The 144179-nt window shown below is 43.2% G+C and overlaps 3 protein-coding genes and 1 long non-coding RNA gene across 8 annotated transcripts; 1 reads left to right on the top strand and 3 right to left on the bottom strand.

Moving 5' to 3' along the window:
- Positions 1–51485: 51485 nt before the first annotated feature.
- Positions 51486–61388, bottom strand: LOC108941462 (uncharacterized). The gene is made up of 3 exons (XR_001966631.1): positions 61312–61388; positions 51804–51864; positions 51486–51591 (listed from the first exon to the last, which is right to left on the bottom strand). It is a non-coding gene; the product is annotated as an uncharacterized LOC108941462 (long non-coding RNA).
- foxa1 (forkhead box A1) lies at positions 52671–55710 on the top strand. Its single transcript, XM_018764133.2, has 2 exons — positions 52671–52892; positions 54025–55710. The coding sequence occupies exons 1-2, from the start codon at positions 52821–52823 to the stop codon at positions 55267–55269; spliced, it is 1317 nt and encodes a 438-aa protein (XP_018619649.1). The 5' UTR covers positions 52671–52820; the 3' UTR covers positions 55270–55710.
- Positions 61389–63300: 1912 nt separating the features above from the next.
- On the bottom strand, positions 63301–132561 carry mipol1 (mirror-image polydactyly 1). Of its 5 annotated transcripts, none has more exons than XM_018764085.1 (14): positions 132475–132561; positions 122825–122916; positions 110286–110370; positions 109076–109146; positions 106446–106671; positions 105237–105375; positions 101832–101937; positions 98912–99041; positions 95950–95983; positions 94739–94909; positions 90054–90161; positions 80410–80504; positions 72388–72615; positions 63301–63960 (listed from the first exon to the last, which is right to left on the bottom strand). In XM_018764085.1, the coding sequence occupies exons 2-14, from the start codon at positions 122832–122834 to the stop codon at positions 63894–63896; spliced, it is 1470 nt and encodes a 489-aa protein (XP_018619601.1). In that variant the 5' UTR covers positions 122835–122916; positions 132475–132561; the 3' UTR covers positions 63301–63893. The 5 variants fall into 5 exon arrangements, with proteins under 5 accessions (XP_018619601.1, XP_018619598.1, XP_018619599.1 ...); XM_018764082.2 differs by lacking the exon at positions 132475–132561 and adding an exon at positions 131712–131898; XM_018764083.2 differs by lacking the exon at positions 132475–132561 and adding an exon at positions 131712–131898 and having other exon boundaries at positions 105237–105372.
- Positions 132562–136017: 3456 nt separating this feature from the next.
- psma3 (proteasome 20S subunit alpha 3) lies at positions 136018–143883 on the bottom strand. Its single transcript, XM_018764261.2, has 11 exons — positions 143745–143883; positions 143078–143160; positions 142239–142362; positions 139880–139981; positions 138842–138915; positions 138454–138526; positions 137666–137731; positions 137495–137541; positions 136948–137015; positions 136323–136387; positions 136018–136233 (listed from the first exon to the last, which is right to left on the bottom strand). The coding sequence occupies exons 1-11, from the start codon at positions 143763–143765 to the stop codon at positions 136189–136191; spliced, it is 768 nt and encodes a 255-aa protein (XP_018619777.1). The 5' UTR covers positions 143766–143883; the 3' UTR covers positions 136018–136188.
- Between the last annotated feature and the right edge of the window lie 296 nt (positions 143884–144179).

The following is a 144179-nucleotide window of genomic DNA, read 5'->3' as shown; positions in this document are numbered from 1 at the left end:
GTCCCTCCGTTATTGTGGCAAGAATAAATACTCTGGAGTTCCTCCTCGAGCAAGCTGATATCCTGACGTCGCAAAGCAACACATTGGATACAATAGTTGATGGTGAGGGTCTTGGCCTTCGCCTTAACCCCCTCCCACCAATCAGCCGCCGAGGGGTAAAAATCCATGGAATCCTGTCACAACAAAAAATTCTCATAAACAAGGTCTCTAAACACCTTTTCTTGGAGAATTTCAATATTCATCTTCCAGTAGCCCCGGCCATGGGTCGGGGCCAAGATGGAAATCGTGGCCTTGACCATCATATGATCCGTAGGCCACTGGGCAGGTAGGAGAACCTTCTTAAAAGTAATGGAGGGCGATGATAAAATGTAATCTAAATGACTACAGGCACCGCGGCTGTTGCACCAGGTAATACCTGGATCGGTGGGGTTGCATTTCCTAAAACCGTCAGTGAAGGTAAAACTGCTAGTAAAGTTTTTAAAATGTTTAATAGTAGCATCGTCCTTGCCCTTAAGATAAATGTTGAAGTCTCCTCCTATTATTAGATGTCTATCGGTCACACAATGAGGGACCAACTCGGCAAACAGAGCGACGCGAGGCTTGACCTCCACCGGAGAGTAGACGCACAGAACACATAAGTGCAAACTTCTCCACGTGATGTCCACTCCCAACACTCAGCCAGCATGAACAACGAAAGGCCTTACCTTTTCAAAGGTGTAGTCCCCAAAAAGTATTCCCACACCTGTAGAGTGGACTCCACCTACGCTCCAGTAGGACTCACCCTTCCTCCATTCTTGAGAGAAGATAGTCACGTCCTGTTGGTCCTGGAGGTGCACTTCCTACAAAAAACACAGGTTGAAGGCATAGGACTCAAACTGGTTAAACAAAGCAGTTCTTTGTACTTTATTTTCTTTTTTAACCCCCTGATGTTGAGTTAAAATTTTAAAATCAGCCATTGGTGTACATTGTTAAAAATCCAAATAAAACAATAAAATAATACTAAAATAATATTAAAAATCAGCCCTTTTTCAGTCCATTAAGACCTCCTCCCCAGAGGACACCACCGCCGCTGCCCCGCTAGAGTCCCCATCTGGCAGACACGCCTCCGAGTTGGGTGTCGCCCGTCCTCCATCATATGATGACCGCCGACTCAGCGACGTCGACGGGGAGCCACGCAGGGCCCACACGACATTCATCTCCTCAGGGGAGGAGGAACGCTCTTGGCCTTCTTCTCTGGTGCTGCAGCCTCCCTTCCAGACTTTTTCTTTTTCTTTGGAGTTGAGTCTTCTTTTTTCCGCTTTTGAATCTCCGCCAGGGTAGGGGCAGGGCTTGCACCCAGGACATCATTGGCTTCGCCAAGGACTTCTCCAGTCCCCGCCACCATTTCCACCACCATCTCCATCACTTCAGTTTTGTTATCCACCAATATTAATGCCTGAAGACCCTGTTCCACAGATACCCCGCTTCCAGACAGGGCATCTGCATACAAGGGTCTGTACTGCGGACAGAGACGGGCGGTCTTCGCTGCTGCAAATGTTGCAGCGGTGGGGGCCCTTGCAGTTCCTGGCGAAATGTCCGGTCTCTAAGCAGTTCCTACATTTCATGTTTTTGCACACTTCTGCTGTATGCCCCTGACCCTGGCAGAGCCTGCAGAAGGGAGGTTGCTGGGGGTAAAAGAGGTAAGCCTTACTATTCTGTATAGTACAATATGCCGGAGGATGATGGAGCCCGTCAGGGGCCACAGGGTCAGATCGCAGGCGCGCCTGAAACTGCCTACGCCCATTCCATATGCCAAACTCATCTCGGATATCCCTGTGGTCCGGTAGAGGTCAACGTGGTGCTGAAGAAAAGCACGGACAGCCTCGGTGGGGACGAAGGGGTTGAAGACGTGGACAGTGATTATCCTTTTATCTGTCCACCAAAGGTGCGCAATCTTGTATTGCTTCAACCCCCCGTCCTTCTCCTTCTTACAAATTTCTACCATTTTCTAGTAGGTTTCATTTGAGAGAACGGTGACGTCAACAAACCGCTGGGGTCTATTCCTTTGGATGCAAACATACCTGATAAAACTGGATTTGTTAAAGTCAGCTTTGGCTCTGACAATGTAAGTTGTGCCTTAAATAATGGGCCGCTCCACCAAGAACTGGGGGCATGGTGGCGCAGCGGGTTTGGCCGGGGTGTGCTGTCTGAGGTTCGAGTCCTGCTTCAGGTGACTTGCGACTAACTGGTGTCCCCTCCTGGATGTGTCCACTCCCCCCTCCAGCCTTGCGCCCTGTGTTGCCGGGTTAGGCTCCAGTTCACCGCAACCCCCACTCAAGACAACTGATTTCAGACAATGTGTGTGTGTGTCCACTGAGAACATCATTTGCTGTCGGACAAAATTAATAAAAGACCTGTTTACTGCCAGCATGAAGAAAATAACTGGTCACATCCCAGCAGTCATCTCTTCACCAAACTGTTATCTCAGAAGCAGTACAAGTGCATCATCAATAGGACTTCACGTTATCTTTAGATGAAACTAGGTGCACCTTCCCAACCACTTCTGGTCATGTCCTAAATCTTATCTGTATAACTGCACTCCTCTTTGCACACTGCAGTCATCATCTCCACATTGCTGTCAGTTGCATTATTGCACGTTATTTGCCCGATTCTTTGTGCCTGCAATCTAGCTGTCTATTTATTACTTGCTCATGGTGACTGTTTTGTACTTTGTATATTGTCATTGAGGGGGTGCGGTGGTGCAGTGGGTTGGACCAGGTCCTGCTCTCCAGTGGGTCTGGGGTTCGAGTCCCACTTGGGGTGCCTTGCGACGGACTGGCATCCCGTCCTGGGTGTGTCCCCTCCCCCTCTGGCCTTATGCCCTGTGTTGCCGGTTCGGCTCCGGTTCCCTGCGACCCCGTATGGGACAAGCGGTTCAGAAAATGTGTGTGTGTGTATTGTCATTGTCCATCACCCTCTTGTATATCGTTTTACTGTGTTTCATGTTTGGTGCCGAGCCAACCAATTCCAGTGTGCTATAAACTGCCAATAAAGGGTTCTGATTTCTGAAAATAATACCAGCTTTAATGCTGGAAAACAAGAACTTTGATTATCTCTTGATGCAGAAAATTCATTTGACAGTCGGCTGCCCCTTAATTCCTATGGAAGCAGTAAGGGTGTACTTAATTTTTTCCACATGGTTTCTGCATTTTTGCTTACTTTGTTTTCAATAAACAATGACATGATGAAATCTGTTGTTATCTGAGCCAAGATTTGTGTAATTATAGAAGTGGCTGAGGACCACACACACACACAATGTCTACAACTGCTTTTCTCAAGCAGGGTCAGGGCAAGCCGAAGCCTAACCCGCCAACACGGGGCACAAGGCTGAGGAGGGAGGGGACACACCCAGGACGGGACGCCAGTCCACTGCAAGGCATCCCAAGCAGGACTCAAACCCCAGACCCACCACAGAGCAGGCCCCAGCCAAACCTGCTGTGCCACCGCACCCCCATGCCCCCAGGTGAGGACCAGATGATTGTTATATATGCTCTGACATGTAAAACCTTTAAACTGAAAGAGGGTGTACTTTCTTTTTCATGTGGCTGCTCTTGTCTTTGTTTCACCCCTACTATCCTCAACTTGGACTTGATCTTAGTCGTCTCATAGTATCCTACTGAGTAGACTTGAAACCCTGGTTGGACTAAGGGGTACTGTTCTGAAGTGGTTTGACTCGTATTTAGCTAACTGTGAACAATTTGTACTGAAATCTGATGACTGCACCCTCTCCATCTCAACTATGGTTCAGTATGGTGTGCCACAGGGCTCTGTCTTGGGGCCATTACTGTTCTCACTGTATATGTTACCATTGGGTGACATTATTTGCAAACACAATGTGAATTTCCATTTGTATGGTGATGACACACAGCTATATGCATCATTTAAAGCCTGATGATCCATCACATGTGGTGTTTTTAGCTAATTGTTTTACCAGTAGAAAATTACGCATGAGTAAAAATTTTTTTTCTCTAGATGCCAGTAATACAGAGGTACTAAGTGGCGGGTGGTGATGCCAAAGCTCTCGACATAAGCACACCAATCTTTACAACAAATGATATTACCTTCAAGCGTACAGATTGTGTCATGGATTTGGGTGTCCTGTTGGATGGAAAGCTTTCATTTGTATCTCAAGTAAATACATTGACTAATTCGTGCTTCCTTCAGGTAAGAAACATAGCTAAATTATGGCAATTCCTATGTAGACAGGATGCTGAGAAACTGGTTCATGCTTTTGTTTCAAGCAGGCTGGACTATTGTAATGCCTTATCAGGTTGTCCATACCAAACTGTATCCAGGCTACAGTTGGTACAAAATGATGCTGCAAGAATTGTCACTAGAACTAGAAAGTTTGACCATATAACACCAGTACTTAAATCGTTACATTGACTCTTGATCGCATTTAGAGTTGATTATAAAATCCTTCTTTTGACCTATAAGGCAGTACATGGCATTGCTCCAGCTTACCTTTGTGAGATTATTGTTTCTTGTACCCCAGGGCGATATCTTCGTTCATTGGATGCAGGTTACCTTAAAGTACCTGTGATCAGTAAGACCTCAGAAGGAGGTCATGCCTTCAGTTATAGATCACCTAAACAGTGGAATGGAATACTTTGCCAGTTACTGTCAGAAATGCCCCGTCTGTTTCTGTCTTCAAATCTAGATTAAAGACTTACATGTTCACTCAGGCATTCCACCTCGAAATGTATTTCTACTTGCTTGTGTTTTTTACCACCTTTATACCAATGCATATTAAATTGACCTGTTTAAGTTACAAATTAATAACAAATTACTAACTCAGTTTTTTCTTCTTGTTGAGCATTGTCTCGCTACATAAGACTTGAGGAGGCCAGCCGGTGGTGACGGACGAATTCTATGCTGACCGAAGATGATGACCAACTGCCATGATGGACGAGATGTACCATACTGAGCTGGGGATTCAAGATACCATATAGCAACAATATCATTATTACTTGTTAACTGTCTTAGAATTGTTACTTAATCTAGAATGCCCAGGAGGGGTGGGCAGCCACTGGCCCTTGGACCACCAGAGGTTTTCTTTCTCCCTTGATTTTCAGTTGGGAGTTTTTGTTCCTTTCCTCCGTGGCCAGTAGGCATACTTACAGCTCTGTAAAAGTACTATATTATGATAGTCAGTAGTCAACTGTCTTCTTTGTTTCTTATCTGATCTATTTGTTTTTCTTGCCTTATACCTGTGTCAAAATGTCCTGTGTCACTGCATGAGAAGAGCACTCTAGAAAAATAAATTAAATTGAATTGAATTGAATCTTGTCTCAGATTCAGACCTTTCAGGCCTTGGTTTTGTCTCAGGCTTAACCTCCTGGGATCTCAGGCTGGTCTTTGACTCAAACTAGGAGGTTTTGGTTTTGGAATAAAAACAAAAACTGAAGAAATTCCTAATTTTCAGGAGTGTTTCAGAAAAGGGTGAACAATTTGACATTTCAAACATCACACCAAAAAGGAATGAAAGCAACAATTGCAGTCCTCTCAAGTTTGTTTTTGTTTGTGGTCTCAGACCCGAGATAGCTAACATGCTGAAAATTACCAGACCTGAAAGGGACAAATCAGGCACAATCTACACCCAACTAAATGGGTGACAATAAAGATGACTTTGAATTCCACCTGGACAGCAGAGAAGAATTAGCACATGGACCTCATGATGTATGCAAAGAACGTCACTTGAAGCTTAGCAACTTGACAAGACAAGTCTATGGTGCCAGAAAATACAATATTCATCTGAGACTGACAGAACCCCCGAAAAATGGACCTGATACCCTTGTCACACAGACATGGGTAGGTTCCACTACACAGCCTTTGCTGGGCATGGATATTCTCACTTGGCTCAATTCAGGCAAGTAAAACTGATTTTGATTCTACAGCATCTGGACAAGGTCGATCTGTCAAAACACAAGAATCAACCACACTTGTGAATCAATAGGGGAGAATGGAGCTAGGAAGGTTGATGGGCTCTTGCCACAGACTGTCACATTCTGGGGGAAGGAATTTCCCACCAGACACATCAGCACAATGAGCAAAACCCAAAGCTCTTACTGAAGCACGCAACATTTCACAGGATCAAACTGTCAACACTTACACTAATTCAAGAATTGCCTCTGGTGTAGCCCATGATTTGGAGTATTATGGAAAGAAGGATTTCTTTTGGCAGTAGGAACTCCAATCAAAAATGGATAGAGGCAATCCAGCTACAGGAAATGATTGCAGTGCTCAAGTGCAAAACATAGAGCACAGTAGACACGACGGGAGCTTGCAGCAATTCATTAGCATTCAAAACAGCTAAACAAGCTGCCAGAGAGAGTTAGTCAACACTTGAAAATCTCATTGTGATTCCCTGCAAACCACAAGAGCTCAAAGACATAGCTATGATGTAGGGAAAATGTTTCACAGAGAAGAAATAGAGATGGAAGGAAAACTGTTTCAAACTCCATAGAGACAATATTTTAGATGAGGATTCTAACAGAATTGTTGCACTGATGCCTTACTTGGTCAGATACATTCTCTTAGTTATATGAGTGTGGACAAGGTGGTCGAACAATTCCACTAGTAGGGTTGGGTTTCAAAGTTTATAAAGCATGCACATGCTGTGTTGGATCAATGTGTGGCATGTCAACAGAACAACCCTGGTCACTGAGTGCAAGTCTCACCGTTGGGTATACCCGCACCTAGCAGAGCACGTGTCATTGCAACAGACAGAGGACAGTTAGGTAGGTTGTGAATCCAAGGTTTTATTCATTTCTCCAGATTCAACAGACAGGACAGGATCAAGGTCAAAGACAGGCAAGAGAAGGACGACGGACGACCAGCCAGGAATAGCCATCACTGATTCCACAAGAGCATTTGCAAGAATCCACGCTGTCTTGCTGACCCGGAGCTCCTTTTATCCTGTGAGTCAATTAGTCACAGGTGTTTCTGCTCCGCTCGTTCCTGGGGGCATGACAGGTGTTGCCACTCCGCTCATTCCTGGGGGCGTGACACCATGTCACTGTCTTTAGGTTGATTACATTTCCCTGGCAAAATGCTAGGATTCACCAACGTTTTAGTCATTGTGGAAGTGTTTTCCAGATAAATGGAAGTTGTTCCAGCATGCAACACTACAACAACCCACTTTGGTCAGTAACTACCTTTTGCAATGGGGGCTGCCTAGTAAAATTGACTCAGAACAAGGTACTCTGCAGCAGAGGTTCGTAGGGGATCCAAACATAGCACTGAAGTTAAAGTACTGCTGTTGCTTCCGCGGAGGAGATGGAGACCCTGTGTGCCCGAGGGAGGTCCTCCTCGAGATTCTCCAGTTAAGTCAGTTTTAGCCTCGTTAATGGTTTTAGAAAATGCAACTCCAACAGTCCGGACATTACCTGGCGCAACGGCTGTGGTGCCTCTAGTCATTAAGATTACTTTTTAGGTTCATCCTCTGTTACTTTTGAGAAGGTTCTCTTGACTACTCGGCAGCCTACAGATCACATTGTGGCCCTGACCTATGGCAAAGGCTACTGGAAGTTTATCAGCAAACTACTCATGGGAAAGGTGTACAGACACCTTTCAATTAGAATTTTCAACAAAGTGAAGGACTTGAGTCACACACACATTTTCAGAACCGCTTGTCCCACACGGGGTCACGGGGAACCGGAGCCTACCCGGCAACACAGGGCGTAAGGCCGGAGGGGGAGGGGACACACCCAGGACGGGACGCCAGTCCGTCGCAAGGCACCCCAAGCGGGACTCGAACCCCAGACCCACTGAACAAGAGGACCGTGGTCCAACCCACTGCGCCACCGCACCCCTTGAGTCATAAGAGAGGTTTTTCATCTCTGTGGAACCAGCAAGGTGAGTCCTTTAGTGACACTGACCACATGTTGGAGGTTGCATCTTGTTTTTACAAATATCTTTTTAAAGTTAAGGAAACAGTAACAGAAAGGAGCTTTTTAGAGGAATTAACATTGCTGGTTCCTGAGGATGCTCTTGGTTGCTTGGGGAGCTCCATCACTTTGTCTGAGCTGTCAGAAGTGAATCAGGGTAATGTTCCAGGGCTGGAGGGTTTCCCAGTGGAATTTTATTTCATAACTTTCTGTGGCCCTTTTCCAGTTTGCCAAGAAAGTGCTCAGCAGACAGATGCTTACAAAGTGCATGAGGATGGGGTTTTCTGTTGTACAAGAAAGGCATTTTATGAATGGGTACTTTTATTCATTTTAATTCTTACTACTTCTCATTTGTGCAATTTTATATCTCTCACACTTTCTGAATTGCTTGTCTCATACAGGGTCACAGGGAGCTGGAGCCTAACCTGGCAACCCAGGAGGGGGAGGGGACACACCCAGGAGGGACACCAGTCCATCATAAGGCACCCCAAGCAGGACTTGCACCCCAAGCAGGACTTGAACCCCAGACCCACCGGAGAGCAGGACCCAGTCCAACCCACTGCACCACCTGTGTTTTTGTTTATGTAGTTGACATACTTTAGTAGTTAGCATGACGAGATTTCTTTAAAGTTAAGTGAATCTCTTTAATTTCTGCATTGTTAACAAAGGTTTTCTAGTTCATCTGACTTAAAAGCCTAGAGGGAAGGCAGGCCTCCTAATCACAGTTACTGACTGGCATCTGAGAGTGGACTTGGGCAAGCAGCTGAGGTTCCCAGAAATCAATTCTGGCTGGGTCACTTGGGTAAGGGTGTCTGATGTGGAAAGAACCAAAACACCCGATGACTCCAGGTCACATTGCTGACGATGTGCCCCAGTGCATCGGCGAGATGTCTAACTTTCCCTGAAGGTGCTCCAGGTTTTCTCCCTCTGTGAGTAATTGTGCTTCATGTAGACTTGAGATTCTAAGCCCATAGTAAATGAATGTTGGGCAATTTCTTTGTAAACTGGCCAAGTACAGTCAAACCTGCACATTCACAAGGGTTAGGAGTGGAAGACCTCAACAATGGTGAAAATTTGCAAATTTCTCTCTTTCTTCTCGATATACTGGACCACTGTTACACCACAATAAAGGATGCATATCACTCTGTCCCACGGACAGCTTTGGGGCTCTCTGATCACTGTCTGGTTCATCTTACACCGACCTACAGGCAGAAACTGAAATCAGCTAAACCTCTAATAAGGACTGTTAAAAGAGGGACTGGGGAAGCAGAGTAAGACTTACAAGCCTGCTTCGAGTGCACTGATTGGTAGCAGCAGCCTCAAAAGCACTCCAATCTAGATGAGCTCACAGACTCTGTAACATCATATATCAGGTTCTGTGAGGATATGTGCATCCCTACCAGGACTCGTTTAAAATACAGCAATGACAAACCATGGTTCACTGCAAAATGCAGACAGCTTCGTCAGGCCAAAGAAGACACCTACAAGAACGGGGACAAAGTCTTGTATAAACAGACCAAAAACACACTGGCAAAGGAGATCAGAGTGGCTAAGAGAAACTACTCTGAAAAGCTGAAGAAACAGTTTTCAGCCAACAATCTTGCATCAGTGTGGAAAGGCCTGAAAGACATCACCAATTACAAGACACCATCCCCCAGCTCTGTGTCAACTCAACAACTGGCCAACAATCTGAATGAGTTTTATTGCAGGTTTGATAAACCCTGTCTCACACCCCACACCCATTCAGACCCTCTCCCCACGCATCAATTAACACCTCCAGTAACCCCCACCTTCCCCCCTCCTGCACCTTTAATCTGTGAAGAGGAGATGTGTCGGGTCTTCCGCAAACAGAAGACAAGGAAAGCACCAGGCCCAGACGGTGTCTCGCCAGCCTGCCTAAAAACCTGTGCTGACCAGCTGGCCCCTATCTTCACAAAGATCTTCAACAGATCACTGGAGCTGTGCGAAGTCCCTTCCTGCTTCAAATGCTCCACCGTCATCCCCATTCCGAAGAAACCCAAAATCACAGGACTTAATGACTACAGACCTGTCGCCTTAACGTCTGTGGTCACGAAGTCATTTGAAAGACTGGTGTTGGCCTACCTGAAGGACATCACTCAACCCTTGCTGGACCCCCTGCAGTTTGCTTATCGAGCAAACAGGTCTGTGGATGATGCAGTCAACACGGGACTGCACCACATCCTGCAACATCTGGACAAACCAGGGACTTATGTGAGGATCCTGTTCGTGGACTTCAGCTCGGCCTTCAACACCATCATCCCACACCTCCTCCTGTCCAAATTAACCCAACTCTCTGTGCCCACCTCCATCTGTCGGTGGATCACCAACTTCCTGACAGACAGGCAGCAGCTAGTGAGGCTGGGAAGATGTTCATCCAATACTTGCACGATCAGTACCGGCACCCCCTAGGGATGTGTGCTCTCCCCACTGCTCTTTTCCCTATACACCAACGACTGCACCGCTAAAGACCTCTCTGTCAAACTCCTGAACTTTGCAGACGACACCACGCTCATTGGCCTCATCCGGGATAGTGACGAGTCTGCTTACAGGTCCAAGAGCTGGCTGTCTGGTGCAGTCACAACAACCTGGAGCTGAACATGCTCAAAACAGTGGAGATGATTGCAGACTTTAGGAGAAATACATTATCCCCACTCACCATCATGAACAGCACTGTGGCAACAGTGGAGTCATTCAGGTTCCTGGGCACGACCACCTCACAGGATGTGAAGTGGGAGCCCTACATAGACGCCATTGTGAAGAAGGCCCAGCAGAGGTTGTACTTCCTTCGCCAGCTGAGGAAGTTCAACCTGTCACAGGAGCTACTGATGCAATTCTATTCTGCAGTCATCGAGTCTGTCCTCTGCACTTCTATAACTGTCTGGTTCGGCTCAGCTACGAAATCAGACATCAGAAGATTACAGCAGATAGTTCGGACTGCTGGAAGAATCATCGGCACATCCTCCCCAGCTCTCCAAGAACTGCACTCGTCCAGAGTCAGTAAAAGGGCTAGCAAAATCATTCTAGACCTCTCACATCCAGGCCACTTCCTCTTCGAACCATTGCCATCTGGCCGGCGCTACAGAGCACTGAGCACCAGAACAGCCAGGCACAAGAAAAGTTTCTTTCCTCAGGCCATCTACCTCATGAACAGCTAAATCCCCCCTAGAGAGTAAACCAGTGCAATACGCAACGCTATTTATATTTATAATTATATCTATTTATCACATCATATGTCTTACTCACACTCCCTTGCATTTGTATAAAACATACCTGTACATACATACAATGTCTAGTGACTATTTTTGTATATTGGGTACTTTATAAGGGGGGCGCGGTGGCGCAGTGGCGCAGTGGGTTGAACTGGGTCCTGCTCTCCAGTGGGTCTCGGGTTCGAGTCCCGCTTGGGGTGCCTTGCGACGGACTGGCGTCCCGTCCTGGGTGTGTCTCCTCCCCCTCTGGCCTTACGCCCTGTGTTGCCGGGTAGGCTCTGGTTCCCTGCGACCCCATATGGGACAAGCGGTTCAGAAAGTGTGTATGTGTGTGTGGGTACTTTCATATTTTTGTATACACTGCTCAAAAAAATTAAAGAAACACTTTGAAAACACATCAGATCTCAATAGGGAAAAAAAATCATGCTGGATATCTATACTGATATGGACTGGGTACTATATTAGGAACGAAAGGATGCCACATCGTTTGATGGAAATGAAAATTATCAACCTACAGAGGGCTGAATTCAAGGACACCCCGAAAATCAAAGTGAAAAAATGATGCGGCAGGCCAGTCCATTTTGCTGAAATTTCATTGCAGCAACTCAAAATGGTACTCAGTAGTTTGTATGGCCCCCACGTGCTTGTATGCATGCCTGACAACGTCGGGGCATGCTGCTAATGAGACGACGGATGGTGTCCTGGGGTATTCCCTCCCAGATCTGGACCAGGGCATCACTGAGCTCCTGGACAGTCTGAGGTGCAACCTGGCGGCGTCGGATGGACCGAAACATAATGTCCCAGAGGTGTTCTATTGGATTTAGGTCAGGCGAGCGTGGGGGCCATTCAATGGTATCAATTCCTTCATCCTCCAGGAACTGCCTGCGTACTCTCGTCACATGAGGCCGGGCATTGTCGTGCACCAGAAGGAACCCAGGACCCACTGCACCAGCATAGGGTCTGACAATGGGTCCAAGGATTTCATCCTGATACCTGATGGCAGTCATGGTGCCATTATCTAGCCTGTAGAGGTCTGTGTGTCCCTCCATGGATATGCCTCCCCAGACCATCACTGACCCACCACCAAACCGGTCATGCTGAACGATGTGACAGGCAGCATAATGTTCTCCACGACTTCTCCAGACCCTTTCACGTCTGTCACATGTGTCTCAGGGTGAACCTGCTCTCATCTGTGAAAAGCACAGGGTGCCAGTGGTGGACCTGCCTCTTCTGGTGTTCTATGGCAAATGCCAATCGAGCTCTACGGTGCTGGGCAGTGAGCACAGGGTCCACTAGAGGACGTCGGGCCCTCAGGCCACCCTCATGAAGTCTGTTTCTGATTGTTTGGTCAGAGATATTCACACCAGTGGCCTGCTGAAGGTCAGTTTGTAGGGCTCTGGCAGTGCTCATCCTGTTCCTCCTTGCACAAAGGAGCAGATACCGGTCCTGCTGATGGGCTAAGGACCTTCTACGGCCCTGTCCAGCTCTCCTAGAGTAACTGCCTGTCTCCTGGAATCTCCTCCATGCTGTTGAGACTGTGCTGGGAGACACAGCAAACCTTCTGGCAATGGCACGTATTGATGTGCCGTCCTGGAGGAGTTGGACTGCCTGTGCAACCTCTATAGGGTCCAGGTATCGCCTCATGCTACCAGTAGTGACACCGACCCTAGCCAAATGCAAAATTAGTGAAAAAGTCAGAAAAGATGAGGAGGGGAAAAAATGTCAGTGGTCTCCACCTGTAAAACCATTCCTGTTTTAGGGGTCGTCTCATTGTTGCCCCTCTAGTGCACCTGTTGTTAATTTCATTAACACCAAAGCAGCTGAAACTGATTAACAACCCCCTCTGCTACTTAACTGACCAGATCAATATCCCAGGAGTTTAATTGACTTGATGCTACACTCTGATTAAAAAGTGTTCCTTTAATTGTTTTGAGGAGTGTATTTTTTATCCTTCATTCACATATTCTATCTTCTCATCTGTCTTGTCACTGTCATTCTGTCTGTGCTGTGGAAGTCTCTGTTGCCAAGACAAATTCCTTGCATGTGTGAACGTACTTGGCAATAAAGCTCGTTCTGATTCTGATTCTGATACCACATCATTTTTTCCATAATGGTGACCAACTGCACTCGCAGACTTTTCACTATGAATCATATCTAGCATTTCTACCTTTTTGTGTCAGATTCACGAGGGTCTTCTTCCTCTTAAGAACACTTTTTGGGCCTGTTATTAAAAATGCAAAATTAACGGCACTGAAAAGTTTAGAAGTTACTGTGAGAAACGTGAGATTCCACGATCTCAAAGCTGGACAGCGAACACGTGAGTGAGGCTGGTTGTTGAGACAAAGATGTATGGTGTGGCGTGGCCTACCCAAGCCAAGATGCATAAATCCCACAGTTCTTTTTTTACCAAAAAATAAATTTTAATATTAAAGATACAGTATGCACTTACACTAACAAATATTAAATAACACAAATAGTTATATGATTTTATGTCATACAAATCATTTTCAGTATTGTTTATGTATTTTTGGCTTATGCATCATCTGCGAGTTTCTGTAATCTTTCGGCAAGCTCCAGAAATATTCCTTTTTAATTTTTGACGGCTAACTCACAAATAACGAAAGCCTCAAATGTCAAATTCGCAAATCTAGAGGGGCGACTGTAGTAATTTTTTTTCTTAGTTCCTCCATAAGAGACAGAAATGTCAAAGTTTCAGCATTGCTGGATGTTGTGTGCAGTTCTGCAGTTTTAACACCTCTTCAGTCTTCAGTTATATTTACATTTATTCACATAACAGACATTTTTCTCCAAAGTGACACAGATCTGAGAAAACAGTTCAAAAGTGCATGACATCAACAAAAGGAGAAATTTGAATACAAACACATGGTTCTTGAATAAAATCAATTGTCACATTCCATCATATACACCAGTGTACCTTACATGGGTAGCTGCATACATTATTAAACAGATAACATAGAGCATGTTTATCCAGCATGTCGAAACTCTGTGTGAAGTAAGTCAGAAATAGATATACATTTATTACCAGATATAAATGTGCATTTATTATTATAGATGTGCATTCATTACTTGATAAAGATGTACATTTATGACTAGGTGTTTCTATAAAACTACCAGTACCTGACTGCTATTGACTGCAGTTTAGAAAACTGTCCAGGAGATGGAGCTGTAGTTTATAATTGCTATTATTTTTGAGTTCCTGTGTTCAGTTGTTTTTAAAAATATAAAACTGCGTTTTTTTATCAATTACACATGAGAACCATCAGCAATGACTTACATACATGAATGATGAAGGAAAACCATCTGATTCTAAGATGGACTTACATGTGCGCAACACTACAGTTCCTCCCTTGCCATGAAAACAGCACAGATGTTGCTATGCATCAGGAGTCAACTCCATGGCACATTCATCCATTGTACTATCCTGCAATAGACTGGTATTCCATCCAGGGGGTATCCCACCCCCATAACCGTGCGCCCAGTAGACTCCGGTTATCCGCAACCATGAACAGGAAAAGCAGCTATTAAAATTGAATGATATTTACACACACACACACATTTTCAGAACCGCTTGTCCCATACGGGGTCGCAGGTACCAGAGCCTACCCGGCAACACAGGGCGTAAGGCCGGAGGGGGAGGAGACACACCCAGGACGGGACGCCAGTCCGTAGCAAGGCACCCCAAGCGGGACTCGAATCCCAGACCCACTGGAGAGCAGAACCTGGTCCAACCCACTGCACCACCGCGCCCATGATATTTATATTTACATGTATTAATTTAACAGTCACTTTTCTCCAAAGTGACACACAGGTCATAGAAATACAATGTGTTCCTTACATTACATTACTGACAATTAGTAATCACATTCCTAATATTTTTTTTTACCATTTACATTACACTAGGGGCCTGGTGGCACAGTGGCACAATGGGTTGGACTGGGTCCTGCTCTCTGGTGGGTTTAGGGTTCGGGTCCCGCTTGGGGTTCCTTGCGATGGACTGGCTTCCTGTCCTGTGTGTGTCCCCTCCTCCTCCAGCCTTTCGCCCTGTGTTGTCAGGTTAGGCTCCAGCTCTCCATGACCCCATATGGGACAAACGGTTTCAGATAATGTGTGTGTGTGTGTGTGTGTGTGTGTGTGTGTGTGTGTGTGTGCATTACACTACACAAGTAGCTGCATGAAGGTTTATTTGTTGTTCAACAGGTATTCCCACCAGGGAGAGATGAGCAGGCTTGTGCTTCCACCTCTTTCAGAAGAACGAGGGAAATGGAAGAAAGAGTAGTTAGTGGAGAAAGCTGCAGGTGTGGCTGTCTTGTCTGTGGTGATCCAGGTTTCCGTTAGGGCCAGGAGTTCCAGTGAGAGATGGGAGACGTAGGCTGGTATGAAGTCAGCCTTCTTCAAAGCAGACTGGCTGTTTCGGAGTCTCATGGAGGGGTCGAAACAGGATAGAGGGACAGACAGAAGAGGATAAACCAGGTTACTGTAGCAGCAGAAGTGTCTGAGTCGCTGGCAGTGGTGTCCCACAGTTTGATTGCTGTAGACAACTTTGATGTTTGACATGTTTGCCACATGATCCCTTGCGGAGCACAGTGCTGGCGGCAGAACTCATGTAGTGATGGATGCCTGTCTCAGTGAACTCCCGCAGATAGACTCATTTGACTTTACACCCAAGTCTTCGCACCTTGAGGCTGCCACTACCACTGCAGCTACGGGTCACCTGCTGCTATTTGAACCAGGCTAATTAACGTCGGCTGAGAGGCCAAATCAAAACTAGTTTGAGATTGTAATCAAAACATGAAAACGAAGAGCAAATTCTTATTGGATGGATGGATGGATGGATGGATGTGTGCAGTAAACCTCACTGCTCAGTAAACTCCAGGTTTTTAACCTGTTATTTTTCCATGCTGAAGCCTTCTTTGGGAATGGCAGCAACTGCAATGGACAACAAAGTGCCCTCAAGGGTGGAAGCATCGTCCCCTCAATCACTAGATCAGTTCAAGGTAAATTTTGATGAAACTTACACCTTCCTGTTACATAGAAATAAACTGGACTGTAGTCGAGCAAAATGCAATGTTCTGAGGTTTAATTTAACAGGTTTAATACAATTCTTTTGTTAACAACAGAAGAATGAGACTAAGACATGTAAAAAAATTATAAAAGTGTTTAAAAGGTTTCTACAATATACCTTACTTAGTAAAAATAACACCATTATTTTGAATTCTTACTTAAGAGGTTTAATAAAATTCTTCCATTATTAAATGTTTTACAAAAATGAAACAAAGATAGAAAATGAGAAAAGCCCTGTTTTTTCTCCCTTTTCAGAATCAGTTGTGTTGAAATGAGCATCACAGGTGAGGGGACATTTGAGAAATCACATTTCGTGCTACTGATGTCCTCATGAGTCTTTCTGTGCCATATTAACAATCACTAATATCTCTAAAAGTAAAAGAGAAAGACCCCATGGTTTAAAAGGCACAAAGCTCCACAAACATGGTGCTAAGAAATAAGCCCAAATTCGGGTGTCTGCACCACTGTAATGGGGCTGGAAAAATATAATTGCTAACATCTGAAAAACAGCACAAACTGTAATTTCCATGGCATGGAACAATACAAATGCAGTACTAATGAATCATGGGCTTTTTTCCTTTGTGCTATTTGTAGGGAGGCCAACTCCACAGAGCTGTTGGCCCAGCCTGCATAATAAATGTGCAGTTTTTCTGAACACCGTTTGTGCTCTTGTTCATGGCATTGTAACTTTACAACACAAGGTGACTTGTGGAACTATGGGGAGTTTCTTATAGTTTCAATAATTTTAGTTTTAGGTGGTGCCACAAAATGTAAAATCTATGGAAAATTTTACCATGGAATTATTCAATTCAGTTTGTTTTTATAGAGCACTCTTTCACGCAGTGACACAGAACGCTTTAACACAGGCATAAGGCAAGAAAAACAAATACATCAGATAAGAAACAAAGAAGACAGTTGGCTAATGACTACCATAATATGCTACTTTTATAGAGCTATAAGTTTGCCTACCGGCCACAGAGGAAAGGAACAAAAACTCCCAACTGAAAGTCAAGGGAGAAAAAACCTCTGGGTCAGTGGTTGCCCACCCCTCCTGGGCATTCTAGATTAAGTAACAGTTCTAAGACAGTTAAGAAGTAATAATGATATTGTTGCTATATGTGTCATGGCTTCCTCAAAGAACTGAGATGTCAGACCCAGGTGCGGAGCTCAGGGTGTTTTATTAAGGGGAATCCAAAACTCGTTATCCAGAAAACCAGGCAAGAGGTTATCGAGGCGCAAACGTCGTACCAAGGAGAATCCAAAAGACATAATCCAAGAGACAGGCATTGGGTCGAAGAGATACCGGGAAGACTTGGAGAGACGGGTGGAAGGGCTTGGGAACGAGGGACAAAAAGAGCGGGACACCAGGATAAGGAGGAGAGCAGATGCTGACGCAAGAGACATGTAAGGCTGAACTAAGGTTACCGCGCTTTGAGCTCCCTTTTATCTGGGCATCTCGTTATCCGCCACAGGTGTTCCCTGTTGTGTGGAAGTAGAGGGTGTGACAATATGGTATCTTGAATCCCCATCATGGCAGTTGGTCATCATCTTCAGACCGCATGGAATTCGTCTGTCACCACCGACCTGCCTCCTCAAGTCTTATGTAGCGAGGCAATGCTCAATAAGAAGAAAGAACGAAATTAGCAATTTGTAACTTAAACAAGTCAATTTAATATGCATTTGTACAAAGGTGGTAAAACAACCAAGGCAAGTGAAAATACATTTCGAGGTGGAATGCCTGAGTGAACATGTAAGTCTTTATAATTATTGCAATGCAATTATATTCGAGATCCAGCTGATCTGTATCAGCATTTATTAGAAAATCAGATTTGCTCACGTAATCAATAAATTGAATTTATCAGTAGAAGATTTAGCAGTATTATTTTCATCGGGACGTTGGAGTTTTGCTTTAATTAATACAAGCAACATCAGCAAATGCAACTGATTGAAAATTGTGTGGGGGATGCAGTGGCGCAGCGGGTTTGGTGCATTGCAACAGATTGGCGTCCCGCCCTGCATGTTTCCCCTCCCCCTCCAGCCTTGCGCTCTGTGTTGCTGGGTTTGGCTCCAGTTTGCCACGACCTCACTTGGGACAAGCAGTTTCAGTTGTTTGGCTCCAGTTTGCCACGACCTCACTTGGGACAAGCAGTTTCAGTAATGTGTGTGTGTTTTTACACATTGCCTGAACCGCTTGTCCCATACGGGGTCGCGGGGAGCCGGAGCCCAACCCGGCAACACAGGGCATGAGGGTGTGAAAATAGTGTAGTTTAAAAGAAAAATGGCTACATTATGAACATGAACAGAATTCTAATGTGTTAAAGAAGGCCCCTAAAATAATGCAAAATTACAGATAGAATACATAATTAACTATAGAGTTGCATAGGGAGAAGCACCAGTGGCTGCCAAGTCCTCCTGGGAATTTTATTGTGGTGGCAGAGGAGCTGTGTGCACAGGTCTAGTAAGTACAGCTGTGTGAACTCCTACTCCCGTGTGCATGGTGGCCCGGTTCTGGCTTCTGCAAAGACTCACTTTTGGAGAAGCTGGAGGGCACTGTCTTTTTAGGACACTGTAGCACACCGGGGCGGGCTGAAGGGGGGCGGAGCCCGGAGTGGAACAACAGCATCTGAACCTAATCAAGACCTCTATTTCTTCCCTCGGTTCGACCAGTGAGGGAGAGAGCGAGTGAGAAACTGATGCCAGAGATGACGCCGAGACGTCAGAGAACACAAGCCCGCGAGCCCGCACGCATCCCCGACCCCGATCACGACCCGTCATCCCGAGCACTCTCTCCAGACACCAGTTCCCTGTGTCTCCCTTTCCCCCTGTCCCTTTGTCCGCTGACCCGCCTACTCTTGAAGAAAAAAAAACCCCCCCTCTCGAGCACTCCACGTGATTCTCGCCCCTTCTTGTTACAGACACTTACATTTACATTTACATTTATTCATTTAGCAGACGCTTTTCTCCAAAGCGATGTACGTCTCAGCAAAAATACAATTTGTGCAAGACATTAAGAGAAAGAGACATGAATCCTGATAACCTCCTACCATCCATCCATCTTCCTCCGCTTATCCGGGGCCGGGTCGCGGGGGCAGCAGTCCTAGCAGAGTCCTCCAGACTTCCCTCTCCCCGCACACCTCCTCCAGTTCCTCTGGGGGAACCCCAAGGCGTTCCCAGGCCAGCCGGGAGACGTAGTCTCTCCAACGTGTCCTGGGTCTGCCCCGAGGCCTCCTCCCAGTGGGACAAGCCCAGAACACCTCCCCAGGGAGGCGTCCAGGAGGCAACCGGAACAAATGCCCGAGCCACCTCAACTGGCTCCTCTCGATGCGGAGGAGCAGCGGCTCTACTCCGAGCTCCTCCCGGGTGACTGAGCTCCTCACCCTATCCCTAAGGGTGCGCCCAGCCACTCTGCGGAGGAAACTCATTTCTGCCGCTTGTATCCGCGATCTCATTCTTTCGGTCATGATCCAGAGTTCATGACCATAGGTGAGGGTGAGAACATAGATCGACCGGTAAATTGAGAGCTTCGCCTTACGACTCAGCTCCCTCTTCACCACAACAGACCGGTACAATGACCGCATTACTGCGGACACCGCACCGATCCGTCTGTCAACCTGCTGCTCCATTTTTCCCTCACTCGTGAACAAGACCTCGAGATACTTAAACTCCTCCACTTGAGGGAGCAACTCCCCCCTAACCCGGAGGGGGCAATCCACCTTTTTCCGACTGAGAACCATGGCCTCGGATTTGGAGGTGCTGATTCTCATCCCCGCCGCTTCGCACTTGGCTGCAAACCTCCCCAGTGCACGCTGCAAGTCTTGACTTGATGAAGCCAACAAGACCACATCATCCGCAAAAAGCAGAGACGAGATCTCGCGGCCACCAAAACAGACACCCTCCGTTCCCTGACTGCGCCTAGAAATTCTGTCCATAAAGATAATGAACAGAATCGGTGACAAAGGGCAGCCCTGGCGGAGTCCAACATGCACCGGGAACAGGTCTGATTTACTGCCGGCAATGCAAACCAAGCTCCTACTCCAGTCATACAGGGAACTGCTCGTAGCAGCGAGCCCGAAACCCCATAATCCCGAAGTACCCCCCATAGGATGCCACGAGGGACACGGTCGAATGCCTTCTCCAGGTCCACAAAACACATATGGACTGGTTGGGCAAACTCCCACGAACCCTCCAGCACCCTAGTGAGGGTACAGAGCTGGTCCAGTGTTCCATGGCCAGGGCGAAAACCGCATTGCTCCTCCTGAATCCGAGGTTCGACTATCGGTCGGATTCTCCTTTCCAGTACCCTGGCATAGACTTTCCCAGGGAGGCTAAGGAGTGTGATCCCCCTGTAGTTGGAACACAATCTCTGGTCCCCCTTCTTAAAAAGAGGGACCACCACCCCAGTCTGCCAGTCCAGAGGCACCGTCCCCGAACTCCACGCAATGCTGCAGAGGCGTGTCAGCCAAGACAGCCCACAACATCCAGAGACTTGAGAAACTCGGGGTGGATGTCATCCACCCCCGGAGCCTTGCCACCGAGGAGTTTTTTGACTACCTCAGCAACTTCAGCCAGGGTAATGGACGAGTCCCCCTCCAAGTCCCCAGCCTCAGCTTCCTCTACGGAAGGCGTGTTGGAGGGATTGAGGAGATCCTCAGTGTACTCCTTCCACCGCCCAAGGACATCCTCAGCTGAGGTCAGCAGCGCACCACTTCCACTGTAAACAGTGTTCGTGGAACACCGCTTCCCCCCTCTGAGTCGCCGGACGGTTTGCCAGAATCTCTTTGAGGCCGACCGAAAGTCTTCCTGTATAAACACTTCAGTTTAATTACTTACAGCCACCTCATAAGTATGTTTTCATTCATGCTCTTGTTTTTCACTGAACTCACACGACATGCCAATAATATTGGCCTCTACATAGGTGGTGCAGATTTGTTTACATGCCCCTGGTTTACAGTGGCACTTTTACCTTGAACAAACCCACCAACAACTATAATACTGCCTTCAGGCAAACACTTTACAAGATCACATTGTTACAGCTAAGAAGCACTCTGTGTGGTTTAAGGAAATCACAGACTAGAGGGGAAGTGGCACATGCATCACATTCTGTACAACTCTATCATCCACTACAGGAGAGCATTTTTTTCAGCTCGCTCAAACTTTTGCTCCATATTAATTAATGAGAAGAGTAATAGTCCACATTTTCTATTCCAAACAATATCCACGACTAATGACAAATATTTCTGCGACTGTTGCTAATCAAACCTGTTCTAAGTACCTTTCAACACTTCTCTGTCAACTGGGACAGCACGGGGACTCATTTCAAACTGCAGTTCCTCAGTATTTGATACCCTGAACCCCAACAGCACTGCAGCACAGGATAGAAATGTGCCTGGGCCAGGTTCAAGTCCTGTATTACAAATAGGTATGTATATCTTAATGTGACCGCCTCTCCATCACCTCTGTCACTGGTCCGTTATGAAATATCTCAGGCTTCTGTACTGAGACCACTGTTCACCCCATTATACATGGTACCATGATGTAATATTCTCCAAAAAGCAAAATTAATTTTCATTCCTTTGCTGTTGATACCTAGCTCTAATTGCCCATGAACCCTTCAGAAGTGCACACAACCAGACACCAATCTCTTTGTCTTGATGGCATCAAGGCCTTGATGGATGCCAACTATCATGCCCTGTACCAGGACTAAAACTGAGATCTGGGACCAAAAATTCCAAACAGCAGACATCCTCATTTCAGTGTTGTGGATCTGAATTGCAGTATTGCATCTTCAGTTTAATTCCGTTATTTTTATGGACCCGTCCTGGGTGTGTCCTCTCCCCTCCAGCCCTATGCCCTGTGTTGCCAGGTTAGGCTCCAGCTTGCCGCGACCCCTCTCGGGACAAGCAACTTCAGCCAGTGTGTGTGTGTGTGTGTGTGTGTGTGTGTGTGTGTGTGTGTGTGTGTATTTTTATGGAGTGCTTTTCTCTCAAAGTGATACAGCAGTGTACAAAGATGCAAATTCCTTGCATTTTCTGCAAGGAGTCTTTGAGTCATCTTCACCCCAGAGCTATCCTATAAACCCCATAACTCAGTTACGAAGACTTCCTTCCTGCAACTGAGAAATCTTGTTTATTAAATTAAAGAACTACCTGTCTAGGCAGAATACTGAGACGCTTGTTCATGCCTTTGTATTCAGCAAGTTCAACCACTGCAACTCCTTGCTATCTCGTTGCCCTGTCTGTGTAATCCCTCCCGTCCAGCTCATCCAGAATGCTGTTGCCAGGATTATTACTGGCAGCTGGAAAGTTTGTCTGGTCCTTTGGTCTGTTTGCTGGCTACCTGTTGCATATAGATGCAACTACAAGGAACTCCTTCTAACCTGCAAGGTGTTCAAAGGTCTGGCACCAGCTTACGTTGCTGATCTTACTTACTACAAGTCAGGTCACGCTCTGTATTCACAGGACATCAGCTTGCTTGTGATTCAGAGGTCTGTATGAAAGCTGTCGGCAGCAGAGCATCAAGCCATCCTGCCTCTAAACTGCGGAACACTCGGCCTAGCACAGTAAAGAACTCTTTTGCAGTGTTTAAAACCAGACTAAAAACTTTGACATCAGATCATCCCTCAGAATAATGTTCGTTTTTCAACCCGATTCTTGCCTTGCCCTATGGACAACTAATAAAAGATCTCACACTTGATTCCTACCTCCTGTCTCCTGCGCTAATGTGTGTGACAGATGTACTCGCAAGTTACCCACTTTTTCTTCTCCCTCTTTCTCCCTGAGGTGTCTCTGCACCCTGGACAACTAGCCCACATTGCTGCTGCCCCTTGAACTGGCCTGTCTTAGTATCCTGGAACACCTATGCTACTGCACCTTGGTCAGGCCATCCCATAACTGCTTATTATATTATCTGGGATCTGCAGCCAGTAGTCCGTGACCACTGACTGCCACGAAATGGCTCATCATCTGGGGACCTGGACATAGACTCTCACAGCTTCAGTTCTTGCTTTGCCTAGACAAATATGAGATATATTTACACACAGGTCCACTGGTACCACATAAAATGACCAGAAGGGATGGACAACTACTACTGTTTGGACCTCCAGAGGTTTATTTTTCTCTCTTTGTGTGATTGGGAGTTTCCAGTTTTCCTCTCTGCTGTTGCCAGCTTGTTGTTGCCTTAGTCTGTTGTTACATATGCAGTATGTGTTATAATTGCAGTTTGAATAATTTTCAGTGGCCTTTTTTAGCACTCTAACATCGTTCAGCACTCCAAGTCACTATGGTGAGAAGAATGATCTTCAAAAACACAGGCATCCCTCAAAACTGTTTTCTGAAATTTAGGTATAACAGCTCTTGGCTTTTCATGCCAAATTTTCAATTTACAGACCTAAACATCACTACACTAAAATGTATCAGAAACCCATCCAAAAAACAAAAAAATGACGCAAGTGAAGTGCAGTAACGTACTTTTGTTGGCACTGTTTGTTGCACTCTGCTAGATGTAAGGAAAAGACTATTCATTTCCCAAACTTATTCCCTAGAAACATACCTAATGTTTACCTCATTGACTGTTACTTATGTTAATCAGATAATCGTGAAGTGATTTATGTTTCTGCATCCAGCTCTCCTCACGTGTCAGTCTTCACTGCCTCCACCTCCCGCAGCATCCAGGAACAAAGATTCTGTGAATGAAGTTATCTCACTCCAGTGCGTCTTCACAGGATGCTTCCGGGGGACATCTCAGCCGTGCTTTAAATACAAAGCCTCCCTGGACACTTCCATACATTTATTCCAGGAATATTGTAAGATACGAGTTCACTGGACTGAGGTACACACAACTGTCCAAGAAGTTTCTAACCAAAAATTTGACTTCTCCCCAACCACTCGTTTGTCAAATCACAGCTCAAAATTCCTTTCTTCATGACGGCTACTCTTCTATATTTGGTAAAAAAATGTTTTTTAATGTTGTGATCTACATCATAAATTCCCTCTGTAAATATGTGGATGACTGAAGTGTCAAAAATTTCTCCAACTTGAAAAACTGGCATTTGATCTACATGACAATTCTAATGAATTCTGGAATGTAGAACAAAATTTTTGGAAGCTGGTAAAAAGTGTTACATGATCATCATACCTGTGATAGATTTTAACCTTTTCATCCTGAGCCCTCACTCTGTGTATGTGCATATATTTGCAATTTCTCAGTGTATACTCTCTGCCTGTATGCTGTTAAAAACAGGAAATAAGCTCCCTGTACCTGAAAATTCAGTATATACAAGGTTTTCGGAAACAGATTAGTTTTGTAAATCATAGGATACCTATAAACGACAGACAATACACATAAATTTTGGAGGCCCAGTGTAGCAAAATATTTTCAGTTTGATCTAGTAAATCTAAAGAAGGAGGCTTTTGGCTTCAAAGTACCATAAAAATGTAATGTCACCAGAATAATAAAGCAGTGTGGCTTATCCGCTCTGTGAGAGGGAGGGGAGGTGAGGACGACGGATGAACACACACCCTGTTTCACCTGTCTCCCTGACAGTGAGGAGGACAGACCAAGGACGGAGAAGAAGGAAGGCGACACCTGCGCACAAACAGTGACAGTACCAGTCTAGCTCCGTGGGCCGCTGTTCCAGTAAATGCTCGCAATGAACGGTATCCATGCGTCTTTCTTCTCTACTTCGGAACCCAGTACTGTGTGCTGTCAGGTGTGGCCAGTCAGGCTTGAACTACGTGAATAAACCTGAAATGTATCAGATGCACGTACTGCCATCTTCTGATTACTGTAATATATGCAGGTAACTATAAAACCACAGATGTTAATGAAGGTGTTAAGAAGCTTAATGTTGCAAAATCAAAATAAGACCTTAAATGCCAGCCATGAAGCTTCAGCTTCTGTACACAGCACTCGGATGTCCAGAGGAGTGGACAGTCAACATGTGATACCGTCGTCTCAGCTTTGTCCTACAGGTGTCAGTTGGCTGTAGGCGATGCTTTGGAATCCTTAATGAAACACCTTTCATTGACACTATTGACCTTGGACATAGACCCCTGACAAATTTATTTTATTTTCAAATCCCATGAAGGTCACAACATTTCAGTTCTCTACAGGATAGTTTTAAAGTTGTGTAAATGAGAAAAATTAGAATACAGAGTGCTCTTCTAAAAGATAACTACGTCACAAAAATTATGAATGCCTTATAACAATTATACACCTGGTTTGGAATGGTTGAGGGAAGTGTGATACCACTGTTGCTTTGTATTATATTGATCTTATGGAATAGTGTGTCAAGAGTCATGTATTTATCAGTAGCCCCTATTAATCACCAACCAGAATGGTAATGCCCACTGAGCCTTTAAAATTTTCAAGACCTAAGAGATGCTGGTAAAATACAATGGCTGCCCTTTTGTCTCACTGTGTCATTATTATACTTGCAAATAAAGGCTGAAAGGTCCAGTTATGGCCTGTGATGAATGAGCCAAGAGACAGTAGACAAACACTGAGGGAAAGTAAATGAGAGAGTAAATGAGAGCAATATGAAAGATCTGCTAGCAGACCAGACGGTTCTATCAAGAGGGACGTCCTTCAGGCAAACAAGTGTAACGTCTGGGTGCGGAGACATGGCGAGAAAATGGACCTTTCATTTTGAGTGTAAAATGAACTGTTTTGCAGGTGGATATTTTATTTAGGGAGGGAAGTTAAGCTTCTCGATCTCAAGTCATAGAGATGTATGTTGGCAATGATGGGTGTTGTTCTCTGTGGTTTCATGGTGAGGTTGGTTGGACTGGGTCCTTGGGTACAGCCGTTGTAATATATGCATACAGTGTAACATCTTGTTCTGTGTATGTTGAATGTTTGAGTAATTAAGGTGCACAAACTTATCACTGTTAAATAGCAGGGCCCTTCCTGGAAAATGGCTGAACAACGTTCCGTTGACAGGTGTGTGTCAGTAACCGGTACCAGCCTGCTTCACTAGCACAACCAAAGGAATGCCTGAACTCAGGAAACTCCAACGTGCCTCAAATACGTGAATGTGTGTCCTCGAGACACGCGTTTGTTCCACCTGTTTTGGGTGTGGCCAAGACGGAGCACAGCCCTCTGCTGATCCAGCTGAGGTCAAAGAGCAACATGGACTGAAACGTAAACCTGGACTCTAACCGTGCCTCCATGCCTCGCAGCACTGGTACAGGAAACACTCTTCAGTACTGGTGCAGCCTAAAAAGCAATACACGACCTCTGCTGCACTAGAGGCGGGGGATGTTTTTTCAGTTAATTTTAGAGACCAACAGAACGTACAAAATATTTCAGAAAACCAAGAACCAACCTGAATCAACCTTCTGAATGCAAGCAATGGGTTTCTGTTCAAACTTGCAATCCTACAGGCAGTCTGAAGGACTGGGGTTTGCAGCAACACAGGAGGAATTTGGGACGGTGCAAAAGAAATGATGGAAGGTTTGTTTGCTCAGATCTTGCCCACCATCATTTTCTAGCACCCTTTGAACCAGGAAGACAGAAGGCAGCCAAAAAAAGACAGTCTGTCTCTGTGTGTGTGTGTGTGTGTGTGTGTGTGTGTGTGTGTGTGTGTGTGTGTGTGTGTGTGTGTGTGTGTGCGTGTGTGTGTGGCCCCTTTTTGCCACCGCTATTGCTCAGCTGCTAAACTGACAGAATTGATTGATGCTAACATGTTCACAGAAGGCTGCCAAGGTACGCATTTGTCATCCTCATTCCACACAAGCTCAGCGTCAGAGCACTGGGTCAGCAGCAAGTCAATTACCATGGTCCCATAAAAGAAAGCATTCCTTAACCGTGAGGTGGCACTCCAAGTCACCAGTCTCCATTTACCTCCAGACAGGCCTGTTTCCCAAATAAAGCATCTCTGTGACCTCAGTGCTATGAAAGCCTGTCATTACCAGATACTTATTTTGTTTGGTTTTGTATTTCTGCTGAATGAGAAGGGCAGGTCGCAACCTCACTTTGCACTGGCAGGCCGGCCATAAATGTGTTGCTCACAGGTGAGTGAGGGGGTTGTTACGGGTAAAGAGTGACATCCTCACTCCAGATCAGTCATTGAGAAACCAGGAGTGTACAAATCAGAATGACTTTGTGCTGCCTTGTGACTAGGCATATTGTGGTGTGCTTTAAATGAAAAGTGTAATATATTAAAGATACCTTAAAAATGAGGGGGCGCAGTGGCGCAGTGGGTTGGTCCGGGTCCTACTCTCCAGTAGGTCTGGGGTTCGAGTCCCACTTGGGGTGCCTTGCGATGGACTGGCGTCCCGTCCTGGGTGTGTCCCCTCCCCCTCCGGCCTTACGCCCTGTGTTGCCGGGTGGTCTCCGGCTCCCCGTGACCCCGTATGGGACAAGTGGTTCAGAAAATGTGTGTGTGTGTGTGTGTGTGTACCTTAAAAATATTGCAATATATGACAATGTTTGACAGAGTCTTGCATCAGTTAGTACTACTTATATAAACACAGCAGGTAAATGATGGTGCCTGTCCCTTCAGTGTGGTCCTGGAGTGACAGCCAGAGGAGGTCCAGTGTAGTTCTGACCAGGGCTTTAAGGTGCACTAGAACCAGGATTTCAAGGGTTTTCATTATGTGTGAAGTCAGAGCTATTAAGTCATGTGACACTGTCAAGCTACATACAAAAATACCTACTTGCTCACTTACTAGTAAAAACTGTGTAAACGCATGTCATTTAACACTTGAAATATTTTTAACAGACTAAATGAAGCCATATATCATGAAGGTCTGTAATCACAACTCAGAAACCTGTAGCTTGAGACATATGCAAGCCTTTTTCAGCCATCAAAAAAAGTCCCTACTATTTTCGTATTACTTTTCATAACAACAACACGCAATAAAGTAGACATATGCTGTATTACTTATCTATCTAATTTAATAGCCTAGTATAGTTGACAAGATAAACAAAAAGTTTGTAACTAAGCCTGGTAAAGGTCCCAGAGGTGTGAAAAACTTGCTTGGTACCTGTCCTCAAGAAAGGTCAACCAACAGACCTGAAAGACTGCTGGTCAGGGACTCTAACTTCACATACAACGAAGTCCCCCTGAAAGGCTGGTCCAGAACACCTTATTCCCTCTGGTCAGGATTGCACTGGACCCCCTCCAGTCTGCATACCAGGATTATCTAGCTGCTGGACAGAGCCCACTCCCACCTGGACAAGGCAAACAGCACTCTGAGGATCATGTTCTTTAATTTCTTCAGTGCATTCAAAATCATACAGCTTGGGCTGTGGGGACAGAAGCTTTGGTCCATGCAAGTGGACCCATCCATGATGTTCTGGATTCTGGACTACCTAATTGACAGACCACGGTCCACCATCATGCCTGGCCATGTGTCAGACGTGACCATGTACACCATGGGGGCCCTCAAGTGACAGTCCTAGCGCCCTTCTTCGGACTCCCTTCTCCTGAGTGACGCAAAATTAACCAGATGCAGCTCAACACTGGGATTATCAAGAAGATGATAGTGGACTTCAGTAGGCCCAAGAGTTCAATTTGTCCTGTGAGCATTGGCAGAGTTGAAAAGAAGGTAGGGGGGACCTGGGGGTGTACCACAACAAGGTGTCGGAGTAGACATGCAACACGGAAGCTCCGTAAAAGAACAAACAGAGTCACCTTGAATTTCTGAAGAGGCTCAGGCTGTTAGGAGTGTAGGGCTCTGCTGGAGATGTTTTACCAGTTAAGTTGTTGCATGTCCTATTTTTTCTGCAGTGGAATGCTGCGTCAATAGCAGTACCACAGGTAATGCCAGCAGGATCAATAAGCTAATAAGGAAGGCTGGCTCCATCCTGTGAGTGAAGCTAGACCCCTTAGCAGACATCTCACGGAAATGGACACAAAAAATGTAGTCCATCATGGACACTGATTCGTAGACTCCACATGCCAGCATCCATCCATCTTCTGTCCCGCTTGTCCTAAAAGGGTCATGGTGGCAGCAGGGAGAGCAGAGAGGCCCAGCCGCCCCTGTCCCCGGCAACTTCCTCCAACTCAACCTGGGGGATCCCCAGCCGTTCCCAGGCCAACTGTGAGATGTAATCCCTCTAGCGGGTCCTGGGCCAACCTCGGGGCCTCGTCCCGGTTGGCCGTGCCTGATATACCTCCAAAGGGAGGCGTCCAGGGGGCATCCTTATCAGATGCCCAAACCACCTCAACTGGCTCCTCTCAATGTGAAGGAGTAGCGGCTCTACTCTGAGCTCCACCCGGATGTCCGAACTCCTCACCCTGTCATGGGGAGTGAGTCCCAGCACCCTGCAGAGAAAACTCATTTCAGCCACTTGCATCCGCGATCTTATTCTTTCGGTCATCACCCAGAGTTGATGACCATAGGTGAGGGTAGGGACGTAGATCGACCGGTAAATGGAGAGCTTCGCCTTATGGCTCAGCTCCCCCTTCACCACTACAGACCGGTACAGTGACCGCAATACTGCTGCCGCTGCTCCCAGTCCGTGACCGATCTCACACTCCCTTCTTCCCTCACTCGTGAACAAGACCCCAAGATACTTGAACTCTTCTACCTGGGGCAGAAACTCTCCCCTTGCCTGGAGGGGGCATACCATCCTTTTCCATGAGAGAACCATGGACTCAGACTTTGAGGTATTGATCCTCATCTCCACCGCTTCACACTCGGCTGCAAACCGTTCCAGTGTGTGCTGGAGGCAGCCATGTGACGGTGCCAAAAGGACAACATCATCTGCAAAAAGCAGAGACGTCACCTTCTGACTCCCACACAGAATGCTCTCCTGACCTCGACTGCGCCTTGATATCCTGTCCATGAAAACCACAAACAGGAGTGGAGACAAGGCACAACCTTGGCGGAGTCCAACACCCACACTGAACAGGCCTGACTTAATGCCGAGTATGCAGACACAGCTTTCGCTCCGTATGTACAAGGACCGAATGGCCTGCAGTAGTGGCCCCGGTACTCCATACTCCCGAAGCACCTCCCACAGAATTTCCCGGGGAACATGATCAAAGGCCTTCTCCAAGTCCACAAAACACATGTAGACTGGATTAAGAAATTCCCATGCCCCTTCAATGATCTGTGAGAGGGTAAAAAGCTGGTCCACTGTTCCACAGCAAGGGCGGAATCCGCATTGTTCCTCTTCAATCTGAGGTTCAACTATCGGCCGGATCCTCCTCTCCAGCACCCCAGCATAGACTTTCCCAGGGAGGCTGAGAAGTGTGATGCCCCGATAGTTAGCACACACTCTCCGGTCCCCTTTCTTAAAGATAGGGACCACCACCCCAGTTTGCCAATCCAAGGGCACTGTCCCCGAGGTCCATGCAACATTGCAGAGACGTGTCAACCATGACAACCCTGCAACATCCAGGGCCTTAAGCATTTCCGGGTGGATCTCATCCATCCCTGGTGCTTTACCACCATGGAGCTTACCAACTACCTCAGTGACTTCCACCAGGGAAATGGACTCTGACAGCCCGAAAGCCTCTGGCCCTGACTCATGTAAGGGAGGCATATTACCCGGGTTTAAGAGTTCTTCCAAGTGCTCCTTCTACCTCCCGACAATGTCCTCATCAGAGGTCAGAGTTTCTCCACTCCTGCTAAACACAGCCTGAGCAAAACTCCTCCGACCCCTTCTGAGCTGCCGGATGGTTCTCCAGAACCTCTTTGAAGCCCACCGATAGTCATTTTCCATGGCCTCTCCAAACTCCTCCTATGCCCGGGATTTTGCTTCTGCAGCCGCAGCCGCTGCTGCCTTTTTCGCCTGCCAGTACCTGTCTGCTGAGTCAGGAGTCCCCAGAGCCAACCAGGTCCTAAAGGCCTCCTTCTTCAGCTTGACGGGTTCCCTCACCACCGGTGTCCACCAGCGGGTTCTCGAGGTGCCGCCATGGCTGGCACCAACAAGCTTTTGGCCACAGCTGTGCCTGGCTGCTTCCACAATGGAGGTTTTGAACAGGGTCCATTCGGACTCCATGTCCCCTACCTCCTCCGGGACATGGGAGAAGCTCTCCCGGAGATGTGAGTTAAAATCATTCCGGACAAGGTCCTCTGACAGTCGTTCCCAGCACACCCTCATTAAACGTCTGGGTCTGTCCATCAGTTTTCCCCCCCATCTGATCCAACTCACCATCAGATGGTGATCAGTTGACAACTCAGTACCTCTCTTCACCCGAGTGTCCAAAACATGTGGCCTCAAGTCAGAAGAAACGACTACAAAGTCGATCATTGACCTTTGGCCCAAGGAGCTCTGGTACCAAGTACACTTATGAGCATCCTTGTGTTCGAACATGGTGTTTGTTATGGACAAACCATGACTAGCACAGAAGTCCAATAACATTTCACCATTCGGGTTCAGATCGGGCAGGCCAATCTTCCCGATCACTCTCCGCCATATTTCCCAGTCATTGCCAACGTGAGCGTTGAAGTCCCCCAGCAGGACTATGGAGTCTGTAGGTGGGGCCCTGTCCAGAACCTCTCCCACCTTCTCCAAGAAGGCTGAATACTCCGAACTGTTGTTTGATGCATAAGCACACCCTAAGCCACATTGAGGCGACCATCTCGTCCACCGGGGCAAACTCCAACTGTATGGCAGCCAGCCGGGGACTTGTGAGTATCCCCACACCCACCCAGCGCCTCTCACCTCGTGCAACTCCTGAGTAGGAGAGGGACCACCCCTTATCAAGGAGTTTGGTTCCAGAGTCAACACTGTGAGTGGAGGTGAGCCGAACTATATCTAGTTGGTATTTCTCAACCTCCCCCACCAGTTCCAGCTCCTTCCCCCGAAGTGAGGTGACATTCCACGTACCAAGAGCCAGTTTTCGTCGCGAGGGGCCGTGACGCCATGTGCCACCCCGCCCCCTCCTGCCGCCAGGTATACATTGCACCAGACCCCCATGCTGGACCTTGCAGGTGGTGGGCCCACATGGCCCCTCCACGATGCCTTTTCGGGCTGAGCCCAGCCAGGCTACGTAGGCTGCCCGGCCACCAGGGCTCACCTAGGAACACTACCCCCAGGCCTGGTTCCAGGGGTAGGTCCTGGTGACTCTATTCCGGGCAGGGTAAACGTTCTCTTGTTTCCATTTTTCGTTGAGGTTTATGGATCGTGTTAGTCTGGATCTTCACTCCAGACCTGTTCGCCTTGGGAGACCCTACCAGGAGCATAATGCTCCCAACAACATAGCTCTGGAGATCCCTAGATCATGCAAGCCCTTCCACCACGCCAAGGCCCCGATCCAGGAAGAGACATGCCAGCATAGTAAACTCATTTCTACAAGCAGTCATCAGGCTCTACAATGAGTCCTCACTCTACCAAGGTGGTGAATGATCTCTTAATGACTGATTGGCACTGAGCTGCTCTAAATACCACCACACCTCTGTGGACACTCATTGCACTCATCATCGTACTTCAGTCCACTCCTTGCCTCTCTTGCATTTAAATATCAGTTACTAGAATAAAGATAATAATTCTCTGTCTATAAATGTCAAAGTAAAACTGCAGTCAATGATTTGACAAACATAGCTGCCTGCAAAAAAATGCTTATTCTCCTTTTCTTCTCAGTTTCTATGACACATATTTCATTTAAAAAACTGGCAGCAATTCATACATCTACCATTTTTACAGGATTCATTGTCTCATTAGAGTTTTGCTGACACTTAAAAAAAAAAAAACTTTAAAGGAACTGACAAAGTGAACAATGTAAAATGACAAAATATTTTAATAAAACTTGTTCATTAAAAGAAAAAAAAATCATTCCATCAGCCATGAAATACTTAAAGGAATAATCAGTTGTCTCAGAAGTCAAAAATTTGAAACTTGACAAACGTATGTTTTTTTTCTACACCTCAGAATGGATGTATCAAGACGACCAAAGTTTCTGTTACCCCAGCCTGTCCAAAATGACAGATATAATCGTAGCATTTATGACTTCCACTTTGTTAAAATATAACAAATATTTTTAATTGTCTTGCACAATTTAAAATTCATACACTATAAGGTTTATGAATTAAAAAAAATACAGATGTCTAAAAATAGACTAAAGACCACATACCAAGCATCTATAGCAGGGGTCACCAACATGGTGCCCACGGGCACCAGGTCGCCCGCAAGGGTCACATGAGTCGCCCGCGGGCCTGTTCTAAAAATAGCTCACCACAGCGCCACTTACCAGTAAGCTGCATCTAATTTTTTTTGTTGCTATTCTTTTTAAATCACACTTGCTTTGGTGTAAATTTGAAAATGACAATATTAAAAAAAAACTTTAAAAAATATTTCATATTAGATTAGAGCTAGCTGGTCTCCACGGCAACCGTTGGTGTTGCCATAGAGAGCAGCTAGCGGGCGCAGTGAAGGGGAGGAGATGATTTACCCCCGAAAACATGGCAGAAAAAAGAAAGGAAACATATCATTTTCACAGTGAATGGGAGGAAGAGTTCTTTTTTACCACTGTGAAAGATTCCTGCGTGTGTCTCATTTGCGGGGCGACTGTGGCGACGGCAAAGCGGCACAATGTTGAGAGACATTTCAGAACGTGTCACGCAAGCTACCATGCTAACTACCCACCGGGCAGCGCATTACGAGTGGAAATACTTGCAGAGATTTATAGAAATAAAGTATTGCATATTGATATTTATCTGTTTCCTACCTTGTTAAATCATTGTTGATAATTATTGTGAGAAATCATTAACATGATCAGTGTCTTCACATAGGTGAATATCATTAATTATTAATAACATATAATTAAAGGTAAATTGAGCAAATGTGTTATTTGAGAAGTGTGTATCAAACTGGTAGCCCTTCACATTAATCGGTACCCAAGAAGTAGCTCTCAGTTTCAAAAAGGTTGGTGACCCCTAATCTATAGTATTTAAAAGGAATTAAAAGGTACCTAAGCAACTCCACCACTCAAGAAGAGTGGTCCCCTTGCCTGTCCCCAGTGTGCTGCTGTTCACGTTTCCTTCCCCTTCAGAGTGTTTCCTTATTCATATCATCCATCCATCCATCTTCCTCCGCTCATGCTGGACCGGGTCGCGGGGACAGTAGTCCAAGCAGAGCCCCCCAGACTTCCCTCTCCCCACACACCTCCTCCAGCTCCTCTGGGGGAACCCCAAGGCGTTCCCAGGCCAGCCGGGAGACGTAGTCTCTCCAACGTGTCCTGGGTCTGCCCCGAGGCCTCCTCCTAGTGGGACATGCCCGGAACACCTCACCAGGGAGGCGTCCAGGAGGCATCCGGAACAGGTGCCCGAGCCACCTCAACTGGCTCCTCTCGAGGCGGAGGAGCAGCAGCTCTACTCCGAGCTCCTCCCGGGTGACTGAGCTCCTCACCCTATCCCTAAGGGTGCGCCCAGCCACTCCGCAGAGGAAACACATTTCTGCCGCTTGTATCCGCGATCTCATTCTTTCGGTCATGATCCAAAGATCATGACCATAGGTGAGGATAGGAACATAGATCGACCGGTAAATTGAGAGCTTCACCTTACGACTCAGCTCCCTCTTCACCACAACAGACCGGTACAATGACCGCATTACTGCGGACGCCGCACCGATCCGTCTGTCAACCTGTCGCTCCATTTTTCCATCACTCGTGAACAAGACCCCGAGATACTTAAACTCCTCCACTTGAGGGAGCAACTCCCCCCTAACCCGGAGGGGGCAATCCACCTTTTTCCGACTGAGAACCATGGCCTCGGATTTGGAGGTGCTGATTCTCATCCCCGCCGCTTCGCACTTGGCTGCAAACCTCTCCAGTGTACGCTGTAAGTCTTGATTCGATGAAGCCAACAGGACCACATCGTCCGCAAAAAGTAGAGATGAGATCCTTTACCAGCCACCAAAGACTAAAGACCACATACCAAGCATCTATAGTATTTAAAAGGAATTAAAAGGTACCTAAGCAACTCCACCACTCAAGAAGAGTGAGAGATGAGATGAGATCCGTCCACCAAAACAGACACCCTCCGTTCCCTGGCTGCACCTAGAAATTCTGTCCATGAAGATAATGAACAGAATCGGTGACAAAGGGCAGCCCTGGCGGAGTCCAACATGCACCGGGAACAGGTCTGACTTACTGCCGGCAATGCGAACCAAGCTCCTACTCCGGTCATACAGGAAACGAACAGCCCGTAGCAGCAAGCCCCGAACCCCATAATCCCGAAGTACCTCCCACAGGATGCCACAAGGGACACGGTCGAATGCCTTCTCCAGCTCCACAAAACACATATGGACTGGTTGGGCAAACTCCCATGAACCCTCCAACACCCTAGTGAGGGTACAGAGCTGGTCCAGTGTTCCACGGCCAGGACGAAAACCGCATTGCTCCTCCTGAATCCGAGGTTCGACTATCGGTCAGATTCTCCTCTCCAGTACCCCGGCATAGACTTTCCCAGGGAAGCTAAGGAGTGTGATCCCCCTATAGTTGGAACACAATCTCTGGTCCCCCTTCTTAAAAAGAGGGACAACCATCCCAGTCTGCCAGTCCAGAGGCACCGTTCCCGAGCTCCACGCAATGCTGCAGAGGCGTGTCAGCCAAGACAGCCCCACAACATCCAGAGACTTGAGAAACTCGGGGTGGATATCATCCACCCCCGGAGCCTTGCCACCGAGGAGTTTTTTGACTACCTCAGCAACTTCAGCCAGGGTAATGGACGAGTCCCCCTCCAAGTCCCCAGCCTCAGCTTCCTCTACGGAAGGCGTGTTGGAGGGATTGAGGAGATCCTCAATGTACTCCTTCCACCGCCCGAGGATATTCTCAGTTGAGGTCAGCAGCACACTACTTCCACTGTAAACAGTGTTGGCGGAACACCGCTTCCCCCTTCTGAGTCGCCAGACGGTTTGCCAGAATCCCTTTGAGGCCAACCGAAAGTCTTCCTCCAAGGCCTCACTGAACTCCTCCCAGGCCCAAGTTTTTGCCACAGCGACTGCCAGAGCCACGTTCCATCTGGCCCGCCGGTACCCGTCAGCTGCTTCAGGAGTCCCATGAGCCAGCCAGGCCCAATAGAACTCCTTCTTCAGCTTGACGGCATCCCTTACCTCCGGTGTTCACCGCCATGTTTGCGGATTGCCGCCGTGACAGACGCCAGAGCAACTCTCATTCTGTTCATTATCTTCATGGACAGAATTTCTATGGCCGCAGCTCCGAACCGCTGCCCCGACAATGGAGGTGTGGAACATAGTCCACTCGGACTCAATGTTCCCAGTCTCCCTCGGGACCTGGTTGAAGCTCTGTCAGAGGTGGGAGTTGAAGACCTCTCTGACAGGGGCCTCTGCCAAACATTCCCAACAGACCCTCACTGTACGTTTGGGCCTGCCAGGTCTGTCCAGCTTTTTCCCCCGCCATCGAATCCAACTCACCACCAGGTGGTGATCAGTTGACAGCTCAGCCCCTCTCTTCACCCGAGTGTCCAAGACATATGGCCGAAGATCAGAAGAAACGACTACAAAGTCGATCATCGACCTCCGACCTAGGGTGTCCTGGTGCCAAGTGCACTGATGGACACCCTTATGCATGAACATGGTGTTTGTTATGGACAAACCATAACTAGCACAGAAATCCAATAACAACTCACCACTCGAGTTCAGATTAGGGAGGCCGTTCCTCCCAATCACGCCCATCCAGGTGTCACTGTCGCTGCCCACATGGGTGTTAAAGTCCCTCAGTAGAACGACAGAGTCCCCTGTGGGAGCGCTCTCCAGCACGCCCCCCAGGGACTCTAAAAAGGCTGGGTACTCTGCACTGCCGCTAGGCGCATAAGCACAAACGACAGTGAGAGACCGTTCCCTGACCCAAAGGCGCAGGGAGACGACCCTCTCATTCACCGGAGTAGACTCCAACACATGGCGGCTGAACTGGGGGGCTATTAATAAGCCCCCACCCGCCCGCCGCCTCTCACCCTGGGCAACACCAGAATAGTGGAGAGTCCACCCTTGGTCAAAAAGAGTGGTTCCAGAACCCAAGCTGTGCGTGGAAGTGAGCCCGACTATATCTAGACGGTATCTCTCAACCTCCTGCACTAGCTCAGGCTCCTTCCCTGCCAGTGAGGTGACATTCCAAGTCCCAAAAGCCAGAGTTGGGTTGGTCGTGCACTCGGCCCCGACCAAATCACAACGCATCGCCCCTTACGGCCTCTCTGGCAGGTGGTGAGCCCACCGAAGAGTGGCTCCACGTCTTGGCTTCGGGTTGAGCCCAGCCAGGCCCCGTGGGCATAGACCTGGCCACCAGGTGCTCGCATGCAAGCCCCCCCCCCCCGAGGGTGTGGCCCCAGTGACCCCATACTGGGCGGGGTAAACGAGAACCTTGATTTAATGGTCATCATAAGGGGGTTTTGAACCACGCTTTGTCTTGTCTGTCACCCAGGACCTGTTTGCCATGGGAGACCCTACCAGGGGCATATAGCCTCAGGCAACATGGCTCCTGAGATCATTCAGGCACTCAGACCCCTCCACCCTGTTAAGGTGGCGGTTCATATCATATTCCAATTAAAATATTTTTACATGGAACATAAAACGGATTACCATTTAAACATAATTACCAAAAAACAATAAAGAAAGAATAAGGTAAATTCACACATTCACATACAAAAATAAAATAACCTGCTGTGCAGTAAAGTAAATACTTAAACAGAAAAACATGCCAAAATGACCCACCAGGTAGTTCAGAATGGCTTTCACTGTGAATGTAACATAACACACATTCAGTATAACAGGGCTCAATATAACACAGAATCATGTATAACACAGTTAATTAGCTTCAAATTAAATTGATTTGTGATTTGTTCCCGTACATTTGCCAGTTTAGTGAACCTTTAAAGTTATTGATTTTTCACATGCTTCATAGAGCCGTGAACATAATTTCTATGTGTAACATGATGTCCTACCATGATGATTAAGATTTATAATGCCATTTTTTCTTCTTTTGATTCAGTCATTTAATTCCTTTGTTTGCCTTTGAATTGAGCAAATATAGCAACTGTGACTAATTTACAAAGATGTTCAAATAACAGTAAAAAAAAATCCCTTTCATTTTAAAGATTGCTCTGTTTTAAATTTTTTTGTTTCCTTTCCATTTAATTTAAACTGTAATGGTCATGGAAAGGTGGGGGGTGCGGTGGCGCAGTGGGTTGGACCACAGTCCTGCTCTCCGGTGGGTCTAGGGTTTGAGTCCCGCTTGGGGTGCCTTGCGACGGACTGGCGTCCCGTCCTGGGTGTGTCCCCTCCCCCTCCGGCCTTACGCCCTGTGTTACCGGGTTGGCTCCGGTTCCCCGTGACCCCGTATGGGACAAGCGGTTCTGAAAATGTGTGTGTGTGTGTGTGTGGTCATGGAAAGGGTTGCAGTGGTGTAGCGGGTTGGACCAGGTCTTGCTCTCCAGTGGGTCTGGGGTTTGAGTCCCGGTGGGGATGCTTTGTGACGGACTGGCGTCCCCTCCTGGGTGTGTCTCCCCTTCCTCTCCAGCCTTACACCCTGAGTTGCTGGGTTAGGCTCCGGTTCCCTGCAACCTCATATGGGACAAGCAGTTCAGAAAATGTGTGTGTTCTCAAAGAAAAAAAAAAATCTTTTCTCTAGTCTTGGGAGAAATTATCAGGAGTCATGCTGAAAAACTCAAGAAAGACAGATACATAGCATGGATAATGAGTGGACAAGAAAAAATTCAAGGCAAGAAAAGGCTGGCTTAGGCAAAAAAACAGCAAGGAATTAACCAGGTTGCAATTTCAAGCAAAATTTGATCTGTAGACACCAAGGCTACTTATGACAATCCATCACAGTTGAAAGTTATCATACAAGAAGGCTGCGATGCTCTGGAACAAATTTACAGTTGCAACAATACAGGGCTTTGCTTGCAAATTTCTTTAAAAGTCACATTTATAGGGTGGCATGAAAGAGAAGAATCAAGGTCCCCAGCTGACTTTGCAGTGAAGGCTTAGGGAAACATCAACATCTACAACTGAGAATTATTGGGAGCAAACTTTGCATGAAGCATTTGCATGTGACTATGAGGAAGCAGAAAAAGATGATGAGGAAGAAGAGTCTGACTTAGATTAAGAGTTTCAGGGGTTTACTCAAGAAGAGACCAGTGCAAGTGGCTCACAAGGCAACTCACAAGGCCAGTAATCACTTGGACCTTGTCTTTTCTTGAAACTGTGGCTGTCCTGTCCTTGCTGTTACCACTGCTACATGTCTCTGATCATTTCTCCTTTCAGCCCTGCATCACCACTACTTGATTCTTGTTACTTTCTCCAATGTGGCAGAATGACACCCCCATTAAAAAGGGTCTCAAAATTCCCCTCTTTCTGACTCACTTTTCCCCTGATCCCGTAAGTGTTCAACAAACATGTGTTTTTTATGTCTAACAATTTCTAATAACAATTTGTTCAATAGACAAGCATATATGCACCTACTTATATGATATACACTGCTTCATATCGTGGTACATGACAAATGGACTGTACAAAGAATCAAGTGTTGCATCCAAATTTCTCCTCCTGTTACTTAAATGAACTTTTTATATTGTTCTTTGAGATGTACATCACTTTGGTGAGAAGCATCTGCTAAATGAATAAATGCAAATTTAATGTTTGTTGCTGTCTACTGGATATGAGGAACTCAATTCTTAAACTATTATGGAGGTGATCAGCAGCTGAATGTTTCTGTGAAGTGGACAAAAATATCATCAGCTGCCCTGTAATGGAAGGATTCAGGAGACAGGAGAGCTTTTAGCTGGTTTTATTATTGTTGCATCTGGATAAGAGTCTGACACGGACATGTATTACTGCAACATCCAAACACAGAGGAAAAGTACAATGACCCCATGTGCAAAGTGTATTTATAAATGCACGGTGCAAACAGTAAAGTACAGTGGAAAGGTGAAACGATGAACACGGGACAAGGAGACACACAGTGAATTCTCACAAAGGTGAAAAGTGAAACACGACTGTGAGTAGAACTTGAACATGGAGGTGTGATGAAATACCAGACTGAAATGCTGGACTTGGACAGGAGGACAAAAGGCAGGAGTAGACAGGACAGGCACTCGGACTGGAACATAAAAACCTGTGGAACAGGACTTGACAAACAGGCAACTAAAGTTTGCTAGGAAAATCACAACGGGAACACTGATTAAGAATCTGCAATCTTGCCTCAGTTGTTTGGTCCTTTCATGCTTCAGTAATCACCAGATTATGAACAGGTGCAGGAGTCTGAGCTAGTGGCACTGAGTAGCGCCTCTTCTGCCCCCTGGGGTATTGACCCTATGGGTTGTGACAATTACCAAGTTTAGCTAATAGTTTTTCGGACATATATGCACATTTTCAGTGCCCTCTGCACTCAAAGTCAGTGAGACCGAAAATTGCTTTGGGTTTTCTGACCGTGCTATGGAAACAAGACAGCAAAGGTAGCAGCATTTGGGGTGGCATGGAAGCACAGCTGGTAGCGCTGCTGTCTCACAGCGTCTGGGTGGTACGAGAGACAATGGGGTTAGATCCCTGCTCAGTCTGTGTAGAGTTTGCTGTGTCTGGGTTTCCTCCCACAGTCCAAAGACATGCTGTTCAGGTTCCCCCATAGTGTGTGAGTGACACAGAGAGTGTGTTCCAGTGATGAATGGATGAGTGACCCATTATAAGTAGTGTATCCAGAAGTGTAAGTCACCCTTATGAATAAAGTGTGTGGGCTGATGACACTACATAGAGTTCATTGGAAGCTGCTTAGGAGAAAAGCGTCTGCTAAATAAATGTAGCACTTTTGTAACTGTTTTATGAGATGTGTGCCCTATTGGAGCGGGTGCGGTGGCGCAGTGAGTTGGACTGGGTCCTGCTCTCCAGTGGGTCTAGGGTTTGAGTCCCACTTGGGGTGCCTTGCGACGGACTGGCGTCCTGTCCTGGGTGTGTCCCCTCCCCCTCCGGCTTTACGCCCTGTGTTGCCGGGTAGGCTCCGGTTCCCTGCGACCCTGTATGGGACAAGTGGTTCTGAAAGTGTGTGTGTGTGTGTCCTATTGGAGAAAAGTATCAGCTCAATGAACAAATGTAAACCTAAGAAAAACATAATCAGTTTCTGAAATGTACTGCTTAGAATGATACCCATTAATTATCTTATTAAGTGTTTATGTCAGGCTACCACTAGGGGGCGTAGTACCTTATGCTGGAATTAGACACTGCTGAAAGTTCAGATTCCACAGACTGAGGTACCACAGCAAACCAATTTAAAAGAGGGCACTTCATTTACAATCATTAAACAGACAAGAGTCCAATACACTTGTTTCAAGAATATAATAAAACTGAGCCAAGATGGAGTGGAGACTCTATTGCTTTGTCCAAACGAAGAGCTGCTTGAACACAATCCTGGAGGCAGCCGAACAAACCCTGACTTAACCCTGCACCATCAACACACCAGATGACAAATAAAACAAATTAAACACAGTACAACACCAGTACCAATGAATCTTATGTGCGCAACACCACAAACCACTCACACGTGTCCCACAGGATTATTTCCAAGTGGTCCAGCGGTCTCTGCCAATGCAGGCTGACCTGCCAAAGGGACCCAGTGTCCGGTGGCTCGTGTCAGGTGCAGAACAGATAATCCACACTGGCTGGCTGTCCAACCACCTAAAAACTGCCGTATAAAATTCAAACAGTGGTGACAGTGAGATATTTACATTTAATCATTTAGCAGATGCTTTTCTCCAAAGCAATGTACATCTCAGAGAAAGTATAGTTTGTGCATTACCTTAGGAGAAAGAGACATAGCTGCAGATGTGTGACTCTTAAGTACAGTTATTTTCCTTCACCATACCTGCATTGATCACATAAGTAGCTGCATAAAACTTTAACAGAATACTGCTGATTTCTAATCACCTTCCTAGTCTTTTTTTTGAGATACATATAAACATTTACATTACATTGCAGGAGTGGCTCTATAAAGAGCTGATCTGAGCATGATCATGAACATCTATACTTTACAGGCATGAACATTTATACCTTACATGATCTTAAGAGACCTTGGGCGAAGTGAGTCTGGAAGAGATGAGGTTCAAGACCCTTTTTAAATGTGGACAGAGAGTCACCAGTTCTGAGCAAGAGGGGGAGGTCATTTCACCACAACAGAGCCAGAACTGAGAACCTCCATGCTTCACCTACGTACAGACAACTCCACAACGACAGGGCTGCAGGAGTGGATGAGATTTGCATGAACCGCCATGCGGCTTCCATTGCTCTGCATCCACCAGGCATTCACACTGTATGCTGTTGTGCTTCCAGAACAATTCTGCAGCTCTGGTTCCTGGCAGTCAAAAAGAGGGAGATGGCAAGGGCGTCAGCACCACACCGGCTGCAATTACACACACACCTACAGTAAAAGAGGGGGATACTTCCCCTCAGCAACATCTGTCGCGCATTCATCCTTACAAATCGCAATGGGTTTCTGTCCTCAACACCATCACAGGCTTTTGGCCAAATGTAGCCCTTCTGCCCTGATGTCCTTTGTGCAAACAGACCCTGCAACTTCAGTTCCATGTCTTTAAATATCTAAAATGTCTCTTGTCCACCTGCAAATCATTGTGCTTAATAGAACACATAGCACCCAACCAAGCATATCACCAAGACAACCAAAGAGCATACTCAAGACAGATACTGGATAATCATTAAGTTTTACATGATGCTGAAATCATGGATTCATAGTGAACATGCTCACATCAGGTGATGGCAGGGGGAACTCTGGCTCTCTCATGATGCAGTGCGGCCCTGTGTGCGAACATAGTTGAACAGGCAACTGTTTTGGCGAGTTGTGGGGAATTGCTGGCCCCGGTGTTGTTCAGTCTGTTTGTGCAGTATTTGCAGGGTATTTATGCACTCTGTGAGAACTATTGTGTAACTCCGTGGTGGGGAGTGCCAACAGCACAGTCAAGGCGGGCTGTAATGCTACATAAACATCTCACTGGGTATTGGTGACACTTGGAAATATTGGTTTGGAGTTTTTAGATAAGCTAGGAACGCATTGTATGTGAAGTCAGAGCTATTAATGAATGTAACACAGTCAGGCTACACAAAGACATCTCTTCAATCACTCATTTTTAAAAACTGTGTAAACACATGATGTAACCTAACACTTGAAATATTTTTAACAGACTACATGAAACTATATAGTATGAAGGTCTGTAATTACAACTTAAACCCTTGTAGCAGGAGACAAATAGAAGTCTTCTTTAGCCATTGATAGAATACATTGTAATGTATTGGTTCAGGGGGCGCGGTGGCGCAGTGGGTTGGACTGGGTCCTGCTCTCCAGTGGGTCTGGGGTTCGAGTCCTGCTTGGGGTGCCTTGCGACGGACTGGCATCCTGTCCTGGGTGTGTCCCCTCCCCCTCCGGCCTTACGTCCTGTGTTGCCGGGTAGGCTCCAGTTCCCCGCGACCCCGTACGGGACAAGCGGTTTTGAAAATGTGTGTGTATTGGTTCAGGATAGGTCGGGGGCGTGGTGGCACAGTGGGTTGGACTGGGTCCTGTTCTCCTGTGGGTCGGGGGTTTGAGTCCTGCTTGGGGTGCCTTGTGACGGACTGGCGTCCTGTCCTGGGTGTATCCCCTCCAGCCTTACGCCCTGTGTTGCCGGGTAGGCTCCAGTTCCCTGCGACCCGGTATGGGACAAGCGGTTCAGAAAGTGTGTGTGTGTATTGGTTCAGGGTATTGGTGATACTTGAAAAAATGGTTCAGAGCTTTTGGAAAAGCTGGGAACAAATTATTGTTTTTCCCATTTAAAATAATAGAAAATAGGCTTTCAGTGTCTGAAAATTAGACACACACAAAGTTTTGTGAAAAGGATTAGTTTTATACATAAAGGAATATCTAAGAATAGGCATTTCTTAGCTAGGCAACAACTCCTAGTTAATGAGGAACAATGAAGCCAAGTGAAGACAGAGTGATATCAAACAAATTGCCCAAGTTTCTAATACAGTAGCAGCAGTTAATTTTTTTCCTTGAGAATTATAGCAGCAGTTATTTGTTTACAAGTTACAGGATCCCCATCAACAAGTACTTCAGTTTTAGCAGCATGCAGAGATAAATCTACTGTTATTCACTCCTGTAATTCATTAAAGCAATTAGCTAAAGGCAAAACAGGACCTGTCAGGTTTGACGGAAACACAGATCTGAGTATCATCATCAAAAGAAATTAAAGCAGCGACAATAATATTGAATAGACCCAACACTGGACCTTCAGGAACACCATAAATATTGACTAAACAAGATAGATTAAACAAGAGATAAGAGGGTACTGTTTTTGGATTTCTGCACAAATTATTCATGATTTGATGATCAAGCCAAGTCCATCTTAAATAGGTCTCTCTCACTTATTGAATCATCAACAACCAGTAGCCCCCTGGGAACATGCCAGGCTGTGCGATCACAGGCATCCTCCATGTAGACAAAGTTTCTGACCAGGTTTGCAAATTCCACACCCATTGATCTACTGTCTGAACAAAGTCTGAATGTTTCCTCTGGAAGCTTGACAGTTCACCATAGCCTCCTTTCCAGCACCCACATAGGCTTTCATGGGTAGGTTAAAAAGTGTAAACCTTTCATAAAATACATCCTTCAGTCCCCATTTTTAAAGATATGACCCACTATCCCTGTCTACCAATCCAGAGGTATTGTCCCAGTTGTCCACACAATACTGAAATGGTGTTTGAGCCAAGAATGTCCAGCACCATCCAATGTTGTGAGCATTTCAAAAGGAATCTCGTCCACTTCTGCAGCCCTGCCGCTGTGGAGTTGTCTCATTGCCGCAGTAACCTCAGCCAAAGAGATTAACCCTGATCCTTTAGAAGCTTGTGTCATTGCCTCCAGGAGGAAGTGCCATTTCACTGGATTCCGGAGCTCCTCAAACTTCTCCTTACTCCTAATGATATTTCTATCTGAAGTCAGCACAGCCTCACCACTGTTGAGAAGATCCACAGTGATATTTTGTTTTTCCATGTGTGTGGCAACAGTTTTTCAAGGATGTCCAAAAGTGACTTTCCATAACTGTCACATATACAACATAATAAATCCTTTGCATTTTTCCAGCAATATAAGGATAGTTCCATTCACCTTTTACTGTAAACCTTCCTGCTCTGTAACCATTGTCCAGACAAAGCTTTACTCATATTACACACTTTCAGTCAAGCAAAACCAGCTCAGGCAGTCCTTCAAGTGAAAAATTATTACTACATGCCAAGACATGGTGCCACGGGTTTGTGACAGAAATCTCTCTCTCTCTGTGCCATTGTTCTAGATTCCAGATGGTTATACAGGCCTCGGTGAAAGTTAAATGTTAATGTTCATGACAGTGCTACCAGACAAAGACTAAACAACTATAGCTTTCATGGAAGAGTAAACAGTAGCCATACTTACAGCTCTATAAAAGTACTTTATTATGGTAGCCATTAGTCGACTGTCTTTGTTTGTACCTGTTTTTCTTGCGTTATGTCTGTGTTAAAGCGCTCTGTGTCACTACGTGAGAAGAGCGCTCTGTAAAAATAAATTGAATGGAAGAGTAGCCAAGAGAAAGCCCCTTTTCTCCAAGAACAACATGATAGCACAGCTTACATTTGAAAAGCTGCATCTGAACAAACCACAAGATTTTTACAACAATTTCCTTTGGACAGACAAGTGACCAGAGTGGAAGTATTTGGTCATTATGCTCTTCACCATGTTTGGCAAAAACTAAACACAGCATATCATAACAAACACATCATACCAGTGATCAAACACAGTGGTGAAGGGATGATCATTTGGACTTGTTTCACAGCCATGGGACCTAGGCACTTTGTAGTCATCAAGTAAACCATAAACTCTTATTTGTAATAAGTAGTATTCAAAAGAGAAATGTGGGGTCATTCAAAGTGATGCAGCTTTTTCAAGGACAGCCATGTGGATTGGAAATCATGTGCTCCTGCATTTACTGATGGGGCAGTTACGGTGATGGGGAGAAAGCATGGGCTGCACAGGCTTGTCAAGAAGGTAAACCCCGACACAGAGTGGACACATTGCATTATTCATTGGGAGGCACTGAACAGCCTTATTACAGCCACACTGCCCCCCAGAACTGTCTAAACTTTTGAAAGACAAACAAGCTCACACGTCTCATTAAAGGCAGATTAATGTCAACAGGATGCCAGTATCAATAATTCTTTGGTCTGAAAGTGAGCCATATAATAATATCCTCTTAAACAATATTGATAATTATTAATGGTGTTTAATAGATTTAATGTTGTTTAGTGAATTAGGCTGAATTGAACTGAATTATAATGCAATTAAATTCAATTCAACTGAGTATATTTTTATAGAGCGTTATCCTCATAATATGACACAGAGTGCTGAACAAAGGCAAGAGGGCAAAGAAACAAATACATACAGTATGGCAAATAAACAGAAATACCTGTTGATTACAGACTAGTGTAACACATTACCAATGCTTTTATAAAGCTATAAACATGTCTACTGGCCATGGAGGAAAGGAACAAAACAAAACAAAATCAAGGGAGAAAAAAAAAACCTCTGGGGATCCAAGTGCCAGTGCCCCCCACCTCCCCTCCCCCGGCCATTCTAGACTGACCAAGACTTATAAGTCAGTTTACAGAAAGTTTATAGAAATGCTGCTGAATGTTGACTTGATTCACCAGTTCACCAAAGTATGTATAATATAATAATACTTTGAATCCAGTTTAATATTGGTTTAAACGCATCATGATCATCCTGGTTTGGTGACAATGAGGAGGCACTTGAGCCATTTTGAAAGGGCTTTCGGGGTATGTAACACAAAAAGGTTGGGAACCACTGTACTGGAGCTTCCAAGATTTCACAAAGGAACAACAAGTAGTGTCCTGATTTAGTTACAGCCTGGTTTGAATTCTTGATCCTCCTTCATCAGCATTCATGTCCTGAACTAATGTAGGAAGAATACTATACTGTATAAAAAGATAAATCACTCACACACACACACACACACACACATTTTCAGAACCGCTTGTCCCATACGGGGTCACGGGGAACCGGAGCCTACCCGGTAACACAGGGCGTAAGGCCGGAAGGGGAGGGGACACACCCAGGACGGGACGCCAGTCCGCCGCAAGGCACCCCAAGCGGGACCCGAACCCCAGACCCACCGGAGAGCAGGACTGCGGTCCAACCCACTGTGCCACCGCACCCCTTCGAAAGATAAATCATTTTAAAGTTATTTAAAATTGTAAGGCTCCATAAATAATGTTATCAGTGGAATAAAAGTTAATAACTAAGAAAGAATGACTAGGAAAGAGGTTTCCAAGTATTAATGAGAATGAGGGCTGAGTGCAAGTTTTCAAGCTGAATTTCACTCATAACCACCACTGGCCTGGTTTTCTTGACAGTGGAGGGTATGGAGTTTCTTTACTATTTCCTTCTTCCAGACACATCTTCTGTTTGCAAATGGGAGGAGAACATGGGTACTGTACACACTAAGCTGAATTCAAACCTAAAGCCAAAAGCACAGCTCAGGCATCGTGACAGATGTTGTGTCGCCTTGCAGCTATGAACCGGAACGGGTCTGGCGAATCAATCACGTGCACTCTATATACTGCACATCTCTGTAAGAGGATTAATAAAACATTAAAGATTTGTTTACTGGTTAGTAAATTAGGGTTTTACACTAAAGAGGTAGCAAAACAAATGTTACAGTTTGCCTTCATATTCTACTTTATTTTTGTAAAACAACAGCTCCTTCATACAGAACTTTGTATTTGTATTTTGTGTCAGGCGCTGCCAAGTTCATGACAGTTTTCCGTTTTGTGTCGTTTTAAACTTTTCGGCCTTGTCTTTTGAAATCACTCTTGGCTGGTAAACAGCAGACGGTCTCCTAGCAACTGGTCAGCTGCTGATGACCATTTAAAGAGAGGAGCTTCTTCCTCTTCCACAGCTTCTTCCGTGATCCCTGCCACCATGTCTGTGTTTCAGGTGGGAGAACACGCTTCACTGAGAGCCACTGGCAGAGGCCAATGTCTCTTCCAGCAAAACATTCAGAAATACCAGGGGGAAAAAGGCACACAGGGCCTTCAACTAGATGCTCTCCGAGGTACTGAAGACATCATCAAAGAAAAGGCTTCTGTGTCTCCTAAAAAGCTACATCACGTGGCAGTAACAGGGGAATTATCTGAATTTTCATACTTTAGTTTAAATATTATAAATGGATCACGTTGCTGACATTTGACAACAGTTGCCTAAAGGCACTTCATCAAATTAGCCATGTCTAATTCCTTCTTCAGTAAAACTGTATTCTTATCAACCTTTACTTAGCTGATGCCTCAGTCCAACCTTCTCACATGATTCATTGTTCTTAAATAAGCTATTCACCTGGTTGTTATGCAGCAGGGTATTTTAGTGTATACAGTACCTATACTGAGGATGAGTACCTTGAGCAAGGCCCTGGGTCCAACAAGAGTGGAGATTAGACACAACTTGTACCCTTTGCACCTAGTTCCATCTCCCATCTGTACAACTTCTGGCAAATCATTTTAACATAGAATTACAGTATATTTCCCTTTGATTATTTACTGAGATCCAAAAATTGGTGTAGTAACAGATTTCCATTTAATAGACTTTTGTTCTATTTTAGGTATACATTGCAATGTCAGGAGACACTTTGAAATGATGCTACTTTTGCACAGTGTACTTACTGTACATATTCCTCCTAATAATAATAATAATAAAAAGAAAAGTTTCTTTCCTCAGACCATCTACCTCATGAACAGCTAAATCCCCCCTAGAGAGTAAATCAGTGCAATACACAACGCTATTTATATTTATAATTATATCTATTTATCACATCATATCTCTTGCTCACACTCCCTTGCATTTGTATAGAACATACCTGTACATACATACAATGTCTAGTGGCTATTTTTGTATTTTGGGTACTTTATATTTTTATATATTTTTTATGCTTCATTCACATATTCTATCTTCTCATCTGTCTTGTCACTGTCATTCTGTCTGTGCTGTGGAAGTTTCTGTCACCAAGACAAATTCCTTGTATGTGTGAACATACTTGGCAATAAAGCTCATTCTGATTCTGATAATAATAATAATAATAATAATAATAATAATAATAATAATAAGGTTTGAGCACTTTTCAGCACAAAGGCCGCTGGTCTTCTTTATGCTGCGAATAAGTCATATTTTCACCCCAAAAACTAAAGCAAATCCTTGCCCTTGAAGTATATTTTAAAGTGTTTACTGTCATAAAGGGCGCACAACTTCGCTTTGCTTCCTAAAAAAGTGGAATGTGTCGCATTCATGTGAGGGAAATTACAAATCATACCAGTTTACGTGAGAGGATCAAAGAGAACGTTTGGTTTAGTGTCATCTACATAAAATGAACAATAATTGTTCAGAATTACTTGTGATGTATATATGTGTGCGGTGGTGCAGTGGCGCAGTAGGTTGGACCACGGTCCTGCTCTCCGGTGGGTCTGGGGTTCGAGTCCCACTTGGGGTGCCTTGCGACGGACTGGCGTCCCGTCCTGGGTGTGTCCCCTCCCCCTCCGGCCTTACGCCCTGTGTTACCGGGTAGGCTCCGGTTCCCCGCGACCCCGTATGGGACAAGCGGTTCTGAAAATGTGTGTGTGTGTGTGTATATATGTGTATAATTCACAAATGACATAACTGCAACTTTTTCATATATAGTTTAATATATGAAGCTAAAGAATTTCTGTGTCTATATGAAACAGTTAAGTGAAAATTACAGAACTGCACACAGTAATTTTCAGTTTTTTTATTCCTGTACCACTTATACAAAGTTCACACACCTCGGTGCCTATCAAACCAGCAATGTTTCAGTAAAACTCATCCTCTATGAATCTGTGAATTACTGTATGTCGTAATGGCGCCAGCACGTGATACGCTGTACCCCAGTATTTCTCTTGCTGCAAAGCATCTGGCAGAGTTACACAGTCACAAAGTCAGACAGAGATACACAGTTACACAGTTAAATAGTTACATAGTCACAGAGAAAGTTACACAGTTAAATAATTGCACAGTTACACAGTTACACAGAGAGTTACCAAGTTAAATAGTTACACAGTTACAGAGAAAGTTACAGTTACAGAAAAAGTTAAACAGTTAAATAATTACACAGAGTTACACAGAAAGATATAGAGAAAAACAGTTACTCAGTTACACAGTTAAACAGCTACAAAGTTACACAGACTTACACAGTTAGAGAGTTACAGAGCCTTGCTGTGGATATGAAAGGAGAAAGAGCTGAATGCGCCCCCCGCCTATGGAGTGCAGATCATCTCTGGAATCACAGGTATCAATAATGGCACTGAAACACCTGTATTGGGAGCAGCAGCACTTTGTTCAGCAATGCCAAGTGGTACCATGAACCATTCTGGATCTAAAGCAAAGGAAACAAAGGAACATGTGAAAGTTCAAGGCAATTCAGTACAGTATTCACCTTGCTGTGTGCGGCCTCTCCGTCTCTGTGTGTGTGTGTGTGTGTGTGTGTGTGTGTAAATGTATAATATATATACGTATATATATATATACATGTATTATATATATATATAAATGTGTAAATTACTAATAAATATCAATATACACTCACCGGCCACTTTATTAGATACACCTGTTCAGCTGCTCGTTAAAGCAAATATCTAATCAGACAATCACATGGCAGCATCTCAATGCATTTAGACATGTAGACATGGTCAAGATAATCTGCTGAAGTTCAAACTGAGCATCAGAATGAAGAAAAAGGTGATTTAAGTGACTTTGAACGTGGTATGGTTGTTGGTGCCAGATGGGCTGGTCTGAGTATTTCAGAAACTGCTGATCTACTGAGATTTCCATGCACAGCCATCTCTAGGGTTTACAGAGAATGGTTAGAAAAAGAGAAAATATCCAGTGAGCGGCAGCCAACAAATCTGCAGCAACTGCGTGATGTTATCGTGTCAATATACACCAAAATCTCTGAGGAATGTTTCCAGCACCTTGTTGAATCTATGCCACAAAGAATTAAGGCAGTTGTGAAGGCAAAAAGGGAGTCCAACCCGATACTTGCAAGGTGTACCTAATAAAGTGGCCGGTGACTGTGTGTGTGTGTGTGTGTGTGTGTGTGTGTGTGTGTGTGTGTGTGCGTGTGTGTGCGTGTGTGTGCGTGTGTGTGTAGAAAAATATTAATAAATGTGTAAAGTGAATTCCACTATTCACCGTACACTTGTTTGCTGCTGTCCTTTCACCTGTGTTGCAGAGCAGGAAGAGCACAGAGGTCCTGGAGTTAAAATCACAGAAAAGGTTCATTTTTTACACATTCAAAAGTAGGTGGAGATGAGGCCCTGGGAGGCGCTATTGCTGGTGTTGTCCGCGCAATACTGGCGCGGTGCTGTAAGGGGAAAGAAATACCTTTCGTTGTAAATAAATATTTAAATATACAAATAAAAATAAGAAATATTTAAATATATAAATATATTCTCATCACGGTCACAAATGTGGAGAGAGTCTAGCTTGTGCTCCGTCTACAGTTCATACAATTGCTTTCCAGTGCAACTTGTTTCCGGTGCAAAAGAAGAAATGTCTTAATTGAGGTTTACACACCTGGTCAAGTCGAATAGTTATTTCTTCATAAAGCAATCCAGGTTCTCCTTTGAACGCGAAACTAAATTCAAAGAAGAATACACGTCTGTATTTTCCCACAAGCGTCTACTCAATAAATGTGAAATTTCTTCGTAGCTTCTCTGTGCTGTAGAAATAATTACTGCGTAAATTCTTCATTTACTGGTTGGCTACAATACAACGAAATGTGACATAAGGGACTTATTACCTTTTAATAGTGAGTTAATAATGACAGTTGAACTTGATACAAGAATATAGACAGACTCAAAAGTACCTAAGTTTTATAATAATAATAATAAACCTTTTTCCAAGTTGCCTTAAAATTTTAGGTAATGAACTTTACTGTGAATTTACCACTTGTTTGTTTGCTGTATGCATGGTAAAAGTCCAATTGAAACACTGTGAATTGTAAATTCGAGTGCAGATCATCCGACACGAAGTGTGTTCTGTGTATAAAATGAGGTAAAGTTGGAGGCTCGCGCCACTGTCCAGTATCGCCCATCAACCGTTTTTTTGCCTCCGTCTGAAAGTACCAGTGGTGAGAAGTGGCGCTTATTGACGCTTCGAGAAAATCATTCCAATAATTCGGACAATGAATCCGCAGAATGGGTGGTGTGAGATGCGCCGAAGCTGGGTGCCGTTGCGTCCGTGTGCACGCGCTGTGTGCGTGCGTGCGTGCGTGCGACCGCGCGCTGCGTCCGCTGCGTCCGCTGCGTGCGCGCTGTGGCACTGAGGCAGGTGTGCCGGGCGCCGGCGGCCGAAGCGAATGAGGGAACAGGCGGGGGGGGGGGGGGGGCGAACCGCTCTACGTAACGAGGCACGAGCGCGGACCGCAGAGCTGAACTCACTCAGTCATTGCGCGCTCGCACCTCCTCAGTTGGCGCGCACCTCCCGCAAGCGCGCTACCTGTGCGTGTGTCCGCGAGCGCTCCGTGGCCATCGCCTCCGCGTGACACTTGGCGCTACTCTGAATGGTGAAGGTGAGCGCCTTTGCGGCACGATGCTGGGAACGGTGAAGATGGAAGGACACGAAACGGCCGACTGGAGCAGCTACTACGGCGACGCGCAGGAGGTGTGAGCTGCGCTCTTCGTTCACTTGCTGTCTGCTACTGCTGTACTCTGTTACTGTACTGAACTCGAGCGAAGGGCGCGGAAAGTAAGAGGGGCCGAGTGGGACGAAAGTGTTTGCTTTCTTTAACATGCAAAAAGATCATGTCATGTGTCCCTGCGAGCAGCGAAGACGCGGCTGCTACTCAAGTTGTGGCACAAGTAGCGCGCGAGGTGCCGCGGCTGAAAGGCGAAGTGAAGGAAAGTGGAAGAAAGGATAGGAAAGAAGTGGAAAGTGGAGGAAACCCGCCTGGTGGCAGCAGCGCACTCACATCACTCGTTTCCCGAAATAATAAATGTTCGCGGACATTTAGAATGATCGTCCGCCTGGAGCGAGTCGTTTCACTGTGAAAACGCGTGAACGCAAATGTACCATATCGTGATCGCGCTCCTTCCGCGAAGCCCCGTTTATTGCACTTTTAAGGAGAGGGAGTGTTTTCCAAATATCTGTGAAAAAAGACTGAGTGCTCTGATAAAGCAGGCGTTGGAGAAAAACCATATGCTCTTTTGTTCTCGGCATTTTCGTTCTTCTATCTGTCCAGCTCTTGTTTCGGTGAAAAAACGAAGTAAACGTGTGTGTACATGATGCGTTCTTGCCATACATTCGTCAGATCATTGCCGGGTCACATTTCTAAAACCGCATTTAAAACTGTTCAAAAACAGCCTTTTCTACATATGCGTCAATCTTATCCCTATATTCTCGGTCGCGTGCCGTTTTTACCCCATTTATAATTTAAAGCTCGCAATTTAATTTCCTGCTTCCACTGGTTTCTCTAGTAATTCAGTGGCTTCATCGCTGATTCCCGTTTTCTCCGTATTTATATTTCAGTTTAAACTATTCCAAGGAACGCATTTAACAAACACGAGTGATGTTACATGTTTAAAAAGCTGCCCTTTATTGCGCACAAATCCTCCGCTGATATAGAGACGCCGATGTATGAAATGGCAACTTTTCTAAGTGTCACTTGCGCAGTAGGCAACCGCTTCGAGACGCTGCTCATCTGTGAGAGTAGGGATTGTTAATGCTGCAACATTTGTTAAAATGTAACTTTCACAACGTTTTCTATGCCTTTAAAGACGTGTTCTCTCTATTGTAGGTTTATTCGTCTGTACAGAGCAGCACTATGAATACGGGACTCGGTTCTATGAACAGTATGAACAGTTACATGGGTATGTCCACCAGTGGAAATATGACGAGTGGCTCCTTCAATATGTCCTATGCGAACCCTGGCCTTGGAGCCGCGCTCAGCCCCGGGACGATGGCAGGAATGCCAGCGAGTGCCACGAGCGCCATCAACGGAATGAGCAGTGGGGTCTCAGCGATGGGTGCCACTCTTAGTCCCAGTAATATGAATGCCATGTCTGCTCAGCAAGCCTCCATGAATGCCTTAACTCCCTACTCAAGCATGAGCCCCACCATGAGCTCCATGGCATACGCACAGCCCAACCTGAACCGGGCAAGGGACACGAAAACGTTCCGAAGAAGCTACCCTCACGCCAAGCCGCCCTATTCGTACATATCCCTCATCACCATGGCCATCCAGCAGTCTCCGAGCAAGATGCTCACCCTCAGTGAGATATACCAGTGGATAATGGACTTGTTCCCTTACTACCGTCAAAACCAGCAGAGGTGGCAGAACTCCATAAGGCATTCCTTGTCTTTCAACGACTGCTTTGTTAAAGTTTCCCGGTCTCCGGATAAACCAGGGAAAGGCTCGTACTGGGCCCTGCACCCAGATTCGGGGAATATGTTTGAGAATGGCTGCTACCTGCGTCGGCAGAAGCGCTTCAAGTGTGACAAAAAGTTGTCTGCAAATAAAGGCGATGGAAGAAAAGATCACCCGAGCAGCTCGGGCTCACCTGCTAATGACAGTGCTAGTAGTAAGGGTGGCCATCTGGACTCAAGCTCTATCTCCAGTTCCAACCAGTCGTCCAGTCCTCACAGCATGGACCACTCTAGCAGTACTGCAGCTTCAGAGTTGAAAAGCACTGGGCCCTCGGTGCACCCAGTGTCCAGCACAGCCACGGTCCTGTCATCCATCCCTTTGCCCCAGCACTCAATGTCTCACGAGCCCCAGCTGCACCTCAAAGGAGACCCGCATTACTCTTTCAACCACCCGTTTTCCATCAACAATCTAATGTCTTCTTCAGAGCAGCAGCACAAACTGGACTTGAAGGCATACGAGCAGGCTTTGCAGTACTCCTCCTATGGGTCTGGTATCTCCTCCAGCCTGCCCCTGGGTAGTGCCTCGGTGGCCGGGAGAGCTGCCATGGACCCCTCCGCAATAGAGCCTTCTTACTACCAAGGTGTGTATTCCAGACCTGTTCTTAACACATCCTAGTTTCTTATGTCACTTCCAGCACACTTGAAGAGAGACTGAGAGAAAAGATTTTATTTTGCGTGCACTTGGTGCATAACAGACTGTTACTTCAATGTATAATCATGTTTATGTGTAAAATAAAGTATAAACTGTTGTGCCATTTGAATGATTGTATATCCCCTTGGAAATGATTAAATGTGTTTTGCTAGTGTATTTAAAATAAACTTTGAGCTCTGTAAAATAATGGTGTATAAGCCCCAAAGCTGTAGTTACCACAATAAATGTCTCCGATGTGTTACAGTGCGCATGAATGAAGGTCAAGGTTTTGTGGAATGTAAAAAGAAAAAAAGTAAAAAAATCTGAAAAAAAAAAACAAATCTGTTTCAGACGTTCCATTGATAGATGCTGTCATTTTACTAATTGTTTCGGTTTTGTTTTCAACTTTTGACAAAATCATATATATATCACGCATATACATATATATCCGTGTGTATACATACATATGTATGTGTGTATATACATATATATGTATATATATGTTCATCAACCGTGAAATGCATTATTATAAATAAAAAGGTATTTCTTTATTGAGCAAAATCTCAGTCTTTTGTGATATTTTGAAAGCCATATGTTTATTTGTGAATATAGAAGCTTTTCATTTTCTTTCATATACTTTTGTTTTGCTTTTACCTATTTCTTCTTCTATCCGAAGTACATAATTTATTTTTGTTAAGGGAAACATAAAAAGTGCATGGTTTTATCTTTATTTAATCTACTTGTTATTAGAAGACTGTCAGTAAGTCAGGAATGTTTTTGTGGCGTATTTAGAAATCGTCTTTATCTGTCTACCTACTATTGTATAAATAAATATTACACAACAAGTGTACTGTACTTATAGTCTTAGTTTTTAAACTGCATTGATATTTTTCATCAGTGTGATATTAAATATTATTTACCCAATAGCACAAGTATTACTGAATAATCCTTTTTCCTTCCTTTCTGGGAAAATCTGTATTGCGTGGGTCACTGTTTGTATTATATATTATAGAAACTTTTTTTTTAATTATTTGTCACGAATGATCCACTATATGCTGCATTTAATGCATGATTTTATGGCTATTTTTTGGTAATTAAAAGCCCAACTCTGTGGCTGGTCTCTTGGTTTAATTTAAAACCCGTAAAAGGAGGAAAGTGTGGTAAAAGACGCAGCGCTCAAAACAGTATTCAACGGAGAGGGACGCGCGCGCGCTTCCCGACGGAACGGATTTATGAACAATATGATGGAAAGGCCAAATCATCATCTTTCAGTCTCTTGTAACCTACACGGAGGGCTCCTGAACCTGAACAGATTTTACTTTGATCATGGTGTTTTGTCGGCACACATTTTGGCTGAGTAACCGTGAAATGTGTTTAATTATCGCGTAATTGCCCCCCGATGCGCAAATAAAACGGACAATCGAGTGGAGTTTCGGCTCAGCCGCGAAATGTCGAGGAGGAAAAGACTAGGAAAATCCGCGTGTCGAGCGCGCACGCCTTCCGAGCCCCTCGCGTTTGTCCCACGCGCTGGAGATCCGCTTTATGAGGAACGTGTCGAGGGGGGAATAAAGACGTACAAGTGTGGAGTCGCGGCTCACACTTCTCACGCATCTCGTCACGTACATTCTCTCTAGACTACTGTAATTCTTTTACAATCATTTCGAGACGATAAAGGCTGGCTTTGGTGGCGCGCGGCGATGAGTGTTTTTCTCATTCAAATACGCTTTTAAAATACTCGTGCACGGTGTGTGTGTTTGTGTGTGTGAGTTCGTGTCTTCCGCCGTCTGCCCGACTTAAAGTGTAACAAGGATCCGAGGAATTTTACATGACTCGGCGCGTATTAAATATGGTCATTAAGGCGTATTTAACACGCCGCATTGGCTCCTTTTATTGCGTCTTTATTTTTCCATGATACATATACTTCAGATATTTTCCAAATACGTCGCCAATTCGGAACTAGGAGGAGCGCGATACAACAATCAGCTCTGCGGCCAGAAGCTCAGGTTCGAGTGGCTGACGACGGCAAAGTTCGGGCTCGCAGCGCGCGCTCCTCAGAGACACACTTACCGAATATTATAATTAATAATAGCGAATTATTAGCGCGCAATTCAAACGCGGGGAAACGCAGCGAAAGCGACGAACATATTACATGGGGCTATATGACAAATAATTTGTTTTGTTCTTTTTTATTGCCTGTATTTTATTCGCTCACAACAAGCGGCTCTGGCACTTATTGATACTTTTTAATAATTAAAAAGAAAATAATATTTCAATTTATACGCTTCGAAATGTCAAGTTGCCAAATGTTTTCAATTAACGTGGTTAAAATTGAGGTTGTTAAAATGACAAAAATATGTTTTTTCGATTACATACACTTATGATCACTTATTTCGGTAAATATTACTCTTGTGGCCGTACGAACGTTTGTTCGATGTTCAAATCACGCTGAAAATTACGCTGTTTTATAGGATTTATTTCTGTAAAGGACGATGGCTTATTTTACATGGATCAATTTTACATTATTGGAAAAAAACGTATTTTTACGCAAAGTAAAACAGTTCAGCGAAGCCAAGTCTGTTGAAGTATTAATAATTAAAAAAATGCATTAATTTACTAATAAAAAATAGTAACTTGATTTTCTCAGTACCTCTTATATCGTACCTAGCACCATTTATATTATTATCCTATATCAACCACTGAAATACGTATTTTAGTTGCAGTAATTCAGCTGTTTATTTTGTGTACACACAAATATTATGACATACATAGGTGGCACTGAAAATTACCTTAAAACTATTTATGTGGGTAGCGGGTAAATTGGACATTTTTCTAATAAAACCGTAGCATAATGACGTTTCAAATGCATATAAATGGGTAAAAATTACAAGTAATGTTTTCAATTGAAATATTTAATGCCAGGCTCGAGAAATGCTCGCGTTTTACTTCAAGCACCATGGTAAAGACTGTACTAGTTCCGAAGCGACGAGCCCGTTCGTTGCGCTTGCTGGAGCGGAGATGTGTCCTCGCGCTCGAGGCGCGAGCGTCTCGGCCTTCAAAGTGAAAGTGGAGAAGCACGAGGGCAAGAAGCAGAGAGGGGGCAGCTTCCACGGGGCTTTCGACTTTACGAAATTCCCATTTTTATGGGACATTTTAATTTGAAACCCCTTTGCATCGTAAACATTTTTAATGAAACGCTTCAATGTTTTTTTATTTTTTTCGACACTCTCAAAAAATTGAGACACGTTTTGCATATTTCGAAGTGCTCAAATAATCTCAAAACGCGTAATGCCGCTATAATGATCTGCTCCGTAGAGATATAAATTGCGAAATATCCATCTAATCTCTCCATGTAATAGAGGTGTTAAAACACATGTGAAATGCTCTCATGTTTTAACTATGAGAATTCGGCGACATGCCGGAGGTGGCATTATCTCGTCAACGGACTCGGGCTTGCTGAAGATGAGAGAGAAAAGAAAAAAAATCATATTACGACACGCAATTATCATTGTAACGGTGCTGCTTCGCGGAGACGTTGCGCGCGACCACTCGATCGCTGCGCGCCAAATGTGTCCAGCGAGGTGGAGCGGAGCCTATTAATCGGTGACATATGTTAGCAGCGGGCAGTGGCGGCGCGGACACACACTCGCACGCACTGTCATTCACTCTCCCTCACTCATTCGGCCTTAAGTTCTTTCCCAACTTGTGCGCCATTTCTCGACTCGCCATCAAAAAGAAAGGCAAGGCGCAGGCAGCTCTTTCTCGGCCCTTATGGGCAGAAATGCGGAGAACAATGCGCGGCCCTTTTCACTTCAAAAGCGGCCATCAGCGCGGCTACCCGTCGACCTTTCTTCGGCGCCCTTTCATTGCGAGTTGAGAAAGGCACTACAGGGCCAAGGCGCTCCTAATACCTTTTGATGGGGATTGAATTAATTATCTCCAATAACACAATTGTGCCGCGCCGACGAAAAGAGCAAAGCAATAGCCCTCCAGCAGTAGCGGAGAGCAGAGAGCGGAGCGCCGAGGCCGAAGAAAGGGAGCTTTGAGCGCGCGAGCGAGCGAGCGGGGAGGGAAGGAAGGAGGGAGCGCGAGATCTCTATCCGGGAGGAGAGCAGCTTTGCAAGCAGCTGCTTTTCCATTAAAAATGATACGGAAGAAGTTTATTAGGGCTTTGCGCCCGCCCCCCCTTCTCCTCCTCCTCCACCGCCCGCAGCACGCATGGTCATCTTGGTGGTCCCACGGCCGTGTCTTCATTAATCCGTGGGCCACGCCGCATGCACGAGGCCCTACACACACGCAGCTCCTTTGTCACTCACTGTGCTTCGTTCCTGGTGTTTGCGCCGAAACGCAAAAAAGGCAAAAGTGGAGCAACACGCATATGCGGACACACACGGTATGCACCGAGTCACACGGCGCGAGGACGTGTATATAGCTACAGAATGCAGAAGTGCACGAACAACCGGGGGCGTAGTGCTTAGAGTAATTCGGAGGAGCCACGTTCCATTCACACCTCCTTCTGAAAGTGCTCCGGTAAAAAGTGCTGCATCTCGCGGTTAATCACAGTAAGAGGCTAGAGGAAAGAAAAAAAAAGTTACTTCAAGTGCAGTGCTGGCACCAGGCTCAACTCCTGCTCCGGCAACTCCTGATATGTTAGCGGGGGACTCAAGACCCTCCACCCCCCGCGACGCCCGTAGCCTCAAGGGCCTTAAAAGCACTCTGTTCTCTCACTTTCACGCGCACATCCATCCATCCATCCATTCACTGAGGCAGAGTGACACGTTTCTCCAGAGCGACCGACGACGTGGAGCCTCTTAGGAGTCGCTTCCTTCCCGCCCCCATTATTACAGGCTTCATTAAAACACCGAAACACGGAGAGATTTGATAAAAGTGAAGTTTCGCGCAGGAACCTCGGACTAGGTTAATATATCAAGTGCGAAAGTTACTTTTTGAAGCCGAAGAGCGGCGCGCGTTTAGGCCCGGATTGTTGTGCCACAAAGGCGTGTTGATAGTGGAGTAAAACGTGCGTGCTGAATACACGGGTGGGTTGATGGAGTGCATTAAAGAAGAAAAGGCCTTCACAGATCTGGTGTCGTTATGGCAACGAGATCAGTCACGCTTTTCTCACACGGCCATTCATGGTCGGGCTGCCGGAACACGTTTTTAATTAAAGCCCATAAAAACTTGTTTTGTACTCCTGTCATCTCACGATCGGTTTTCATAACGGTTAATCGGGACCCCCAGAGCACCCCCACCCCTCCCATACAGCCCTTTGAGGCTCGCGCGAGCGTGGGACGCGATCCTTCACAGCGACGCGCGGCAGAAGCCGGAGCAGAAAAAGTCTCCGACTCGGAATGTCTGTCTCTCTCTGTCTGTCTCACTGGGGACTTTTCGTCACCAAATGAAAAAGAAACAAACGACTGGAAAGAAATATAATAGGTTTACTTAAGAATCACATTTCTGCAACTAAGTCTCTCTTTCTCCTAATGTAATGTAATGCACAAATTGTATTTTCTCTGAGATGTACGTCGCTTTGGAGGAAAGCGTCTGCTAAATGAATAAATGTATTATGTAAATATAAATGTAAATGAGCTGGTATCACTTTTTCCATGAATTCGCAGTCAGAATGCACAGAGAAACACACACATTCCTGTGCAATATCTGACAGGTAATCGCGACGCTACACTAAAGTAAGATGAGCGGTCCGGGTACAAGATAAAGATACTATTTGTGCACTAAGCGCAGCGAACTTTTACTGCGCTTAAGGACAGTGGCGCCGTGTGGAACAAGTGGGATTAGCGCGGGATTACAGCCGCGGGAAGGTAAGGAAGGAAAGGAAGGGGACACAGGCACGGGGGGATAGGAGGACACCCAGGTCGCCGCGTCTCCACGGTGACGGAGGCCGGAAGAGTCGAGAAGCTGCGAGTGCGCTCCACACACCCGACACACACCCGACACACACCGAGCGGGTTAAGAAAAAAAAGAAGAAAAGAAACCTTTTCCCCCGAAGGACATGTGTGAAGGTCACCTCACCGACACGGTACAGCAGTGTAAATGACGTGTTTTGGCGCAGCTCTTCGCGAACCTCGACGGACCGCCGTGACTTTCACTCCTCGGCACGAGGAGCGCGCGAATTGACCGGGGGGTCGCGCGTGACAAACAGAGCGGAAGGGCGTGGCCGTTCAAGGGCCTTTTTAATACATCTATTTATTTTATTTTTTGATTTTATTTTCCACCGATTTTTGTTTGGTTTCCATAAACATCCACTGTTCTCCACACGGACTAAGGAGTTGAACACATTCTTGTCAATAAAACTGCGGAAAAAAAATATGATTTTCATCATGTTCATGAAATACGAAGCCATTCATTGCTTAATATGAATGTATTGCCAAGGAATAAATTAAATTAATTCATTAATAAATTATTTCGGAATAAAGATGTATTTCTGTAATAACTCGTTGAATAAAGAACTCGTTGTGAATTTGTTTTTACCTGTACTGTACTTACATTAGCATCATTCGGATTAGCAGAAATGTTTCTTATTTTTAGTCTTCAGTCTAAACAATATTTTTAACCCGTCAGACCCCCTTGTCCGCAATGTCAGTTGTCCCAGACTGTGTAAAAGGCTCCTGAACGGCATATGAACTGTACTTTATTCGTTTATCATAGGAAATAATCTTTGCATTTAAAATTAAAAGATCGACATTAGCGTTCTCAGTATAATCGAATGACCAGGAGAAGACCAACAAACTACGGGATATAGCATTATACGTGGGGGGGGGGGGGGGGGGGGTGTGTGCAAAACGACACAATTCTTCTCTGGCCAGAACACACACACACACACACACACACATTACACCTACTCTATCAGCCTTTACTGTCGAACAAATTGTGAGGCGCTACTTGTTGAGAAGCAGTACTGACATATTAAAATATGAATATTAAATACTAGCAATATTTTAAATATTAATATTAAACAAACAAAGAAGCAAATAGACGTTATCTGAACATTTACTGCAGAAACATAATTTCACCAACTGCGGGAGGAATTCAGAAAGCAAAATTAAATTAACGCCGAAATTAACGTTTGGGTTGAAGAAGGACTTTTGTAAATTAAAGTTTCATCTTTAAAACTCCTTTCCTCAAAAGAAACAAACGGCACATGTTGCTAAGGAAAATGAGTATGCTTGTATTTCAAATACTAAATGTCATTACCCCAAGCAGAAAAACAATTTGAAACAAGGATAAAACTGTAATGGAAAATGCGGGTACATATATAAAAACAAAAAGAATGGTAAAAGTAAAGTTTCACATTCAGATCACAATACATGACAGTAAATAAAATAAAGTAGCATAACTAAAATCAAGGGCCTAGAAAATTTTTAGATGCTGTGAAGGGGGGGCGGTTGTAAGAAGACCAAAAAATAAAGGAAATTGGGGAAAAAAGAAACGAAGGAAAACGCAGTGAGAAAAATTAAATGTAACTGACATTTCAAAATTTCAGAAACGATTCCAGAATTTATAGGTATTTCCAAATCGTATTTTTTGTTGCCGCCATAAATTACGTAGTTCAGTTTGATTTAGAACAGTTGCGATATATTAAGATAATTCAATAATGAAATGAATGCAATCAATTAATTACATGAAAATGCCCAGAGCCTACAGACACCAAAATCAGAAAGAAATGTACTCTATATGTATACACTAGATGGAAATTGATGACATTTTCAAATTTAAAATTTAGAACTATCAAAGTCAGAGACCTACAGAAAAAAACAATTTCAGTGATAATGTGTCTAGATGCTTTGCAAAACGTGTGATAAAAAATCCCCACAACAACAACATCAGGTATGAGAGGTGTTACAAATTACCACACTTACCAAAAAAAAAAAAAGAAAAAAATACTTTTCCTTGAAGCAAATTACCTTACTGGTGTATGACAGTGGGAACTGCTATACTTCTCATTACATTAAAGTATATCAGAACTGTTGTCTGATGAGCACTTTACATTGGAAGGGGGGACTCATGACATTTTTTACAGTAACAGATTTTTATTGCTTTTAAGAAGTAAGAAGTGAAACATATGGCAACATGTTAAATAGTGAAACATCCCAGAATTCAGAAACTCAGCATTGCTAGACCCAGTTAAGAAGCAAGACATGTAACTGGTAGTGTGAAATCTCAATTGTATTCCCTTTATTTAAAATAATAAAAGAGACAGTCATAGTTGAATGAAATCATCACTGTTAATGAATTTGTACACTTGAGACCATCATTCTTGTCAGCTTAATGGTTCAATTGTTACAAAATACAGTTCAGCATAATAAATTTCCCTTGTAAGGCCTGTTTTGAACATTAACACAAGGACAACAGTAAGAAGACAATCAATGAAATGACTGACTGAGGAAATAAACAAGCAGCAATACAAGCACAGCAGCCCAGTGTTAAACATTTATGATTTAGTTTGATCTGAGCCTGGAATGTGAGTTGAGTGCACAACTTCTAACAACTGTTTGCTGAGTTAAGGCCGCCATGTTTACACAGTGTTAAATACAGCAGCCTGGTGACCAGATGTGGCTGGGCGCAGAGTTCGCTGGCCGATCTCATCTCCCACCCTAGATCACTGTCCTGACACTGCCCGTGCCAACCTTCTTCCTTAGAACCTCCACCAGCCGCTCCAACCTATGTGCCATGGGGCGGGGAGAGGGGAGAGAGTGGGGTGAGAGAGAGAAAATGGTGTACTTTTTGGGTGGACATCCAACATAACAACACACTGTTGCAGAGCAGATGGGAACTGGATGTGGACACTTCTTGAAATAAAACGAGCGAAGGAGCCCCCATTCATCTCCTACTGCCCATTACTTACATACTCAAAACATTTATTTTCCTTAGCGTCAAGAATGTGTGCTGTTCTTGAGAGCATCTGTAAGGCTGTGCTGGTGGGTCAAGACAAAGACAAGAGTGAGAGCTTGAGGAGTGACCTGAGCTCTTGACCCTCCAAAGCCTGCACTGGCAAGGTGAGGAGAACACGTCTCGCAAAGCATACGTACAACTTGCACACATAGTCCCGCTCCTCAAAATTGACAGGTTCAAAGATGACAGCTCAAAACCCTAGTCATGGTGTCTATTTATTCAGATACCCTGATCACAAAAGCAACATTACTGACTTATCAAAACACCTTTACAGCCCTGTAGGTGAAACAGCCCTGCCTCCACAGGAGGATCATTTCTGAATTTGTCATCGGTGCAAATAAACGAGTTTCATCTCAAATATTGAAAGGACATAGATTAATCAAATTACATTTAATTGAACTAACATTTAAAAATATTTCTTAGATCTTTGCTAAATGGGGAAAGAGAAGAAAGTTTAAAAAGACAGGTTAGATAAACCTGAAGAGTAGAGACGCCACAGTACATACACATAGAGACGTTATTAAGCATGGAGAAGTACGGTGCTGCAGACAGAGGAATCTAGCGTGGAGGATTAACCACTGCAAAACACATGACAGGGACTCATTTCAGGTGATGATTAATTCTGGAAAATGCAATGAAGCCACTGATGAGAATTCCTCCATTCACAATGCTTCTATTTGCTCGAGCAGTTTCACGTCTTCATAAATGCAAAACTCGGTGACACTTATGAAGTGGGGAAAAAACTCCCAGTGTGTTTTAAATTAGCATGGCAAGCCAGCGCTATAATCCAAGTGTGCAGCAGGCTTCTTTCTATAGAGGATGGATTTGAGATGTGTTCAGAAATGCTTTATTCTCATCTCCAAAGAATCAGTGCCAATATCAGGGAAGTCAGGCAAAGAGATGTGCTGCGAGAGGGCTTAATACAAGCACGCCCTCCTCCAAGGCAGTGCTTTTCGCACACTCTTTCAGAAATATGACATTCACAAATGTATTTTAATTATATGAATAGCATAGGTGCTTGGTGTGGCAGTTCATTGTCTGTACAGAGTTGTAGGTATAAAAACAAAACATTTTTTGAAGAGTAACAAACATCTTACAAAAAATGCTGACTTGTATAAAGCCACGATGGTTGTAATACATGCAATGCAAACCTAAGGAATTCCTAACTGTTGTTTAATGAAGGATTATTGTATGCAACTTGAATGTAACATTTCAAATTGCTTTTTAAATTTTGTGAGGTAAAAAAAAATCTTTTCTTCAGCATGTAACTTTTTTCTTTTTATGGAAGTACAGTACTGCTGCCATGGGAAAGGACTGTGGGGAGACCTGGACTGCAAATGACATTTATGTTCAATCGTCCAATTCATGGAGGTCATGATTTTGTGTTATGATGAACGTGATATTTTATTCCGTCATACAAAGCAGAGGAAGATCTGAAACACCAAACGCTAAGCATCATCAGGGGAAAAAAAAACACAGCGACAAAAAAAGGATTTGAAGAAAAAGACCATGGCGCAGCAGCTGGGTGTGGCAGATGATGCGCCAGGAGCCACGATAAGATTTTTCATTTCATCATCCAACATGAGCACAGGCCTCTCTTACATGTAGGTCCCCTTCTTTCACTGTGGGGCTCCTCGTAATGGCGCAAATACACAGTCACATGGCAAACCTTCTTCCTGGGGCCAAACAGTCCGCTGCACTCAGACCTCGCAGGTACGAGGGGGATCCGTGTGCCTGGAAATGGAGAGCAGTGGGTCCTGACCCACACGTTGCCTTACACTTTGCCTCCAGCCATTTACGCCCGTGTACTGGTTTGTGCACGACGACATGGCGCTATTGATTTATTGGTAACAAAGTGCGCTGTGCATACAGAAGTGGACGAGCTAGAGCACGTGGAACAGTGCCTCCGCTTGCTTGTGCTGGAATACTTTAGAATTTGGGGCCAAGAAAGCATAGAAAGGTCACACACGCTGAACTGGCAGGGGAAAACTACAGACGTAAAAGCACGGTTGGTACACAAGCATGTGTGTGCGAGTGTGTGCGCGCGTGCACATACACAGACAAAGTAAAAAAAAAAAAAAAAAAAAAAAAAAAAAAGCCTGCTTGTCCAGCCGAGACACATTTATACAGAGACATTAAAAGAGATTCTTCCTTTTCAGAGACATGTCCCACAAACACATGTACACTTCCTCCATCTGAGAAATAGGCTCCCTTCACCCAAACAGCCAAACTGCCTGTGGAACTGCAAAGTGCACATGTAGACACAAAGATGTGAGCACACTTACATGGTGGTTTTGTGTTTATGGCTTTACATGACACAGTGCTCCTTCGCACTTAATGTTGATACTTAGCTTCATCACATCGATTTAATTAGCAAGCTCCAGATTCAGAGGGGGGTTGTCCAAGGTGTGCCTTTGTGTGTGTGTGTGTGTGTGTGTGTGTGTGTGTGTGTGTGTGTGTGTGTGTGTGTGTGTGTGTGTGTATACGCACACTGGGGGAGCGATTTGCAGTGTGCTGTTTACAGAGCAGGGCAGTAAACCCCAGACAGTCATGCCAGTGAGGTGCTGGGAAATGTATAAATCCTGATTAGGAATTCAGTGTATTGCAAAACTAACAATTATAGCTGGAATAATACAGAGCAAACACAGGAGACACATTAACGCTAAAACAATGCCATATTTTCCAGAACGTTTTAAAACATGACAGTGTCTCAGTGTTCCAGGCCATTTTTACAATGCCATTGCTACACTTAGTTGAGAGACCCCCAATTTTCGTCCAGGCAGTTTCAGATTCTCCTGACACAAGGCAATGGGACGGTGGTCGCACTTGATCAGAATACAGACATTCATCATGCATTCTAATTTGAACGACAAGGGAAATATGTAGGAATACATTTTACAGAAATCATTAGAAATATTACTGCTAGCTTGTTTCAAAAGTACTGATATCTCATAGATACAAGATATGCGTGCGCGCACACAGACACACAGACAAAAAGAAAGATGAGAACAGTTTGTGTGCAGCGGGTCAGTAAGAAATTCATTTTGCACCACAATACAGTCTCCACTACAGCACTGTGGGGTCAATTACAAGTTGCTCAGCAGTGAGTCCATGTGAGTAGCAGTAAAGGATGACGAAGGAACACGCCAGCTAGGTCAGCCAGAGCCCATCTGCACACCGCCTCTTCATGAAAGGGCCCTTTGTGTCCTTCTCATGGCCAAGTTTGATTCGGCAGGTCATTAGACATTCTGTTCAGCCCCTCCGTCAATGGAACTGCTGCCCCGGCACCCAGATGCCACATTCCCGCCTGCCTAGCGGCTTCCTCCCGCCAGCCGGGCCCTCGTACCCCCCAGCCCTGCATTTTTCACAGCGCAGCGCGATGGGCGCCTGTGAAAGAGCTTCTTCGGCAAGCCTGGGGCCCAGGGCATAGTGCCGGAGGGTCATCTCTCATCTCGATGTGAGTCTCTCTGATGCTATCCCTGCTTCTAGCTGGGAAAAACTGTGCAGGTAAATCACGACAGCGCATGCAGTTTAAAAAAAAGAAAAAAAAAAAATCTACATTCACATTGTTTGAACTTTAAATGTTTAAATTTAAAACATCTAATTTAAATAGAGAAACATACCTTTCTGTAATTACATATGAAGCACATGCTTCCACATTTGCACGTCACTAATATCGGTCACGTTAGCATGTAAAGAGCAAAGCCTCAGACTGGGGTCCAAGTCTGGGGACACTAAGTACCTGCTGGAAGGAAGCACAATACAGCACTCACGCTAAAGTGTCTCATGCACTGCTGGTCAAGTACTCTGTTTCATAACATTTCGCCTACAGTACAGGTTTCATTTTGGAGTGTAAGGACCACGCCTCATGTACACATGATGACACACACTTCAGGTGCACTGAAGGCCAGATGTCTGCATTCATGCTCAGATATCATTTTCAGTGTTGTTTGTAACTTAATTACAACAGGCACAAATGCCGCACAACTGTAAGGAAATACACAAACGCTTCCATTTTAGTGCCACCGAGGATGTTTCTCACATTTCAGCCTTTCTAAAATCCAAAAATAAAGAGACACCCATCACATTAATGAGTTATCAAATGTGTTGTATTTTCCTATCATCAAATAGGTATCTAAAAAATAAACGAGTCTCAAACTGTATCTGAACAATGTAAAAATTATGAGTGCAGAAATGGTTTAGGTTGTGTGTGTCATTGCCTTCCGTACTTTGGATGAATAAATGTGTGTCTTTAAGGCTAACGTATCAGTCTATCGCACAGAACACACACGGGAGCCACAGACAGTCGAGAGCGAGGGAGCAGAGATGCTGGGTCTTTGAAGTAAAACACAAATCCTTTCCAAAGGGACTTTTAACACAATACCACAGCACTCTCTTTCTTCACTGCGAATGTGAGGGAAAGTCTGTCCAGCATTTTAAACTGTCAACCCTAACCCTAACCCCAACCCTCAATCCCTGCTCAGTCTGTTAATTCATCACGCAAACAGATCAGCCAGGCAAGTTTGAGCTAAGGGCCTGTTTGCTTTGTGTGGGGAGCCCCAGTGTGACTGTGGGAGCGGCATGTGAGAGGCTGGCAAGACAACAAGACACCATGAGCTTGGACACACCAGAGGGAAGGCACTCTTAGGCTGTGTGTCTGTGTGTGTGTGCTTGCGGGACCTGATCCATGGTGGGTCAATGGGAGTCGGGAGGAGGGGCCCACAGAAAAGCAGCAAAGCAATGGTAAAGTCATGTTAATATTGAATGCGATCCAAAAGGAGCCTGGATATTACCAGGGCCTAATACACATACTGCTTTAGAGATGTCTCATAGACCTCCAATTCACAATGAGTTACATATCATGCCAGAGATTCAAACTGTGTGTGTATGTGTGTGCACGTGCACTTGTATAAATTGTTTGAAAGGAGCGTGCATCATATCCCTCTATTCGGGAGTCAAACAAGCACTGAGTGCCAGAGAGGAGCAGCATGCGAGCTCACACATTGTACGTACATCTGACCATGCCGTGGCACACAAACGTTACTGCACGGCCACAAATGTTTGTCAGCCTGCGAGTCGTGTGCGCTTTCTGTTTGGCAACAGGACAGCAAGCAAGAGTAACAGAGGGAGGAAGAGGTCCTCCCTGTGAGCTACATAATTTTCCAACCAGGGCTCCTGAAGCATGATTTGAGAGTGCTTAGAAATAACTTAAATAAAAAAAAAAAAAAAAAAAAAAACAAAAGAAAAAACACGACAGTCTGGCTGTTATTCAGATCTCTTGACTACAAATCAGTACCGGAGTGACAATTGAGAGATCTGCCACTTTTAACACTTGGCTTCTGCACCTGATACACACACGTACGTGCGCACACACGCATACGCACACACGCATACACACACACACACACACACCACTGTTTGCAGCCAAAACTGTCGGTGCAGACAGGTGTACCAATTTAGGGGAGGGTGGACTGGCCAATCCCAGATTGGCACAGCAACAATCTCAACCTTAATTGGTCAGAGAAAGACCATGTGGGGACGATACACTACTGCTTTTTCACGTCTTCGAGATGCTTCTCAGGCAGCAGCTAAATTCAAGGTTAAGGGATCTCAATAATGTGGGTCCTAGCTTGCGAGGCGTCCTCTTTATCGCTTTGAAACTTTGAGTCTGTAGTGAACAGTTTATGTTAAACCTTTCAGTTGTTTCTGTAGTTCTATGACACACCGTAACATACAGCCAAAAACAATGCTTAAAAAACACAGCAACATCTCATAAAAAGTTTGAGCAGCACAGCAGTGTGCTGAGAATAGGAAGGCAGCACAGAAAAAAGCACTGGATGAAAAAGTGCCCCAAAAGAATCAATAGATTCGGACATGTTAGAGACGGGCAGGGCAGAGCACAGCACGTGAGAACCGTAAAATATTAGGGCAACTTGCACTCAATGTTGCAGCTATGCTGCTCGAGGATATGGCAGCCCACAGAAAATAATTGTATGACTGTTGTATACTGGTGGCCAACTATGCAGTATGTCACTTTATTGATCTGTGGGGAAAAAGTCCACCTGTCTCTTTAATAAATAGCACAACAGCAGCACAGTGGGTTATGGCAGTGTGTGTCAGCTCTTCTTCCTCACGCTGTGTGTGTAGCTTCAATGTTCTCTCTACACTGGCCATCCATGAAGACAAGAGTAAAAAGGCAATGGTGAAGCATTTTTGTTCCCTTCCTTACCATAAATGAATACAACAAAGGCACAGAATGCAGTTTCTTGGGACACTGCTGGCTGAAAGCTGGAGTATTATAGCACAGTAGAATATTACCCTGCTCCAGAATGATTGCAGAAAACGACAGGACAATTTCAGGTGTGCACAGTATTATTAAAAGTGCAAATGGACATCCTTCTGGAAGTTATTAGAAAGTGCTGCATGATCATAACAGTGACATATTGTTACCTTCTGACCCTGAACCCTCACTCTATGTATGTGGACATATTTGCATTTTTCACTGTATTGTCTCAGTCTGTATGTTGTTGTAACCCTGTGCTGTTTATAAAGCGAATTCATTTTTGGAAAAAAGTGCAAATAGAAATGAGATATGCAGTAATACATTAAGGGCCTCATACGTGATCATTTCAAAAGAGCAATCAAAGAACTTATTCTCAGGTAAGCAGTTTTTTTCCCCCTATGTATTCCAGTACATTTTGTTAGTGTAGTAGTACTTATTTTCTACACACAGGTGTGCAAAGAACAGAATAAGGACGTCGCGCCCAGGAGCATGTACAAGACATTCATGCTTACGTCCACAGATTACACCCCTGCTTGACAGTATGTGAATGCTATAGGGATGGTCCTTATTATTTATAAAGTATTAAAATAAACCTATAAAATCTACATCTTACGCTTAAAAAATGAATAAATACTTTTCATTTACACATCTGATTTACAACAAGCCACATCTGATTTTTTTTTTTTTAATGTGGGGAACTCTTTGTCATGACTGTCCTCAAAACTGTGTTAGTCGAGGCGTGAGCTGACTCCACATATTCAGTGGTGCTTGAAGGACTGTGTCCTTGTATCCCTTCATTTTACTAGTCATTATTTAATGAGAATCAGTGTTTCTCATGTGACAATTATTATTATTATTATTTTTATTATTATTATTTTTATTTTTTATGGAGCGCTCTTCTCACGCAGTGACACAGCGCTTTAACACAGGCATACAGCAAGAAAAATTGATACAAAGAAAGAAGACAGTCAACTAATGGCTACCATAATGAAGAACTTATTATAGAGCTATAAGTATACCTACTGGCCACCGGGGAAAGGAACAAAAACTCCCAACTTAAGGTTGAGGGAGGAAAAAAAAAAACCTCTGAGGGTCCACGGGCCAGTGGTTGCCCACCCCTCCTGGGCATTCTAGAAAGTAACAATTTGTAAGCCAGTGTTTAATAAGTAATTATAATGTTGGTAAATGGCATCTTGGATCCCCAGCTCGGCATGGAACGTCTCGATCGTCATGGCAGATGGACATCATCCTCTGTCAGCACAATAGGTGTGTAATGACCAATTCCATGTGTCGCTTTAGAGGAACTTGTGTGTGTGTGTGTGTGTGTGTAGTAGAAACACTGAAGTAGTGAAAAGTAGTGTAAAAATAAGTGAACCCCAAGTTGCTTTAAACCAGGTAGGTAAGTAGAATCAGGTGTGTAAACCATAATCATTCATTTATTATAAATCTAGGGGGTGCGGTGGCGCAGTGGGTTGGACCGGGTCCTGCTCTCCGGTGGGTCTGGGGTTCGAGTCCCGCTTGGGGTGCCTTGTGACGGACTGGCGTCCCGTCCTGGGTGTGTCCCCTCCCCCTCCGGCCTTACGCCCTGTGTTGCCGGGTAGGCTCCGATTCCCCGCGACCCCGTATGGGACAAGCGGTTCAGAAAATGTGTGTGTGTGTGTGTGTGTGTGTGTGTGTGTATTATAAAGCTATAAGATTTAACATTGAGACTTTATAAGTTTATGTGAATATTTTGTATAAGAATAATCGCCACCCCTATAGGATTCATATACTTTCAAGCAGCCTTGTAACTTTAGCTTATCTGACACCAGAAGGGACACCACTACTTTTCTGGTGGAATTCAGTGGCGTTGGATCCCATACAAGGTGGGAAGAGGCAAACAAAGACTGGGAGGACAAGGAGAAGAGACTCACTTCTGCACTTTGTCTTTTGCTTCCCTCTCAGCATCTTGGGATTGTTGCAGCTGGCTCTGGATACTCTGGTACTCGGAAGAGAGCAGCTGGAGCTGTCCCAGGAGCTGTTGGTTCTGGAGGTGTGCCTGTGACGCCTGGGTTTCACTGTGCTGGGCTTCAGGGATGGAGCTCGATGTGCCCTTAAACTGCTCTATCACTGCAGCCTCCTGGGACAGCGACTGATGCTGACTGGGGGGACAAAAAAAACAACATACGCTGTAAGTCTGACATCTGAGGATGAAGTCACTGGATTCCTCCAAGAAAAAACAAAGCTCTAAACTCCATCCTGTAGCTGGCCTGTCATTTATTTAACGCCAGGTATTTTCTTTTTAAAGTGCATTTCTGGATGATAAACTGACAAAAAAGTGCTTTGTGTTACAAGACCTGTAATCTTCTTAAAATTATCTGCATCACACTATAAAGACTATATGCCTGGCTCAAATGACAGTTCACTGCATTTTACTGTGAATTACACTAAATTTGTTACATTTCATTTTATGATTTGCTGGGTGTTGTTGTCACTGCTGATGTCATCACAATGCATACCCCGGCAGGTCTTTAGTCCTGGTAATCAGTCCAGGTCCTCTTAACGTTTTTTTTTTTTTTTTTTATTTCATATGACTTCTTCATTAAATTCATTTCACTGGTCCACTAAGGCTGCGATTCTTCACTTTTAATGTCACTGTCGTCTTCCCCCACCTTACGCAGTTAATGCTTTCAGACTAATTGGTGAGACTAATCTGTTGTTTCTGTGTATGTGTGTTCCTCTGTTGTGGTGTATAGATGGGAGAAAGCACCTGATTTACAGTCAAACTTAAATGCATTAACAACTACAGTGCTTAGTGTACATTTTTAACATAAAACACAAAACATGCTGTGTGACACGTTCATGAATCAGCTTGGTTTTTCTACAGTAATTCTGCAGTACTTTGATGAAATACACTACAGCAGTAGTTGGGACTGAGACTAGCTGGAAATCTTCAAGTTATAATTACATGTTTTCCTAGGCCAGCTGCTGGCCTGAGTACTTTCTGAAAGCCGCAGGATCATGGCTCTCCAGGAGCATAGTTAGCCACTCCGGCAGCAAGCCTTCAACTACACACACACACACACACACACACACACACACACACACTTTCGGAACCGCTTGTCCCATACGGGGTCGCGGGGAACCGGAGCCTACCCGGCAACACAGGGCGTAAGGCCGGAGGGGGAGGGGACACACCCAGGACGGGACGCCAGTCCGCCGCAAGGCACCCCAAGCGGGACTCAAACCCCAGACCCACCGGAGAGCAGGACCAGGTCCAACCCACTGCGCCACCGCGCCCCCAGCCTTCAACTATTTCAGTAAATTTTAAGTTAAAAACAAGAACCAAACTCAAAACCACAATGAGTGCAATAACACAACTGAAATATACATTTATTCATTTATCTGATGCTTTTCTCCAAAGCAACGTACAACAATATTACGCTACTTACAATTAGTTACCTATTTATATTTATACAGCTGCAAAGTTTTTTACTGGAGCAATTTTTTACGATAAGTACCTTGCTCAGGGGTACGACAACTGGAGGGAGACTCGAATCTCGAACTTAAACAAAAGCCCAAAACTCTTAACATTCATTTTTTTTCTCCTACAGGATTACAGTAATGAGGCCATTCGCACGGTTGCTGAATTATAGTATCATGATTTATTGTTCAAAAAGACTTGGGATAATTGCCTTGCTCAATAGGTATGCAACTGGCAGTGGGAATTGGACCTGTGACCTTTGGGTTCAAAGGCAGCAGCTCTAACCCTAACTCTACAGACTGCCTCTCAGCTGCCCCCCAGCTTGATCAAGGTACTTGCCTTAAAATTTCTCTAGCAGAAATAACCCACCTGTATAAATGGTTAGAACTTTGTAAGTAGTTCAGTATACAAAGCTAAAAGTAAGTCATTCTGGAGAAAACATTAACTAAATACTGTAAATAAGAAATAAGAACACACTGTATTAAAGGAGTAAGCAACATTTAAAAGATGTTGTTTCCCTATAACACAGTAAGTGGCTTAAGAATACGAAACGATGCATTAGTAGGAGAGCAAAGAGTTGAGGTCAGTGGCGACTCAGTTTGAACATGTGCACATTAAGTACTGGGGAACAAGAACATGGTGGTCTATCCTTTCAGGTGTCAGCAGTGGACAAGGCTGTGGTGCAGCTCGTGAAATAAGAGTCTGCAAGTTGACCTTAACAATCAGACAAATCAGACAGTTTACCTGTCAGCATGAAATGTCATTCTGTATAAACACTGAGTATCAACAGACAAGTTTAATATTCAAACGGAATGTCAGTACAAGAAACAATATCTGAGGTAATAATACCATAGAATGTCAGTGGAATACATTACCATACAGTACTACACTGTGCACTAAATTGATCGAAAAGCATGAGGAGAGCCTTAGACAGCTCCTTAAAGGGAGCGAAGATGGGGGGCTTAGGAAAAAAGAGGAGGCAAACACTGGCCCTGCTAAAATTCTGCTAAGACAATTCACCAAAATACTTCCTTTTAGACAGACACTTTTTACATTTACTGCTGTTTAGCACAGGAAATACATTAACAACAGGAACTGCAGTAAGAATGCATACATTCCAAGGCGAATTTGAACCAAGTTCTGAATGCACAGCCCAGGTGCTGCTAGGCAGCAGCTTTACATGTTATGCTAACTTTCAGCCAACTATTAAACAGACAACGTATTGCCACTTTGGTTGTTCCTCAGAAAATGCAGCTAATCATTTGGACACCGCCCTTCAAAAACAAGCTTACTTTAAAATAAGGAAGTACAAATCAGCAATGATGATAAAAAAGACAATGCATTTCAAAAAATGTCTTCCTCCCCAAAATGCAATACGTAATTATGAATCTCCATTGCAAGGGGAAAAATTTTAATGCCATTGCCAAAAGTAATTGAAGTACGGCAATAAAACGGAAATAACTTGATATTAAAAAGTGGGGTGGGGGGGGTGGGGGCAGAAGCTGAGGCAGGAGACACCACTTGGGAGACAGGTTCGGCAATAACACAAGGAGAGCTTTTCATTCTTAATACATCCAAGAGCCCCTACTGACGGCCTCCTTCATCTGTTTGCCTCCAGCAGTGCGGCGCAATGTTCCAAAAACACGGACATTAAGTCAGAATTCCACTTCCGCTTGACTCCTCTTAGATCACGCTCACGAGGAGTCATACACCTGGTGCTATAAAGGCAATTTAAGAATTTCAACACTATCATATGAGCTTTTTCAGAGGAAAACATTTCTGCACATATTTAAATGGTGAAAAGTTTTTGTTTTTGTTCTGAGCAATACAGTCCATACTAACACTGTTAGTATTTAGCATATGTCATTTGTGCAGAAATCTTTGAACAACTGAAATAATAAGTTTAAACCCAAAAATTAAGTTTGTCATACCTCTCACACACACACACACACACACACACACACACACACACACGGAGTCTGAAACCGCTTGTCCTAAGAGGGGTCGCGGCGAGCCGGAGCCTAACCAGACAACACAGGGCGCAAGGCTGGATGTGGAGGGGACACAAGCAGGATGGGATGCCAGTCTGTCACAAGGCACCCCAAGCAGGACTCAAACCCCAGACCCACCTGAGAGCAGGCACAGGCCAAACCCACTGCGCCACCATGCCTCCCTTTGTCAAAACTGTAAGGTTTTTTCAGTCCAGAAAAAGCTTCACTTTGCACAAATACCCATTTATTTACTGAAGACGTTACCTTGGCCATGACATTCCTCCTCACGAGAATCATGAATGTTGAAATGAACACTGGCAATCTGTTTACCAGGAATTTTGTTACATGGGCGTGGTGGCGCAGTGGGTTGGCCCGGGTCCTGCTTTCCAGTGGGTCTGGCGTTCAAGTCCCACTTGAGATGCCTTGTGACGGACTTGCGTCCCGTCCTGGGTGTGTCCTCTTCCCCTCCAGCCTTATGCCCTGTGTGCACGGGTTAGGTTCTGGCTCCTCACGACCCCGTATGGGACAAGCGGTTCAGATAATGTGTGTATGTCTGTGTGTTGTTATATGGGGTCTAAGAAAAAGGATTTTTGAAAAATGTAATTACATTTTAAGTACAAAAAGTCCTTCCCTATTTGTTATAATGTATGTTTATGAAATGCCTAAATACTGTCGACAATGAAGAGAGTACAGCAAAACAACACATTTCCTAGTTTGTAGGGCACATGGTAATAGAAATTAAGCTAGACAATTTGAACCATGACTTAAAAAGGAAAACAACAATAGCCCCCTCCACAAAGTCATACTTGTGTGGTCAGTATAAGACTAATGACCCCAGTTTGTTTGTGTCTCCAGGCAATCGTGTGTACATTTCCTTAACATTATGTCATCTGACTCGCTGCACATTTTATTTAGCTGAAATAAAGCCACTGGTTTATACTTTTTATTTAAGCAAGCGGCAATCAAATCATACATGACAGTGATAGCCACAAAGAGACATACACTTCTTTGTTTTACTTAATGAAATGCAAACATATTGAGTATGAAGGTCCAACAGCAGTCGAGGGGATGAGAGAAGGATTGCTTCATGGTGTATTATCCTATCTGCCTGTCTACCCCTCACCCTTTCCTGCAATTTATTGTGCAAACTAGTCAAAAAAAGACATATGCAGGAAAGTTGCAGACACACTCAGTTGGAAAAAGGATCAGGAAAGACATGCTTAAATGTGGAATAAAGATATGAAGATAATGTTTGAAACAGCTGGTCAAAATTGTTTAAAATAAATGGAAAAGACCTGCACTCACTGTGAAGAAAGTGGGGTATTTTTACGGTTTTACTAAAGCCACCAAACCAGATCTTGAGTAAATGTAGTTTGTGCTTTATCTCAACATAATATCTATCAAGTAGGCAAACTGAAAAAAACTGGGCCAAGAAAGCACTTGTAAGCTTGTGGCATGAAGTTCAAATACATGCAACACTACAGTACTCAGTCAGTACAGCAGGGTACAGCATGGTACTTGGTCTCTTTTGCGATACCGCCACACTCTGAAGTAAACTGCATGCTTCACAACTGTGAGTTTTTCCTTGTTTCCATCTGATGCTCTTGCCTGTGAATGTACTGACTTTACCTATTTTAAATGCGCCTTCTATGTCTCTCCACACATTTCTTAAATGGTTGCCAAAGCACAGAGGCAGAATCGCTACGGAAGTTGAACATTAACGCTTGTAATCGCCTGCCTAAATGTGGGGAAGGAGGGGCACTTGGCACGAAACCGGCCTTGAGTTCCGAAAAGCAAATCCACGGTTAATGGTTAACTGGAATAGAGAGTGATATCAGAGAATATGTAAAGGGACCTTTTCACAGCGCCTTCTCCTCTGTGTTGTGGACAAACAGATACTGGTCACCATAGAAAAGGAGCCTGCTGGAGCTTTTCTGCAGACAGCACCTCCTCAGCTACTTCTAGGGCAAAGTAATGGGCACCAGCCATGGCCCTCAGTGCCACGACGACATGTGTGCGACGATGCATCCGAAAAAGAGACACGCAGTGGACACAAGGGCTCCTCTAGGTGCTGCAATACTCTTCAAGTCTCTAGCTGTCTTTTCCTTCAAGGAGCCTGCGTACTTCAAGGCATGGGCACAAAAATAGCACATTTACTGTGAAGCCCAAGTTGAAACAGCCACTAACTGACAGATGATGAGCAACTGACTGCCTATGAGACAAAGAGGGAATGTACATCTGCACATTGATGCCATGAACTCTGGAAACCCACTGAGAACAGCTTCAAGGGGGCAAACATGCCACGTCAAGGGTCAGAGTGTTCCAGGGTTCGAGGTGCTCCGCACTCAAGTTTTCATTGCATAGAGAGGCTGCAGCTGTAGGAGGAGAGCTGCTGTACCAAACCCAAATGCAAAAACCTTCTGCAGAGCAACACACCTCACCATTTTGGTTAGGTACCTGCTACAGCACTAGTGTAGAGTTGCACAGTGTAGTTACTGACTAAATGGTTTCTGTGCCACACAATGTATTCTCTCTCTCTCTCTCTCTCACACACACACACACACACACACACACACACATCTTTTATTTAAACTATCTGGAGAGTTGAATTAGTCAGCTTGTTATGAAGGATTGTAGGGGTGAAGGTGTTAAAGAGGTTCTTGGAATACCACAAAATGTTCTTCACGACTTCTGGAGAATGAGCAGGGCACAATGCATGTTCTGCTTGGCCTGACTCACCCAGACACTGGCTCACACTCAAACAAAGTATCGTCTCCCCTTCAGCTTGAGCCCTCCAACCAAAACACATTAAAACAACTAGCTCCTTGCACAGCTGGGGTGTCTCTGTGTGTCGCTAACCCTTGGTACGAGGCAGGCAATGCAGCCTGCACACTGTTTCCACCCCATTCTGTTTGCTATCAGCCTCAGATGGTATCTGCGATCCTGTCGTGGAAAGACAATGGGCGGCGTTTTGCTTAGTGGGGGATCTACCTTTTGAGCAAACGCATATATTGCTCGTTGGTGTTCTTCTCATCCTGGTCAATTTCCCTACAAAGGTCCTACTCCCCCAACCTACTGATAGGGCGCAGCTCTTGTCTGCAGTGCACAGTGATGGCTGCAGAGCAACACAGACTATGGCTTCACCGGCCCACTAGCAAAGACAGGCTTTCCCAAAAAAAAAAAGGTTTTACATTCTGCAGTTCACAACAGCAACTTGCCAAACACACACACACACACACACACACACACAAATGGGCAAATACAAATCATCATATACAAGGATACTGTGAACGTTAAAAACAGGATTCTGTTCAACTAACCAAACCGGTACACCTTGCTTCAGGGGCAAACTACAGCTCAGCGGTGCCTTGTGATTGCCATAGGAGGCAAAGAACAGAAGACAGATACACAAGAGACCACTTTGAGTGCTTTCAATATGAGAGACAAGAAGAAATAAGGTAAACGGAAATAAACTGAGGAATTCCCCATTTTCACACCCAAGGCCAGCTGTGATACTATGAGGTCATGATGGTGACACCCAGAGTGACAACAAGGCAGTAACGGTCTACTGGAAACCTCCTCATAGAGCCTTTTCGCCCACAGATGTGTGGCCACATTCATGAGTTCGCTGGTGCGATGCCATCAGGATGTCACTGTCTCCTGAAGACTCCTACTTCCAGTCTGCCAAGCGCAAGCGAACAACAGAGGAACAGGCTTGTTAATGCACGTTTTTAGTGTGGGATGCATGTACCATTATCTCTTTTTTGAATAACGGTGTGTGGGTGCTGGGCCCAGTTGCAGGGACACGTACTGTTATAACCAAAGCAGCAATACAACTCAGCCACTGAGTACATCCCATTATGTACAAGTGATCCGTGTTGAAAACCCAGCTTCATTAAAACATAAGTAGCCATGGGGCAAGACTATGAAGGAAAGCACATGTCTGCTTCTCACTCAGACATAGTATTAAGAGATTTCTTAAGCTACTCCCTGAAACATTCAGAACACTACAAGCACAGCTTGAGAACATACTAGAATTCAGGAAAGAAATTAATTACACGGTCATAAGACACCAATATCACTGATCAACGAATCACATACTTTTATAGCCTTTCGCTACACACTTGTAAAAATAGTTCAAACATCCTGATTTAACGCCATTGAAGGACTCCCTCTCTCCATTAAACAAACAGTAATTCAGAGCCATAGAAGTGTCCTTTGAAATATTCTTCATTTTAACAATGCTTAGCAAAACCTGATAAAATTTAAGCATTTAAGTCAGGTCATGTATGCATGAAAGCACTTTGCTGAAGGGGCAGGAATGAAGCCTAGGAGAAGGATGCAACGCTATTGCCCGGAAGAAGCAATGCAGTGTGGGAAAGGATATGACTCACTTACAGAACACAGCACACACAGAAAAGGGATGAGACCTGGCCACCGTACACATATACAATGCGATGTGGCAAAGGAACAAAACCCACCTAATATAGACACGTAGTGCATGGATTTCCTTCTCCAGCTTCCGATTCTGGTCGAAAGCCCAGTCCCTCTCCTTCCGTACTGCATCCAGCTCCTCCTGTTAATTCAGCACAATCACAGAGCCAACCATTACATCAAGGGGAAAAAAAAAAAAAAGATTTTTTTTCTAATTATTAAGTTCACCAACATTACGCTCAGGTGTGAAGTAATAAAAGACAAAGCAACTTTTACAAGCTCGTGTTTTGGTTAGTAATCACTGTCCTCAAGGTTGTGTTTGTTTAGCATCCACACTGGCATCAAAATAATTATATTTCATTGCTTTAAAACAGTTGTGATCCACTATTGCAAACTTTGCATCGGTGAAAACAGAAAATAAATAAAAACATACAGTGGAATGGATGCTCCAAATGCTAAAATATTTATTTTATGCATTTCTGTTAATCAATTAAAAAGGAATTAAAGTTTGAGTTTATTTTCAGACTATTACTGAACGTATTAATTGTGAGAGTGCTGCGCATTTCAACAGGACTTTACGACTGTTGACAAAAGAATGGCCTCAATCAGGTGCCAGCAGCTTTCCCTGCACTTTAATTCAGCCCATGAGGGAGGGAACAAGAAGGCAAAAGGGGAGACACAATGTGCTCAATGCTTGGGCCAAATGCGCTGGGCCATTCGCTGCCTACTCAGTGTAGTGCTGATGAAGAAGGACTGGTGCCACTTAAAACCTGTGATGCAATTAAGTCCCAACTAAGTGAAAGCCGTTCAAACAGATGTGTTGACTGCGTCCCTGTGTCTCATAGAGACAACAGAGGCTGCCTGAATCAACGAAGCAAGCAGTGCAATGACTGCTTGCATTCTTCAACCTATGTGATAAGGAGGCAGGAGGGGGGAGCACTAAAGTATGAACATTTCATCAATAGTGTGAGAGGTCAGGTATTAGGGTCAGAGCCACAAGAGTGCCAACAATCTTGGGATCTTATACTATGTATTGAGAAGGGGTGGAAAACTACTCATACTGTTGAAGCATTACAGCACAGACTATCCCCTGTTCTATTTCACTGTTGCTCCTATTGCTCATGCTACTGTCTCTACAGTACAGTTTTCTTTTTTGTACTAGACATTATATGAATTTTTTAGCATTGTGTATATTGTCTGTGAATATAATATATTTGTGTAATTTGTTACCAGACTATGGCTTGTGTACTGCAATGTCCTGTGTTTGCACTCACCCATTTGTAACACACTGCACCGTATGTTCTATTTGGCACGGAGCTCCAAAGAGAAACAGAATTTCGTTCTCCCGTGCGTGATTTCACAGGTGGAACGACAATAAAGTTGATTTGACTTTTGACTGAGGAGTCATAGCAGTTTTTTCCCCATCACAGAACGATGCAGTCCTTTCCTACTCTCTACAGTAAGCAAAGTGCAGCAGATCAGTTTTCTCATGTTAACTGTGAAACACATTGCTGTGAACACACGCATCATTTAGCCAAGGGTTATTTAGTTTCAAGTTTCAGCAGAGCCACCTGTAGCGTGTGTCTTGTGCTTTCACTCAAACTGGTCATCAACACCAACACTGTTCATCCTTAACTGAATAAAAACTGTAATTATTGTCAAATTATGAAGTGAAGGATTATTGTACAGCCTTACAACATCTGACCTGTCCTTTGACACCTCTAGTAACTAACTCAGCACTATGTGAGCCACACAAGACCTGGGTGGTGGTGTACATAGTCTTTTTTTAGGGCCTCACACATTTTCACACCCTTTCTAGTTGCTAAGAACTCTGTATGGGCCTTGGCTCTCCCCTGTGCTTGCCAGGATGCCCTGATGGCGTTGGCTGTGCTCTCCTCGCTGTCGCCCCCGACTGAGGCGATTGCTTTCTTTACTCACTGCTGGGGATAAGGCAGCACCAACGGAGACTCACTGTGCTCCTTGCGACTGGCAGCAAGCCCTGGGGAAGTGCCCATGTGGCAACACACAAAACTGGTCATGACTTTCAGTACAATTCGGACAATTCACCATGCACCAAAGTGGAATATGACAGAGCAGTAAAACCCACTTTGTAGCCAGAAAGGCCATGAGCATCCACAAAAAGGCACAATAGTCTCTTCCTGTGGAACGAAAGCAAAGCAACACTGAAGTGTATTTCCCCATGTGGAATACCCGGTACTGCCACTCATACCGTGGTCCTTTCTTCCAGGGTGAGAGAGAACAGCCGAGCAAAACCCATACATGTAGCAGCTGCAGTGCACCCACATGAGAAGAGGTTCAAATGCCAAGAATGTAGCTAACCAGAAACATACCCCACCCCTTTACTTGTATATTTACAAAGAAGAGTAATGCACACAGAGCCTGGGGAAGCAATATGGTGAGTATTTTGCATCCAATGTGCTCCTGTCAGTCACATCTGCTGTGTGGACTGTAATCAAAGTTGAATACATTGTGTTGATGCTTTTCGAGTTGCATGATTCAATTAACAAGACCACTACAGGAACAGAATGGCCTAAGTTGTAAATTAAACAATCAGCAACTATCTGAACTGTAAAGTTCTTGCCATTATTCTGAAAATATTACTCTCAATATTGACTTAAATGAAGCTATATATATATATTTTTTTAAATATAATTACTGTGCTTTATGTAAATGTCCAAGATAAGCAATTCCTTGCTGAGACAACTGGACTGGTTTGCTGGGACAGGAGGATGATGTTCGTTCAGCTGTAACTTTGTTCTAGGCTCAGCAAGGCATAGGGGAGGAGGGGTTCGGAACATTAGATGGAGAACCATACTGCTGAACTGGGATCCCCGCTTCTACTCAAGGTGCAGTATTGAAAAGATTCTCTCTCTGTGGGCCGGAGCAGCTTAAATAGGGCAGTCATGGTAACAATTAGGTAAACAATCATAGCCAATGGTGGTTAGACGTGTCAGGGTTTGTTAGCTGCACCCATGACAGGCTTCCTGGTGTGTGTGTGGCTCCGTGTCACATCCACTAACAAAGTTTTTAATTTGTTATAGACATCAATACCTAACATTCTGTAACACTAGAAATAAAAATGTCACTGGGCAAATCAGGCACTTTATTTTTCCTAGATGTAGTGAAAGTTCTTGGTTATAGTGAAAGTGTCTATGCATTTTCATATTTTCGGCAGCATTTTTGTCTAATATTACATTACTGTACTTCTGTCAGCTGTCCTTTGTGGATCTCACTGTCTATTATTTTTGACCAGTCTGAGTATTATTCAAATTTTTCCCACTCTTGCTGAAAACATACTTCCCTAAGTTCAGAAGATGGTAAAAACCAATTAAAAAAAAAGTGTTAAGTAAGTTAAATAAGTAACTTTTTTCCTCGTATTTGTGAGAGTTGAATTTCATAAATGTCTATAAGAGTTCTAAATTTTTCTTGAAACGGTCAAACTGGCAAGTCCTGAAAAGCTATTAGATTAGTCATTCAGCCCATTCTACTTATGTACCTGTTTTTGTACTTCTGTACAGTTTGTGTGCTGTGTTTTATTAAACAACATGTTGCGCAGCTGTGCTTTAATAATTGCATGCATGTATCAAAGCCTTCTGTCTGTGGTGGGATGCAATTTTGTTTACTCTGAGCTGTACATCGTTTTGGGAGAAAAGCCTTTGCCAAACACAAATGTAAATTTAAGTTGGTTCCATTTCATTCAATTAAGCATATGGACTGGACTGTGCCAGCAGGAATGGCACTTTGTGTTTTACTAAGTGATGGGAGCAAGAAACTTAAAATTTATTCAGCTCCATAAAGCTACCCCCTATAGACAGTACAAAATGAGAATTTTTGCTACTGTTGTTGTTTTTGAGATATTAACAATTATGTTTCTCAGACTGTGACATTAGCCCCCAAACAACCACAGACACCCAAATTCAGCCTTTTTTTTTTTTTGCACAAGGTCAGTTCAAATGAACATCTCTTTTACATTTCAGGACATTAATGGTTACAGTAATAGCAAGACAGATATACAGTGAAGTGCAATTTAAATGGCAGAAAACGGCCCAAACGCAGCACTAAGAAAACGTGAGGTTTTCTATCTGTGCTCTTTGTGGGGGGTTAAAACTAATAAACTGTCACTTTTGAAGATATTGGATGATTATGTGATGCGTGTACCCCCCACAGAGCAGAGGGCCACATGCGTCACACAATCATCAAATTTTTTCAAAAGTTTAAGGGTGAGAAATGTAGTGTGAACAGCACAAACATAGTACTAAACAATTTGAATTCAGGTGTCTACGCTGCTGTCGGGGGGGGGGGGGGGGGGGGGGTATTTATCACAGCCTGTATAAAAAATAAAAAATAAAAAAACAAAAAAATTATTGTTAATATCTCAAAAACAACAGCAGCAGAAATCCTACTTTTCAGGCACAAAACAGCATAAACTAATCATGTTTGGTTTTTCCCCCCATTTGTGCTGTGTGTAGGGGGGGCCAGCTTCACGGAGCTCTGCTATTCTTTTGAAAACACGTGGGACTTTGTTCTCACACAGGGTATTACTGTACATAATCTGGTTGTTTCTTCTCCTAATCTAACAATATCAGAGTCACTATCAGTTATGATCTCTGCATGCCACTTGCCAATATCAATTGCAGCAAAATCATTACAACATGATATTTGGTGAAGAGTCGAAGTAGAACCCCAGCTTAAAGAGGCGCTTGACGTCTTCCAATTTCATTCAAGTCGTGGCTCTGCTGACAATTATAAAAGCTGTTTTAAGGCAAACCCTGGATGGGATCGTGCCTCTTCAAACTAAGGTTGTAAATGAAGAAGCACTGCGAGTGGCTGAACAAAACAAGATGTTTGCTTCAATGAGAATGCTGTGGAGTGTAAATGAAGGTTCACTAAACTACATATATATTGTTGTGTGTGGTATTGTGTTTCGCTACGCTGCCCACCTTCGCTTCTTGATTTCAAAAACATGACCGAACACTGAACAGTTGCAAGAATTTGTCAGAATCATGCTGACAATTTAATTATGAGTGGTTGATGCAAATTCCAAAATGTTATCAACAAAACCTTGTTGAATTATTAGACAAAATCACAGTGTATCTACACTGGGATTTTTAATTAAAAAAAAGAACAACAAAATTAGGATTAGGTTTATAGGTAGTTAATAATGTCGTCTGGCTTTTACATCCGTTTAACAACTGAATTGAAGCTTCAACAGCTTACAGTCCATAGCAGGGACTCTGGCCCAACAGGTCACATTAATGGCAGGTGGGTGGGGTTGGGCTGCAAACCAAAACTGTCCCCTGCCCGACTACTCTCCATGTGCAACCTTTGCCTTCAAAATAACACGCCGCGAGCCCTGGAGTCTCACAATCATTAGAAGTGCTGGGGAGCGGACACCTAAGCCAATGAGAACTTCAAAAAGAGGTTAACCTCTTAAATCAATATGTACTTTTCTCCAACAGGGAGGTGGAGCGAGCTTCAAAGACCATTTCTTTTAATCGCACGCATTTATCAGCATTCATCAAAATATTAACAAAATTAGGCTGACAAAGTGGAAAATGTTAACCCTTTGTCATTAGGCTCACATACAGAAATACACATTGACCTTTTCCAAAGGCATTTTTCCAGGTGATCAGACATCATGCAAAAACCCCAAGAGAGGGGAGGCATCTGGGATTCTGAAGGCCTCCCTTGGGGGGGACAACTGAGCTTTTGGAACTGCTTCAGTTCTTTTGGCTAAATTCTGCTTTCGACACTGTGGCCTGGGATCCAACATCAGGAGCAATAATTCTTTAATAATGTCTTAATAATAAAGCTTACTACAATTATATTTTGGCCGGAGTCCACTTAATAAAATGTTTACCTGGTTTGTGCAAATCAGCTGAAATCTTACCATGTTACAACTGTATTTATTTACTTAATTTATCACAAGTAAATGAGCAAATGCCTTGCTTGATGTAGTTGCTCAGAACTGTCGGTACTGTACCTGGTATAGAACTCAACCATCCACGGCCTCACCTGGCAGAACAGCCTTCCACAACGTTGCAGTAGTTGTAGCAATGGCCCTGTGTTAATGTTTTACTGGTCAAAGAATGGGGGCAGAAAGAGCCGACAGGAATAAAGCCATAGCAGTGAACCTTCAAAGAGCAATCTTTATGGTAAAAGAGAAATTAGGTTTGCTATTGCCGATTTCAGACCCTACTCATCTCCTTTATAACACATCTCTATTTTTATAGCCTGCCTCTCTAGGAGCATAACCGTTCAGAGAACTGGCAGGATTTGCAATGCTTCCTAAAGTCAGCATTCATAAATATGTTCATAAACAGTCAGTGAAGGGGAAAAAGTACCGGACCAAACTTCAGTATATGTTTACAAACGTCCAGGGAAGCTCAACACGCAATTTTTCTTTTTAGTTTTATTTTGCATTACTGTTATTTTGGAACAGAGACCAGCTGTCAAAAAATGTGTTCAAATTTAATCTCTAAAACAGTTGTTAATCATTAACTTTTTTATGTCACATAACTTCTTAAATGCCTTTTGCAATGTATTAAAGAACAATTTAACAATGTAGCTTAATTGCAGAAATGTTACAAAAGAGAGAGATGTAATAAATAATGCAAGTTTGGTATCCTATTAAGGCACTGAGTAAAAGCTGAGTAAGGAAAGTGATCTTGAAAAATAAAAACAGTCAAGTCCTCCTAGCATTCCAACCCAGAGAAACAAGTATGGTAAGTGCCACTGAGTGGAATTCAACTTTTCATGGTAAGCGAGGGTACGGAAGTGGTTAACTATGGCCTTCTCCCACACCTCTCTTTGGATTGCAAAGATGGGGAAGTGTGGAAACAGAGCATACCCTGAGCCCAACTCGAACCTATGCCGAAATGCACAGCTCCGGCATGGTGCGCCACCAGGACTCCCGGTGATAAGCACTACAGTGTATGCGAAATGTAGAAATGCAAAGCAGAGAAAATGAGGTGAATTAGAAGGCTTATAGTGGCACAGGGAGGTGGAGGCAGCTCCACTGTCAATCCCTAAGAGAAAAGCTGGAGAACAAACACAGGTGGTTCAGCACTGGAAGCAGCGCTACAACAGGCCACTTCAGAGGACCCAAACAATGATGAGTCCTCACCCCTGCCCTGCACACTCACCCCCACTCACCCCTTCCATTCAGAGCCTTCCACAGCCACTTATTTTGCACCCGCTAGAAATAGGCCTGGGAGTTGACTGTTTACTGAGTGTTCCTCTGAAATTATAAGATCCAAAAGGCGCTCACAAATCGAGACACGTCAGCAACAAACAGTGCTGAGGAAGGTCTCTACATAAATAAATCAACCTTCAAATCATCTAGAAATACCAGAGCTGATGCGCTTAGTAGAGGAGAGAAAAAAAAAACAAAAAATAAAACACGACTTTCATGAAAAGCCAGGAGGAATCATATGGAATAACACCATTTTCATGCACTTCACAGATGGAAAAAGTTAATTCAAAAAAATCTTGAGATGTCCTACATAGTAAAAATACTAAATAGTGATTATTACTTTCATTAAAAGAAACCTTAGGTTGCATGCTCTCTGTAAAACACAGGAAAGAAAACTCTATCTTTATTGACATCAGTACAATATTGTACTGCATTAAATTTTTCTACTTTTTTTAAAATCAGCAGATGAAGATGATCATATCAAGATTAACTGCATTGCTCAAAGACTCCATTCTGGGACTTGTATATACAACCTTTTGGTCACAAGTGCAGTTACTTAGGCATTATATTACTCTCATCAATTATACGAACAAAAAATGATTTGCAAAATGAAGCTCAACACTCTGCTGAATAAAGGAAGAGTATTGTGGCAAACACTAGAAGTGGAATTAAATATGCAGATAATTCACAAGGATCAAAAATAATTTGAGCAAATGAAATTATTCAACCCAGAAGAAACTAAATATATTCAGTACATAAAAATATGAAAGAATAACCTGACTGCAGAGGAGGATTTTTCTTATATAGACCTTCTGCTTCCTACCATTTTAATCCTCTTTAAGGACAAAGTTTTATGCTGCTCTTATTTGATTTCTTTAAAAAAGCTTCACCAATGAGCGAAGCTCTGATTCCTTTTCAAATTGTTTTGAGGATCTGTTCTCAGTACTGTCGACTAATTTTATGACAGCTGTTCCTATTTCATTTTAAATTAAAAACCCAGCTCTGTAATCCCAAGAGTCAATTTATAATTAAGGGGATTTATAGAAAAACCAAGCGCTACATTAATAACAAAATTTAATATATTTTATATTAAGCCAAAAATGAAGCCCTGAGAAGAAAATACAGAAAACGTGTTAATGTGACTACCTTTGCGCAACACACTGGACATTTAGATAAATAGCATGATACTGCTGTACATCAGCAATTGTGCCGAAAATTGTCACCACGTGAAAATGCCTAGTCACAAACAAGCTTTGCTAGTCACTGTTACATATGTTCCGGGTGACTAATGAATAATTTTATCAGTGGAATTCACAGTTCCTGCCAAGGCTGTTTCTCTTTATCATACAGTTACTGATAGAGAGTGAGAAAATTAATAGGTATGAACAAAGCAAACAAACAGAATCAGGTAAATGAGAATAAAAAATAAAACATTTGAAGAAAAAAAAAAAAAAAATTAAAAAAAAAAACCATATCAGCCCTTCAGTACTAGTGCACCTAACTTGTACATGAAAACACAGGCTACACGACTACCCAGTAATCCGACTGGCTATTAGTATCTGATGTTAAAAAAACCGAAAAACTCCATCATTCTTTTTTTTTTTTTTTAAAAATGTTCACATACATGAAAACCTATCTTCAATTTCAGCATCACTGCTGTGAGACATATTCTTAATTCTTAAACTTACCTTTATGCAAAATGAAGTACAGTTCCCAAACACCTACAGTTACCGGACCCAGGGTAAACACTTTGATCAAAGGGTACAACAGCAATAGGAAGGATAACTGGCAACCTTCAACTTACACGTCCTTTACCACTATGCTGCCTAATGCACCTCACACGGAAACTTAAAAAGCCTCACTGCCCCAAACTCATCTTTGCGAAGGCCACTTTCCTTTGGATTGTCTAATGGTCACATTTATAGCACTCCACATTAAGCTGAAGGGCCTGGGCTTCACCAGATAAAGGCTGCAAATCAAACAGGCCCGTGTTTATCCTGTACCTTGCTGGAGGGGTTGTGTGGCATTACGGCTTGCTCTTCTCGACCTAATTTCAAATCCTCTCAAATATGCGGCTACCAATACCCTCGGTCAACAGTTTTATTGCTGAAAAATCGTTGTAACAAGGGCCAGAGCAAGCACTGGCCACAACAGAGCAAACATCACAGGTGTGTGACATGCACCTTTTAAGTAAATGAAAGCAAACGAGGCCAGAAACACGCTGAAACAGCTCCGTTGAAAGTACAGTACATGTCTTCCCTGTTAGCATGACGTACAGGGGGAGATCGCTTTTCATATCTAAATAGAAGCTGAGGCAGGACAGGCCGTGTTTAAAGACAGAATTGTTGGCAAACAGGCCCACGGTGCCTGGGCGGCAATGGTGCGCACAGCCCATATATCGGTGAGCACTGTGGTGAAGGAAGCCCACGCTTTGTCAGCTTAATTCGTCCTAGTTCTCCATAAAGGTAGATTTACCTTGCGAGCACGTTCTTCGTTGTTTTCGCCAGTCAGGTGTCTCGAGTTATTTGCCCAAGGCCGGCTCTGCTCCCTTACTTGATGAAGATCCTGCTCCAGTCGCTTGCACTGTCGAGAAGAGAAAAGTGGAGAAAGAATCACTCAGAATACATTAGCAGAGAATGCGCCGTGGCCGCAGAAAAGCCGCATCAGCACACATGCATGTGTGCATGCGTGCAAGCGGCCTCGCGGCCGCTTCCCTTGCGTTTCTAGGCAGTGCCGGGGAAGCAGACCTACAGCTTGTCAGCTTTATTTGTTGTGGTTCCCCACGAGAGGGGATTCACTGCTTAGCCTGTATTTTATTATGTGTTTCAAATACACACTTTGCATGTTTTCATTTGAAAATTATTGAAAGCTAACCAAAAGCAGTACAACCTGGGCATAAACAGCAGAAATCCACAAATGCTGTGTACCTCCCATAATGGAGGATGCTTAGATAATTCTTCTGGTCTGGGGCCATAATCCTAAGACAATGTGTTAACCAGAGGGCCTCAAAGCACCCCTTCCTCGAGCCCAAGGGTAGCCTTCAATCACATGCCTCTCCAGTGCTTCTCCAAACAGTGCACCCCGGCACACAGAAGCTGTAGTCTAGCAGCTGGGCTTGCGACAACAGCATGGACACACGATTCACACACACACACACACACACACACACACACACACACACACACACACACACACACACACACACACACAAAGACCAGGTCTTGACAAAAGCCCTGTGTTATTGTAAATGCTTGCACTCTCCTCTGGCCCACATGTGGCTTCTCCCTGCTCATTGCATTCCGGGACTGAGGGACACTCCCCTGGAATGTAAACCATCTTTGCTCTCTGACAAGTCCTACAATTTTTGACATCCAGCCTCCTCAGTCCTGGGTGCCTGGGCAAACAAGCACCTCTGCCCGGGACCCAGTTCCTGTCCCATTCCACGGCAGACTGAAATAATAGCACACTCAGCCAGGCAAAACACAAAGCCGCTCTTTGGTGTCTGCTTGAGTTATGGCTTTAAGGCAACAGATGTTTGGAAGCTCTTGAGAAAATGTATTTCAATCAGAGCGAGCCTCTTCATTTACACAGAGGCCACTCTCTGCCCCTGGGTCAAAAGCAGCATGAGCTGCAGCCAGTGAACACTGCGAAGCCAGAGCTCAGTTTTACCAATGACACCATTTGTTTCATTCACAACCAGTTCATATCTTACTGACCTCATCTGGTCTATATTATTATCGTTATTGTATTAAAACATTCATTCAGAAAATTCACAATATGTTTATGCATATTTACGTATATTAAATTTATATGTGTGTGTATCTACGTATGTACATAACTATTCTTTATTTCCACAGAGATGGAATTGCCTTCATTAGCATTTTTTCATTCGTCAGATGCTTTTCTTAAAACATACAAAAAATGGTAAAATTTGGCAAGGAGGGAGGACAAAATAAAGAAGTTGTTCTTTGGGTTAATTACAATGTGACAAAGCAAGTAAGAGTTATTTCCCACAATGCTCCCTGGGCTTTTCATATTCCTACAAGCCATGTGGATATGGCAGCAAGATAATCCCTCTGAGATGAAGCGAAGGATACGAGAAGCAGCGGGGGAGGCAGAAATCCTTCAGGATGGAGCATGGATGGACCCCTTTCTCTAAAGGATTAGGTCAGGGCTTGCAACATACTTCTAAAATTGCCCCAAAGATGGGCACCTGCCCTGTATAAAAGAAGGGCAACCCTTTTTTTTGGCTCTTGTCAGTCTGTGGTTGTTCTAATATTAGGTGACTTGAGGTTGAGCTCTTCAATACCCCCACTCAACCTCGTGTTCCACTGAGCAACAGTGACACTACTCTGAACATCCGCCAGGCCTCTCACCCCACAAACATACGGGTTCAAGTCAATGCACAACATCAGCGCTGGGGAATATTGCAATGGGAGCAGATGTCAGTAGGAAATTGTTTTTCCCTGTTAATCACAGTATTGGCGTGACTGTCTTATACGTTACTACAATATCTATCTTTCACTACAATAGCGTGATGATGAATAGCAGTACTGTTCATTTCACTCACGGACTCATTCCATCTCTATGAGATTTCTCTTTTAAAATACTACTGTATAATTTAAATCAATAATATGCTTACATCTATATTAAATGGAAGATGATACATTAAAGACATCTCAATTTTTAGGAATTTTTTTTTTTTTTTTAAAAAAAAAAAAAGAGCGTGAAATAGAGAGACTGACAATGTTTTTATTGTACTGGATGAATGTGAGAAAAGAATATCCAGAGAAAACAGCAGCCCATTTGTGAAGAACCTGTGTGTTTCAAACACAGTCTGGTACATTTATCATTAAATCATTCATGGCATCACACTGAAATACAGAGACAAAGTTGAAACTGTCCTCCAGTGAACATGGAAAAAAAACTCCATGGAAATAAAGAGGCTGAAATACGACAAGACAGTAAAACGAAGCCTGAAGAATAAGGAGTGGGTATAAAAGTTTAAGGTTCTGGAGATGCTCCGACAGAAGTTGGTCAAGAGAGCACGAGATGAGCAGGTATAGTGCCAGTGGATGAAGAATGAAGATGCTGATATTGATGCGGTATAAAACTGGAGTGTGAAAAGGTGGTGCCCAGTAAAAATAAGGAGCCTCAGGAGAGGTAATTGACAACATTCTATCTAGACCTTAAGGAGAAGCTAATATTTCCTAACAAACATGTCTCTCGATATTGGATTTCCATATTGAAGACTCATCTATAATTCTCAACTATGGCAGGATCTTAAATTTCAGATTTACAACAATGAACAAAAGCAGAAAAATGCTAATAGAAAGCAGGTAAAAAGACCACAGATGAACGAGTACAACTCTCCCATCTCCAACCATTCCTCCTCTAATTCCACCAGCAGCTTTATTCTTTTTCTTTTTTAAACTAAAGGAACATCTGCATGCTTTTGCTCCTATTTATGTTTCGCATGAAGATGTGTCCATTACCTATTTATGCACAAACGTTCTTTTTCTCAGCGAAACAGCAAGCATTCCATGGAACCGTATTTGTTCAGTGGACATACTGTGTGCTGTGCTACCTTTCTTTCTCCGTCCTGCAGCTAATGCCTGCCTTTTCATTCTGCTTGGGGCTCCCTCGATACATTTAAGAATCCAGGCAGGCTACCCATAGGGAAGACAACAGGAAGGATGCACAGTATAAATATTCCCGTAAATCCAAATGCAATTTTACTGAATGTTAACAAAGACACTTTTATACCAGGGTCGACGGCCACCTGCCCACGTAAATTAGTTAAAGGGCACGTTTTGGATATTTGTCTCATACACCGTGGTAGTTTTGCAAAAGACCTGCTTATGACAGACGTTCCTGCTACAATTCTGCCTTTATCCAGCAGTTCCGCAATGCAGCCATTATTGTATTCAACTAAATAGCTCAATACCAAACGTTTCCTCCATCATGTCTTTACCGATTACACTGTCCCTTTGCATACTCTAATAAATCATAACACCTCACCAGATTAGCCTTATGATTCACAGAGCAAGTGATGCAACACAGTGGCAAAGAAAAGGAGAAGGTTGCGCTGCCAAAGACAGACATGGTATTTTCGTGAACTTGGCAGTGTTGTTTCTAAACAATACTGAAGGTCATCAGTATCCTAAAAAAAATGGCAATTTTCCCTAGTAGTTCATCAGTAGAAACTGCCATGCCCCTTCCGCACGCTTACAACAGAATTACTTTGTAAGAAAGTCGCTTCGGCATCTTGAATATTTCTGTATTGCGGTCAAACTGCAAAACCAGGATAATCGCCGAATATTTGATCAGGTCCATAATTAACAGAGATTTCAAATATTAATGTGACGTCTGGAAAATTCAGTAAAAGTGTCTGTCTTAGCAGTAAAGCAAGGCATAGGAATGATTTCCTGAAATTCAGAGACTCTTAAAATATGAAAACTTAAGTACACAAGTAAGAGCAAACTTTATATTGAGTAATGAAATAATTTAGAATAGTGCAAAGTATACAAAACAAGAAAAACATTGAAATTTCAATTAAAAACTGACGTAAACTCAACAACAAGAATAAAAACTTACCTGCTGATACTGTTCAAAACAAAATTTGTTTCACTTCAAGTCTTAAATTTGAGCTTGACAATCATAAAGCAATACAAGGCCTGTTTACCAACAAGCATATCTAGGCAAATACTGGCCCACTTTTGAACTTGAAGTACAATATCTCGGCGTCAATATTTGGCAGGCTCCTTGTTTGTTTTTATTTGACTGAAAATATGCATGCATGAAAGATATATCAAATATTTGAGGTTATGTAGTAGTATTTGTTCCCAAATAAGAGAGTAGTTGGCCTATTTGCTCAGCAATCTAATAAATGATTTAAGGCTAAATACATAGACAAATGGTGCTAAATAGACTAGTAATGAAAAACACATCTTATGCTGAGAAGAAAGGGCAGACGGTCAATATTTAAGCAGAAGTCTTCACTTTTACCAGTACAAAGGTTTCTGGCTCAGCACACAACAAAGTGTGCAAAGTGTTTACTCCTGCTCCAAATTGCGATTGACCCTTACTGTTATTTTATGCAGCTGCAGGGTGCAGCGTGGCAACACAGCGTGCAAGCCAAAGCAGCACTCCGCACTTACCCTGGTCAGGACAGCATCCCGCTCCTCAATGACAGCGTTCATTTCCTCTGCTGTGATCTTCCTCCTGCGTTCCTGGGCCTTCTGCAGCCGGTCTATGATCACAGCGCCACTACGCTCTATGTCCTGGGCCGAGTCAGCACTGTTGACCCGGTTCAGAAGGTCCTCCAGGTCCTAATGAGAAACATAAACCAGGCCATATATCACAGATACTTTCTTACAATGTACTCTTTAGTAGGAATTCAAATATCACTCGTATATATTTTACCTTAATTGGAATATTTGCAAAATACACACAGCTTTAAATCCCTTATTCTGGTACAGTTGCATACACTTATACCTCCTTAACAGGGTAAATTTGTTCTATAAAATCACCTCATTAGGAAAATTCCCTTTGTTCAGGGGTGAAATTACCATTATTTCTTACTGGTAAAAGGCAAATAATTGGTTCTCGGATAAAAAAAAAATGTATCACTGAAAATTCATTTCAGATACCAAAATAAAAGGTTTTGTCACATATTTTCTGAAAATAAAATTGTTTAAATTACAGTGAATACAATGAATTATTACTTATAACATGTCTTTTAATGTTATATTTAAATGTTGTATTTTATTACCAGCAACTTAACGTTGAAAAGTTGCTTTGGAGGATTAATAATAGTACGGAATCTACCATTTCAGTGGTGATTTATATTTACCTTAATGAATTGCTGTGATTGCCTGAGATTGTAAACAGTTGTTTCTGTTCTCTTGTTATGCGAAACGTACGACTGCGTTAATAAATCAAAAGAGCATAAAATAGCCTGACTGACACCACTGAGGAACAAAAACTGCATGGGTTTCAGACACCACGTGTTTACTTCTGTCCAAAAATGCGTTGAACAATATAAGTATGAATGGTGCTTATGTATATAGAACTGTCTAAACAAAAATGCAAAGTAGCGCAATGTTAACCCTGTGAAATATCAGAACAGAAGCTGAATAACATTAACCGTGTCCAAATACTGTCCAAAAATATGTACAGAAAAATAACCCTGTATCTATAGATCCTAACAGGAAGTTCTTGCAGTTTTAGAATAAAACTGCCATGGAACGTGAATGATGTGACAAAGAAGTGTTGACTTCAGTTTTTCCACAAACTAAGTCATCCAAAACAGTTGGGAAAGACAGGTGGTCAAAAGAAGCGCGAATCATCTCCAAAGGAGACAGCTTACCGCGTCATATTCTTCCGGGCTAATATTCTCCAGCCTGTGAAGGAGAAGAAAGCAACACGAAGCTTCTGTAAGTTGTGGTTCCCTGTAGTGGCAAAATGAGGTCACACCCAAAATCTTCCCCACCTCGAGTAATTGCAGTCTGTCCCCAAAGTCAGTGCTGCCACCCTGACATATTAAAAGCACTACCAGACCAAGCCATTATTCTTCAATAATGCCCAGTATATTCAGCACTGAGGGTGGACTGTTAAGTTATTAATGTTTACTGCTATAAGTGACTACAGGGATCAATTGTTCATATGTGCGGGAGGAAGGGAGGACAAAGCATGGCTGAAAGCTCCACTCACTTCGGGGAATCACTTTCTAGCTCTGCCGCATGGAAGGAAGGCAACCATAATTATGGCAGCAGTGCCCAAGGATACTGCCAGCGAAACACCTTCTCTTTCAAACAAAAGCTGAGGAGCTGTTTGAAGCGCACGACACACTCACATTTATGGGAAATATGCAACAAAGGAGTCGTGCACTTTTCAAACTAACGCTGGAGTCAACAGACAGTACATTTTCTTTAAATCTTTACAAAAAATGAGATGCTGAAACTAAAAGATAAAAATGCAGAAAAATCTATGAAAAATAAGCACATAGTAACAGTGATGAGTTTCACTATTGTATACATATTCATTTAGGTGATGCTTTCTCCAAGTTACCAGTGTTAGTCTATTTACAATTATTTACCCATTATACAGCTAGGTAATTCTACTGGAGCAATTTAGGGTAAGTACCTTGCTCAAGAGTACTACAGCAGGAGGTGAGATTCAGACCTGCAACCTTAGGGTCCAAAAGCAGCACCTCTAACCACTACGCTAAAAGCTGTCCCTACTAACATGTCCCCACTAACATCGACAGTGAACCCAGTATTTGCACAGTGCACTTCCAGAAATGGCTTTTTTTGTTGAGTGAAAGTGATTAAGAGCCTTGTAAAAACTGCAGCAGAAACAGATTTAACACACTGTGTTTGTGTCATTTATAAGAAACAAAAAAGGTACTTCTGACTCTGAGAGAGTATGGACACAGGTCCTCTACACACTTATCTCCAATAAGGTAAAAGTCAGTAATTCATTTGACATTGCTTGTAATGGTAGTAAAATAGCCACAACTGTTTGATTAATTGAAAAGCCTAAAAAAATCTATATCTCAAAGGTATCTGCAATTTTCAAGCTATTTATGGCTGATCCATAGTGCAAATTTAATTTAAGTATAATGTTAGCAATAGAGGTTTGCAGAAAAGCTTTCCATTAAAATAATTTTTTCTAAATTTATACTTTTTGTAAGTTCAATGCTTGTTCCCTTAAAAAAAAAAATCAGAAAAATCATAAAAGCAAGAGCCCAACAACTGCAGTACAACTCACAGTAACAGAAGTATATATGCCAAACAGCTTTGCAAAGGGGACCTTTTTCGTAACACAGCTATTTAAACAGACTCCAGTCTGCTGTTCAACAATCTTTTGTCTCCATGCACAGCGGAACTACAAATTTGTGCAATGTGCACCAAGTGTTATTCATCTGAAGTGCAGAGCTCCTGCAAGAACAGCTAGATCCTGCTCCAAAATGCGATTGTAGTGAATTACCTCAGTCTACCTCTCGGCAAGCAAGCTCATGTCACACACGTTTAAGTTCATCAGCATAACCAATAGTAGGCAGCCTGAGAAAAAACACACAACTGCTGACCTCATTTACAAAGGCATTACAAGGATCACCTCCCATTTTAAACGCACATACTCAATCATTCAGGTCCTAAGAAGTGACCTTCAGAAAGAAAGGTTTCGAACATGCTTTTCCATATTTCAGTGAAGATAATTGGTTCTGCATGGCTATCAGAAGGTGCTTTTTGAAGAAAGAGAGGAGAGGCTGCCGTAGGGAAATAAGAGCATTCTTTCCCAGTGTTCTACACTTTCTCCACACAATATGTTGCAACCAAAATATTTTCCACGACCATTTCAAAAAGGCACAAAAATTGACAAAGTATTTATTTATTATTAAAACAAATAAATTAAATCATAAATTAATAAATACTTACTTTTAAAAACTGCAAACTGATATGTTAAGTATGTTAACACCAATAATGACTTTACTGTTAGTACTCCAATCAAATTAAATATGTCCATACGTATTTAATGCAGGCAAAAACAATTTTTTTGCAGAAATTCTTGCTTTTAAATAAATGCTACTTTCAGCAGACAGAGCCTTACTGAAATACAGATTTGCCTCTGAACAAACCTCTCTTTTTTCTGTTAGTAAAAGGGAAATTACTATTGCACGAGGAGAAGTTGTTTTGTACCCATGGTGCCGTGTGCACCATGGCAATGTCATTTTAAAGGTGCTTTCATTTTAAAGATTTGAAAACACTTCCCAACACTGCAATTCCCATTTAAAAAAGTGACATTAATTAGGCTAGTTGGGAGCGGGGGAGTTAAATAAATGGTGGGTAAAGGAGTCCATTGATTTCCTATACAGTGCAACTCCTGACTGACAACACCGCACTAAGGACGAGGAGATTCTTTTATGAAATGTCACACCCTTCTGATTTATTCCCAAAGCAGTCGATATTGGAGTCTCCACACCCCCGAGCAAGCCCAGCCTATTCCTTCCCGCCGATTCCATTCAATCACCTTGTTCGCCAGCCAGAGGAACAAAGCAGTCTCCTAAGCGATGGGAAGCAAACAAGCTTGCCCAGCACCCCAGCAAATCACTACAAGCACAGCCAAAAGCCCCGTGCGGGAGGTGGGGTGAGCTGGGAGAGGGTGACTTTGGACAATTCACATAGTTTTGTGGAGATCCTGCAAGAGAGTGAAGTAAAGGAATCCTTTTCACAATTCTGCCCCCCCGTCCCTTTCAGACTTATCATTCGTCGTGTTAAACAAACGGTGACTGGGGGTGAGGAGCGGTGCTGATACAATGCAGTCCGTACTCCGTGGCTGCCTGCTGCAGTCTCCTGGCGCGGAGCAGGGCCTCATCCCTCTCTTCGTTGGCCAGCCGCAGTCTGGCCATCAGGGCGCGGTCTCGGTCTCTCTGTGCAGCGTAAATCTCCTCCACTAGAGCTGGGGGGGAAGGGAGACAGACAGACAGACAGATAGACAAAGACAGAGAGAGAGAGAAAGCGAGAGAGAGAGAGCCCCACTGTTATTAATAGCAAAGCGGAAACACCACAGTTGCTGCAATACAATAACGGCATTAAGCTCCTCTCGCAGGTGGTTATTGCAGCAGAAACGCAGTGGCTCAAGTATTAACTTAAGTGAAACTCATTTTGTGCCTCGGGTTGTCCACGGCGGTCACACACATCTGTGGCAATAAAGTATAGAAAAATAAATAAAATGGTGGTCATTTGAAGTGATCCCAAAGAAAATTACTTCATGTCTTCCTTACATCTGATTTATGAGGTTCTAAAAATATTATGTTGCGAACACTGTGTGAGTTCTGTAACAATGTCCCTGCCTTTGTGACAAGTGCTACAGGAATGTTAAAAACAGTGGCATTATTTGAAAACCCTGGTGCTTTCCTCTGAGACAAAGGTCAAAGTTTGCTCCTCCCAGGTGACAGGTCACTGATGCAGAAGCAAGAGTCCAAGGACTAAACTAACTTTCATATTAGGGAAGAAGCTGGTAAGAGAATATTACCATGGCGACATAACTACTGCTGCATATCAGCTTGTCTTCAAGGGCTGTCCAGTGAGTGAGCAGCAGCTAAACCGGGGACGGGACATGGACAACAGTGTGAGGGACACGTGACTTGGAGATGACCGAACTGTACTCGGTCTAGCTGGTAATCTCCCTGACAAAGGCATGATGAAGCATCAACCCTCAACACCGCTCCGTTCGGTGAGACAGCTTCATGATAAACAGTGAGCCAGGCGGTAAGCTATTACAAAGTTCACTAAGAAAATCAATATTGCATTTTACTTGGAATTTGCTCATTAAACATCCTCCCAAACCCATGCAAATCATATTGAAATGAGGACAGCAAATATATGCTCCTTGCTTTTATTAAACGTTCAATTTTCTTGCTAATTGTCTTCTGTATATATCTTGTATTTTATTTTAATTATTAAGAGGAGGAGTTTTTACCTAAAAAAAGCTGGAAAAAAATTCTCTTGCTTTGCACAAAATTTCAATATTTGTTCAGGAAAGGTTCTGAGCAGTTAAATTACATTAATAAATATGATTAGATACTATGTCAGCTAATACAGTACAATAGTCGTGTTGTACGTCAAACAAATTCAAGTGTGTTTACTGTATTATTTGCATATTGCAATTCTTAAACAACCTTGCCACTTATTCTGTAATTCACTGGAACACAGGTGCTACAGTGCATTTATTATTAGTGCTTTTAAGGACCATTACCATTTTTTAAAGGTAGGTGAGTGTTAAACAACGCAAAAGGAGGGGTGCAGTATCACTTCCAGCAGACATTTAAACTGGATCAGATCATCTGTTTCACAACATACAGTAATATCTCCGTAAGTAACCTGGAAGAGTGTAACACTTCAATGAGCTATTATGGGCTTTACAACTATTTCAAGTAGTAATAAATCCAAGGTTATTGGCAACTGTACTTCCTTTGACTCTTTTAAAGGAAACCAACATTATGTCTCAGATGATGTAATCAGCATCATCACTGAAAATAAACAGAAAGTATCATGCCCACACGTAGCTCAGAAGTGCGTTTCAGTTAGAAGTTACCGTGTTCCCGGTCCGTTCAGCCAGCAGTGGCTGTTACAATCCCCCAATGACTGCTGACTAGCTGTGCTTTGGTCATTTCAGATTTCACCGTAAGACAGCAGAAGTCCTGTATGTGACTTGTCAGGTGCTGTAAGATTAATATACCCGTCAATATCTGTTTGGTACAAAGGGGTAAACAGAGGATTTCACCATAATGGTGTTTCATCTGTTGGCTTCAAGGTTAAAGCATCCGTCTCCTTCTCTTGTTTGATCAGCAGCAGGGAGTACAAACAGCCTCTTTTGTTGCTGGTTTGGTGTGGCGCTAACACCCCCCCACACCCCAAAACGTAAGCACCCAGCCACCCCCAGCCGGCACTGCTGCCCTCTCAGGATGCACGAAACTCAGCAGGAGCATCATGGGCGCTGAAGAAGAAGGATATTCAATGCGCCAGCATCCTGTGGCTCGTTGACAAAATAAATAAATAATGATGGCACTGTATGGTTCTCCGCCCTCGGTAAACTGCAATAGCATGTGAAGCCACGCCATAAAACGGTGACGCCTGGTGTTCACACTGGCCTTATCCTCACATTTCCAGTCCTAGGGTTTCCTCTTGCCTTCTGCCACCCTAATCACCCAATAGCAAGCTGGAAGCTCTTCTCCTTTCGCACCTCATCATATGCCAAGTGGGCTTTGGCTTTTCTCCTCCCCCTATCTCTACTATAGACCAAGTTGGTCACTCTCCACTTTTTACTTCCTCACACATCAAACTGGCAATTATCTAATACTCACAGTCCAAATACATGCTGTTCGGGTTCCCCCATAGTGTATGAGTGACACAGAGAGAGTGCGTTTCACTGATGTATGGATGAGTGACCCATTGTAAGTAGTGTATCTTGATGTGTATATCACCTTGGTGAATAAAGTGTGTGGGCTAGTAACACTACATAGAATCCATTGTAAGTCACTTTGGAGAAAAGCATCTGCTAAGTGAATAAATGTAAATGTAATAGCACTATATCCTCATACAAGAGCCATCTCTATTCACTTCTTCTTACCTCATACATCTAGCAAAGGTTTGCTTTTCCTAGGTCCTCATGTCTCCACTAGGTTTCCTTACAATGTTACCTTGTCACCTGCTCCACCCATCCACCACATCTACCTCCTCCACATACCTCCAGCTTTCTCGCAAGCCTTGGCTTCCAGCGCCGTTTCCTTCAGCTCTGCATCCACCAGCCTATTCTCCAGCTCCCTCTCCTTTGCTGCCAGTTGGTCCTGGAGCTGAGAAGGTGACATGCAACTTCAAGGTGAGACGTAACTTGGACTCAGACAAAAATGGCAAGACATGAGACAAAGGACACTTTCCAGTAAATGCCTGGAAATGTCCTGCCTGGAAAAATAATAAAAATTTACATTACATTTACATATATTCATTCAGCAGATGCTTTTCTTCAAAGTGACATACATCTCGAGAACAATACAATGTGTGAATTACATCATTACATCAAACATGTACAGTCCTGCGAAATCTCTTTCACACAACAGGCAATATGGAACTATCCACACTGTACAACACAATCAAATGCTTTATACAAAAAGCAGGACATCCCACTAACTAAGGAGTGATACTTTACAACATCTAAATGAGAGATCAAACCTCATGTCTGATGTATTTTGCACCAAGTTTCTTTCCCTTGCACTTTGAAAATACAATTTAGTTAAATAAAATCTCTGGGGGGGGGGGAGGTTTGCAGTCCTGCCAGCAAAAACAGCCTGCTGGGACTTTCTCGTGTATTACTGGAGTCATAGCTACTTGAAACCCAGGGTATTAATAACAATGATTTCAATGGTCAATTTGGGAACAAAGTGGGTCTCTCCACAGTTACGTGCATTTGAGTCGCTCATATATTTAACTGTTCCTGCTTTTTTCTTGACAAAGTCTAAATGCAAAATACAGTGGCACTGTCAATATATCAAAGACAAAATGTGAAACAGTATCAATATGTTACTCCTTCACACACTAAATGAAAATGAGCCAATGAATACAGCACTGTATAGGTGTGTTAGACAACACTAAGGTTTCCTCATACTCTGGTATAACAGGGTGAAGGACTCACAACCAACACAGACACATAGGGAAATAAGGGTCAGAGGGAGCACTGACTCTCAAAATAACCCACAGGAGACTAATTCTACCAAACAGTGCAGGACAGTCACAGTGCCCCCTGGAGGAGCACAAAAAAAAAAAAAAAAGTTAGTTATGGAGAACAGGTTTCAACCCCCGCTATCCGAAAGTAGAGCGTTCCTGTAAAACCTACTGTAAGCTGGAATGGTTATAAAATGGTTTCGAAAATAAAGCCTTGCTAAGCAAAAGAAATTTTGTGAAACCTGAAACTGACTACAGCACAACAGATGGAAAAACAGTTGTAGCTTTAATTATTCCAAAATTATAGCAATTGTATAATTTATATCTCATGTTACAAACATTGGGCTATCAAATTGTTGAAGATACAAATATGTCTATGTTTATTTATTTATTTATTTATTTATTATAATTGCATTTTCTTCACTAGGCACAAGACGAGAGGGGGGTAGACCCTGGAAGGGACCCCGGTCCATTGTAGGGTAACCTCACCGGCACAGATTCACATACAGGTGGTCCCCAACTTATGATGCGGTTACATTCTGCAAAACCCTTTGTAAGTCAAAAATATCGTAAATCGAAAATGCATTTAATACACCTAACCTACCGAACATCAATACCCTAGCATACATGCGATGGCCAATACAGGCTTGCTGCCTTCATGCTGAGCAATTATCTTGAGTTTCTACTCAAGAGTAATTGCCCTCCTCTTCTTTCCACCACTAGAAGGAGACACAGATGGGCATTTCTGTGACATTATGGATGCAGAAAACACAATGTAGACACGGGGGGTATCTGCATAGCGACCGTGTGGCAGACTGTGAGATGCGGAGCGCTGCCGCTGCCCAGCATCGCAAGAGTATCACACCGCATATTGCTTGCCCGGAAAAAAAAAAAAAAAATCAAAATTCAAAGTACGGTTTCTACTGAATGTCTATTGCCAGCTCATCAATGTAAAGTCGAAAATCGTAAGTCGAACCATCATAAGTCGAGGAGCATCTGTACGTGATGAGGGAGAGCACTTTCTTCGCTGGCCTGTTTTCTTACATTTCCACTGACGGAAAACAGCTGCACTTCTGCTTTCTGCCATTAGTGGCAGCAAAACACACTGCAACACCATAGAAACTCAAGCTGTGCAGGGAGGCAGAGAAAATCTGCCGTCACGGGACACGAACAGACGTAAAGAGAGATAAATTTCTATTATTACATTTACATTTATTAATTTAGCAGACGCCTTTGTTGAAAGCGACGTACATCTCAGCAAAAGTACAATTTATGCATTATATTAAGAGAATGAGACATAGCTGCAGACATGTGACTCAAGTAAACCTAGTTTGTTCCTTACCACCTGCTGCACAGAGGTTCATTGTTCAAGTAGGTGCATAAAACACAGGATAGACAAATCCTGATACCCTCCTACCATTTTTTTTTTTTTTTCAATTATAAGATACACAAGCAAACAAATACAATGCTGGAGTAGTGGCTGATTAAAGACACCATTTACACCATTTTGACAGCAAAATTCACTAACTAGATGAGAAACGTGTTTATGCAACGCATCGCTCAATACCTTCCGGTCAGTCTGGTGAAGCTTACCATGAAACATGCAGTCAGTATTTAAGGTGAAAAACTTTTTAAATTTACATTCTCCGCATGCATTCATCCATTACACTACAAGTCATCCTCCTTTCACTCCACTGTTCTACTCTCTTGCTGTACCTGAAGGAGGAACATGGCACTATCTCGCACAACAGAGCACTTTGAATAGGAGGTTGTGGAAATGTATTTTTTTTTTTTTTATCTTCAGTGTTTTTAAAGTAAATTTAACCTTAACGTTGCTTTGGGTTCATAAAGTATCATTAACTGGCATCCGTGTCCATTTCGTGTCTTGTCCAGTGTTTCCAGTATAGAGAGACACTGAGACCCTGCACTGTACAAGGTGTTGATGGAAAAAGAATAAGTTTTAGAGCAAATCTCAGTTCATCATAGTTTTATCTGACATTTTAACAGTATCAAACCTGCAAATAAATTAAAGGATTAAGATGCATTATTAAGCTATTAATCATTGTGATGTAGTGGGTGGACTTACACTAGCTTCCAAGTTATGAGCCGACTTCCAGTCCCCACTGCATTCATAACTTGAGGTACAAATGTGTTTAGAACCTTACATATGGAACTATTCTCAGATTTAAACCAACACACAGGACAGATGACAAGTCCTCGCAGGAACCATTCACAATTCATAATTGCACTGTGTCACTCACATTGTGACCACACCGGAATTTTTACCCCTTCCTAAATGGGCACGTCTTGGTCAAAGGTAAAAGAGATACATCACCTGAAAATCAAACCCACAACCCACATGGTCATAAGTCTAAGCCTGAGTACCCTGACCATGGTTCTGCATTGCTCTCCTACGGGTCACACTGATATTTACCTTCTTATTGAGATCTCGGAGAGAGTCCAGCTCTTTCAACAGGAAGGCAATGTTTCTCTCCTTATCCAGCACTGGGAGTGGCTTTGCAGAGTTAAAGTCACTGCTTGCTTTGGTTTTACTGTGGTCCTCTTGTACACTGCTTAAGGTAAAGACAAAAGACCAATTAGACTGCTACTATATAAAAGCTGAGGTTGGGTGACAAAAATAAAACCACAGTCCTGTCTTCAAGAAGAGAGTGTAATAAAGTATAAAATGCATAACGGATGAAATCTCAGACCTTCCTATCATATTACAGCTCTTTATTTACTTTGTTATATTAGGAAAATTATACAATTGACCTTTAAAATAATATTAAGGTGCTACTTCATGAATCTGGCAAATTACTTCACTCTTGTAGTCAGGAATTTGACTCAATTTTTTTTATTAAAGAGCAATCAGCAATGCACTGCCTTATAGCTTATATAAATATCAGCAGTTTTTCCCGACGGTCTTCTGCATGTTCCAGGTTGAACTCTTGTACGTAAACTGTGCAGCGGTGGCCAAACCAACAGAAAAGAATGCAATCAAAAATAATCACGTTAAAAATCTGCAAGCAGAAGAAAGTCATCCGATGAAGTTCAACAAGCACCGGGATGACTGCTGGAGCACTGACAGGTGGGCACGGTGCAGCACAATTCAAAAACAGGCACTCAGTGGTTGTGACTGTACCAAATCAATGCAGCACAGATCTTCATCCCAGATCAAAATACTTTCCGGTCAATACATGTTCCCTGACATCACTGAGACACAACAGGTATTGATTTAGAGGTCAACTCAATGTGGCCTCAAAGTAAAAACAGGAAGCCTGCATTTTTTGTGAAAAAGTGATAGAAGCTAAAACAAAGGCTAATGTTCATTGTGCGTTTACAAGAACTAAAAACTCTGTTTAAAAAAAGTTCAAAACTGTAAACTCTCAGATCAGTATAACCTCCTGTTCATGTCACTCAACTGGTGATTAGTTGCTGCAAACAGTAGGAAAAAAAATGAAGCATACACTTTTCGGAATAGAGGCTCCATTTTAAAACAGAGATCCATGTGGGAATGTCCAGCAGATTTGCAGCATAGGACTGAGTGCTTTCGTGTGTTTGCAGTCCCTTTCAAAGAGGCACCAGGCAAGGTGCTACAACAGCATATCGTTCCATTTTCCATATCCTGTCCAGAGTGGCTTACCTTGCTGCTGATGTATTTCCGGAGTCCTCCAGGGCCAGCAGATGCCCTGTGACTGCCTCCTCCCCTCTTCTTTTCAACATCAGACCCCCTGGTTTGAGGAAACCTGGCCCACGGCACACCTCTTCGTCTCCCATCCCTCCCAGGTCTCCGGCACCACAGCCTGGCTCAGGGAGAGCTTCTCCTGCTTGTTCCTTCTTGGTCCCAGGAGACTGGCAAACCCGTGACTCTGGAACAAAGAGCATAGCGAGGTCCAGAGCCCAGCACCAGAAAGACAATCAAATGTTGTTCCCTCACAAAGCACAAACTTTTTTTTTTTTTTTTTTAAATCTCTGACGCAGAGATCGAGGTGTTCTTAACGTGCGGGACCCATCGTGATAATTTTTAATTATTCAAGCTCCTTCATTTTGTCAAGCTTTCCTTTATTTTGCTACTATTCTGAAAAACAAGGGTGGAAATGCTTTTAAAAAACAGTGAAACAAACTGCGTTTTGCATTAGTGAAATATGTTTTTTTTTTTTTTTTTTAATATTTAAGTAGAAGGCAAATGAAATATTGTCCCCTCGCAGGTCTGTTTTCAGACTTGCAGGGCCAACAGGACGTCTTTCATGGCAGAACGCAGCGCTTCTATTGGCCAAAGGCAGGGAAAACAGTCAGTCCCCCTCGGTCAATGTTTCTGCTGTGAGCCGGCCCAGAGAGCAGCCAGCCGCGACACAAACACTTGAGGCCGTCTCCTTGGCCCACTTCCCAAGCACCCCCACAAGCCTCTTTGGCTGCAGTGGACTCATTTTTGGCTCCTTCTTTTTCTGCTTCAGGTCAACGGAACAAGTCTTTTGCCCAGCAATGACACGCTTTAACTTCAAAGTATCGCTTTTTACACATGCAAAGCAAAGCAGGGGCCATCAAACCTGACACGTCATGTAGTACCCCATTATTCGTAGCAGATCTGTGGTGAGGACCTGTTCTTTGCTGTTTGCAATTTATACCAAGCCACTTCAGAAGAAAAGATGTGTAACAGGGATATCCCGACTCAACTACTGCATGGATAATTAGCTGCATTTCCTGTCATTATAAAATATACATTAAGAAGAAGGAGGAGGAGGGGAAAAAAAATCAGGCCAATAGCTTCCACATCAATGCAATTCCAATGGAGATAAATTCAAACATGGGCGCATTAAGCATATCACTGCATCAAACGTTTTCCTGAAACGCGGGGAGCTGCTCGCACTAATAAATGCAATGTGACAGTGGGGCCCAAAGCACTGCCCGCCACAGCGACGAAAAGCCCCAGCTTAGTGGCGACAATTATTTCGTGAAAGGTCAGGTTTTGAACTGGAGAGCAGGGAGGTCCGCGTCATAGCTTTGTTGCTGGGGCCCTCCTCGGCGGATTGTTGCAGACAGTTATTAGTATTCCCCATAAGGCTCACCAGTGCAAACACCAAATTCAACCATGAATAATAACACCAAACACACTTATATAGCCTCTTTGTCACACAGCAAATATGGGTCTTTTTCGATACATTGTTCCTAAACATGGGTTACTACTTTAATTTTTCGGGCTGTCTCGCTCAAAGTGAACGGGCCCTGACTCTCTGTGTGTTTGCAGCAGATTTCCCTAACAATCGCAGAGGCCACCGTTTAATCTCACACTGGACGGCCCATTTCCTATGGGAAAGGCCAGGGGCAGATTCTCCTTTCATCCCCACGAAACGATGATCACCTGAACGAGCAGCTGGGCACAGGGGAAAGGTAGGCTTCGCCATCCAAAGCGGGGTTAAAAAAAAAAAAAAAGAAAAAGAAAAAAGAGAGTCGGCGCGCTCGAAGGAGAGACTCCCGCTGACGGACGGCCTTTTCCCAATGTGCCCACCACCTTGCTTGACAAGGCGAGCTTCACACAGCTCCCTCCAAATGTCACCCATTTATAATCGGCCAGGCATCATTAAAAACTGTTTGGCTAGCAGGGCTTTGAGTGTTTAAGCAACGGCGCAAATGTATATTTGTGTAGAGGAACAGAATAAATTTACATATCAGGAGCATTTGGTGAAGGGTGGGTAAATACTCTGTTTATCTCGCATTGTCATTCCAACCATTTTATCCAAATACGAGCTTTGCCATATCATTACGGTCTAGTTTAAAGTTATTAGATGGCAGGGTAACACCATGGCCAGAGGTGATTTACACATGTAAACAAATGTTTATGTATCGCAGTGAACAGCGCTTGTACAACAGCACGTGGGTAAACAGCTAAACAGTTTTTGAAAACCTTTTGCTGTTTAGATGGCCAAACTCTTAACTGTGGAAAAAAATGTCTAAATATCCAACTGCCAAACACACGTGAATGCAAAGACTAAGCCTGATGGGGACACAAAAAAGCACTCAGCTGCTCTACAATAATATATTTTTCAAGCCAGGAGTCACCAGTGTCTCGCAATTTAGTCCAATTTGAAATAAACTGGTGACAAAGAGACTCTTTAGCAGAAGACAAATACTGATATCTTTCTTTCGTAATTTCATGTGCTTAAAATGTAAAAGCCCTCACACAAAGAAGTGTTGCTTTGATAAGCAGAAACGCAAATGTCAGAAAGAGAAGCAAATGCGTTATAGGGAGTGAAACCCCCACAAACAAGCCCTTACCTTTTGGCAGATCTTCAAGGGCTGTTGCTGAAATGATTTGAATGTTGCAGCTGTCGTTCAGCGTCGGGAGCCTTAGCACAGAGATGCAAGAGTCTGACACAGAAAGTGACTTTCTCTTGAAAAATGCAACCCTGTAGTGGCTGCCAACTTTGTTCATTGTAGCACACATGCTTTATGTATAACAAAACATTTTGCACACATTTTATTCAGAGTACTAAAAACCCAAACCACTAAAAAATGTAAACAGAATTGCTAATCTATGGATAAATAAATACATATTCAAACAGCTATTAAATGCTGTCATTACTGTAATAACCCAGATGTGAGCAATAATTGAGTGAAAAATTGTGTTAATACTAAAGGGCACATAGTAATTATAAGATACGTGAAAAGATTTATCTTAAGAAACTAATACAATAAGTTTGTTGATAATTAAACGACTGGACACTGAACTTTATATTTAATTGCCTTGACTATAAGATGGTCCTCTGGCCCGTGCTTCATACAGAATTCAATAAAAACATAAACAATTCAATTGTCTTACATTGAAAAAGGAAAAGGTGTTTATGGTCAATGTTGTAAAGGTATACCCTTTGCAGGGAGTTGGCATGAAAGTGAAGTTTCCCTCAGTGGAACACAAGGTTTTCTGGAATAGACTCAGTACATGTACACTGAGTAATGGGCCAGTTTTACCATAGCTCAGGAGTGTTACTGTTGAACAAGAGAACACAGGCTGCACAGTGGAGACAGTGAAATGCCAGACACAGCTGAAAAAACAGTCGATTCTGAAAATGTGAGGAAAAAGGAACATCGGAAATGCAAAAAAAAAAAAGGAAAAAAAAAAAAAGAAAATGCAACTGCAGTTGGGAAATGAAGTATAAAAATTTTACAGCGTCATCAACAGGTTGTTTGTGTGTCCTGCACTTCAGCACAGGTAAAAATGTGGCTGCTGTGTGAGCAGGAAGCAAGTGGAAGAACCTAAGTGGTACAACTGCTTGTAACTTCCAGTGAAACTAACATGGTAAAAGAGTTGGGGCACCAGTGTATGTGATGCCAACTGCCACAAATTGGCACTAAATTGTCACAAACTGTCACAAATGGTTACAGGTAGGTGAAGCAAGCGACAGTGGGCCACGGAAAGAGGCCAGGGAGGTATGGTATTGACACGTGCATTTACCATGTACATTTACCGTGTACCATGTGCCTTTACCTGAGTGTTGCGGCGCTGTCAGAGCTGCGGCGCTGGACTGCGAAGCACAACCTTTCTCTCACTTCGTCATTGACTTTAGGATTAGCTGCAATATATATATATGGGGGTTATTATTAATTTCAAAAGAAGAATGCACTCCATTGGCAGCAGCCACTCTATATTAGCTTTAAAAAGGTTAGTATTAATTATAGTCTGTCAATATGTTCTTGGGGGAGTAGCACAAAAGCGATATTTAATAAGCTCCCGAGTGTAACACAACAAGACGCACACCCTCTAAGCGCTTTGCCCCCAGAGCTGGGAACCCGGAGCTGCACCACCCTTCGCCCACTTCATCAACGGCGCCAATTAGTGAAACATAATTGTGCTGTTAGCCACCACAAAGGTAAACAGTCTTCCTTCTAATACTGCTCGAGCCGCGTTGCAGCCAACTATTAAAGTTCAGCTCCTCAGGTGTAATTAAGCGGAGGGGCCCATTTAGTTCCGTAAATGCACGTTAATTCATCAGCAAGCAACAAATGGACTGGGAGCAATTAGGAGAAACACAGTTGTGTGGAAGGGGGCAGTGTGTGTGTGTGTGTGTGTGTGTGTGTGTGTGTGTGTGTGTGTGTGTGTGTGTGTGTGTCTCAGAGACAAAAATGTGATGGGTGAACGGCGCCCTCTTGTGTCGGAGCTTGTTACAGCACCGCATTCGGCCGCCCTGCCCCTCTCCTCTTCTCCTCACCCCTCCCCGTACAGCCTCCTAGCACAGCAGTGTTCTGCAGCTTTTCGCTGACTGCTTCTTATTGCGCTAACCTCAGCACAGTCCTAGGGTTAGACGCGCACAGTCCTAGGGTTAGACGCGCACAGTCCTGTCTGCTAGTCCAATCTGTCCCGCAGGGAATAACTACTCTGCACCAATGCAAATGAAACGGGAAGCACAAGTTCTAGAATAGAAGACATCATTAACACCAATGCTGGCAACCATCCTCCCGGGTCCTGCGGTGCTTTGCGCTTCATTATCTGCGCCAAGGGATGAAGACGAAGAGTTGCCGAAGCTGCAGCAATACGTTTGAGCTGCTAAGGAAATCCAGGAGCGCAGAAGCAGATGTGCTGTTTCGGGGACAAGGGCCAGTTCGGCACTTCGCAGGCACAGAAGAGGGAGGGAATTGACCCCTGGGCCAGATGCCAGGGGGACGTTATCCGTGCGTCGTAAGCCAGAGCACACTGCTCACGGCCTATTCAGCTTGGACACACAGAGCCGCGAAGGGACAACTGGCTTCTTGTGCGGGAAGCCGCGGGGCTCCGTTAATCCCAGCGACAAGCTTTTCAGGGAGAGGGAACTTGCAGGCCGAAGACACCCACTGGAGTTTTCATCTTGCTCGAACATAGAGTTAAAACACTGCTAGAGAAATGTTTAGCCGCTGGGGAAATAGGAGCATGAGCCACGCACGTTCTGCTCAGAGGTTGCCACTGCAGAGGCTGTGTGCCAAATGACACTTCTTGTTTCACTGGCAAATTGCACAAAGAAAGGAGTAACAACAAGAAAACGTTTCATAGTAGCATTAAGGTTTTGTATTCATGATGCAGATATCCCTTCTCAATGACACACTGCGGAAATTAACTGAACCTCTCAGAAGAACATATAAGAGAAAATATTTACTCTCCAGTACCATGCAGTCCGATCACATGTACTACTGGACACCAAGCAATGCTTGAGAGTAAAACCTTGAGTGAGGCAAAGCTCCCAGGAAGCTCAACACTACAAGGTGTTTTGTGTGTTATGTGTAGGAGACAATGTGCTTGTCCTAGTCACTAGGTAGGGGCGGACAGCTGCTCTGTACGTGAGAATCTTGAGCAGCATGCGCAGTCCGATGGATGGACAACGAGGGACGACTTGAGTGTTGGTGCCTTGCGGTACTATGATGACCCAGCACAAAATGCAAAAGGAGTAAGACAGACAGGTCAAAGGGCAACTGCTGCTCCGTGTTGTGGGACACAAGGTGTGCGTGTCGCTCCGAGGCTATCGTGCGAACGTGGGCAGCTGCCCAAAGCCCAGAGAACGGACCAAGCGCTTACGTACAGACTCCTCCTGAGCAATGTAGTTTCTCTGAACCTGTCTGGTCTTCTAAAGGCCATGACAAGCCTCACGTGCTAGTTCACACAGCTGTGAAAATAACAGTCAAAATCAGCTTCAGGCATTTCCACAACACAGAGCTATTGTTAAACATGACACAAATGTGCACATTTCTCTTCAGTACAAGCAGATGTCAGCACTGGCAGTACAAGCAAAAAGGGTGAAACTTGTGAAGAAACACCGCCTCTGCCTGCTACATGCCTGCAACACCACTTTCTCCCACATCTAAAACTTTCTTCACTTTCCTTTGTCCTTTACTGTCTTTCGGACATTTCCATTTTCCAGCTTTGTAGACTTTGGACTAATTGTCTCTGTGGACTGCTTATTATTCATGTACAATTATTGCAGAGTAATGTCCTTAAATCCTTTTAAATGACCATTCATGCAGTGCATTCATTGAAGATGCCTTTGAAGTCTGTCAAAGATGAAACTCTTCAAAAAGAAGCGCCTAAGTCCACTTTCCGTCAACCAATACAGGCTTCTCATCTCCTCTCTAATATAAACTAAATTCCATTAATTTTTTAAGCTGCATTTAATAAAATTTGTGCAGCAAAAGTTTCTAGATTCTGCAGTCTGTCATTTGTATTCCAGCTGACTTTATGAATATTAATAACAGAGTTATCCTGATTAAATGGGCTTCACCGAAAATCCCTGTGAATCCTCCAGCTCAGGCTTTGCGTCTTCCCGATTCTTTATGAATTTTGATTTGGACATTAATCCGGAGGGGAACCTAAAACTGCTTTAATTGTGCATTGTGCTTACGGTAGCCACAAAAAATATAAATGTGAAATTGTTCATGCCTGTAAATATATAACAATTGTTATATATGTATGACTGCATGGTGCATCTTCTTCTGAGAACTTGGTGCTATAGCGTAATTTCCCATTATATCCCTACATACATACCTTTTTAGTGGGATATGACAAACATTTGGACACCTGCTTTTTGTTTTGGACAAAAACAATTTGTAAATCTGATGTCTTAACAATAATTCCTCCATGCTCTGCAATATCCTGAACACATTTTTAAGTGTGAATCAAAACTATTGATTACTTCATTTACAATCGATAGAGCATTTGAACGAGAACAGCAAGAACACAGAACCCACATTTTTTGGGACAACGTCATCAGCCTTTCTGGGTGTGGTAAAAGACAGGGCAAAGCTGTTAATGCAAACTATAACCATATGTTATCTACTAAGACTCTCTCAGGGAAGAAGGAAAAACTCAAGCTGTGTGCAGCCGGACAAAAAATGGCTAAAAGACAAGGAAACACACACACACACACACACATTTTCAGAACCGCTTGTCCCGTACGGGGTCACGGGGAACCGGAGCCTACCCGGCAGCACAGGGCGTAAGGCCGGAGGGGGAAGGGGACACACCCAGGACAGGACGCCAATCCGTCACAAGGCACCCCAAGCGGGACTCGAACCCCAGACCCACCGGAGAGCAGGACTGCGGTCCAACCCACTGCGCCACCGCACCCCCTACAAGGAAACACAATGTGTCAAATATGTTCCTTAAAAGTCAGTGAGCACTGAATGTGACTGAAAGAAAAAGTGCCACCACTATTATAAAGATATTTTCTTTAACAGGTGTTTGGAAGTCATGGATGAATTCCTGGAGATGTTACCGCTCCATTTCTAACAAATGACGCAAAGATGCGTAAGACTTTGTATCACAATGCTCAACTTTATACCTCCCACTGACATTTCTTGTTCCGCTTCCTAACGTTCACAGAGATTCATGATAAAAAGTGGACTTGCATACCACTACAGTATGTGACAAATATTAACTACTAGTAGGCGAATAACGGAAGGCAAGAGCAGAGTTCACTGCAGTGTGTGTGTGTGTGTGTGTGTGTGTGTGTGTGTGTGTGTGTGTGTGTGTGTGTGTGTGTGTGTGTGAGAGACAGAGAGAGCGAGCGAGGCAGAGAGAGAGTGAGAGAGAGAGAGAGAGAGATGACTAGAGTGCAAAAACACCATGAGGATGGAGGACAATGTTTCCACGTTCTAGGAAAGCACTCTTTCTTACATGCACTGCTGCCTTATTGGAGCGAAAGAGAAACACAAGGGACTTCTGTCCACACAATGTACTGCTGGGACACCACAGGGGACATTTCTGTATGGAATTGAGTAGAGAGCCCATTCTGAGTGGGATGTCACACTTGTTTGTCTGAGGTGTAACAAAGCACTCCATTTACCCGCTACTTTCACAAACTGCACAACTTCGCACGCGCAGGATTTGGGGCAAAGTGACCCGCGGAAGGGAGGCAGAGAGAGGTAGAAAGCGTGTGGCTTTCTGAACATCCCGCGGCCCATTTGCACTCGGCAGCTGCGCAAAGTGAACGACTCTGCTAATCCACAGACCCCCCGCTGGGCTCATATGCGTCACGCCCCGCATAACTTATCCAACTAATCTGGCACTCAGGAAATGAAACACTTTGTGCAGCGCTTCACCTTCGTCCATAGACAGAAGAAAGACAACGCGCATGACTGCAAACCTGAAGTTACAAAAATCCTGGGCAAACGACAGGGAAATGAAGCCATTTCTCATCTTCTCTTTACAGTTCACCAAAAGTGATGTGTGCATACTGAAAAGGACCATTAATCTTTTCGTAATGCCAGCAGCAGCAGCACATATGACAAGAATTCATTCAGATCACACTCGGTGTATGTTTGAATATATCCGAGAAGGATGAAGTTCAAGTGCCAGTGTGCACTAGCAATGCACCTGGGGACAAGACACATGAGGGACAAAGTTTTGTGTTTCCACTTCCAACACTCCTTCCATTGCTGTTTCCATCACTCCTCATATCTCTCCTAACACTGCTCCTTCCATTGCTCTTTTTATCGCTCCTTCCACCACTCCTTACACCACTACTTCCATTTCATATTTGCACTCGCAAAGAAAACAAGGACCAGTCGAACACAGAACAGAAAATTCTGGCTATGTGGAAATCTTTTGATTCACCTAAAAATGCAATAATCTGAAGCTTACCTGAACTGATGTGTTCATTATCAACACCAATTATATGTATGAAAGTTTTAAATACTATTATTTTGTATTTAAATGTTTTTAGTGTAAATATTATATGGTGGGCTACTGCAATACTCTCCATATTTATTTAATAGTATTAAAATCTACACTGAGGCCATTCGCCAGTACATTTCTCCACAGTATTCGGAAAAAAATTTATAGTATATGTAGCTAAGAAAAGAAAACAGAATAGTATAAAAACAGTATGGAAAATGTCTGACATGGCCAAAAAAACAGTTTTTTACATTTAGATTTACATTCACTGGTGAGCTGTTAGGAAACGGTAAAAGCACAGTGGGACAATATATGACTCCATTATCAACATTTCATGTACTAGTTTATACAAGTCCTCGAATCTAATAAGCCAACTAAATTATGTACTCTGTAAGAGACCTTCTCATTAATGGTCTGTAAATATTACACCCCTGTGTTGTGGGTGTAAGGGTTGTGTTTTTTTGTTTCTTTCTTTTTTTTTTTTTTTTTTTTTTTTTTAAAATCGAGAAGGGAATTAGTCAGTCTACCACACTTCCCAATGTCCATTACCAAATAACCCCATTACGTTACATGACACTAAAACCTTTCAATATAACACTAGTTACTACAGAGCTTATTTCATTTTAATACTGTTGGAAGACACAAGATAAATCTTTATCTGTTAAGCTAAGTGAGCACACAGTACAGATAATCGGATTTATAATTGTCACTAATATCCATTATGTGCTTATTTGAACTAAATTACTTCCAATGCAGTGGATTTAACACAAGCTTAGTGTGCAAAGTAAGCTTGAGTAATGACTGTCACCACCAGTTGTTACAGGCTGCTACAAAATGCCCTTTGTCTATTAAATCCCATTTGTTTGCCATTGGGGAAATTTTAATGAAGAATAAAGCTTTTTTTTTTTTTTTTTTTTTTTTTTTAAAAAAAAACACCACACTGTTAAACTATTACGGAGGAGGAGTGAAATGTAAAAAGCAAACGAGTAACGCATTAATCATTGAAACAAATTGAAAAAGAAAAACTAAATGGAAGTAGTCATGGAAAAACATTAAATAAAGCAAATGGAAAAAGAATGACAATATGGCTGAAAAAAATCTGTGTAATTATATGTAAAAACAGATACATTTATGTGCAAATTAAAACTTGCTTTTCCTAAAACTATTTTGCTTTTTCTACTAGCATATTGCTTTGTGTTTTTATTTCCCCTTTGCAATGCATTTTTCAAATCCTCTAACTTGTAGGAACATTTCTGGGAGCTTTTTCTCACCTCATGTTTTGAACTGGTGCATTTTCATACGTTACTCCTTACACTCACAAAGCAGGGTGTCAGAAAGATGCCTGCCTCTCATAGACTTGTCCACTGCCCTTTTCATTCGTCGTCAAAAGATAGGAGTTTGTAGATAGTCTGATCTACAAATTGCCATCCTGTTAAATGTTGAACTTATTTAATATTTGAAATTCAGATGAAAGCAGTTAAGCAACCAAACATTATTATTATTATTATTATTATTACTAGATTTACACACTCTCCATAACCGCTTGTCCAAGTCAGGGTCACAGTACTTTGGAGTCTATCCACAAAGCACAAGGCGAAGCAGGGTAAAGCCTGGATGGGATGCCAGTCCTTCACAGTATTATTACTGCAGTGTGCTGATTTCCATTTTACTTCCAACATGATGGAGAATTTGAACAATTTCTCTGTTGTACTTTTACAGGATTTATTTCAGGCAAGAAAAGTATCCTATATCCCCCTAAATATCAGATAAAGAACATGATAGTATTAAGCAGTTCATGAATTAAATACAGTTGCATTATACAATTTTTTTCCCAGTTTACACATTTAAGATTCAGTATGTCACTTAATGTCATTTTGTTTCACAGGCTACCCTCAAACCAGTTCACAATACTTGCCAGGCCCCTTTGCATCACTTGCTACTGGTGAGCCATGCCAGGTGTGCCACCAGTGTAGACTAGTTCCCACTGATGATTAGCATTCCACAGACCTTTGCTGGGGTTAAAGGCTAGGCTCAAGTGTTCAGTCATCATTCCAGAACAGAATGCAAAAGAATGGTCTTACAACCTTTAATATGTGTGGAATGTACATGACACCTTGCATTGTTTCAAAATACCTTTAAAATTCATTGCATCATAGTTTTCATTTACATCAGTAAAATCAATTAATTTCCTCAAATCAAAAACAGTACAGTTAAAACAGAGACATTAAATACTGGAAATTCCAATATTTATAACGCAAACAGAATTATGACATGGATTCAGAAAAAGTCCACATTCTTACAGAAAACTTCTTCAGTGATGCTGCTATGTTACATTTAACAGTAAATCATTTCAATCAATAATACCACTGATATTAAAAATACTGAATACTCTTTACTAAAAACCTGTGCAATGACATTAATTCAAAGGATCCAAAACAAATCAACAACACTGGTTGCTGGTTAGAGTTACTGATTTTGGATCAGCTGTAGTACCCTTGAACAAGATATTTACCCTAAATAGCTCCAGTAAAATTACTTGACTGTGTAAATTGGCAAATAATTGTAAGCTTGCAAATGTAATAATTGTAACCTTAACATTGTAAGTCGCTTTGGAGAAAAGTGTCAGCTAAACGAATACATGTAAATTCACATGTGTGGGACACATTTGTGTTTTTTCTTTATTCTAATACAAATAATTGAAAAACCTGGACTATAGGTTTGTTAATTCATAAAATATTGATATTTAGTTAGAATATACCTTTAAACAATGTGCATGCCTGACCTGTGCTGCCTCCACATCAGCAATTATTATTGGAAGGTCATGCAGGTTCAGCCGTAGATGTGAGCATGATCGAATCATAATGCATTCCAAGTACAATAGCTGAGGTGAGCATGAGCGAATATGGTCCAAAAATGACACGTTTATTAAAGCCATATGGTGTTAACGAAGCAATGACTTTACACTGTTGCAGAAGTTTCAAGTGACTCGTCAATAAGCATACACTTTTGATAAGCCTTCTCTTCTACAAAGTACATTGTTGAATTATGTCCATTCGTAATTTGATTTGTTCGTAAATCCAAAGACTCTTTTACTAATAAGTGACAATGAATGAAATAATATACACTATTAATACATTTTCCTGTTTTTTTCTCCACAAAATCTTTTTATTACTAAAAATGAGAAAAGGTGAGGGGAATGTGCTTAAGAACTGTGCTGGAGATAAAGTTTCAGGTAGTGAGTGTAAAACGAAAAGTAAGAATACCGTTTTGAACAAAACGAAAAGACATGACCTTATCCACACAACTGGCATAGAGGAATACATGTTACCTTCTGGCCATCTTCACTTTTTTACTTTTATTCATTTAGTTAATGTTTTTTTCCAAAGTGACTTACAACAGTAAGCTTTGTTTTTTTTTTTTTTTTTACAATTATTTATCCATTTATACAGCTAGGTAATTTTACTGGAGCTACTAAGGGTAAGTACCTTGCTCAAGGGTTATACAGCTGATAGTGGGATTTCAACCTACAACCTTTGGGTCCAAAGGCCACAGCTTTAAACACTACGTTACCAGCTGTCTCCATGGAAAAGTCCTGTATTTATTATGGAAAAAAAAAAAAAAAAAACATCTTTTTAAACTGTGCTAACATTTTTATTGATTGTTATTAAACTGAGTAATGCTTTGGTTAAAAATTGTATTAGGTTTTGAAGTTTTTCGGTCTGCCCCAATCCTATTTTCCCAATAAATCCAGTAGCATTTATTGTGCGAGTTTCCATGAAAATTCAAATGGTAGAAAACAGATTAGTTCAGAAAATGCTATTAAAATTAAATAAATCTGGAACAAAGGTTCTTCAAAACCTGTAACTGGAATGTTTCTAACACAAGGTGTCAGGCTACCATGAAAAACTAATACATCTGTCAGGGAAACGGGCAAAGAACAGAGATTTTTAAAGAAAAGTGAAAGAAAGAACTGTCCGGTATAGTAAATTCTGTGGGAAATTTGTGAGAGGCTCTGTGTGTGTGGAGAGAACATCCAATCAGAGTCACAGTACTCAGTCACAAGTGATCAAGCGAAATGTATTCCTTAAACTAACACAGGCAGACAAAGCAGGACGCAGGCTGTGGAATCCTTGTGTCTGTGAGCCCGGCACTTGGAGCGTGGCCATACGGTAGCAGAGGTGGGGTGGGAGTGCGAAGCAGACCACCCACTTAGGAAGCAGGGCAGCAGGGAGGTTGCCCTGCCTCTCAATTTTTGAGATTTGGAGGTTCAATGAGACCTACAAGGAAGCCAAAATGCAACGAGATTGTGCCGCGTGCCCCTGTGAAGTGTCCCGTGTGTGTGTGTGAGTGAGAGAGAGACAGAGACCATACGCTCACTGATACACCTCCACCTCAAGCTGCTTTGCACAGTACTGATGCAAGAGGCGCAAAGAATGTACTTCCTGCATGCGAACAGAGCCTGCTGGGGACAGCGAGTCCTAGAGAGCTCCACCTGTTATGAAGAAAGCTGTCAAGAAACGATAGCCCAAGTGGTGTCTGCTGCCAGCACCAGCTCTACAGACTAAGTGTACCATGGCGAGGAACCTACAAAGCTGAGTGAGATCTAATAACACAGCGAAACAGAAGAGCGACAAGTTGGACAAGAGAGGCACACATGAAACCAGTGAATAAGTGAATGAATGAGTGCCCTCACTAAGTTACAGTGTGAGCTCCACAAACACTACTTTCAACTCGTTAAATTTATTCAAGCACATTTCTTCTCGGTCCTACAATCATTGAAATGTGGTTGTGGCTCAAGCAAGGTCACAGTTACACAGTACAGCGACTGGGCAATCAAGTCTACAGCGAGGAGGTGTCACTGCTGCCTTTTACCAGAACTCATGACTCAGTGAAGGATGCAGGCAGCAGGCAGCATGGCGCTTACATTATTCAAATCACCATTCATATTAGCTCCACAAACATGCCAGGTATTCAAGGAGTTATTTTTTTCTATTATTATTTCCCACAAAGGAATGGGAAGAAATAAAACTGCACACATTTTCGTGTGTTACACTACTTTTTCCTTTCACCCTGTTATCAGGGTGTTTTGGGTGATACTGAGGTGAACTTGGGATGGGGTTTGCAATGTAAGAAAGACTGGAAAAATAAGTGCACGATACGGTTTTTTTCAGTATTTGTTCCTTTTCTCAGGAAAAATTATGACCGGTTAACAGGAGAATTGAGGAAATGTATTGACTCCAAAAATTACTCCATTTCCACATTTCCATACATTTACTTAAGTAACTGATTTGCTTCATTTTCCCCATTTTTGAGTGTCTTGCAGAGACTGCATTTTCTTCACAAAAACATCTGATTTGCACAACGTTTCTTTTGTCAGTGCACTCCAGTAGACAAAGCAAGAGTATTCCGCTGGTGTAGAAAAGAGAAAACAAAATGGTGTACTGTATTTTCAGTTTACTACAAACAAAGCCCCATTGTAAGTGGAGGACTAACAAACTTGTTCACACTTTTTCAGGCTCATTATTCAGCTCAATGCCATCTTTGCCCAGGATGCAGTGGTTCTACTTGTACAACAACTACTGCAGAGGCTGCCTAGAAGGCCTCTCACTCCACACAGCACACAGACATGATTCTCCTTTCACAAAAAAACCAGGGTTCCTATTTTTAACCACACTCCCAATGTCAGTCAATTACCTTCAAGATAAAGATAATATCACAAGTGAAAGAGCAAATTCAGTGCTGTTTAGCGGCTGACACTTTCTTCCGGAGTGGCAACTTACGATTATTTAACTCATCCGTTGCGCTCGTTAATTTTTTCTGCACCTGCTCAGGGTAAAGGACCGTGCTCCAGCATGACTTTTGCTTCCTTTTAACATTCTTACTGGGTGGGTTTCTGAAAGGTTGTTGGAATGTGTGACACACATGCAGCCAGAAGAGGACATAAATACACACACCTCTGCCCCAGGCCATCTGTTTCAGGACACATCCTTGGTTAGATCCTGCTTCTCCCTCGCCAGCCTCCAAACCTCCTCCAGGATGTGGCAAGTAAACCTTACCACACCAGGATGTTCTCAAGTGTCACTGAGTATGAGTGGCACGCAGGAGGCAAACCCATAGAGGAAATGGGAAAAACCAGAGGCCTTGTTCTGACTTGCCATACTCACGTGCCCCACAGAGTAACAGCAGGTGTTGGGATGACCTGTCGGTATGTGAGCACTACCCAGCTGCTGGGTGCTGCCTCACTAGACACGCTACACCTCACACCGCCTAACCTCCACTCGCTAGATCTGCTCTTGCACAAACTGCAATAATCTTGCTCTTGCTCCTGTATCTACCTCATTTATTTGCTAAACTCTCTATATATTTCTGCCTGTTTCTGCAGGGCATGTCTTTGTGTCAATTTGTGCAGAACATTGTATGCAGCCGAACATAAACAAAAGTATTAGTCCCCAGGAAATTGTTTGTTCGTTCAATCCACCCGCTCACCTCTGCTGATGCACAGCCACCTAACGCTCTCTGCACAGCTCCAATGAAAGCAGATATACATAGTTGTAGGGCAGTAATAGACAGCAGAACCTCGCCTGGAAGAGGAGAACGTCTGCCCAGTGTTTGCGCTCCAAAGGGAAAGTGAAGCGGCAATGCGAGTTCTCGGTGGAATGCGTGTGCCCTCGTGTGGTTAGCAAGAGTACTTCTGCTGCAATTCTGCTGTACAACTCCTTGGGCAAATGGTATTTGACACAAAGAAAACCTCCAGCGAGAAACCGAGCTGACCAAGGAATAAGCGTCAACAAGGATTCTTGAGTTTCCTTCCTTGTAGTGTGATTAATGTACAAGAACAATTTTGTGGTAAACTGTGTACCACGGGATCCACAAGTGTTTTTCACCCCATCTTTTGCTCACCTCTTTCTTATTGGCATACTTGGGCCCACTCCCAAAATCTCCACCCACCTGGGATACACAGCTGTGTTTCACTTGTTATTATTACTGTTATTACATTGCAGCTGAAGAAAACCTTTAATCCTATGTCACTACTGTAGATGTCTGTACACACACATTGTAGATTTACGCTACAAGTACATTAAATCCCTTCTCTGGAACAAGAAACTCAGTGAATTCTTGAAGCCAATGAGATTTTGAAATAGATCCATATTTTTAACTACAATGTCTTTATCAAAACATTTCAGAGGTCCAAATAAACTGTGAAAAGCCAGAATCCTCTTACATCTTGAAAGTAAATAATTTGAAATGTCTAGTTTCACTGTTTCCTCACCAAATTAAAAACATGTGCTCAGAGGTACATCACACCCAAATGAGAGAGTGTAAGAGTCTAAATTTCTGGTTTTCACACAACAAACGGATTCCACGTTTGACTGGTGCTGGTCAGCACTTACCTTTGTACATGTCAACGAGAGATTCATTCGGCTCCGTCCGGTGTCTTTCTGCTCTGATCCACAGTTCCTCTTCACCCTTGAAGCAGTTCTCTCTAGATTAAGGACAAAAGAGATGTTTCAGTGTGCACCATGCAGTCACCTCTCAGTCCAGGACACTGAACTAACAGAAAAATGCACAACACTATTATATTCTTTACATAGTAAACATGTAAAGTAATGTGGGCGACACCGATACCCAGCCGACACTTTTCCCCAGAGCACTAGAAGCTTGTCACATGAGTGATTACCCAGATTACTGCACACTTCCACAAAATCTCCTTCACAATGTCCACTTGCAAGAAGGAGAAAATCAAGAGCTTACTGACATTCCAGCGATGAATACAAGAAAGTGTGGACATGCAAAATGTGTCATGACGTGGGATCATAAATCTAAATTCTTTGCTTCCATAAACAGTACATTTCTACTTTTCATCGCAACACAGATTTTCTCTAAATATTTTAAGAGCCTGGTAAAAACGGGTGACATTATGGCAAAATCAACATGTAATTGAAGAGAGCTGCATACGAATAGTCTACAAATGTGACTCCGTCCTGATGAAAGTAACAGACATTTCAAGTAAACTATACAAAGGGCCCCCAACATACTACACCAGTACTGACAGCCCTTTTTTAAAACACTTACAGTACTTCACAGTAAGGTAGGGTAATGGCCGATCAAGTTCCCGTTTCATAACTGCTGTATATTTTTAGAGGTTCTTGTTGTTTCCCTTATTTATTGTCATGTTCGCATTACTTCATTTATCAGTTTCTTTTCTCCAAAACTTCCAATGAACTCTATGTAGTGTTATCAGCCCACATACCTTATTCACCAAGATGAATTACACTGCTAGGTACAATACTTACAATGCGTCACTCATCCATACATGAGTGGAACACACTCTCTATGTCACTCACACACTATGGGTGAACCTGAACAGCATGTCTTTGGACTGTGGGAGGAAACCAGAGCACCTGAAGGATGAATGCAAACTCCACACAGACTGAGCGGGGATCGAACCCCTTCCCCTTCTGTACCATGCGGGCACTGTGAGAGAGTAACGCTACTCGCTGTAGCACCACGCCGCCCCATATGTCACATTATATTAAGCTTGTTCTGGCACTTTGAGGGAGTCGCACACTCTCTCATTTGGTAGATGGCAATCATGTTTACTAGTATGTACACCAAAATACACTGCAAAATATCAGTGAAACAGCTGTTACAGAACAGAGTAACTGCACTTTGATCATGCTTGTATTTCAAGTTTACTGTGTTTCTGAATGCACTTTTTAATACTTCAAACTGAACAATGCTGCAATATCAATACACGTAACACAATGTGTGTTAACCGCACAAAAAGCAAATTAACCCAAAACTGGCCTCTGCACTGTAATATAGCAAAGTCACCATAACAGATACAACAATGTATACTGCAGCTGAGGAACTGTGGTATTCTCTCACTTGGGACTTCGAGATTGGCCCCAGGGAGGGGGGAAAAAAAAAAAAAAAAAATCATGCAGAGGGAGACGATTTCTAAATTTCCATATAATTTACATGAGATAAGGACCACAAAAACAGCAATTAATTTTTAAAAACTTCGTGTAACATGTAAATTGCACATCTGTGAACTTGCCTTTTACTGACTGGGGTCCTAAGTCTTCTGGATGAGACTGTCTCATCCAGAAGACTTAGGACCCCAGTCAGTTGACACTGGTCGCAGAAGCCTACGTGTTTTGATATGGCCTTTTACTGTTTTACTCTAGTGTTGACATCCTTTAAAGCTTTTTAAGCATAAAAATGTTTTTTTTTTCCTTTTAATATGCATTAATTCATTTTAGAGATACCTTATCATTCCCAAACCTCAGTTAATAAAGATGAGAGCAACGAGCTCACAGCAGCATCAAGCCAAATTTTTACATTTATTACTGAGCAGCATCGCACTTTAGCTGTTCTTAGACTTCTACAAGAGTCAGAGACGAAATACACCCGTCTGTCACATAACAAGGGTCCCATACAATAAAAACGTGCTGCTACGGCCTGTGACAACGGGTGCTCTTACAAGAGGCTTACAACTCAGCGGAATTGTGTTTACACCTCTCCTGGGGCCAGTTTACTTCACCACATGATCTATGCAGCAATGTGGACTGTACACAGATGCAGTAAAGTTCACACAGATGATTCCACACATCTCTCGTCTCTGGTTTTCAGTTCAGAGCAACCGGTCTTTTCAACAGCAGCAAAGTAAAGATGGAATAAACACTGAGGAACATTTTATAAAATTGCACAACACTAATTAATTTCACTTAATTACGCCTCGGGGGACACGGTGGCACAGCAGGTTTGGCTGGGGCCTGCTCTGTGGTATGTCTAGGGTTCGAGTCATGGTTGGGGTGCCTTGTGGCAGACTGGAATCTCATCCTGAGTGTGTCCCTTTGGCCCTGCACCCCGTGACCCTGCTCGGGACAAGCGGTTGTAGACATTGTGTGTGTGTGTGTGTGTGTGTGTGTGTGAGATACTAACAGAGATGGAGACTGATCTTATGAGAAGAAACGGCATAGGAGAAGTATATAGTATATTCCTGCATTTCTGATTGAGCCACACAATACAAGTTAAACTCATTGGTTCTGTGAAAAAAGAAAAAAATTGGGTATCAAAAGCCGAGAGCTGTTACACCAAAATTTCAGGTAAAGCAAGTTTGTAAATCGAAGGATGTCTGTATTTTAATATCATAAATACTTGGGAGTGAAAATTATCAAAATGTCTCCATCCCGTACAGAATGAACTGTCTCACATCCTGTGGTTGCGAGGGACACTACACATAACACCGGTCCTTAAGTCGCTAAATTAACTCCCATTTAAATTTAGACTTAGATCTGCCTGTGCAACTGGGCACACTGGGCAGAAAGCACTCTCCAATGATTTCGAATGGCGGCTATATTTCATGCATCTGCAAGTTAGAGGCCTTCCCGGGCCAAATCTTCCTTGAAGGTGCTTTTCCACATCTTATTGGGTCAGCTTTTCCTCACTCCTTCTGATGGTATCCAGGTCATTGTTGTCAAAGGGTGCTGATGGTCCAGCATTCGTAACACGTGTCCCGCCAGCTACAGTCGAAATTTTGCTACCACCTTGGAGAGTGGCCATGTGCCAGTCCATGTTAGGATTTCTTCATTGTGACATGATCCCAGTATGTTACTTGCAAAATTTTTCAAAGACATCTCTGGTGGAACACATCTAGCTTGTAGGTTCTTCCACACTTTGCTGGCGTATATGGCTGTTGGTAATACGATGGACAAAGATAACTGAATTTTCAGTGCAGTGGTGATGTTTGATGCAGCCCAGATGCTGCGCACATGTTGGAAAATGTCCGCCGCTTTCCCGAGCCGTTGGAAGAGGTCATGCTCAACATCACCATCTGCTGTAATCACGCTGCCCAGGTAGGTGAAGCGTTCGACTGTTTCAATCACCTCATCAACAAATTTCAGCAGTGGGTGGGTAGCTGTATTGTTACCAGTTTTCATCAGTTTCGTCTTCTCTGAGCTGATTCTCAGGCCAACATTGTATGCTGTTTCTTCCAGTTTAGTAGTCAATTGCTGCAGATCTTCTTGGTTCTCAGCCAGAAGGGCGATGTCATCTCCGAAATCGAGGTCCGTCAGCCGATTTTGATCTTTCCATAGAATTCCAAGGTGCTCTGTGATCACCACTTGCCTCATCACAAAGCCCAGTGCTATCAGGAACAATAGAGGTAACAAAATGCAACCCTGTCTGACTCCAGTAATTACATCAAAGAAGTTGGAGGTCCCATTGATTGTCCTCACGCAGCATTTGGAGTTATGGCATAAGTTCTTAAAGGTGTTGACACATGACTATGGTATGCCATAGGCCCTGCAGATGTTCCACATTGCCAGGCAATACACGCTGTCAAACGCCTTCTTGAAGTCAATAAAATTGATTGCTAGAGGTGTTGAAACTGAACACTGGACCAGCTCTATACCCTCACTAGGGTGTTGGAGGGTTCGTGGGAGTTTGCCCAACCAGTCCATATGTGTTTTGTGGACCTGGAGAAGGCATTCGACCGTGTCCCTCGTGGCATCCTGTGGGGGGTGCTTCGGGATTATGGGGTTCGGGGCTCGTTGCTACGGGCTGTTCGTTCCCTGTATGACCGGAGCAGGAGCTTGGTTCGCATTGCCGGCAGTAAGTCAGACCTGTTCCCGGTGCATGTTGGACTCCGCCAGGGCTGCCCTTTGTCACCGATTCTGTTCATTATTTTTATGGACAGAATTTCTAGGCGCAGTCAGGGAACGGAGGGTGTCTGTTTTGGTGGCCGCGAGATCTCGTCTCTGCTTTTTGCGGACGATGTGGTCCTGTTGGCTTCATCAAGTCAAGACTTGCAGCGTGCACTGGGGGGGTTTGCAGCCGAGTGCGAAGCGGCGGGGATGAGAATCAGCACCTCCAAATCCGAGGCCATGGTTCTCAGTCGGAAAAAGGTGGATTGCTCCCTCCGGGTTAGGGGGGAGTTGCTCCCTCAAGTGGAGGAGTTTAAGTATCTTGGGGTCTTGTTCACGAGTGAGGGAAAAATGGAGCGGCAGGTCGACAGACGGATCGGTGCGGCGTCTGCAGTAATGCGGTCATTGTACCGGTCTGTTGTGGTGAAGAGGGAGCTGAGTCGTAAGGCGAAGCTCTCAATTTACCGGTCGATCTACGTTCCTACCCTCACCTATGGTCATGAACTCTGGATCATGACCGAAAGAATGAGATCGCGGATACAAGCGGCAGAAATGAGTTTCCTCCGCAGAGTGGCTGGGCGCACCCTTAGGGATAGGGTGAGGAGCTCAGTCACCCGGGAGGAGCTCGGAGTAGAGCCGCTGCTCCTCCGCATCGAGAGGAGCCAGTTGAGGTGGCTCGGGCATCTGTTCCGGATGCCTCCTGGACGCCTCCCTGGGGAGGTGCTCCGGGCTTGTCCCACTGGGAGGAGGCCTCGGGGCAGACCCAGGACACGTTGGAGAGACTATGTCTCCCGGCTGGCCTGGGAACGCCTTGGGGTTCCCCCAGAGGAACTGGAGGAGGTGTGCGGGGAGAGGGAGGTCTGGAGTACTCTGCTCGGACTGCTGCCCCCGCGACCCGGCCCCGGATAAAAGCGGAGGAAGATGGATGGATGGATGGATGGAGGTGTTGAAACTTGATAAATTACTCGATGATGTTATGAAGGGTGAAGATTTGCTCAGAGCATGAGCGCCCACTATGGAAGCCAGTTTGTTCTTCATGCAGCTTCTGGTCAACCGCGTTGCGTAGTCTTGTAAATAGTATGATGCTAACTACTTTGCCGAGTACAGACAGCAATGTGATACCACGCCAATTGCTGCATTCCATTATGTTTCTTTCTTCAGCAACTTGATGATGCCTCCTTGCCTCCAGTCTTCAGGGACACATGTTTCTTCCCAGCATCTATTCATGATCTGGTTCAATACATTCACCATACTGTGACCTCCCTGTTTCAGAAGCTCTGCAGGGATCTCATCACACGCGGCTGCCTTGTTGTTCTTCAGCTTTTCAGAGCTGCTGTCACTTCCTCATTTGTGATGGCATCCAATTTGACTGGCAAGTCATTAGGTGGGGTGGTATTCTCTAAGTGAAAGGTAACCGCAGGAACCGGTTGTTTAAGGGTTTCGTGGAAATGCTCCACCCACCGAACATTTTGTTCTTCCTCTGTCAAGAGGGTCTTCCCATTCTTGTCTTTAATGGGCATGTTTGTACTGCATCTTGCTCCTATTAATTCACGAACAATGCAATGAAGTGCCTTCATGTCTCCTCAGTTGCCAGCATCCTGGGCTTCCTGTCCCCTTTATTCCAGCCAGGTCCACTTGTCACTTCTGCAGCTGCTCACTTCAGTCACTTCATTGACGGTTCTCCCGTTAGGTGACCGCCAAGTTTTCTTGTGAATCATCTTGTGGGGGAAGAACGTGTTCCCAGTGCAGAGGCTGTTGGTAATGCAGAAAAGTAGGAGCCTCACCATTATCTGTCATCCTCTTGCCTGTACCATATGGCCCAATCACGTGCTTCCAGCCGTTCTTTGCTGATTTGCCCATTAAAGTCACTGATAACCATGATGATGTCATGTTTGGGAATTTCACTGACTATATCTTGCAACTGTTCGTAAAACGCTTCTTTTTCTGCCTCGTCTGTGTCTTCGGTTGGTGCATAAATTTGTATGATTGTTGTCTTGGCATGGCATAACTGGAAGCGAGCTGTGATCATGCAGTCGCTGGCTGGTTTTCAGCCGATGAGTGCACCTGTAGCTTCTTTGCTTAGCATAAAGCCCACGCCCTGTATGTGTTGTTCTTCGCACCCTGAGTAAAGGATCTTCTTGTCATCGCTGGTGGATTCACCATTCCCAGTCCATTTCATTTCACTAATGTCGAGGACACCCAACTTACATACATACACATTGTCTGAACCGCTTGACCCATACGAAGTCGTGGGGAGCCGGAGACTAACCCAGCAACACAGGTTGAAAGGCTGTAGGGGGAGGGGACACACCCAGGACGGGACGCCAGTCTGTCGCAAGGCACATCTAACTTGTAAGCAGCAAATTCTCTCATTAGCTGAGTCAATTTTAGGGTTTTGCACAACATTTGTACATTCCATGTTGCAATTTTTGTTGTGGTTCTGGCTGTCAGAATTCATCTCTTTGTCGAGAGCAAAACTTCTGTATGGTTTTGATTTTGCTCTGTCATCATAACCTGGGGCAAGTCTTCATTTTCTTGTCGATTTCTTGCGTTATTCATATTTTTGCTTGCTATTTCTTTAACTGTGGTAGTTTTTACAGGGTCAGGTTGCTAGCCCAATGCCCAATCCTCCTTACTTTTCCAACCTGGCTTGGGACCAGCTTAGGTGGAGTTTAGTTAAATTTAGAACAGATAAAATCATCTTCTTAATGCATAAGGCAGCTAATGGCCTTGATCCATCTCACCTTAGTGAAATTATTTATTCCTGTATCCCTCAATGTTGTCTATAGTCTTTAGATGCTGCATGTCTTAAAGTTAGGATTAATAACATTTCAGCAGGAGTGTGTGCCATTAGCTATAGAGCACCTGAATGCTGAAATAATCTGCCAGGTAATATCAGGAATGTTTTTTTTTTTTAGTGTCAGCCTTTAAATGCTTTCTTTGTGTGCCTGCTGTAGAGATACTCCTGACTTATCCGTTGTGCACTCTTGTCTGCTGATTATTAGAGTGAACATCTTGCATCTGTTACTTATTTAAACCCCATTTTTTCTTACAGCAGTACTTACAGAGCCACCGAGGATGTACTTTGCTGATGGCAGCCATTGGGACCAGCAACCTTAGTTCTCAACAACAAATTATAGTCTCTACAGGACAATAGCTCAGTCTTGACAGTTGTACTGGTCTATTTTGTATTAGACATACAGTATCCATGCTGGGTTCCTGTCACCACAGTAGAATGCCCAAAAAGAGGGGCAGTAATTCATATTTGGCGCTCCAGAGGTTTCTTTTTCTCGCTTTGATTGTGATCAGGAGTTTTTTGGTCTTCCTCTCCATTGCTGCCAGTTGACTTAGTGCTCTAACTTAGTTCAGTACTTTGTGCCACTCAGTTAAAAAGAAAAAAATTAACTGAATTAGAATTTTCCAACACTGTTTATTTTTAAGTCAAATGTTAATTTCAAAGGGTACCACTGTATTATGATCAAAAGCAAGTTTTAGGCACAGGAAGCTGGTCCTGGATACACACAGAAGGTCCACACGGAACATGTTGTGCTTCGCACATCCATCAGCACCAGAACTGCTGAGCGACAAAGGTGGTCCTGCAGGACAGGATGGACGATGTGCACATCATCATCATCACCATGAGGGACACAGGTGGAGAAATGCCACTGAGTTGTCGGAAACATACCTCTCAGTGTCCCCTCATGTCTACGTTCAAAGCACTTATTTCAATGCTGTTTATGAACCATTTAGCTATTTGAACCAGTTCCTCCTGGGTGTCCTGTATTTTCAGTTGCCACTTTTCTACACCAGGTGCTGCACTCAGTGGCGTCACTAAGAGTGTGCGGGGGTTGTGGACCACACTGGGTGACACCAAAATGACTGTCTATAAAGTTTTTGTGCAGTGTTTCAGCAGAAATGTTTTTCTTTTAATAAAAATATCCTTGTAGTTAGTTATAAGAACAACAAAAATATTTTTAGTAATAAAGCCCAGTTGACATGTATCAATATAACTACAAAGCTAAAACTCTATGCTTATTGACTTTTTGAACCTTCGAATGATCTCTCATTAATACCCAATGACAATGATGCTTCGAATCACATGGTTTAGTCGGCACACGCTACAAACATGTTTTCGTTGCTGCTCCCGTTTTTATAGTCTCTGATGTAGTGAAATTTTCTGGTGTTTTAGCTACATTATTGTGGCAATTAGTGTTTGTGAGTCTATATCAATAACATTAAAATAAACAATTTTGATGTAAACGTTTTACTTCAAATTCTATTGTTTTCTTACCGAATCTTCACTTTAACCACATGAAACTATGTTAATACATTTCGGCTGTGAGTATGACATTGTAATTTAAAGGTGTAATTTTAATTTTGTTAGTTGTTTATGTCACTACTAGTGCCATTACATTCACTGATATACGAGAATTAGCATTTACGAGTAACATTAGTACAAAAAAGTAAGTATTCTGTAAGGGGGGGGGGTGACACCAATCCTACCTAGTGACGCCACTGAGGGCCGCCGCGACACCCGTCACTCGCGCAAGGTTAGAGGGACAAAGTCCAACTCACTGGTGAGTAGCCGCCACGCGCCACTCGCAGCTCACAGCCGTGCTTCACTCACTTCTGCCAGAGCTCCTGCTGCAGGCTGCTCATCTTCCACTTTGCTCTCCGCAGGGCATCGTGTATGTCACACACCTTGCTCCCGGCATCCATGGTGGGCGCTCCTCCGTGTCGCGCGCTGTTTGGCGCTCGTACAGAGGAGGGGCACACGCCGTCGCTCCGAGCAACAGCGGACATGTGCGAGCACTTCCAGGTCAGCTCGCCGCGCGACTCCCGGCTGCTTTTCAGTACTCCAAAAAAAACCAACCACTGGACTCACGCGACGAAAGTTGGGCTCCTCGAAGTCAGAGTAACCAACAGCCACACTTTCCTAACAGTTACAGCCGCGTCGCGCAACGCTCCTTTGGAAAAGGCCTAAGCATGTATGATATCCGATAAAATAAACATGTCCAACGTGTTATTGGCGTGCAAAACACAACTTGAGATCATATGATATGATATGATATGGCACTCCACTCCTCTGCTGCCATCGTGATGACACAGATTGATATTTTACCTTGTAACGTTGTAATATAGTTATTTTTGGATTAACTCTCCAAAGGTTGACTACGTTGTCGTAGTACGTACTGACGTAGCACGTACAGGTACCCATCTAAGTCAGTGGTGTTACACGAAAAAGTCCCCAAAACGCATGAGAAATAAATCTGCAATCTCTGAGGCAAAGTGGTTCGTTTAAGCCCGGCGTGTACCTCCGAAAAACCCAGGTCTGAAAAATTAAGTATCAAAAACCTGTGAAGAAAAGAGTGCCATCTTATAAAACTTACCTCACAGTAAAGTGGTTCACACGCTTCGTATCCCAGCGCGAGCGGAGAACTTTCCCTCTTCGCTTCGCTTCCCTTCCGCCCGCGAGCTCCTCGGAGAACGTGCCGGAACAGCGGCTCGCACGCACACGCAATAGCCGTTAGGGGGAGCTTTCGTCACTTGAGCCAGCATCGAGGCTGAACTGATCTGTGGAAAAGCCGACTTACTGCGCGCTAAAAGCACGCGACTATTCCTTCATGCTCACCATTTTCACATTAAGGAGCATTTCGGGTGAAGAGGCTTCGTGGCTGCAACCAACGTGTCTTCTATTATCATTTATGAAGTTAGAGCTAATAGCCTTGAGCAAGGTCCTTACCCTAAAATTACACACACACACACACACATTTTCAGAACCGCTTGTCCAATACAGGGTCACGGGGAACCGGAGCCTAACCGGGGACACCCAGGACGGGACGCCAGTGCGTCGCAAGGCACCCCAAGCGGGACTCGAACCCCAGACCCACCAGAGAGCAGGACCCGGTCCAACCCACTGTACTACCGCACCTCCCCCCCTCAGCCTAAAATTACTGCAGTAAAATTACCCAGCTGTATTAAATGGAAAATAATTTTCAGTAACAACACTGTAAGTCACTTTAAGAAAAGCGTCAGCTAAATTACCGCATGTAAATGTAAAGAATGCGATGGCAGTGAAAACCCTGAAAATATATACAAGTACTGTATATTCAGAATTATATGAGATACATTTGTATTTGGATACCCTATTAATTCATTAAGGATTCCTTTGAAAACAGCAGTTACATAGGAAGTAACTCAAAATCCAATGGAGTTAAAAGTGCAATGATAAAAAAGGTAAGTCAGTCACTACATAATGGATGTAATTTAGGAATGTGTCCACTGATTACTTTTACTTTGTGTACCGGTTACATTTTTCAAAAAGTTTATTGACTGTATGAATACTGGAATTGTGACTGCTTATATTTATTGCCTTTTTAGTGAAACACATACATCCCACCTCTTTCCATAATTCCAGCAGTTTCCTGCCAACCAATTTATCAACTGTTTAGCATTTAACCTCTTTTCTACTCTCCTCACTTAAATAAACACACTTGTATTCTACACCTTTAGTATACTAACATATTTAAGAGCAATATTACTTTGTTTTAATTAGTTATTTTTAACCTGTATACTTTTTGTTCTTTTCAAACATTTAACATACTACTGTATAAACAGGTTAAGAACATGCATGCAACTGCATGTTAATAAAAGAAGAGTGACTCAGAGCTCAGTTCCAGATTAAATAACTGCTTAACATTTACCAAATTTAACTCACACTGCAGAAAAAAAGAAAAAAAAAAACAAACTATGCAAACTATGGCCAGTGGAATTACCAAAACAAGTTCACTGTAAAGTGACCGTGACTGACAGCTGAGAATAGTGAGTTAGTCAGTTAGTTCCTTTCTGCTTGCCCTGGAGAAGGTTGTTCTTCGTAGCACATTCAGTGGGCAGGTCTTCCTTCTCCAGCTGCAGCCTGGGATCCACAGGCATTCCCAGGGCTGCTGAGATTGTCCAGTGCATTTTGGGTCTTTCCAGGGGTCTCCTCTTAGTGTGATGTGCCTGGTGTAAATCTAGCAGAAGCCAACAAGCTCAAACCACCTCCTCTCGATCCAGAGCAACAACAACCATACAACATACCAGCTCCATCCTTGTCACCAAACTCTTTGCCTGTAAATGGAGCGTGAGACCAGTGATCCTATGGAGAACCTTCATTTCAGCAGCCATTAGTATCAAAAATCTCATTCTTTCAGTCATTACTCAAACCTCATGACTGTAGGAGAGCACTGGGACATTTAGAGGAAAATCAAGAGCTTTATCTAAAGGCTCAGCTCCTGAGAGTCCCTATAACAGATCAGCACAGTACCTGCAGAACTGTTGCCGATGCTGCACAAATTTGCCTGTCAATGTCCTCTTTCCATTTTCCATCACACACAATAAAGACCCTGAGACAACTGAACTCTTCCTCCAGGACCAGTTGTTCTCCCCATACGGAGACAGCAACCCAGTCTTTTCCAGAAAAAAACTACAACCTCATATTCATAGGTGCTTGTTTTCATACCAGCCTCTTCACACTGGGCAGCAAACCGCTTCAATACACACCAAAGGCATTATCATCTACGAAGAGCAGAGATGTTCCCCAAACTAAGACATTCTCCAAGCCCCAGCTGCATCCTGATATCGTGTCTATGAAAATCACATAAGAATGGAAACAAAAAACAACTTGGAGTCCTTTGCAACACCACAGTAATTTTGGCACAGTGGTGGGTTTTAATCTACCAGAGATGTCAAACACTATCTCCTAGTAGGAAGGCATGTCTACTTCACTGAGGAGTTCCTCAAAGAATTTCTTCCACCACTCAAAACAAACTTCCTCTTCCTAGGAGTGGTTAGCACTTCCTTACTCTTGCTTAGCAAAAGTTGTCCTGCAACCAATCAGAGCCCAAGCCTCCTCTTGCTGAGTGCTGATTGGTGGAGCAGCATCATTAGTCTGGCCACCAGTAGCCAATGGCATGATGAAGCTGCAGTCTACAGAGACACAAAGCCCAGGCATTTCCTCAGCCCAGCAAAGGCAAGTTTATCCAGCCACAAATCAGTGATGGTCCAAGCTCTCATCATTCTCTAGCCTAGTGGACAGAAGTGCATGTATGTTTCTGACTTGTCAAATTTGTACAGCTCCACCTGATTGGCAATGAATCTAAAGTCAGCTGTTTACAAACACAAAGCATACAGTATCTCAAACTGCATTTCTAATGGTATCTTTTTGTGAAGCCCACATGTCTATCAAATACTACTGAACCTGAATGTTTTAAAAATAATTAAAATATTAGATTTTCATTTTGAAAAAAGTGGATATGTAAACACACACCCTGGGCTGAACTTCACTTTCTCAACTTGTCAATAAAGAGCAGTACAGTTGGCTTTGAGCAACAAACTTTTTGGTGATACAGAACTTATAGGAATTATTTACACTTGCTTACTACCTGGAATCACCATTATACTCCTTAAGAGCTTTTTTTAAAAAAAAAAAAAAAAAGAAAGTCTGGACTGGCATCAAACACCAAAAGCAGCACCCGATGCTCCAATAGGTAGTGATCGCGTCAACCTAGAGCAAGTCTCAAGAACAAAAAGAAGTGCTGAATTGCATGTACAATATATTTCAATTTCTTCTATATAAAGAGGGAAACACCAATTTGAGGCCTTTGTCACAGTAGTTTTGGAGGGCACTCTTTGTAACAGACCAGGAGTCTGCAGTAGTTCAGATCATTTACATTTATTCATTTAGCAATGTACATTTCAGATAAAAATGACATCTCCACCCCACACCTAATTCTTGACCTTACTTTATTGGTCCTTATTGAAATTCAGAATAAAGCTGTGTATTTTACTCACAAAAAAAAAAAAAAAACATTTACTTGCTTGTAAATGTATGGTTAGTATTTCAAAATGTCTTTAAAAATGAAAGCCAAATGAAAAATCAAGATCAACAGTGAACAGTTTGTTCCCAAATAATTTTATTGGTGACAAGTCTCAAAAAGTAAAGTCAACATAAACTAGAAAAGATACAAAATCATTTCTTCTGAAAATGGCATACATAAATACATCTTAGATGTGTTACAGGTGTAGGTTTTGGGAACATTTGATGCTGTGGCTGGTAAAGTACTTTACATGTTGTCTTCATCCGAATCATCTTCCTCTTCCAAGGAATCCTAAGGTGAGGAACACAAAACGTGTGAGGTAACAGTACTGAGGTATAATAGGGTGCACTGTGAAAGTGAAAGGCAGCTACCATACTTACTTTGGCGTACTTTTCTGCCTCCTCCCGGATGTCTTTCGGCACCATCTCATGCCTGCCTTTTGTCACTGAAGCAGATCACAGGGAACTTAAAAACACTTTTCCTGCACCTCCAATTTATATACTGCTTTAAGGGATTACATTAAGTACTACTACTTCCAGTTTATTGAAGTATTAGGGATGCTAACCCACAGTTTTCTAGAAAATATTTGACCAGACACAGGTTTGATTGCTGATGTCTATCAATATTTCAATTACTACCGCTGGCAATGTGACAAGATGCCCTAGTGTTGAATAAATTTAAGTACTCAAACTAGATTAGCTACAAATAAAGCAAAGAAGTCTTAAGTGCTACTTTGAAAATGCACACAAATCTGTACACAGCTGTGTTTCTTTGTGCATAAAATGAATATATTTCTAGAGTACTATTTAAGGATTGCATTCTTTCTCTCTAGCTAGGTCTTCTTTGTTTTGTAGTTTATGAGATTGCATTCATGACACCATGTACGCAAAGGAGATTTCCATCTGATAGGAACAACTGGTCACATTTTACGTAAAGGATGTAGAACTGAAGATGACTAAGACCATCTAGGTAAATATAACACTGTTATTGCAGGAATCACTTTACCTTCTCCAACCCAGCTGAGTTCAAGCTCGAAAGCCTTGTCTTTCACTTCATCATGTACAATGTAAATTCTATCAAAAGTTGGGGGGGAAGTTAATGGATAAATTCATTGTATAGCAATAATACTTCCAAGCATGTTATGATAATTGTACTCTATAGCATAGCATTATTCAATAGTCTTAAAGTATTACTTTGCTCTTTCATACTAGCAATAAACATCTTTAGATATATACACCACACTTGTATTTTTATATTACTTTATAGGGGTGTTTACTATATTATACAGGAATGGGTTTTTGCTCCACTTTCCAAATCTTAATTGTAATCTGAAATATCAGTTGTCGATAAAAGGTGAAGTTTAAAAACAAGTATGAACTGAAGCAGAAGTAAATTCCCCTGAGGTCCCACCACTGACTATGTAAGAGATGTATCTGAAGAATGACTGAACTACTGTGTAGGCAAGCAAAATGCTTAGTGTTTGAGTGCTATGGTTATGCTTCAGTTCCTGAAAGTGCAACAACACACAAGTACAGCAGAAAAATTACTGTACATTTTTGCCACTTCCTTTACCAACTCTCTGCAGGTCATGTCTTTCATCTGTTGAAAAATAATTAGAATCAAACACAAAATAAAACATCAAAAATTTAACAATCAACCTTCAAGCACCATTATTCTTTTTGTCTACAAAAAAGTTATTTGTGGGAAAAGAGATTATACACACCTGAAGCTTTTCAATCTCGGTCTTTGCAGCTTGTTTAGCCTTGCCAATAGCACAGCCCCAATAACCCTTAACATCAAATCAGCATGAATTAATTCAAGGTTTAACAGGAACAGACCGGTCTAGCTCTGTCTTTTAGGATATAGCAGCAGGATGAGCTTAGAATGTAAACGTATCACAGGAGTCATATACAGGAGTACCTCGCTACCCCACCCCCAGTATCAGTGCTTTCATGATACTTTTTGAAAACTAGTACCTCTGCCATTTTCCCTGATCCCTCGTACTATAATGCCTTTTTGTCAAAGGGTGTGTGTTGGTATATACATGCACGGTAAGTGCTGCTGCCTAACAAATGTGGAGACACAATAAAGCTTGTGTTTTAACACTTCTGGGGTTTTTAACAATATTTATGGGCAACTTTAAATATTGTATGTTATATTATATGTACCATCGCACTTAGTAATTTAATCCTAACTATTTGAAGTGTTTTCTAGAGACATCTGTCAAAAGTTAGCTGAGGTTTTTGGGACGGATTGGGAAACGACTATAGTTTTCCTCATAAGAAATAATAGGAAATGGGCTCCCACTACCCACCTTTTTGTTATCCACCCCATTTTCAGGAACAAATTCAGAACAGATAGTGGGGTATGCCTGTATATGTCACTACCAACTCTGTTTTCATAGGAAGTCAATGGGAATATATTTATAGAAACAAAAAACTTGAAAATGGCTTTGTAAGATATGATTATTCAATAATCTTAATTTTTCCTTAACCAGACATTTTGACTCACATATGAAATTCCTGACGGGTCAACCATGTACAACTGTGGACCATCATCTTCATCATAGGACCCTAGGATGAAACTAAGAGAAAAAAAAAAAAAAATGCAGGAAGATGTGAAAACAATGCTGCAAAACCAAATTTCTCTCATGACAACATCACATAAAGATCTTAAGATTAAAAGTAAGCCCAGTTTATTTTATACAAGACATAGTTTTACTATAATTTAAAATGACTTAATATTTTAAAATAAAAATCAAGGGATTTTACTAACAGCATCTCTTCTTGTGTTTTCAAGTTAATATCTTTTTAAACTATGATGCTTTGATTTACAAAGGATGCTAGTAGGAAAAATGTAACAAGCTGGCAGAACAATACGTTGTCCATAAGAGCCTTACCTGCACCCGAATGGTCGCACAGCGCTGTATAAAGTGTAGGCATGGACATACATTGCCACTCTGTCTGAAAGGTGCTGGTAAAACCAAACATTGACATACTTTTAACTTCAAATACTCGATTCAAAAAATGAATTATACACCAATTTGAGAGCACTCCAGTACCAAAGACTATCAAAATGCTGATACATAACTGCATTATATTTGAAAGAATATGTAGATGTCTGTTCCTTTGCCATTTTGAAAATGAGATCACTCAGAAGCATGGCTGAGGGAACAAAAAGAGATACTTGGTTTTCCAGTGCCTAATGTTCTTTATAGGGCCGGGTTACCCCAATGCCCTCCCATTTACATTTATTAATTTAGCTGACACTTTTCTCCAAAGTGACTTACAGTGTTAGGGTACCTACAATTATTTACCCATTTATACAGCTAGGTAATTTTACTGGAGCAATTCAGGGCAAGTACCTTGGTCAAGGGTACTACAGCTGGAGGTGGGAACTGAACCTGTGACCCTTGTGGTGAGAGCTGCTGTCTTTGGACCACTTCACTACCAGCTGCCCTTACCATACATAGGTAATGTGCTCCTGAAAAACCCTGCATAACGTGCATCCTCAGAATTGAAAAGCCTAATTACCATTAGTTTCAGAAGTAAAAATTGAACATAATTTCCAAAAACAAAATTTAAATGTCTCACATCACTCAACTGTCAGGAGGTCCACAAAATCCAAATTCCATCCTTGCAAATGCAACAAATCTACAATGTCTCATAATATGAAGGAAGGGTATTAATACAAACTCTTCACAGTCAAATTCTCCTAATTCCAAAGAATACATCTTGAAGTTTATATTCCGTGACATTTAAAGGAAAATAAAAAGTAGAAGTTCTAACAGCTTTGCTAGTCTAAGCTGGTTTGTGCTGGACAAACACCTCATTGACTCTATATTAAACAAAGTACAAATCTGCCCTCCATTTAACTGATTTCTCAGGGACTTCATTAAAGGTAACATTTACATTATAAATAAGAAGAACTTATCTACCTTGAGCGGGATGTCATAACCATAGTTTGACCGGAAGTTGGATGCTTCTTCTCTGGCAACTTCAGCAAGTGATCGAGCATCTGCCAAAAGCCCTGCAACAGCCTGTCAGAGAGCAGTCACTTTAATTACAAGAGTATTTATAAATGTGCAGATTTTCATAATTTTAGGTTCAATTATTAAAAAAAATTGAATACAGGCCAACTTAAAAGACTAAGGTTAATACTACATAAGATCCTTGGTAGGTGGATTAGTGCAAAACATCATATACTGATAAAGAAAACTAGGCATACTAGCCACATCCCTGAAAGAACCCTTCTTCAGTATGCTAACCACTCCCACCTCTGCTTTAAATGTCAATTAAGTTATCCTGATTCCACAAAACATTGTTATGGCCACTCCAAACAGTATTCAGCTTTCCTCTGTTATTAATTCTTATTTCAGTTAATTACAGGATGAAGGGGACAACCCTAAAATGTGTATGATAAATACAATATCTGGAAAAAAAACAAATATGGGATAAAAGGTGTCACCACCAGGAACTCTAGAAAAGGGTTCAAGCACAAGATGGCAGTTTTAATCATAATGCTACCTGCTGTCCCCATGTAAGCATATAAAAGGACACCTTATGGCCTTTCTTTGGGAAAGTCATGACACTCCCTTTTCCAATATGCATATGGTCAATAAGGCACTAAGGAGAATATGGAGAAAGAAAAAAATAAATAAATAAATAAATACATAGTTGGGTAATTTGGGGATAAGGAATCAGAAACCATGAAAGTGAAGGCCAGTTCAGTTTTATACAATTCAAAATATTTCACTAGCTGTACAGCTCTACTAAGAATATTAATGACCTTATCTTGTTTTCAATAGGATGAAAGTGACCCCACACAACCTGGCTTTGATCGAGAAAACAATTTAATGGAAATTTCAAATGAAATCTTTGGGAGTACAACATCTGCTATCTATTCACAGTGTAAATTTCCAGACAGAACAAGCTGACCTTCAGCATTGGAGTGCATCAAGAGGGCCATCAAGACAAATTTTAGGAACAGAATTGCTGTGTGGAAGGTAACTGTACATAAAAAGGTTACTGTTCATTATCATGTTAAATGTTACAGAACAAGGTATGTCAGCAAGGGGAACAAACATTTTTATTCAAGTCCACAACAGAATTTAATCTTTTTTGGCCTAGGCAAATTTGAAAGATGTATTAAATATTTAAACACACACACACACACACTTTCAGAACCGCTTGTCCCATACAGGGTCACGGGGAACCGGAGCCTACCCAGCAACACAGGGCGTAAGGCCGGAGGGGGAGGGGACACACCCAGGACGGGACGCCAGTCCGTCGCAAGGCACCCCAAGCGGGACTCGAACCGCAGACCCACAGAAGAGCAGGACCCGGTCCAACCCACTACGCCACAGCACCCCCCCTATTTAAAGAAACAGAACTGACAATATTTTTAAAATTAATGTTTTTGCTTGAATCATTTACACCTGCTATGCACTTTTTTCGGGATGTTAAGTCAGTTGCACTGTGTGAACCAACAAAGTTTGTTTCATAAAAGCAAAAACATGAACATAGATGTAACACAGAAGTTTGGTTAGTACCCTTTACCCCCTCTAACACAGGTAATACTACCAAGGGAAGGACACTCTTCGGATAAACTAATTTTCTAAAGTAATGAGATGGAGCAGGTAAGGTAGCAATTAACAACATGGAATTATAACCAGTGCCAAATGCCATGGCTTGCTACTTCTGTAGCAGCCTTGAGCAAAGCACTTTACTACTCCAATAAAACCTCAGCTATACAACAAATTACCAATACAAACAAATTAACTGAACTGTGACATTGTCAACATTATTCTCCAAATCACTGAGGGAAAAAAAAAGTCTGACTAGAACATCCAGAGAAAACATCAGTTCCGATACCATGACAGAGTCACAGAACAGATTGTTTTGTTCAGTTTCTGTGAAACAAGTGCCCAAAAGGAGTCCAGACCCAGATCACAATACAATGCATCACCATCTGAGGAGTCAAGGTTTTGTGTACTACTTTACAAGTCCCATGTACCTTTCAGACAAGACCATGTTACTGCCGCCTTTTAATCCAGGGTTGAGAATCACTAAGAAGCACTACGGCTATATATGTTCCTTTCATTACTCAATCGGTATAATTAATTGCGTGCAGTGTTTTCTTCTGAATTGAAGATTTAAGCAAATTTACTATGTTTCTTAGGTTTAATCACTTTTGCAGTCTCTTTCAGCACTGATGTAAGGAGGCCTTAGGAACAGGAGCATCCATGGTCTCACACATAATAGGTGTTACTGCAAAAGAGGGTAGGCGATACTTGCCATTCCAACATGGCGGTCAATGTTGAAGATGCGTTTGTTTGAACCCTCCTCATACAGCTTGGAGAGGACAAGTTTCTCCACTCCAAACACCACGCCATCTTTGCAGCGGATTCCAATTGCAGTACTGCATGACAAAGACAACCAACACTATGTCTACTACATGTAATAATGCAAAGTGCAATGAAAATTAGCTGTAGCACCATGCTCCTACAATAATTATTAAAAGTAGTCCTAAAGTTATGATACATGCAATTTACAATCCCATTAACCTCATCCTAGAGTTATGAGGCATGTAATTAACCTTATATTATTTTCGAGCCCCAGTGTTCGGCTGTAATCGTCCAACCGCTCAACTGGCTGTACAATGCAAGGAAGCCATTGTTATTGACTGGTCTCAGTCAGTGATTGGGTGTCTAGTAGCAATTGCATTTTGTTCAATTTTTGAGTGTAATCCCCTTCAAGTAACTTTTTAGACAGGCTAGAAAGTTTAAAAAAAGTCAATTTCCTAACAGCACTGAAGAAAAAGCAAAAAAGATTTACAGATGAAAGTGAGAATAATAGTGCAGCATGGATATACTGTACTTACAGTACTCTATATTAGTATTAGTTCAAGATGAATAATGTGTGAATGTGGTGAAAAAAGCAGGAAGCCCATTATACAATGCAGAATTACTGTGTATCAATTGTTCTTGTATCCTTGTGGTTCAGGTAAGTGGATTTGACTTGTTTGAGCACAAGTCCATCCTATGCTGATGATGACCACATGTACTAAGGGTGACACAAAGCTATATAATTTATAGTATTTCCAAATGACTGAGACTGAGGAACAGCAAACTTACCTGCTGTTTTCCACTGCTTTCATAGCATATTCCACTTGAAACACTCGACCATCGGGGGAGAACGTGGAGGCAGACAAATCATACTGTGAAAAACAACAGAGACCTGTTTGACAGCTTCAGATCGATCTGCGGCAGCTGAAGCAAAACCAAGTCAGAAAAAAAACTGGTGTGACTGGGCTCTGAGTGCTGCGGTCCTGAGGGATCTCTCTCTGAACACCTGAGGATCTCTCTCCAACCAACCCAGTTCAGCACAAAAGACAAACAAATAGCATTTGGAGCCTTGCTGCGAAACACCATGATCGCGCGCCGCTGGACCACTGCGCTTCCTCTTTCACTTTCTGTCTGTGTGTCCGGCTCCGTGTGACTCAGCACAGGAACACACACCCTGCTCCACGCTGCTCTTTAACGGCGCTTCTCACAAACTCGACAAATACAATAACCCTCATCTACACATTTCTTTTTACAAATTCACGTTGAGTTTTATTATATATTTACACGACGAGTCCGAGACTAGAGCTTGCGGCCAGCCAGGCCAGAATGAAACAAACACCTGGCTGGCTGCTGCCTGCTGCTAAACAAATATCCAGTCCAGAGCAGCATACTAGTTTGATTACTTGTTCTTACCGGCGACTACTGACTAAGTAAAAGTGGAGAGTTCTGAACTCACCCCGGTTCCGATAGAACTCATACTGAGACACTAGCAAAGGCTGCAGAAACAAACTCGAACCGTAACTCTCAGCGTCCGCCTGTTCCTTGCTCTACTCGCCGATTTCCCGGCCTCATCACTAGCTAGTAAGGTGCTTTCTGATTGGTCCCCGCCACTGTCCAGTCACAAGAAGGCTTTATTCGGCGACCTTAGCTGTGCCGTTTGAAATAGCGTCCACCACAGAGGGAAAAAAGGAAAAAAAAAAAAAAAGTCTCCCCTTTCGCATCAGATGATTCTTCACATTATAGTTTTACACATAAACAAACGAAGGACGTTTGGACTGACCTTTCCCCAAGCAAATGGCAAATGCCATATTCTTATTCATCAGAAATGCAAATTGTAATTTGAATAAAGCGACACATCGCCCTGACTTGTGCTTTTTGCTTCCGGTATCGT

The sequence above is a fragment of the Scleropages formosus genome, chromosome 15 (genome assembly GCF_900964775.1).
Source record: "Scleropages formosus chromosome 15, fSclFor1.1, whole genome shotgun sequence".
NCBI classification, from domain to species: Eukaryota; Metazoa; Chordata; class Actinopteri; order Osteoglossiformes; family Osteoglossidae; genus Scleropages; species Scleropages formosus.
The sequence above is the reverse complement of the archived record's forward strand: the minus strand, read 5'-3'. Positions and strand labels throughout refer to the sequence as shown.

Coding starts and splice junctions, on each gene's coding strand:
- foxa1 (XM_018764133.2), top strand. CDS start 52,821: ATGCTGGGAACGGTGAAGATGGAAGGACACGAAACGGCCGACTGGAGC. Junction 52,893..54,024: donor ACTACGGCGACGCGCAGGAG/GTGTGAGCTGCG, acceptor TCTCTATTGTAG/GTTTATTCGTCTGTACAGAG.
- mipol1 (XM_018764082.2), bottom strand. CDS start 131,887: ATGTCCGCTGTTGCTCGGAGCGACGGCGTGTGCCCCTCCTCTGTACGA. Junction 122,917..131,711: donor CAGCAGGAGCTCTGGCAGAA/GTGAGTGAAGCA, acceptor TCCTTAATCTAG/AGAGAACTGCTTCAAGGGTG. Junction 72,616..80,409: donor GCACTACGTGTCTATATTAG/GTGGGTTTTGTT, acceptor TTGTCCCCCCAG/TCAGCATCAGTCGCTGTCCC.
- psma3 (XM_018764261.2), bottom strand. CDS start 143,765: ATGAGTTCTATCGGAACCGGG. Junction 138,916..139,879: donor GTTATGACATCCCGCTCAAG/GTAGATAAGTTC, acceptor TGGTTTTACCAG/CACCTTTCAGACAGAGTGGC. Junction 138,527..138,841: donor GTGCGACCATTCGGGTGCAG/GTAAGGCTCTTA, acceptor TTTTTCTCTTAG/TTTCATCCTAGGGTCCTATG.